The following is a 144,179-nucleotide window of genomic DNA, read 5'->3' as shown; positions in this document are numbered from 1 at the left end:
TGTGTATTTGGATGACATTTTGAGTTATTCACCAGATCTAGAGGCCCATTGGCAGAGTGTACGTGAAGTTTTGCAGTTATTGAGTGATAATTCACTCTTTGCTAAGCTGGAGAAATGTGAGTTCGCTGTGCAGAAAATTAGTTTTTTGGGCTACATTGTCTCCAGCGAGGGCTTTGAGATGGACCCTGTAAAGGTTCAGGCTGTGCAGGAATGGCCTAGGCCTATTAGTTTGAAATCTATACAGAGATTTTTGGGTTTTGCCAATTATTACAGGAAATTCATTAAGAATTTTTCTGTAATTGTTAACCCTCTAACTGATCTCACCAGGAAAGGTGCGAATACGGTCCAGTGGACTACTGAGGCCATTAAAGCGTTTAAGTATCTCAAAGAGAGGTTCAGTTCTGCCCCTATCGATATGCAGCCTGATGAGACCAAGCCTTTTTTGGTCAAGGTCGATGCTTCATCGGTGGGGGTCGGAGCAGTTTTGTCTCAGGAGAACAGGGATGGAGTACATCCTTGTGCCTTCTTTTCGAAAAAATTTCGGAAACCGAACTGAATTATGATGTTGGAAATCGGGAGTTGCTGGCTATTAAACTCGTGTTTGAACATTGCCGTCATTTTTTGGAAGGCGCTAGATTTCCTATTCAGGTTTTCACAGATCATAAGAATTTGATCTATCTGGATGCTGCCAAGCGCTTGAATGCCCGTCAAGCTAGGTGGGCACTTTTTTTTTCACGGTTTCATTTTTCTGTTACCTATATCCCTGGTACTAAGAATGTTAAAGCCGATGCTTTATCACGCATCTTCTCTCCTACAGTCGGTGCCGAGGAGGAGGAGAGCATTTTACAGAAAGGAGTTGAGGTGGCGGCATTGGACTCCGTTTTGGAGGATGGGATTCTGAAAGCTCAAGATGATGCCCCATCTAACACTCCCCATGGGAGGTTGTTCGTGCCTAGAACCTTTAGGAGAGACTTGTTTGTGGAGTGTCATGAGTCTCAGTTGGCAGGTCATCCAGGAATTTCTGAGACTAAGAGACTTATCAGTCGCAATTTTTGGTGGCCTGGATGGCAGAAAGAAGTCATCAAGTGGGTGCATCAATGTACTGTTTGTGCTAGGTCAAAGGCTTCACATACTCCTGCTGCGGGGTTGCTTTGCCCTCTGGAGGTTCCTAGTGCGCCTTGGACGCATCTCACAATGGATTTTATTACTGATCTTCCTGTGTCCTGTGACAGGTTGGGAGTCCATTTGTCATTTTCGTCTGGGTATTATCCTGAGTCTAATGGACAGACTGAAAGAAAGAACCAGGATGTAGAACAGTTTTTGCGTTGTTTTGTGGCGGACAATCAAGAGGTGTGGTCTGAGTTTCTGCCTCTCGTGGAATTTGCTCTTAACAATCATACATCCTCCTCTGCTGGGTGTTCTCCTTTTTTTGTTGTACTGGGAGACATCCGTCTTTTGGTTCGTTCTCCAAATTGGGGTCAGTGGTGCCGGAGGAAGAGAATTTTTCCGGTGATTTGGAGAGAGTTTGAACTAATTTACGTTGAAACCTTCAAGAGGCTAACAAGAAGTCCAAGAAGTATTTTGACAGGAAACGTAAGGAGGTTTTGTTTATTGTGGGTGACATGGTTTGGTTGTCCTCAAAGAACCTGCGGTTGAGGATTCCCTCTAAAAAACTGGTTCCTAAGTTTGTGGGTCCATTTAAAGTGCTTCAGGTTGTTAACCCGTCTGCGGTTAGGTTAGATGTCCCTACTTCCTGGAAGATTAATCCTGTGTTTCATGTTTCCTTGTTGAAAAAGGCTGATGTATCAGATAGGGATTCCACTGTCTTAGTTCCTCCTGTGGTGGAAGAGGGCGAATATGAAATTTCTCGTATCTTGAATTCTAGATGGCATAGAGGGAAATTACAGTATCTTGTCTCCTGGAAGGGTTTCGGTCCCGAAGACAACTCCTGGGTAAGGACGGATGATGTCTCTGCTCCTAGGCTTGTTAAAGCTTTCCACAAGAGGTTTCCAGATAGGCCTGGGGGATCCTCATAAAAGAGGGGGTACTGTTAGAACCCTCCTGTTTGTTTTTTTCCATCTTGTTTTTTGCGGTCACGTGACCATCTGCCTTTATATTCTAGCTGCACCCTTTTAGCTGTGCTGGACATCAGTGTTTTACTTTTTCTCTAGCCAGGTGCTTCGGTGCCTTTCTCTGTCAGTTCGCTTGGTCCTTCTGGGACCACTAGTACCTTTTTGTCAGTCTTTTTGTGTTCTGCAACAACTTCTCTGTTTAGGAGGTGTCCCATTTTTGTCCCAGTCCTTAGTTCTTTTAGGGACCCCTCCCCTTATGTTATAGTTCTTTGTTCAGACTAACCGAGGACTGAGGCGTGTCTGTTCGCTACATCGTAGGGATTCTGCTTAGTCTTACTGTAGGGACAGCTTTCCCCTATCTTTCCTTAGTACATGTTGCAGATCATAACATACAATATGCAGACATGCACACGCACACACGGTACGCAGACATGCACACATACACGATACGCAGAGATGCACACATGCACGGTGTGCAGACATGCACGCACACACGGTACGCAGACATGCACACACACAGTACGCAGACATGCACACACGCACGATACGCAGACATGCACACATGGACGGTGTGCAGACATGCACACACACATTACACAGATGCACACACACGATGCGCAGACATGCACACACACACAGTACGCAGACATGAACACACAAACAGTATGCAGACATGCACACTCATGGTACGCAGACATGCACACTCATGGTACGCAGACATGCACACACACGGTACGCAGACATGCACACATGCACGGTACGCAGACATTCGCACACACATGGTATGCAGGCATGCGCGCACACACATAGACACATTAGAAATATTTTTAATATGGGGTTTGGGGAAGCTGGCAACAAGTCTCGCTCAACTACCCCTGGCCTGTCTCCCATCCGTGGCTGTGCAAGACTGCTGGCACTGTTTGAATACCGTCACTTTACCTGACATGGCTGCACGCAGTGCGCTGTACGGCTGTGTCTGCTAGTAATGACGCAGCAGGTGCGACACACAAGTAAAATTAAAGGAGCAGTGCAGTGCTGACCCGGCCGCATCATTACTAGCAGACACAGTCGTACAGCGCATTACACGTGGCCATGTCTGGTAATGTGACGCCAATCAAACAGCGCCAGCAGTCCTTCACAGATGCTGGGGGAGCAGCCAAGGGTCCGACGGCGAGAGCACCCCCCTGATGGTCCAGGGCCCCGGCACCTGCCCGGGTGCTGACACTGGCCCTGCTAAAGGCGTACAGCTCATACTGGCAGACCACAGGCCCACTATGGGGCTTATGACCTGAGGGTGCCAGTGCTGAGCGGAAACAACTCCCTCCCTGCTGGGCATTTCAATTTGAATGGTATCTGCATCCTGAGGTTGCAGATACAATTGAATTGGGACAAATGAAGCAGAGAGTCAGTAGCAGGGCCGGCCTTCGGCTGAATGGTGGACTGTGCGAATGTGCCCTTTTTTACAGCGAAAAGCGACTGAGAACACAGCTTTTCTGAAGACGGAAAACCACTTTAAAGTAAACCTGACAGCTAATACAAGCTGCTTAATTTGTGAGCAGCTTGTATGAGGCATTGGCTGTATTAACTCAGCCAGGTATGTTTGACTTTCAAACGTTGCAGTGTTTCAGAGAAAAATATATTTTAAAAGCCACCGGGATTATAGACTAGTCAGACAGGTGGGTCCCCGATGACTTCTTCTAGCCCGCTGCCCTGGATTGACAGAGGATGCCACGTGGCGCTGGGAGCGCAGGAAGGTAAGAGGAATCTGTTCTTTTTTTTTCTTCTGTGGATGCGGCATGGTATGGGGGTCAGGATGGATATATGAAGGGGCAGGATATACATATTGGGGCCAGGATGGATATATGGGGGGGGCAGGATGCACATATGGGGGCTAGGACAAGTGACATATGGGGGCCAGGATGGATATATGGGGGGGGGGCCAGTATGCACATATGGGAGCAAGGCTGGACATATGGGGGCCAGGCTGGATAAGGGACATAGGAGGCCAGGATGGGGCACATACAGTACAAACCAAAAGTTTGGACACACCTTCAAAGTAGCTACCTTTTGCTTTGATGACTGCTTTGCACACTCTTGGCATTCTCTTGATGAGCTTCAAGAGGTAGTCACCGGAAATGGTCTTCCAACAATCTTGAAGGAGTTCCCAGAGATGATTAGCACTTGTTGGCCCTTTTGCCTTCACTCTGCGGTCCAGCTCACCCCAAACCATCTCGATTGGGTTCAGGTCATCTGGCGTAGCACCCCATCTCTCTCCTTCTTGGTCAAATAGCCTTTACACAGCCTGGAGGAGTGTTTGGGGTCATTGTCCTGTTGAAAAATAAATGATGATCCAACTAAACGCAAACCGGATGGAATAGCATGCCGCTGCAAGATGCCGTGGTAGCCATGCTGCTTCACTATGCCTTCAATTTTGAATAAATCCCCAACAGTGTCACCAGCAAAGCACCCCCACACCATCACACCTCCTCCTCCATGCTTCACGGTGGGAACCAGGCATGTAGAGTTCATCCGTTCACCTTTTCTGCGTCACACTAGACACAGTGGTTGGAACCAAAGATCTCAAATTTCGACTCATCAGACCAAAGCACAGATTTCCACTGGTCTAATGTCCATTCCTTGTGTTCTTTAGCCCAAACTTGTCTCTTCTGCTTGTTGCCTGTCCTTAGCAGTGGTTTCCTAGCAGCTATTTTACCATGAAGGCCTGCTGCACAAAGTCTCCTCTTAACAGTTGTTGTAGAGATGTGTCTGCTGCTAGAACTCTGTGTGGCATTGACCTGGTCTCTAATCTGAGCTGCTGTTAACCTGCGATTTCTGAGGCTGGTGACTTGGATAAACTTATCCTCAGAAGCCGAGGTGACTCTCGGTCTTCCTTTCCTGGGGCGGTCCTCATGTGAGCCAGTTTCTTTGTAGCGCTTGTAGTGCCGGCGTCCCTGCCCTCTGTTAGGCAGGGACGCTGTTCCCCTCACCTCTCTGCTCCGTGCCCGGCGTCCTCCTCCCGCTCTGCTGGCAGCGCGCGCTCCTTCCTGGCCACTGTGCTTAGGGCGCGCGCGCTCTCCCTCCCTCTTAAAGGGGCCGCGCGCGCCGTCCTAAGGAGTCCCCGGCCAATGGCCGGAGGACTTCACCATATATAAGGCACCTCCTCCAAAATGGAGGTGCCCGAGCAATGTTGTTGCACTGTTCACTACTCTGCTTCAGCCCTCAGGTCCCGTTGCCAGTTACCTGCCAGATTCCTGCCAGCTTGCTGTCTGATTCCTGCCTGATATTCTGCTACCTGCCTGCTAGCCTGAGGTCCGACGGTCTGCCTTACAACTCCTGTCAGTCTGTCTGAGGACCAGCTTGGCCGCTCACCTGGGAGCGCACATCAACTACCTGCCTGCTTGCCTGAGGTCCGACGGTCTGCCTTCCAACTCCTGTCAGTCTGTCTAAGGACCAGCTTGCCCGCTCACCTGGGAGCACACCTCTGCTACCTGCCTGCTAGCCTTCCTGGAGGCTCCGCCGTCACGTGCTGTGACCACCTGCCTGTCCAGTGACTTCTGCCCGCTCACCTGGGAGCGCTCATCTGCTGCCTGTCTGCTAGCCTACCTGGAGGCTCTGCCGTCACGTGCTGTGACCACCCGCCTGTCCAGAGACTTCTGCCCGCTCACCTGGGAGCGCTCATCTACCATCAGCCGCCACAGGTCGTACCAACCCTTTACCCAGAGACTGCCCCGGTCACTTGCCGTGACCATCTGCCCGTTCACCCAGAGACTGCCCCGGTCACTTGCCGTGACCATCTGCCCGTTCATCCAGAGACTGCCCCGGTCACTTGCCGTGACCATCTGCCCGTTCACCCAGAGACTGCCCCGGTCACTTGCCGTGACCATCTGCCCGTTCTTCCAGAGACTGTCCCGGTCACCTGCTGTGACTGCCCGCCTGGTCGCCACCCGCTCCCTTACAAGGACCGCCCCCTTGTATAGTAGCTCAGAGGTTCCGCCTCCCAGACCCGTTACAGTTTGCTCGGGCCATGGAACCCGGTGGCACCCAAGCTCCCTCGCTCTCGGACCTGTGTCATGAACTGTCCCGTCAGAGGTCCCAACAGGAGTCCATCCTGGGTCACCTGCGGAATGTCAATTCTCGCCTGGACACTCTGACTGCTCCACCAGCAACCTCCGCCAGTGCCATGACTCGCAATCCGGCAGCTCCGCTGCCCACTAATACCATGGTATCCTACCCCGGACCCCGGCTTTCTGCACCTCCTCGCTTCGGAGGCGACTCCGCCCAGGCTCGGGGCTTCATAAATCAGTGCACCCTGCACTTTGAACTCCTGTCCCACCAGTTTAACTCCGACCGGGCCAAAATTGCCTTCATCATGTCCCATCTCACCGGGGAGGCCCTGGCCTGGCTAAATCCTCTATGGGAGAGAGGAGACCCCCTGGTGTCCGACTTGCCTGCCTTTCTCACGGCTTTCCGGAAAGTCTTCGACGAACCCGGACGGAAGACCTCATCCGCATCATCACTGCTACGCCTCCGTCAGGGAAGTCTCACCGTGGCCAATATGCCATACGGTTCCGTACCCTTGCCTCGGAGCTGGCCTGGGATAACGACGCTCTGGTATCCGTCTTCTGGGAGGGTCTGTCTGGCCGTATTAAAGATGAACTTGCCGGTTGGGACATTCCTACCACTCTCGATGACCTAATAACTCTTGCCACCCGGATTGACCTACGGTTCCAGGAGCGTGCCAAAGAGGTCACCCGTGAGAGGAGGTTTCCACGTCTAGCTCCTACTTTTCAGAAACCCGTCACTCCCTCCGTCTCTCCCCAGGTACACTCTCCTGAGCCTATGCAGGTCGACCAGACCAAGATGGTCAAAACCCGTCAGGACTTACGCCGTGCCGAGGGGAGCTGCTTCTACTGTGGCAGTAAGGAGCACCGGATCCGTGCCTGCCCGGAGAGGTCGGGAAACGCCTGTGTCTAGGTTCGCTCAGAGAGGTCGACCTAGACAAGAATAAATCCTCTCCATCTCTGCTGCTGTCAGTCTCAATCGTCTGCGGGGAGAACCGTTATTTCGAACTAGCCCAACTTGACTCTGGAGCAGCCGGGAATCTTATTTCACAGTCCCTGGTAGAGAAATACCGCATCCCCACCAAACCTCTGGCTGTACCCTTGTCTGTTGCTGCCGTGGATGTGGGTCTCTTACCACGCCCCATCCAACTCATCACCGAATCCATTACTCTGCAGGTGGGAATGCTGCATTCTGAGAGTATCTCCTTTCATGTTCTGCCTGGACTCTCTCACGCCCTCTTGCTAGGTCTACCTTGGCTCCAGAGACATGCACCCGTGCTTGACTGGCAGACCGGAGAAGTCCTTCGCTGGGGACAGGACTGCCATAAGACCTGTCTGGTTCCCGTCCATCCCGTCCGTCCTTCTCCTACCCCAGCTAATCTACCTGGACTTCCGATTCCTTATTGGTCTTATGCTGATGTCTTTAATAAAAAGGAGGCAGAGACACTACCCCCTCATAGACCATACGACTGCCCTATCGACCTGTTACCCGGAACTACTCCTCCCCGTGGGCGTATTTATCCATTATCCGCTGCTGAGACCCGGTCGATGTCCGAATATATTGAGGAAAATCTGGCCAGGGGATTCATCCGGAAATCTACCTCCCCGGCGGGAGCAGGCTTCTTTTTCGTCAAAAAGAAGGACGGCTCTCTCCGTCCCTGTATAGACTATAGAGGCCTTAACCAGATCACGGTGAAGAATAAGTACCCCCTTCCGCTCATTCCGGAGTTATTTGATCGTCTGAGGGGGGCTAGAATCTTCACCAAACTGGACCTCCGTGGGGCGTACAACCTGGTTCGTATCCGTCAGGGGGATGAATGGAAGACGGCATTCAACACCCGGGACGGCCACTATGAATATCTGGTAATGCCCTTTGGTCTCTGTAACGCTCCTGCCGTCTTTCAAGAGTTGGTCAATGACATCTTCCGGGACCTTCTCTACTCCTGCGTAGTGGTGTACCTGGACGACATCTTGGTCTTCTCTCCGGATCTCCAGACTCACCAGAGGGACGTTCGTCAGGTCCTGCTCAGGCTCAGGCAGAATCACCTCTTCGCTAAATACGAGAAGTGCCTCTTTGAGCAGACTTCGCTTCCGTTTTTGGGCTACATTATTTCTCAGACCGGCCTACGAATGGATCCAGAGAAACTGTCTGCCATCGAGAAATGACCTCGACCGGAGGGGTTGAAGGCCATTCAGCGGTTCCTGGGCTTCGCCAACTACTACCGCCTCTTCATACCACACTTCTCTTCCCGGACTGCCCCAATTTCCGCGCTCACCCGTAAGGGTACTAATCCCAAAGAGTGGCCACCCGAAGCAGAGTTGGCCTTTCTTTCCTTAAAACAGGCCTTCTCTTCCGCCCCGGTGCTGCATCGCCCGGACGGCAACAAGCAGTTCTTCCTGGAAGTTGACGCCTCCTCCTCTGGAGCCGGAGCGGTACTTACTCAAAAATCATCTTCCGGGAGGATGGTAACTTGCGGCTTCTTCTCTAAACTCTTCTCCTCCTCTGAGCGCAATTATTCCATAGCAGACCGAGAGTTATTGGCCATCAAACTGGCATTGGAGGAGTGGCGTTACCTGCTCGAGGGGGCTCTTCACCCGGTAATAATTTACACTGACCACAAGAACTTGGCTTACCTCCAGCATGCCCAGAGACTTAACCCGCGCCAAGCCCGGTGGTCCTTGTTTTTTGCTCGCTTTGATTTTGTTCTTCATTTTCGCCCGGCTGACAAAAACGTCAAGGCGGACGCCTTGTCTCGATCCTTTCTGGTGTCTGATCTCGAGGAAGATCCGAAACATATCATCGATCCCGCCAGAGTAATGCAGGTGGCTCCCGTGAGTCTAAATCGTCTCCCTCCCGGAAAGACGTTCGTATCAGTACCTGATCGGGAGAAGATCCTTCACTGGGGTCACTCGTCTAAACTGGCTGGCCACGCCGGTCAGAAAAAGACCCTCCAGCTTATTACCCGGCACTACTGGTGGCCTACCCTGCACAAGGACGTAATAGACTTTGTTTCTGCCTGTGTGTCCTGCGCCCGCAACAAGGTTCCGAGACATCTGCCAGCCGGTCGCCTCCTTCCGCTTTCTGTACCTGCTGCCCCCTGGCAGCATATAGCAATGGACTTTATAACTGACCTCCCAGTCTCTGCCGGTTGTACGGTCATTTGGGTGGTCGCTGACCGCTTCTCCAAGATGGCTCATTTCGTTCCCCTGCCAGGCCTTCCGTCTGCACCCGAGCTAGCTAAAGACTTTATTTGTCACATCTTTCGTCTTCATGGCCTGCCCCTCCACATCGTGTCGGATCGTGGGGTACAGTTCACCTCACGCTTCTGGAGAGCCACTTGTAAACTGCTAGACGTCACCCTGGACTTCTCTTCCGCTTACCACCCACAGTCCAATGGTCAAGTGGAGCGGATCAATCAGAACCTGACCAGTTACCTCCGGCACTTCGTTAATGCCCATCATTCAGACTGGGTGGATCTCCTACCATGGGCCGAGTTCTCTTATAATAATCACGAGAGCGAATCCTCCTCCAAATCCCCGTTTTTTGTAGTCTTCGGTCAGCATCCTCGGATTCCTTTTCCTGTCTCCACCTCTGTGGACAACCCGGCTGCGGAATCTCTCGTTAGCAAATTTTCCTCCATTTGGGAGAGTACCCGATCCGCACTCCTTCAGTCGTCCGAACGGATGAAAAGACACGCTGACAAAAAACGCCTGGATCCTCCACAATTTCGTCCTGGAGATAAAGTCTGGCTCTCATCTAAATATGTTCGACTCAAGATACCTTCTTACAAGTTAGGGCCTTGGTTCATCGGTCCTCTGGAGGTCATCAGTCAGATCAACCCGGTGGCCTATAAATTGAAACTCCCGGCCAACTTACGGATCCCTAACTCCTTCCATGTATCTCTCCTCAAACCTGTGGTACTTAACTCTTTTTCCAAGTCTACAGGTACGCCTCCTGCTCCGGTTTCTGCTGAGGACGAGTTTGAGGTAGAGAACATTCTTGCCACCAAAAGGGTAAGAGGAAAGACCTTTTTTCTAGTAGATTGGAAGGGGTTTGGTCCTGAGGAGAGAACGTGGGAGCCCCGGGAGAACATCCATGCCCCTCTTATCCTTGCTAAATTTCTGTCTGGCCTAAAAAAGGGGGGGCCTAAAGGGGGGGGTACTGTAGTGCCGGCGTCCCTGCCCTCTGCTAGGCAGGGACGCTGTTCCCCTCACCTCTCTGCTCCGTGCCCGGCGTCCTCCTCCCGCTCTGCTGGCAGCGCGCGCTCCTTCCCGGCCACTGTGCTTAGGGCGCGCGCGCGCGCTCTCCCTCCCTCTTAAAGGGGCCGCGCGCGCTGTCCTAAGGAGTCCCCGGCCAATGGCCGGAGGACTTCACCATATATAAGGCACCTCCTCCAAAATGGAGGTGCCCGAGCAATGTTGTTGCACTGTTCACTACTCTGCTTCAGCCCTCAGGTCCCGTTGCCAGTTACCTGCCAGATTCCTGCCAGCTTGCTGTCTTATTCCTGCCTGATATTCTGCTACCTGCCTGCTAGCCTGAGGTCCGACGGTCTGCCTTACAGCTCCTGTCAGTCTGTCTGAGGACCAGCTTGGCCGCTCACCTGGGAGCGCACATCAACTACCTGCCTGCTTGCCTGAGGTCCGACGGTCTGCCTTCCAACTCCTGTCAGTCTGTCTAAGGACCAGCTTGCCCGCTCACCTGGGAGCACACCTCTGCTACCTGCCTGCTAGCCTTCCTGGAGGCTCCGCCGTCACGTGCTGTGACCACCTGCCTGTCCAGTGACTTCTGCCCGCTCACCTGGGAGCGCTCATCTGCTGCCTGTCTGCTAGCCTACCTGGAGGCTCTGCCGTCACGTGCTGTGACCACCCGCCTGTCCAGAGACTTCTGCCCGCTCACCTGGGAGCGCTCATCTACCATCAGCCGCCACAGGTCGTACCAACCCTTTACCCAGAGACTGCCCCGGTCACTTGCCGTGACCATCTGCCCGTTCACCCAGAGACTGCCCCGGTCACTTGCCGTGACCATCTGCCCGTTCATCCAGAGACTGCCCCGGTCACTTGCCGTGACCATCTGCCCGTTCACCCAGAGACTGCCCCGGTCACTTGCCGTGACCATCTGCCCGTTCTTCCAGAGACTGTCCCGGTCACCTGCTGTGACTGCCCGCCTGGTCGCCACCCGCTCCCTTACAAGGACCGCCCCCTTGTATAGTAGCTCAGAGGTTCCGCCTCCCAGACCCGTTACAGCGCTTGATGGTTTTTGCAACTACACTTGGGACACTTTAAAAGTTTGCCCAATATTTCGGACTGACTGACCTTCATTTCTTAAAGTAATGATGGCCACTCGTTTTTCTTTACTTAGCTGCTTTTTTCTTGCCATAATACAAATTCTAACAGTCTATTCAGTAGGACTATCAGCTGTGTATCCACCTGACTTCTGCACAACACAACTGATGGTCCCAACCCCATTTATAAGGCAAGAAATCCCACTTATTAAACCTTACAGGGCACACCTGTGAAGTGAAAACCATTTCCGGTGACTACCTCTTGAAGCTCATCAAGAGAATGCCAAGAGTGTGCAAAGCAGTCATCAAAGCAAAAGGTGGCTACTTTGAAGAACCTAGAATATAAGACATATTTTCAGTTGTTTCACACTTTTTTTGTTAAGTATATAATTCCACATGTGTTAATTCATAGTTTTGAAGCCTTCAGTGTGAATGTACAATTTTCAAAGTCATGAAAATACAGAAAAATCTTTAAATGAGAAGGTGTGTCCAAACTTTTGGTCTGCACTGTACATTATTAGTTTATGGAGGCAAGTGGGGAACATAATTACTTTAGAGTCCAATTCGGGACATTATTACTACTGTAATCTTATTTACTTTTTAGGAAACTGTTTTCCATGGGGGTTGGACAAAGGGGAGTTCCTGTTACTATGCAGGACTATGTCGCTTTTTTTCTTCATCTGGTGTAGTGTAGAAGTCGGGGAAAAAGTGGGGAATATGCTCTAAAAGCAATAAACTGTTGATGACTGTGTGTTATTTTCTGCAGAGATGAGTCCTGGCTGGAAGAAGTTATGGCGGTCAGTGCCAGATGAAGCAGAAAAGCGAAGATGAAGGACTTCACCTAGACACGTCACTGGTGAGTCAGTGTGTTATCTGTACACTGACACTATACACAATATCTATAATATAACCGGGGATGCGGGTCTCTGTCCGAAGCCTCGATAGACTGCACATGCGTGACGCGCAGTCTGGCTCCAGACAGAACACCACATCCAGCCATTACAGGTAAGAGGAGGTGTATGGCGTCGGAGATAGCGGTATTCGTAGGCACTGAACGCACACTGCGATCTCCGGCGCCATACTTACATACTTACCTGACTGGGAAGAGCGTTGTCGCGGCGCCTCTCTTCAGCGGAGACCGGGGGCGGAGTGAGACGTCGGATCGGCGTGTGCGCATTGCGCTATCCGGCGCCATTTTACTGAAGACACATTTACAGTGTGTCTTCAGCAAAATGGCGTCGGACAGCGCGGTGCTCTTGCGCCGCACTCCTCTCCCGGCCTCCGGCAGAACAGGACGCTGCAGCGCTGGAGTACAGAGAAGAAAGGTGAGTATAACTGTTTATTTTTTTGGGATGTGTGTATAGTGTGGGGGGGCGAGGGGTGCCTCGCATACCGGGATTAGGGGAGCCATGCATACCAGAATAGGGATGAGGGGAGCCATGCATATCAGAATAGGGATGAGGGGTGACACGCATACCAGGATTGGGGATGAGGGGTGCCATGCATACCAGGATTGGGGATGAGGGGTGCGATGCATACCAGGATTGGGGATGAGGGGTGCAATGCATACCAGAATAGGGATGAGGGGTGCCACGCATACCAGGATTGGGGATGAGGGGTGTTATGCATACCATGATTGGGGATGAGAGGTGCCACGCATACCAGGATTGTGGATGAGGGATGCCAAGCATACCAGGATTGGGGATGAGGGGTGCCATGCATACCAAAATAGGGATGAGGGGTGACACGCATACCGGGATTGGAGATGAGGGGTGACACGCATACCGGGATTGGGGATGAGGGGTGCCACGCATACCGGGATTGGGGATGAGGGGTGCCACGCATACCGGGATTGGGGATGAGGGGTGCCACGCATACCGGGATTGGGGATGAGGGGTGCCACGCATACCGGGATTGGGGATGAGGGGAGCCACGCATACTGGGATTGGGGATGAGGGGAGCCACGCATACCGGGATTGGGGATGAGGGGTGCCACGCATAGCAGAATAGGGATGAGGGGTGCCACGCATACCAGGATTGGGGATGAGAGGTGCCACGCATACCGGGATTGGGGATGAGGGGTGCCACGCATACCAGGATTGGGGATGAAAGGTGCCACGCTTACCAGAATAGGGATGAGGGGTGCCATGCATACCGGGATTGGGGATGAGGGGTGCCATGCATACCAGGATTGGGAATGAAAGGTGCCACGCATACCAGAATAGGGATGAGGGGTGCCACGCATACCAGAATAGGGATGAGGGGTGCCACGCATACCGGGATTGGGGATGAGGGGTGCCACGCATACCAGGATTGGGGATGAAAGGTGCCACGCATACCAGAATAGGGATGAGGGGTGCCACGCATACCAGAATAGGGATGAGGGGTGCCACGCATACAAGAATAGGGATGAGGGGTGCCATGCATACCGGGATTGGGGATGAGGGGTGCCACGCATACCGGGATTGGGGATGAGGGGTGCCACGCATACCGGGATTGGGGATGAGGGGTGCCACGCATACCGGGATTGGGGATGAGGGGTGACACGTATGCCAGAATAGGGATGAGGGGTGCCACGCATACCGGGATTGGAGATGAGGGGTGACACGCATACCGGGATTGGGGATGAGGGGTGCCACGCATACCGGGATTGGGGATGAGGGGAGCCACGCATACCGGGATTGGGGATGAGGGGTGCCACGCATACCGGGATTGGGGATGAGGGGTGCCACGCATACCGGGATAGGATGGTGGGGGCAGCACAAATACCAGGAGGGGGACAGCACATACCAACATGGGAGACCATATACCAATAAAAATGCTCGCCACCCGGGCGTAGAACGGGTTCAATAGCTAGTACTATATAAAGAGCTCCTGTGAATAATGTCACTGGTGATCACTGTATTACCTGTACACTTACACTATACACTGTATACTATATGCAGAGCTCTTGTGTATAATGTCATTGGTGGTAACAACAGTGTTAGTATTGTGGTTTGTATTCATGATCAGTATTATAGTATTTGGTCACTATGGGGTGGTAATTCGTGGCTGGTTACGGTGTGGCGGTATTTGTCCCTTGTATGTGGTATTATTCAGTCACTATGTGATGGTAATATCTGGTCTGGTTATGGTGTGATGGGATTTCTCCTTAATACAGTATGACAGAGTCACTGGTGTTATATGTGAGGGGATTTATGTTTCGCCACGGCTGCTAGCCTTGGCGAACTGAACCTACAACTTTCCTCCAGCATGTTATATGTTGGAGGGTTAAATCACCTAAAGGGAGTGGTTTTGTGTGAATGACATAGAGATGGGAGGGAAGTCATTCATCCTATCTCCACCTCAGGGTGTGGCTGAGCAAGGTTAAATGCTCAGTCACTATTTTTTTTTCGGTGATTGTGTGTCTGGAGAGGCAAGACTCCAGACTGGAAAGCTTCAGCTCAGGAGGAGCTGAAGCGTGTGCTATAACTTATGAGGGCGAACCCTACACTCATATGGACTGTGCTATCATTTATCTTTTGTTTTGCCATTATGCCAGAAAGGCCATGTTTATTTTGCTGAACCTGCAGTGCTTTATGCCGTTACAATAAACCTGCAGAGGAAACTGTTTTCCTGAGTCTACTTCTGAAAGCAGCCGAGTGAGTCGTCTTACCACAACAGTATGTGGTATTCTTTGGTTACTGTGTAGTGGAATATGTAGTCCAGTCATGGTGTGGCAATATTTCTCCCTTGCATGTGGTATTATTTGATCGCTATATGCTGGCAATATGTGATCTGGTCATGATGTGGCAGTATTTGTTCCTTGCATGTAATATTATTTGATCACTACATAGTGGTAATATGTAGTCTGGCATTGGTGTGGCGGTATTTGTTCCTAGTTTGTGGTATTATTAGGTCACTATGTGGTGGTAATATGTGGTCTAGTCATGGTGTGGTGGTATTTAATCCTTGTAAGTGGTATTATTCGGTCACTATGCGGTGGTATTATGTGATATGGTCATGGTGTGGCGGTATTTGTCCCTTGTATGTAGTATTATTTGGTCACTATGTGGTGGCAATATGTGGTCTGGTCATGGTGTGGCGGTATTTGTCCCATGCATATGGTATTATTTAGTCACTGTATACTGAAAATATGTGGTCTGGTGGTATTTCTCCCTTGTATGTGGTATTATTGGTTTGGCATAGTGGATTTTGTTATGTATAGCAGTCATTTGTTCTCTCTGATATTAATTAGGAAAAGAGTCTTTATTTCCATTAGAGATTAAATACTTGGAACAAGATGCACTTACAGGGGTTCTCCGGTGAAAAAAAGTAATCACCTCTCCAGAGGATAAGTGATAACATATTGATTAGTCGGGGTCTGACTTCTGGGACCCAATAGGCAGAATGTGGAACTTTTTTCCCCCATTAGACTGGAGAGGCATGGGCGACTTGACCATTGATCCATTTGTTTCCTCAGTGGCTGGGAGTGCTGCTCTTGTTTTTTTCTGGAAGCCCCAAAGAGAATGAATGAGGCTGCGGTCAGACGTCCCACCTGCTGCTGCATATTAAAATGGGGATAAGTGTCCTATCAGGAGTAAAACTTCCCCATTCTTCCTATCGGGCAGTTTCGAATGGTCAGACCTAAACAATCAAGAATTTATCACCTATCCTGTGGAGCCCATGGATCAGTGATGAAGCCCTTTAAAGCAAACTACTGTAATTATACATCCCAGTTATGGTGGCACACAGTAGATGTGCAGGAGCCGCCTGTGTTTTACAGTTAATGCTCCACTATAACGGGAATAGTGGCTAACAGGTATTTGCATATAGCTGTACGGTGGGCCCCTAGAGTAAATGTTCCCTGTGGGCCCCAGCAGTGTCGGACTGGGGTTCCAAGGGCCCATCAGTAACCTTGACTTTGGGGGCCCCACTTTTCACCTGCATGCAAATATTGCACTACTCTCGTTCACAAATTTACCTATATCTATATGCAAATTGCCTCTTCAGAGAAAAAGAGGACTTGAACTCTATAGTGCCACCTATTGGAAGCAGCAATCCTACAAGTCACAATCAACCCTTTAATGAGTCGTGCAATATGACTTAGGATAAAAGCCAAATCAGAATCTCAATTTGCAGACACGGTGTTTCGGGCTGTTGGCCCTCGTCAGTGCAAAGTATGAGAACTGATTTGGCTAGATGAGAGACTCTATATCTATATAATAATAAAGTGGGTAGTTTGGTTAATGAAAGACGATATGCTGCTTTTTATGTACTGTACATGAGTGAATCAAGTGAATTCTGTCAGGTACTGCCCATACAATGGGGTTGGGGGCCCATATCTGCACAGGGGCCCTCCGGGGGAGTCCACTGTTTCTCTATTGGTCAGTCCGAGCATGGGCCCCAGACACCCCTGTCTGACCCTGTATGTGATTATACTGCTATGTGGCTCCTATGTATGTGGTTCATACACACAAAACCCCTTGCAGTAAAATAAAGATCCCCCCGAACTCCAGTAGCAGAGGGACGCTAACATCTTGTGTCTGCACCGGTGCGATGACATCAACACGTTGGTCTGCCCATGCCTTCACCCTGTCTACCGGCAGGGGTGTCAGGATCCCAGGTTAGGTGAGTATATGCTGGTGCATTGCAATGCATTGTACCAGCGATCAGAGTGATAAAAGTTAAAGTCCCATAGAGAGACTAAGTAAGTAAAAAGAAAGTTAAAAAAAAACATATTACACCCATAAACACAAATTTTTTACTGGTAGTGCAAAGGCTCTGAAAAAGTGAAATGGCTCCTTGCCCCCCAAAAGAAATTCAGAAAATTCTGCGCTCCCAAATCCACATGCTCCCCTCCCTCCTGAGCCCCACAGTGTGCCTAAACCACATTTAGCTTCCATATGCTTGTCATTTCTGTAACGATGACCCGCCTAATTTATGGGTGCATGTCTCCAGAAGCACGAGCTGGGCACAACTTACTGGGCACTACAATGTATGGGCAGTACAATAGCAGATTTGCAATTTTTACTTAGCAACATCCATTGCTGCTTGTTTCTGGAAAAGATCCATGGAGTCAAAATCACCCCCACACCTGTAGATAAATTCCCAGAGGGGTGTAATTTCCAAAATGAGGGAGAATATTCTTGAGGGGGATATTCTGCACTTCTAGCACTTAGGGGGCTGTGTATATGGAGTCTGCAAACTATTCTAGGAAAATCTGCGCTCGAGGAGACAAATAGCATACCGTCCTTTCCGAGTCTCACTGTGTAACTAAACAGTACTGTACAGCAACATATGGGATATTGCAACGTTCAGCAAAAACTGTGTGACAAATTTTTGTTCCATTTTTACCCATTTACCCTTGTGAAAATGTAAAATCTGGGACTAAAACTAAATTTTTATGCTAAAAATTTAATTATTTTTTCTTCATTGCCCAATGGTATAAAATTCTGTGACACATCTGTGGTGTCAGTCTGATTACTGCATCCTAAGATGAATTCATTGAGAGAAGTAGTTTGTAAAATTGGGTCTCTTATGGGGGGTCTGCCACCTCAGGGCTCTTCCAGTGGGTCATGCAGCTGGGAAACCATAACAGTAAAATCTGCATTAAAATATGGTGCTCCTTCCCTTCTGAGCTTCCCGCTGTGCCTGAAAAGTATTTCCCCGATTACATGTAGGGTATTGGCATACTGTTATGCACACGCCCGGGCTAAGCGGCGTGTGCGTGTGATTGGTAGTGATTCCACTGGACCGTGCCGGAGAGTGAATGCCTGGAGGGGCGTGACTAGGTATTCACCTGATCCGACCAGGGTCGCACGACGGCATACGACGCCAGTGCACCAAGGAGGAACCGAGCAGAGGGACCAGGTGCTACTCCAGGACAGACCCCGGACACGGCTGTTGACCCACACAGGGGAATACAGGAACAGGCTGGTAGGCTGGCACACAGACTGGTGGGTATAGGCAGGCACGACTGGTATGCTGGCAGGCGGGTATGCAGGCAGGGGGGTAAAGACAAGCACAGCTAGAGTGCAGACAGGGAGGCACTAGCAGGTAGGAACACAGGCGGGATATGACCCAGTACACACCGGGACTCAGGAACAATACAGGCAGAGGGTTACAGGCAAGCACAGCTAGAGCGCAGACAAGGCTGAGCAGGGAGGACAGGGCTCTGTTCACACGGAACAGACAGGAAGGGAAAGACAGAGCCAGATACTCACACAGTACTTGCAGAGACAACAAGCAGGAGTTAGGTACGAGTTCAGACTCTGCAGAAAAAGGAAGGGAACGGACATAGAGGCAAAACAGGTAAAGGACAGGAGAGAGTTCAGACTGGAACTGAGTGTACGGAGGAGACCGACACTGCAGAGGGATACAGGAGCGGGTCTGGGAATACGGCCCCCAGAGAGGCGGAACGAACAGGCAAGGAGCGTGTTCAGACAGGACAGACCAGACACAGGAGCGGGTCTAGGAAATCGGCCACTAGAAGGCGAGAGGAACAGGCTAGGAGCGAGTTCAGACAGGTCAGACAAGATACAGGAACGGGTCTAGGTAATCGGCCCCTAGAAGGCAGGAGGAACAGGCTAGGAGCGTGTTCAGACAGGCCTGGAAATACAGCCTCCAGGATAGGCAGACAAGAGAACACAGAACGGGACCTGGCACCTTCAGAGTGCAAGCACACACTGAATGAAACACTATGCTCAGGCAGGGATAGAAGGAAGCTGCTGAGCTATATACCAAGTGACAGACAGCAATAGGCTGAGGACGCACAAGGGGTGTGACCCACAGCAGGTACAAAAGGCAGGAAGTGATCGGGCGCCGCCCTTAAGCAGCAGAAACAGACACAAACAGACAGCATGGAGGGAAGCCAGAGAGACATTCTGGACAGGAGATCAAGTGCGCCCTCTTGCACAGTGGGAGATGGACCACCATGCAAGGACGCCGCCAGGTATGTTACACATACTCAGGAGAAATTGCACAACAAACTGTGAGGTCCATTTTTTCCTATTAGCCCCTATAAAAATTAAAAACTTGGAGCTAAAACAACATTTTAGTGGTAAAAATGTCATTATTCTTTCTTCACCGCCCAATGGTATAAAATTCTGTGAGGCACGTGATGTCAACATACTCACTGCACCCCTAGATGAATTCATTTGGAGTTATAGTTTGTGAAATGAGGTCACATATGGGGGTTTCTGCTGTGTTGGCACCTCAAGGGCTCTGCCAGTGTGTCATGGCACCCTCAAACCATTCCAGAAAAATCTGAACTCCAATATGGCGCTCCTTCCCTTTTGAGCTTTCCACTGTAACTCAAAAGTAGTTTTCGACCACATATAGGTTATTGGCGTACTCAGGAGAAATTGCACAATAAATTTTACTGTTCATTTTCTCCTATTATCCCTTTTGAAATAAAAACTTGCAAAGCAACATTTTAGTGGAGAAAATGGTAATTTTTCATTTATTCAGCCTAATGTTATACAATTCAGTGATTCATCTTATAGTTAAAAATGCTCACTACATGCCTAGATCATTTCCTCTAGAGCTGTAGTTTCTAAAATGATGTCACTTTTGGGGGTTTCTGCTGTTTTGGCATGTCAGAGGCTCATCAAATGTGACATGGCATCCGCCATCTATTCCAGACACAATTGAGATACAAAATTAAGTTGGAGTTCCTTCCTGGCCGAGCCCTGCCGTGTACCCAAACAGTAGTTTTCCCCCACATATGGGGTATCAGTGTACTCAGAAGAAATTGCACAACAAATTGTATGATCCACTTTCTCCTGTTACCCTTGTGAAAATGAAAAATTTGGGACAAAACCAACATTTTTTGCAGGAAAATTTTATTTTTTCATTTTCACAGCTCAATATTATAAAATTCTGTGAAGCACCTGTAGGTTCAAGTTCCTCACCACACCTCTAGATAAGTTCCTTGAGGGGTGTAGTTTTCCAAAAGGGGGTCACTTGTGGGGTCTTTTCCACTTTTTAGGTACATCAGGGACTCTCCAAATGTGACATGGCATCTATCTGCTATCTACTGCATCCAATTTTGCACTCTAAAAGTCAAATGGTGCCCTTTCCCTTTCGTGCCCTGCCTTGCACCCAAACACTAGTTTTCCACCACATATGGGGTATCGGCATACTCAGGAGAAATTGCATAACAAATTGTATGGTTTTCTCCCGTTACCCTTGTGAAAATGAAAACTTTGGGGCTAAATCAACATTTTTGAGGAAAAAAAGTCAAATTTTGATTTTTTTCTTCCACATTGTTTTAATTCCTGTGAAGCACCTGAACGGTTAATAAAGTTTTTGAATGTGGTTTTGAGCACCTTGAGGGGTTCAGTTTTTAGAATGGTGTCACCTTTGGGTATTTTCTGTCATATAGATCCCTCAAAGTCACTTCAAATGTGATGTGGTCCATACAAAAATTGGTTTTGAAAATTTTGTAGGAAAAATGTGAACTTGCTGATCAACTTTCAACCCTTCTAACTTCCTAAAAAGAAAACAATATGTTTCAAAATTGTGCTGATGTAAAGTAGACATATGGGAAATGTTATTTATTGACTATTTTGTGTGACATTGCTATCTGGTTTAAGGTAATGAAAATTAAACTGTTGAAAACTGAGATATTTTCTAAATTTTTGCAAAAATTCCAATATTTTCACAAATAATAGTAGTACTGGACAACCCCTTTAAAATTGCTGTTGGGAGAAGGCGCCTTCAAATCTGAGGGACCTGGAGCAATATGCCAAAGAAGAGTGGTCCAAAATTCGAGCTGACAGGTGTAAGAAGCTTGTTGATGGTTATAGAAATCGATTGATTGAATTTATTTATTCCAAAGGGTGTGCAATCAAATATTAAGTTGATGGTGCCAACAATTTTATCTCACCCAATTTTTGAGGTTTTATGTGAAATTATGTCTAATTTGCCTTTTTTTCCTCAGTTTTTTTGTGTTGTTCCAATACACACAACAGAAATAAACATGTGTATAACAAAACATGTAACTACAATAAATTTCTGGGACAAATAATTCATTTTCTGGAACAATTTCAAGGAGGCCAACACTTTCAGCCACGACTGTGTACACATGTATACATATTACGCAAACACATTTCGCTCACATATACACATACAGCACAGACCAAAAGTTTGGACACACCTTCTCATTTAAAGATTTTTCTGTATTTTCATGACTATGAAAATTGTACATTCACACTGAAGGCATCAAAACTATGAATTAACACATGTGGAATTATATACTTAACAAAAAAGTGTGAAACAACTGAAAATGTCTTATATTCTAGGTTCTTCAAAGTAGCCACCTTTTGCATTGATGACTGCTTTGCACACTCTTGGCATTCTCTTGATGAGCTTCAAGAGGTAGTCACCGGAAATGGTCTTCCAACAATATTGAAGGAGTTCCCAGAGATGCTTAGCACTTGTTGGCTCTTTTGCCCTCACTCTGCAGTCCAGCTCACCCCAAACCATCTCGATTGAGTTCAGGTCTGGTGACTGTGGAGGCCAGGTCATCTGGCGTAGCACCCCATCACTCTCCTCCTTGGTCAAATAGCCCTTACACAGCCTGGAGGTGTGTTTGGGGTCATTGTCCTGTTGAAAAATAAATGATGGTCCAACTAAACGCAAGCCGGATGGAATAGCATGCCGCTACAAGATTCTGTGGTAGCCATGCTGGTTCAGTATGCCTTCAATTTTGAATAAATCCCAACAGTGTCACCAGCAAAGCACCCCCACACCATCACACCTCCCCCTCCATGCTTCACGGTGGGTACCAGGCTTGTAGAGTCCATCCGTTAACCTTTTCTGCGTCGCACAAAGACACGGTGGTTGGAACCAAAGATCTCAAATTTGGACTCATCAGACCAAAGCACAGATTTCCACTGGTCTAATGTCCATTCCTTGTGTTCTTTAGCCCAAACAAGTCTCTTCTGCTTGTTGCCTGTCCTTAGCAGTGGTTTCCTAGCAGCTATTTTACCATGAAGGCCTGCTGCACAAAGTCTCCTCTTAACAGTTGTTGTAGAGATGTGTCTGCTGCTAGAACTCTGTGTGGCATTGACCTGGTCTCTAATCTGAGCTGCTGTTAACCTGTGATTTCTGAGGCTGGTGACTCAGATAAACTTATCCTCAGAAGCAGAGGTGACTCTTGGTCTTCCTTTCCTGGGGCGGTCCTCATGTGAGCCAGTTTCTTTGTAGCGCTTGATAGTTTTTGTGACTGCACTTGGGGACACTTTCAAAGTTTGCCCAATTTTTCAGACTGACTGACCTTCATTTCTTAAAGTAATGATGGCCACTCGTTTTTCTTTACTTTGCTGCTTTTTTCTTGCCATAATACAAATTCTAACAGTCTATTCAGTAGGACTATCAGCTGTGTATCCACCAGACTTCTGCACAACACAACTGATGGTCCCAACCCCATTTATAAGGCAAGAAATCCCACTTATTAAACCTGACAGGGCACACCTGTGAAGTGAAACCCATTTCCGTTGACTACCTCTTGAAGCTCATCAAGAGAATGCCAAGAGTGTGCAAAGCAGTCATCAAAGCAAAAGGTGGCTACTTTGAAGATCCTAGAATATAAGACATATTTTCAGTTGTTTCACACTTTTTTGTTAAGTATATAATTCCACATGTGTTAATTCATAGTTTTGATGCCTTCAGTGTGAATGTACAATTTTCATAGTCATGAAAATACAGAAAAATCTTTAAATGAGGTGTGTCCAAACTTTTGGTCTGTACTGTACATTCTCACAATTCTAGTGGAAGCATACATTATTTACATGTACACACACATGTATACATATTAAACACACGTACACACTTGTATACACATTATCTGCACGGATGAGGACTGAACCTTACACATAGATGTTGCGGCGCTGCCTCTTTATTTTACCAACAACCATGGCTGGGCCACACGGTGACTGGGCTGCGCCATAGAGCTGTGCCGCTGCCACATGGCGGCATTCTTCAGGTCATTGGGGTGGCACTTCTGGCCCCGGCCTAGGTCTTCAGGCCACGCGCTGTGGTAATAGTGAAGAGGCCGCAGCCCGTAATTCAATCCTTCTATGGACGGAGATTCGTTTGTTTTGACAACCAAAAGAATTTGTTTTGTTTTCGCCCTTCCACATTCTGCAGATCTCTGCCACAACCTTCTTATTGTTCCCTAAACTTCCTCATTTTTTGGTAGTTTGAGCTTTAGTCTTTTTTCCACACACGTTAAAAGCAGCAGAAACATTGCGCCATTCTTATTTCTAGCCTTCACCCAGCGCTATGACTGCTTCCCGCCACAGATGAGGCAGAGCACAGCGGCAGGCCCGCCCTCACTGTCCTGTGTGCCGTTACCAGGCAGCAGCGCAACCAGCCGCCCTCTTCTGCCTCCGCTGGGAGTCCGACCTCTCCGGTGCAGACCCCGCACTGACACAGTGAGGGGGAGGAGCTGCCTGTAGCTGCACACAGAGCTGTACCACTGATGGGGGGAACCTCCACTACACCCCCAGCGTCTCCCTGGCTCATCCTCCCCCAGCACATGGACGGGACCCTCTCACATGGCAGTGGGTGGGTGAGGCCGGCCGTGCATGGTGTATTTTAGCTAGAGCGCAGCCCCTCCCCCTCCATCCTCTTCATCCTGACGGAGAGCGGCGGTGACAGCAGGAGACCTGATGCCCTGCGGTGACCGTGCCTGCCCGGTGCCCGGTGCCTGGTGAGTGCCGCTGCCCGAGCTTCTGCCCGGTCACCTGTGTATTCAGGGTTAGTTCCCAAAACTCCGAGTGCCCGGAGAGATAGTAATGCCCCATACTGAGGGATGAAAATGGGGGTGTGATCTCTGCTTCTATCACCCTCTACTCTGTTACCAGGTTTACCAGACTGCCACTTCCATAGTAAGCCCCCCCCCCTCTGTGCGGCGTCACTGCCATACAAAGCGCCCCCCTCTGTGCGGCGTCACTGCCATAGTAAGCGCCCCCCCTCTGTGCGATGTCACTGCCACTTCCATAGTAAGCCCCCCCCCTATGTGCGATGTCACTGCCATACAAAGCGCCCCCCTATGTGCGATGTCACTGCCATACAAAGCGCCCCCCTATGTGCGATGTCACTGCCATACAAAGCGCCCCCCTATGTGCGATGTCACTGCCATACAAAGCGCCCCCCTATGTGCGATGTCACTGCCATACAAAGCGCCCCCCTATGTGCGATGTCACTGCCATACAAAGCGCCCCCCTCTGTGCGATGTCACTGCCACTTCCATAGTAAGCGCCCCCCTCTGTGCGATGTCACTGCCATACAAAGCGCCCCCCTCTGTGCGATGTCACTGCCATACAAAGCGCCCCCCTCTGTGTGGCGTCACTGCCACTTCCATAGTAAGCGCCCCCCTATGTGCGATGTCACTGCCATACAAAGCGCCCCCCTCTGTGCGATGTCACTGCCACTTCCATAGTAAGCGCCCCCTCTGTGCGATGTCACTGCCATACAAAGCGCCCCCCTCTGTGCGATGTCACTGCCATACAAAGCGCCCCCCTCTGTGTGGCGTCACTGCCACTTCCATAGTAAGCGCCCCCCTATGTGCGATGTCACTGCCATACAAAGCGCCCCCCTCTGTGCGATGTCACTGCCACTTCCATAGTAAGCGCCCCCCTCTGTGCGATGTCACTGCCATACAAAGCGCCCCCCTCTGTGCGATGTCACTGCCATACAAAGCGCCCCCCTCTGTGTGGCGTCACTGCCACTTCCATAGTAAGCGCCCCCCTCTGTGCGATGTCACTGCCATACAAAGCGCCCCCCTATGTGCGATGTCACTGCCATACAAAGCGCCCCCCTATGTGCGATGTCACTGCCATACAAAGCGCCCCCCTCTGTGCGATGTCACTGCCACTTCCATAGTAAGCGCCCCCCCTCTGTGCGGCGTCACTGCCATAGTAAGCGCCCCCCCTCTGTGCGGCGTCACTGCCATAGTAAGCGCCCCCCCTCTGTGCGGCGTCACTGCCATAGTAAGCGCCCCCCCTCTGTGCGGCGTCACTGCCATAGTAAGCGCCCCCCCTCTGTGCGGCGTCACTGCCATAGTAAGCGCCCCCCCCTCTGTGCGGCGTCACTGCCATAGTAAGCGCCCCCCTCTGTGCGGCGTCACTGCCATAGTAAGCGCCCCCCTCTGTGCGGCGTCACTGCCATAGTAAGCGCCCCCCTCTGTGCGGCGTCACTGCCATAGTAAGCGCCCCCCTCTGTGCGGCGTCACTGCCGTAGTAAGCGCCCCCCTCTGTGCGGCGTCACTGCCGTAGTAAGCGCCCCCCTCTGTGCGGCGTCACTGCCATAGTAAGCGCCCCCCTCTGTGCGGCGTCACTGCCATAGTAAGCGCCCCCCTCTGTGCGGCGTCACTGCCATAGTAAGCGCCCCCCTCTGTGCGGCGTCACTGCCATAGTAAGCCCCCCCTCTGTGCGGCGTCACTGCCATAGTAAGCGCCCCCCCTCTGTGCGGCGTCACTGCCATAGTAAGCGCCCCCCCTCTGTGCGGCGTCACTGCCATAGTAAGCGCCCCCCCCTCTGTGCGGCGTCACTGCCATAGTAAGCGCCCCCCTCTGTGCGGCGTCACTGCCATAGTAAGCGCCCCCCTCTGTGCGGCGTCACTGCCATAGTAAGCGCCCCCCTCTGTGCGGCGTCACTGCCATAGTAAGCGCCCCCCTCTGTGCGGCGTCACTGCCATAGTAAGCGCCCCCCTCTGTGCGGCGTCACTGCCATAGTAAGCCCCCCCTCTGTGCGGCGTCACTGCCATAGTAAGCGCCCCCCCTCTGTGCGGCGTCACTGCCATAGTAAGCGCCCCCCCTCTGTGCGGCGTCACTGCCATAGTAAGCGCCCCCCCCTCTGTGCGGCGTCACTGCCATAGTAAGCGCCCCCCTCTGTGCGGCGTCACTGCCATAGTAAGCGCCCCCCTCTGTGCGGCGTCACTGCCATAGTAAGCGCCCCCCTCTGTGCGGCGTCACTGCCATAGTAAGCGCCCCCCTCTGTGCGGCGTCACTGCCGTAGTAGACCCATTGACTTGCATTGCTGATTTTGATCCGAGCCTCTGATCAAAATTGGACATGTCTCCACAATTTTCCGTGGATCTCTTGGTCTGCAATAAATCAGGGACACGTGCGCAGCTCCATAGACGATCACAATTACGATGAAAACCACAGATAGTGCCCGTATGTGAAAATCGGACGTCTGAATGAGCCCTAAGGGTCTGTGCCCACTATGCGTTTTTTTAAGTGTTTCTGCAACGCCAAAAACGCTGCAGAAATGCTTAAAAAACTCTTGGTAGTAGGTCTGCCATGTCCCCCAATGATAATCCGCATGTGCTGTGCACATGCTGCGGAAATTTCCACTGCGGATTATCATTGCGGAAAAAAACGCAGCACTACCAATTATTTTGCGGAAGCGCTGCGTTGGACCGCATGGAATCCGCATCACTGCATATGTAGATGCGGATTCCATGCGTTTCAATGTGCGGATGGTACCTGGGTCTGGAGAAGAGGAGACTCTCCTCCGAACCTGGGTACCATAGAACCTGTAAAAGAATAAAATAAAAAATAAATATTATACTTACCTTCTGATGGGCCCCGGTCTCCTTGTCTTCGCTTGCCGGCAGATCGCGGTGGACTGAAGGACCTGCACTGACGTCATAGTCATGTGACAGCAGGTCCCTCAGTGTACCGCGAGCTGTCGGCAAGCCAGGACGGAGCGAAGCAAGACTCCAGGGGCCATCAGAGGGTAAGTATAGATTTATTTTTTGACATTCTTTCGGTCACACACTATATATATATATATATATATATATATATATATATATATATATATATATATATATATATATATATATATATATATATATATATAATATCTATATCTATATCCATGGCGTTTGCGTGGATTTATATAGTGTGACCAAGTTGTCAAGCACTTTCCAAGTGATGCTAAAATCGCTTGGAAAGCGCTTGTCAATCCGCATGCGGAAATCCATGCGAAGAACGCTTCACATCCGCATGTCCCTGGCAGGAAAAACGCATGTACAATCCTCATGTACAATCCGCATGCGTTTTTTCTGCCAGGGAGATGCAGAAACGCTCAGGAAAAATCCGCAGCATTTCTACATCGTGGGCACATAGCCTTAGACTGTGTTTTGTGGTGCAGTTATTGATCGCATGTTTGTTACAAGTGAAACAGATATTTTTTTATGAAGTTTCATCTGTAAATAACGGTAAGGTGATAACACTTCCAATTACACATTCCGTTTGTCTGTTCCATTTAGAGGCGTTCAAAAAGGATGCAGCGGAACTGATGTAAAACAGATGCAGATGGTCCATCTTGATAGTTATGGGGTTTGTCTGGGTTCTATTATGTGTCAGTTTTTAGAAAGGAAGGAAAAGTTCTGCATGCTGCGCTTGTTCCCTTCTAAGAACTGACACAATACAAGACCCATATGGACCCCATAATAATAATAAGGCCCCTCTGCTCCAGGTTTTATATGTTGTACAACACATCTGTTTTTAATTCTGTTTCTCTAAATGGCAGTGTGAACATATCCAAATGCGCTTGGTTTCACCACACGGCACCTCACCTGTGTGAACCCCTCCTACTATATGGTTAGACCAGCTCTGGACATAGTTCAGCAGATACGTAACCCATGTGTTAGTCAAAGGTGGCCCTTACCTGGTATGTTGGAGTCCTGTGCCAGTGCTGGTTAATCTGTGCTGCATGTGATCTAAGAGGGTTGGGTGGTAGATTTGTGCAGTTGGTTCTGTTTGCACTAGATATTGTAGAACTAGCAATTGTTCTATTCATTTTGTGTGCAATCTATGAGCCATCCGGGTCGCCCTCCACTTGTAGTTCTCTAATTTCGTCTGTTCTCATAAAACATAACTGGGGTTTATGGGAAAAATAGATTCCATTTTATGGTTTCATTTCAATACACAATTAATGTTTACTCCTGTAAAACCAGAATATAGAACATTTAGATTGTAAGTCAGGGGACCCCAGCCTGTGACTGTCTAGAAGCTTGATGCTGGTCTGCAGATGGTGACTTTTGTGAATAGCCTTGCACAGAAGAGCAGATCTGGATGCACATATACTGGAGGGGCTGGGGCTGAGAAGGTGGGAAGATAAGTATGGTAAGCTGGAGCTAGGATGGTACTGCCAGCTAGAAAGGTGCTTGAAGATGGATGCTGTAGTGTGCTGAGAGTGCTTGATGCCGGAATACCGAATGTGGGTAAATTGGGAACCCCCGGATGTAAGTATGCTGCCTATAAAGAGGGAGGGAAGGGGATACAAGGTCTCGTGCCTTCTGTCGGACGTTTGTCATTATATTGGTGATGGATGACTCTAGGTATCCATGCTGGGGTGCAGAGGGTGAGGATGCACTGGAAGTGGCTCGTGACCAACTCTCAGAGCAAAATGTGGCTCTCTATGTAAGAAAGGTTGGTGACCCCTGCTCTAAATGAACATTGTGTCATTTTATGAATGTCCTAATGTTATGTCACCCACAACTAAGATTGCTTATAGTACATCCTCATAAAGTGTACATATTTCCACAGTGCTGTCATCAGCATTGGCGGGGATTTGGATTTATTTGGGTCCTGCCTTTTATCGAAAAATTTGCTGGCCGTTGTACGGCTGAAGCCCAATCTGCTGCAGGAGGAAAAGCTGGTCCCATCCTTACTTTCTTTCTGAAGTACTTTTTTTTCACACGTTGTATTTATCATTGTTGCAGATTTTATATATTTCCCTCCTGGGTTCTGGAGATGGATGAACATCACAATGAAAATGAGACAAGTCAAGGCAACGTCATTGAATCTGAGATCGGGCCATGCGCAAACACTGAATCCAATGCTGCAAATAAGGTACCTATGGGGCAATTATCTTACTTTTAGCCTCTGGTGGATTTATTCTTCAACCACTTTAGGACACAGTCAATTTTAGTTTTTCCTCTTTTTTTTTCTTTTTTTTTCCTCCTGTTCTTCCAGCCAGTAGCCATGTTTTTTTGTTTTCTTAGCTACACGAGGACTTATTTTTTTTGCAGGACGAGTTGTAGTTTTGAATGATTGTATTTATTTTACCATGTAATTTACTAGTAAGCATGAAAAAAAAAATCCAAGTACTGTGCAATGGTAAAAGGAAATAAAACACAATATCTCCATTTTTTTTATGGTGTTCATTATTGGTACAAATAGCTTGGTTGGAGTTCACAGGAGCACCAAGATGGTGTCAACAAGGCCTTCAGTAAGCCCCTGTCTGGTATGGCAACCCATCAGTACTCCGCTATCACTTTGCAGGAAAGATAAGGGCGATGAGCGCCTGAACAGGTGCCCTACCAGCATTGTGACCACTCAATGCCCCAGTCAGCATCGATCGGAGCTACCTATAATGCACACAGCAGTGTACATTTTCCCTTTTTCTGGTAGGGGTTTCTCAACATTTTGCACCACTAATAGCTCGTTCATATGACCTCATTTTCGGTTCAAGTGCTGTCCTTTAAAAAAACAATGGACAGCACTTGGACCAATGTTATTCAATGGCGCAGCATTCACTAGTTTTTTCCATAACTTGGATGAGACTTGGCCATTCAAGTCTAAAGGTGCAGAAAAAAAAATTGGATGCCATACAGTGCCAAAATAATAGCATCTGTTTTTTATGGATACCCTGCAATTCTGTATTATAGGGAACTGTAAATGGTCTTGTAAGTGATTGTCTACTGCTGTAAAAAAATGTATTGCACATGGATGACAAGTGAGAACACACATAATTCCCATCCAAAAATACTACCATATCCACATACCCTTTTATTTGGCATTCTAAAATCACAAGGCCATGGTGGCCTCATATGGTTGAATTTTGACATGCTACTATTAAATGCGAGTCTATGTGCAAATGTACTTGGTATTATTCACAATAGTGAGTATCGGGGTCATTGGTGTATATTGCAGCTTTGTATTTGTGATCGAAAGCTGTTGCTGTTACACTGTAACTGATTTTCTTTGTAAGCAGGATTGCTGATCCTTAACCTGCCATGTCTGTATATAATATTGTATAATATATGATCCTATTCAATTAATACAAATGAAAAAAAAAAAAAGAGTTGATTCTAGTGGGTAAGGCATGAGATCACTGAGATAAGTGGTTGGCTACTGCAAGCAGAGCTGTGGAGTCGGAGTCGTGGAGTTGGAGTCAGTATAAAATGGACCAACTCCGACTCCTAAAATATATAATAAATTGGGTACAGTAGTTCAATGTAGTTTGTGGGGAATATTTTTTCATAAGAATTTGGGAAAGTTATGAAATGTCCTATTCCTGATCTAAGGGTCTAGACTTTTAGCTGAGATGAATCTGTTCTACAGTAAATTTATCACTTAAACATGAGCCATGTATGAGGGAGTTGGAGTCATGGAAATTGAGGAGTCGTAGGTTTGGCTTATCGACTCCACAGCCCTGACTGCAAGTACACTTGTTTGGCATGGCACCACAGGAAAAGTTAAAAAGTTAGAAGGGGGCACTAAAGCTGTGGCAGAGGAAGAGGATTTACCAAAGGAGTAGAAGTTTCCACAGTCCCTGACTTTAGTAATTTTTTTTATTTTTATTTTTTTTTACATTTTGGGCAAATCCTTTAACCCCTTTACAACCCAAGGTGGTTTGCACGTTAATGACCAGGCCAATTTTTCACTGTCACTTTGAGGCAATTACTCTGGAACGCTTCAACGGATTCCCCTGATTCTGAGACTGTTTTTTCGTGACATATTGTACTTCATGATGTGGTAAAATTTCTTCGATATCACTTGCGTTTATTTGTGAAAAAAACAGAAATTTTGCGAAAAATTTAGCAATTTTCAAAATTTGAATTTTTATGCCCTTAAATCCGAGAGATATGTCACACAAAAGAGTTAATAAATAACATTTCCCACATTTTTACTTTACATCAGCACAATTTTGGAACCAAAATTTTTTTTTCATTAGGAAGTTATAAGGGTTAAAAGTTGAACAGCGATTTCTCATTTTTCCAACAAAATTTACAAAACCTTTTTTTTAGGGACCACATCACATTTGAAGTCACTTTGAGGGGTCTTTATGACAGAAAATACCCAAAAGTGACACCATTCTAAAATCTGCTCCACTCAAGGCGCTCACAACCACATTCAAGAACTTTATTATTGTGGAAGAAAAAAATGAACATTTAACTTTTTTCACAAAAATGTTACTTTAGACCCAATTTTTTTTATTTTTGCAAGGGTAACAGGAAAAAATGGACCTCCAAATTTGTTGTGCAATTTCCCCTGAGCACGCAGATACCCCATATGTGGGGAAAAAACACTGTTTGGGCACACTGCAGGGTTCGGAAGGGAAGAAGCGCCATTTGACTTTTTTAATGTAAAATTTGCTTGCATAATTAGCGGACGCCATGTTGCATTTGGGGAGCCCCTGATGTGCCTAAACAGTGGAAATCCCCCACAAGTGACACCATCTTGGAAACTAAACCCCTCAGGGAACTTATCTAGATGTGTGGTGAGCACCCTGAACCCCCAAGTGTTTTACAGAAGTTTATAACATGGAGCCGTGAAAATAAAAAAATCTAACTTTTTCCACAAAAATGATGTTTTAGCCCCAATTTTTTTATTTTCACAAGGGTAAGAGGAGAAAATGGACCCCAAAAACTTTTGTGCAATTTCTCCTGAGTACGCCAATACCCCATATGTGGGGAAAATACAGTGTTTGGGCGCCTGGCAGAGTTAAGAAGGGAAGTAGCACTGTGTGACTTTTTGAATGCAAAATTTGCTGGAATCGAGAGCGGATGCCATGTTGCGTTTGGGGAGCCCCTGATGTGCCTAAATAGTGGAAACCCCCCACAAGTGATCTCATTTTGGAAGCTACACCTCTCAAGGGGTATAGTGAACATTTTGAACCCAGAGGTACAACACAGAATTTGATAACATTAGGTCATCATATTGAATAAGTTGTCCTTAGTCTTGAGCGCAAATGCTCGCTACTTGAGTTTGCATCAGGTACTCAGGTATGCACCATGTATCAAGGGTGCTATAGTGACATTCTCGAGTCCCCTTCCACATGTTTCACGGTTATTAGACACCCAAAAAAAACATGCGGGGATCGCTCGTGCATGGCAGGCAATCCCCGCAAGTTTTTTTGGGCCGCGAAGCATATGGGGCGGAGACTCGAGCATGTCACTCGAGCACCCGCGATACTCAGTGGATACCCGAGCATCCGATGCAAACTCAAGTAGCGAGCACTTGCGCTCAACAGTAGTCGCCAAATCTTCATTTTTTTTTTTTTTTTTTTTTTTTTTTATACTTTTGAAAAAAATCCCAAACTTACCCTAACCCGAGAGTTTATTTTTTACGCCGTTCTTTGTGCAGTTTAAGTGATTAGACAACTTTATTCTTCGGGTCGGTGCGACTACAGCGATACCAGAATCATATCGGGTTTTTATGATTGACAGCTGTCACACTAAAAGATGATATTTTTTTTTTTTTTTTAAATCTAGTTGTTGCATCGCCATATTGTGAGAGCTATAATTTTTCCATATTTTGGCCGACAGTCATGTGACGGCTTGATTTTTGCGGGATGAGTTGACTTTTTTATTGGTGCCATTTTCAGGCACGTGACATTTTTTGATCGTTTTCTATTCTGATTTTTGGGAGGCAGAATAAACGAAAACCAACAATTCAGTAATTTGGTACAGTGGTACCACATTTATATCGTGTTCTATGTTTTGGCTCTTTTACACAATAAAAGCTGTTTTATAGAAAAAAATAATTTTTTTGCATCACTTTATTCTGAGAGCTATAACTTTTTGATTTTTCGGATGATGGAGCTGTATGTCAGCTTGTTTTTTGCGGGACAAGATGACGTTTTCAGCGGTACCATTTTTATTTATATTTCGTCTTTTTGATCGCATGTTATTCCATTTGTTTGGCGGTATGATGATAAAGCATTGTTTTTTACTTTTTACCGTGTTCACTAAAGGGGTTAAATAGTGGGACAGTTTTATAGGTCAGGCCGTTCCGGACGCGGCGATACCAAATATGTGTACTTTTATTGTTTGTTTTGTTTTTATTTTCATAATAATATTTATTGATGGGTACATTACATTTTTATTTTTGGTGGATTATTTATTTTATTTTATTTTTTTTTCACTTTCTGACACTTCTTTTACTTTTATTCTTTGTTCCACTATGGGACTTACACTTTTTTCTATTCTGATCGCCTATATAAAAAACCAGACAATGTGAACTGAGGTCTAAGATGGCAGACATACAAGAAACAGAGGCATGTTCACACTAGCAAAAAAGAAGCAAGACAAAAATATATCTCATACCCTACCATAATTATATATAAATGTAAAGCAAAATTGCATAATAAATATAGGGTACTTAGTGAACTATTTTTGATCAAAAAAAGTATACAAGCCGTCCCACCAGCGGCAAGGTGACCCTAAATTGGGACGGTACCTATACTGCCTATATTAAAAACCTTACTGTATATCAAAGTTGAAGTAATGCATATAAAAGGGTAGACAAATAGGACCGGGTCCCAACTCCAGACCACCTAGGCCCGTGGTAAGCTACATATATACCAATCAGCTCAACAAAGGGCATGCCACACCCTTAAATTGCACAGAATGCAAACAAGTCAAAAAACCAGACAATGTGAACTGAGGTCTAAGATGGCAGACATACAAGAAACAGAGGCATGTTCACACTAGCAAAAAAGAAGCAAGACAAAAATATATCTCATACCCTACCATAATTATATATAAATGTAAAGCAAAATTGCATAATAAATATAGGGTACTTAGTGAACTATTTTTGATCAAAAAAAGTATACAAGCCGTCCCACCAGCGGCAAGGTGACCCGGTCCTATTTGTCTACCCTTTTATATGCATTACTTCAACTTTGATATACAGTAAGGTTTTTAATATAGGCAGTATAGGTACCGTCCCAATTTAGGGTCACCTTGCCGCTGGTGGGACGGCTTGTATACTTTTTTTGATCAAAAATAGTTCACTAAGTACCCTATATTTATTATGCAATTTTGCTTTACATTTATATATAATTATGGTAGGGTATGAGATATATTTTTGTCTTGCTTCTTTTTTGATCGCCTATATAGCATAGGGATGGAGCACCATCCCTGTGCTGTACAGGCTGTCAGCGCTGCAGATGCAGAAGATACTTTGGTCATGCACGGCGCATGACCAAAGTATCTTCCTGCTGTCTGGTGACCCGGATGTTGTCATGACATCCGGTCGTCATGGCAACATCTGGGAAGCCGCGGCAGACAGCGCTGGAGGCCGGCAGGAGAGGTGAGGATCCCGATCACCTCCCCTTGCCACAACAATGCTGCGATCGACTTCGATTGCAGCATTGTGGGAGTTAATGTGCCGGGAGCGGTGCGGGACCGCTCCCAGCACATAGCACCGGGTGTCAGCTGTGACAATCAGCTGACAACCGGCGGCTATCGCACCCGCACAGCCTGTGTGCGCACGCGATCGCAAAGACGTATTAATACGTATCAGGCTGTTAAAGCCCAGGGCGCAGATGCATATTAATACGTCTTGGGCTTTAAAGAGTTAAGAAGCACTTTTAAATCATGCCGTTTGTTTAAACACCAAAGTTTTAGTGACAGGTGCCCTTCTAAAAACCCAGAGTGAATTTAAACCAATGTATATTGATGTCTGGTCACATGCCTGCCATCTTATGGATGGTAGCGTTATTTGGGCTGGACAATAAGATGGCCTAGCAAGGGGACTGCTATAAGAAGAAATCAAAATACCATATAAAGCGATCAAAATGTCATATCTATCCCAAAAAAAGTATCATTAAAAATGTCTTCACACATCTATATCAACCAAAAAATTAATACGTTACGGGTCTCGGAAAATGGCGACACAGTAAAAAAAAAAAAAAAAAATTATATATATTTCCCTCTTCTTCCAAGAACCATAATTTTTTTTAATTTACTGTGTATATACAGTCATGGCCAAAAGTTTTGAGAATGACACCAAAATTATATTTTCACATGATCTGCTGGCCTCTGGTTTTCATTAGTGTTTGCCTGATGTTTATATCGCATACAGAATTATAATTGCAATCATATTATGAGTACCAATAGGTTATATTGACAGTTAGAATGAGTTAATGCAGCAAGTCAATATTTGCAGTGTTGCCCCTTCTTCTTCAAGACCTCTGTAATTCTCCCTGGCATGCTCTCAATCAACTTTTGGACCAAATCCTGACTGATAGCAGTCCATTCTTGCATAATCAATGCTTGCATTTTGCCAGAATTTGTTGGTTTTTGTTTGTCCACCCGTCTCTTGATGATTGACCACAAGTTCTCAATGGGATTAAGATCTGGGGAGTTTCCAGGCCATGGACCCAAAATCTCTATGTTTTGTTCCATGAGCCATTTTGTTATCACCTTTGCTTTATGGCAAGGTGCTCCATCATGCTGGAAAAGGCATTGTTGGGCGCCAAACTGCTCTTGGACGGTTGGGAGAAGTTGCTCTTGGAGGACATTCTGGTACCATTCTTTATTCATGGCTGTGTTTTTAGGCAAGACTGTGAGTGAGCCGATTCCCTTGGCTGAGAAGCAACCCCACACATGAATGGTTTCAGGATGCTTTACAGTTGGCATGAGACGAGACTGGTGGTAGCGCTCACCTCTTCTCCGAATAAGCTGTTTTCCAGATGTCCCAAACAATCGAAAAGGGGATTCATCAGAGAAAATGACTTTGCCCCAGTCCTCAGCAGTCCACTCCCTGTACCTTTTGCAGAATAACAGTCGGTCCCTGATGGTTTTTCTGGAGAGAAGTGGCTTCTTTGCTGCCCTCCTTGAAACCAGCCCTTGCTCAAAGAGTCTCCGCCTCACAGTGCGTGCAGAAGCACTCACACCAGCCTGCTGCCATTCCTGAGCAAGCTCGGCACTGCTGGTAGTCCGATCCCGCAGCTGAAACAGTTTTAAGATACGGTCCTGGCGCTTGCTGATCTTTCTTGGGCGCCCTGGAGCCTTTTTGACAACAATGGAAGCTCTCTCCTTGAAGTTCTTGATGATGCGATAGATTGTTGACTGAGGTGCAATCTTTGTAGCTGCGATACTCTTCCCTGTTAGGCCATTTTTGTGCAGTGCAATGATGGCTGCACGTGTTTCTTTAGAGATAACCATGGTTAACTGAAGAGAAACAATGATACCAAGAACCAGCCTCCTTTTAAAGTGTCCAGTGATGTCATTCTTACTTAATCATGACTGATTGATCGCCAGCCCTGTCCTCATCAACACCCACACCTGTGTTAATGGATCAATCACTAAAACGATGTTAGCTGCTCCTTTTAAGGCAGGACTGCAATGATGTTGAAATGTGTTTTGGGGGTTAAAGTTCATTTTCTGGGCAAATATTGACTTTGCAAGTACAGTAATTGCTGTTAAGCTGATCACTCTCTGACATTCAGGAGTATATGCAAATTGCCATTACAAAAAATGAAGCAGTAAACTTTGGAAAAATTACTATTTGTCTCATTCTCAATACTTTTGGCCATGACTGTAGATGTATGAGGGCTTTATTTTGCAGGAAAAGTTGTACTTGTCTCGTAAAACAATATCAATACCTGGTTTAAAAACAACATTCTCCAGCAGGACTTGTCCACACTGCCAAAAGTTTAAAAACAACAGTATCACTATGCTCGACTGGCCAGCAAACTCGCCTGACCTTAACCGCATAGAGAATCTATGGGGTATTGTTAAGAGGAAGATGAGACACCAGACCCAACGATGCAGATGAGCTGAAGGCTGCTATCAAAGCAACCTGGGCTTCCATAACACCTCAGCAGTGCCAAAGGCTGATCGCCTCCATGCCACGCCGCATTGATGCAGTAATTGATGCAAAAGGAGCCTCGACCAAGTATTGAGTGCATCTACTGAACATACATTTCATTAGGCCAACATTTCAGATTTTAAAAACATTTTTCAAGCTGTTATAAAGTATTCTAATTTACTGAGATAATTACTTTTGTGTTTTTATTGGCTGAAAGCCATAATCATCAACATTAACAGAAATAAACACTTGAAGTAGATCACTCTGTTTGTAATGACTCTATATAATATGAGTTTCACTTTCTGTATTGAAGAACTGAAATTAACTTTTTGAGGATATTCAAATTTAGTGAGATGTGTGTGTATATACAGTGGTGGCCAAAAGTATTGGTACCCCTGCAATTCTGTCAGATAATACTCAGTTTCTTCCTGAAAATGATTGCAATCACAAATTCTTTGGTATTATTATCTTCATTTAATTTGCTTGCAAGGAAAAAACACAAAAGAGAATGAAGCAAAAATCAAATCATTGATCATTTCACACAAAACTCCAAAAAAGGGCCGGACAAAAGTATTGGCACCCTCAGCCTAATACTTGGTTGCACAACCTTTAGCCAAAATAACTGCGAACAATTGCTTCCGGTAACCATCAATGAGTTTCTTACAATGCTCTGCTGGAATTGTAGACCATTCTTCTTTGGCAAACTGCTCCAGGTCCCTGATATTTGAAGGGTGCCTTCTCCAAACTGCCATTTTGAGATCTCTCCACAGGTGTTCTATGGGATTCAGGTCCGACTCATTGCTGGCCACCTTAGAAGTCTCCAGTGCTTTCTCTCAAACCATTTTATAGTGCTTTTGGAAGTGTGTTTTGGGTCATTGTCCTGCTGGAAGACCCATGACCTCTGAGGGAGACCCAGCTTTCTCACACTGGGCCCTACATTATGCTGCAAAATTTGTTGGTAGTCTTCAGACTTCATAATGCCATGCACACGGTCAAGCAGTCCAGTGCCAGAGGCAGCAAAGCAACCCCAAAACATCAGGGAACCTCCACCATGTTTGACTGTAGGGACTGTGTTCTTTTCTTTGAATGCCTCTTTTTTTTTTCCTGTACACTCTATGTTGATGCTTTTTCCCTAAAAGCTCTACTTTTGTCTCATCTGACCAGAGAACATTCTTCCAAAACGTTTTAGGCTTTCTCAGGTAAGTTTTGGCAAACTCCAGCCTGGCTTTTTTATGTCTCGGGGTAAGAAGTGGGGTCTTCCTGGGTATCCTACCATACAGTCACTTTTCATTCAGACGTCGACGGATAGTACGGGTTGACACTGTTGTACCCTCGGACTGCAGGGCAGCTTGAACTTGTTTGGATGTTAGTCGAGGTTCTTTATCCACCATCCGCACAATCTTGCGTTGAAATCTCTTGTCAATTTTTCTTTTCCGTCCACATCTAGGGAGGTTAGCCACAGTGCCATGGGCTTTAAACTTCTTGATGACACTGCGCACGGAAGACACAGGAACATTCAGGTCTTTGGAGATGGACTTGTAGCCTTGAGATTGCTCATGCTTCCTCACAATTTGTTTTCTCAAGTCCTCAGACAGTTCTTTGGTCTTCTTTCTTTTCTCTATGCTCAATGTGGTACACACAAGGACACAGGACAGAGGTTGAGTCAACTTTAATCCATGTTAACTGGCTGCAAGTGTGATTTAGTTATTGCCAACACCTGTTAGGTACCACAGGTAAGTTACAGGTGCTGTTAATTACACGAATTAGAGAAGCATCACATGATTTTTCAAAGGGTGCCAATACTTTTGTCCACCCCCTTTTTTAGGTTTGGTGTGGAATTATATCCAATTTGGCTTTAGGACAATTCTTTTTGTGTTTTTTTTCATTGAAGACAAATTAAATGAAGAGAATAATACCAAAGAATTTGTGATTGCAATCATTTTCAGGAAGAAACTGAGTATTATCTGATAGAATTGCAGGGGTGCCAATACTTTTGGCCAGCACTGTATGTATAATATATATCTATATATAATATAATATAATATATAGAGAGAGAGAAGCTATTTTTACCATACAATGTGAACAATTTCCAAGAGACAATGTGCGAATTACATTTTTTTTTTTTTCTCAATTAGAATTCTCTTCATGTTTTCCAGTACACTGTGGTAAAACAAATGGTGTCATTAAAAAGTACAACTTGTCCCGCAAAACAAAGCCCTCATACATATATATAGACAGTAAATTTAAAAAATGATGGCTCTTGGAAGAAGAGGGAGGAAAAAAACGTAAAACTAGAAATTGGCCATGTCGAGAAGGGGCTAAGTGACCTTATAAACTTTTGTAAAGCATATTATTTGCACAGCTGCACACCTTAATGTGTTTGCACATAGGTATAATTTGCTTTTTGGTTCTTCCCTTTCCTCTCCTTCTCCCCCAGAAACCTACCTATAATTCTAAAAAAATAAAAAGGTATAAATTATTATTATTTTTACTTTAACCCCTTAGTGACCAGGCCAATTTTTACAATTCTGACCACTGTCACTTTATGAGGTAATAACTCTAGAACGCTTCAACGGATTCCCCTGATTCTGAGATTGTTTCGTGACATATTGTACATCATGATAATGGTAAAATTTCTTCAACATGACTTGCATTTATTTGTGAAAAAAAAAAAACGGAAATATGGTGAAAATGTAGCAATTTTCAAACTTCAAGTTCTTATGCCCTTAAATCAGCTTTGACAAAGAACACAGCTCTGTGTTTGAAACACGTTGCGTTTTTTCCATGTGAGATTCCCCGATGTAATTTGGAAATTTTTAAACTGCGTGGATTTGCTTCAATAAATATTTGCACTTTTGGAAGCTGGTTTCTTCAACTTTTTTTCATGCACAGAGTATCCGCGGGTGCTCGAGTGACATGCTAGTGTCTCCTCCCCGCATGTTTCGCAGTTGTTAGCCCAAAAAAACATGCGGGGATTGCCCATATATGGCATGCAATCCCCGCATCTTTTTTTTGGGATGTCTAACAGCCGTGAAACATGTGGGGCGGGGACTCTAGCATCTGACTTGTTGCATACCCAAACACTTGATGCAAACTTGAGTAGCGAGCACTTGCGCTCAATACCAGTCGTCATGTCTTTTTATTTTTTCAACATTTAAAAAAAAAAAAAAAAACAATCCTAACCTCGACCCCAATCCTAACCCTAACCCTAACTGCAAAGAATGAAAAAAAATATTTTTATTTTATAATTTTTATATAACTAAGGGGGTGACAGGAAGATTTGATTAACTAGTTATTGGCTTTTGATCACTGTGATTTCACGGTCGTTAAACATTAGAATATAAGCACAAACAGCCTGATGAGGCACCAATACACGCTCCCACATGAACCAAACAGCTATGTGTGCGCACAGGAATGCAAAGTACAAAGGACAGCAGAAAGAGAGAGAATGGGAAGGAAAATTGGGGGGGGGGGGGGGGGCGGACATGATTTATTGAAACCAGCACTTCAGAAGAGACCACATCTCTACAACATTCCATTTTTAAGATTTTTTTTCTGACAGCCAGATTGCCAGGTCATTCCCCTAATACCTAACATGTCCATTCATGGATTTCCAGTCACGTGGAACAATTAACTCAACAGCTGTTAGAAAGTGCCGAAAGATATAATTTTTCCCTCTGGAGTAATGGAAAGCTGATCTGTTTGGGGGGAGGGTGCAACTCTGCCTCCAGTGAGACCACTGCACAGTGCGAAACTCTACAAACCAATGGGCATACCCACTTCATGTGCAACATACACCCAGCCACACCGCCAGCACAAGTTTGAGTCCGACAAAGAAAGGAAGATCCCATGCAGCACAGTGGGACAATGGCACCATCTAGATAGGAGAAAAACTGTAAGATTCTGAGCACTGCTAGTAATAGGTAATTTGTGAGAGATATATGAATGCTTTTTGCAAATCCTCCTCTGATATTTAACTACCCAGTCCCTTCTCCCAAGCCCCAGCAAAGGGCAAAGGGCAGAGGGCCATCACCGGTGTCCCCATGTGTAGCTTTATATACAGGGTGGGCCATTTTATGGATACACGTAAATTAAATGGGAATGGTTGGTGATATCAACTTCCTGTTTGTGGCACATTAGTAAATGGGAGGGGGAAAACTTTTCCAGATGGGTGGTGACCATGGAGGCCATTTTGAAGTTGGCCATTTTGGATCCAACTTTATTTTTGAAGAGGGTCATGTGACACACCAAACTTATTGAGAATTTCAAAAGAAAAACAATGGTGTGCTTGGTTTTAACATAACTTTATTATTTCATGAGTTATTTACAAGTTTATGACCACTTATAAAATGTGTTCAAAGTGCTGCCCATTGTGTTGGATTGTCAATGCAACCCTCTTCTCCCACTCTTGACACACTGATAGCAACAGCGCAAAAGAAATGCTAGCACAGGCTTCCAGTATCCGTTGTTTCAGATGCTGCACATCTCGTATCTTGATGGTTTGGTGTGGTATATGGGGTACAAAGATAGTGGGGCCATTCTTCATCAGTGGAGACCTCAATGCCACTGGATATCTGAAATTGCTACATGATGTGTTGCCCTCTTTATGCACTGAAGATGGCACGTTCCCTGAGTTTTTCCAACAAGATGGTACACCACCACATTATGGGTGTCAGGTCTAAGCATTCCTACATGAACAGTTTCCTGGAAAGTGGATTGGTCGTCGTGGGCCAGTTGAATGGCCACCAAGGTCTCCCGATCTGACCCCCTTAGACTTTTATCTTTGGGGTCATCTGAAGGCAATTGTCTATGCTGTGAAGATACGAGATGTACAGCATCTGAAACAATGGATACTGGAAGCCTGTGCTAGCATTTCTTCTGCGATGTTGCTATCAGCGTGTCAAGAGTGGGAGAAGAGGATTGCATTGTGTTGGATTGTCAATGGGCAGCACTTTGAACACATTTTATAAGTGGTCATAAACTTGTAAAAAACTCATGAAAGAGTAAAGTTACGTTAAAACCAAGCACACCATTGTTTTTCTTATGAAATTCTCAATAGGTTTGATGTGTGACATGACCCTCTTCCCTTTGAAAAATAATAAAGTTGAATTCAAAATGGCCTCCATGGTCACCACCCATCTGGAAAAGTTTTCCCCCTCCCATATACTAATGTGCCACAAACAGGAAGTTGATATCACCAACCATTCCCATTTAATTTAGGTGTATCCATATAAATGGCCCACCCTGTATACAAGATAGTAGTCTAGCACAAGGACCCAATTGAGTGACTAAGGTTTCAAACAGACTGAGTTCATACTATACACTAGTTGGAGATTTGTGAGAATGCACAAATGATTTGAGCTGGAAATGCGCCAGCCAGGACAGACTCCCACCTGGACAAGAACCACCAAGCCCTACAAAGGAAGCAAAAGAGCCTGATCTCATGGGCATGCATCTCAAGCCAACCCAAGCGGATTTGTCCCAGATTAGAAATGAGTCCGCACCCAACCTACGTGAAACTGATGATGAGATAAAGACTTCCTCCCATGTTGCAAAAAGTGCAGAGTATTGGCAATTGCCTAGCCTGAGCCTGTACATGTATCCCGTCGATCCAAAGTAAAGATGTGCGTGTTCAGTTGAATCCAGACCTGAACCATTCCACTGCTCTCATAAGAATCGCAGACTGATAATAATTTTTTAAGATTGGGCATACTAGTACCCCCTTTATTCTTGGGACAGCACAATATTTTAAAATGTAACCTAGGCCTCAATGTTCCCCTTACAAACTTGCTAATAGCCTTGTTGAGATGGGAAGAAAAGGTCTGAGGAACGCAGACAGTAATGGTCTGGATATATAAAGAAGTTTTGGCAACATGTGCATTTTGATCACTGTCCATGTCGATTGATTGTGAGGTGTATGTCAAGTTACAAGCGGCAGCCACTACAACTTGACGGCCAAGCACCGCAGGTAAGGACTTCTGGCCTGCTGCCTCCGGCACCAATAACAGCTGATCGGCGGAGGTGCAGCGTGCGGGACCCCGGCCGATCACACATTGATGCCCTATCCTAAGGATGGGGCATCAATGTCAAAGTAGTGGACAACCCCTTTAAAGCTTTGTCTAATACCTCCTGCTCAGGCGTCTGTAAGGAAGGAAGGGCAGTGTCCATAATATATTTTTGTTTCAAGAATACTAGATAGCATGTCGTGGTATTGTCCATGAATATTTATATAGCAAGCTATAATAGCAACAAAATGCTTCAGCTATGTCCGTGGGGTTTTGAATTTCTGGCTTGGGTGCCTCTTTAAATTTGGATAAGTAGATCCTTTGCATGAGTGGATCTAACGATGCCAATGAGCGAGCACATTTATCTGCAAATTCGTACGAGTACCTTCGCATGTGATCTTGGTATTTTGTATAAGTTTGATCTATTAAAGATCTTGGCTCCTTTCTAGCGCTAAGCAGGTCTGTGTATACTTGGAGGGAAGCAGATCGTTTGTTGTTTGTCAAGGAGATCAATCCACTCAAGCAAATGGGAGACTTTAGCTGCTCTCTTTTAGCCTGGATCCATGTTTTATTACTATCCTGCTGAGGACGCATTTGAGTACTTCCCACTGAATTGTTAAGGCAGTTTCATCATTGTCATGAATATTTTTGACGGAGTCTATAGCCTCACGAAGGTCTGAGACACAGAGTAAGTCTTTTGTAGATTTATTATTTAAGTTCCAATATCTGAAGCCTTGTTGGGAGTCGGGTATAGTCGGATTACAATATACATGAGCATGATCTGTCATGTAAGCAAGTGATAGCTAATTAAGAAAAAGTCTATACAGCTATACGTATTTTGTAAAGGAGTAATCCTTTACTTCTGGATGTAGCATGCTCCATATGACGCGCCCCCCTGGGCCGCGTGGGGAACCCGGAACCGGGCCCTTTTGTGGGATGCTGGGGGTTGTAGTCACCGTGGCGGCGACCCGGTTCCGTGGCTCAGGGTGGTCAAACCAGTGGCAGTCTATTTGTAAGGTTTTTATAGTTAATGTCCGACTACGCCACCCGTGGATTGCGGTCAATAAGAACCGCCGCTGTTGAGCAGACCTCTGAGGCTTTTGTGGTGTGTGCAGCTAAAGATGGGATAACTCCCCACGGGAAGAGTATGGCCTCAGGGCAGGGAATGTGGATGATGGGGGTGGTGGTGCACGGGCGTCCCAGCACTAGTAGTGCTGGTGCGGTGATGAAGCACAGAGACGTGGGGTTGCAGTTCAAGTTCTTTACTCACAGTTCTTTATATTCCAAGTCACTCCGCCGACAATGACTGCCCAAGCCGTGCTGCGTCCACCAGGTGCGGGGGCTCGATCAACCCCCAGGCAATTCCAGAGTGTGGCACAGGTCTCCCTTCTATTCCTTTCCCTGGCCGTGCCCCACCAGTGACACTATGTCTGTCCAGCTCCTGCGGGCCTTCTCTTGGGAGCGCTTCGTGCTCACCTCCCTGACCCTATGCGGTGTGCCTTTCTAGTAGGTGTAGCGAGGGGTCGCACCAAGAGATGGCCACGACCTCCGGTTCTTGGCTGAGGATTAGTCGCCTCTACCAACTTGGGATCCGGTACCCTGTTCTGCCAACCCATCACCCATAATCTCCTGGGTCCTTAGGGTTCCTTCTGCCCTCGTGTCTCTGGGCCCTTCTACACTTTGGGTACTTCTCTTTCTTTGCTGTTCCTTTCTGTTGCTGTTCCTTCCTTCTGGCTCCGGCCTTCACAGTAGGCCTGCCTCGTGGAGCTGGGCCCAGACTGAGCCACAGCTCCCTGTCAGCCCTCTCTGGCTGAGCTCCTTCTCTCACTCCTCTGACTTCTTCTCTGAACTGACCCAGAACTAAGATGGTGCCCACCTTATATACCTCCCTCTAGTGTGTGAGCCCAGGTGACTTGCAACCAATGGGCTCCTACCTATGCCCAGAAACCCTCCCCTTCTGCTCCTACATCACTGGGTTTTCCTCCCCCCTCCCCACTCCAGCCAGGGACATGTTCTGTCGTGCCTGCATTACTGTACTAATGGGAGCACCGTTGAGCTGTCCCCCGGAAATGGGGTGTGTGTGATGCATGCAGCCTACCGAGCCCTGGTCCACACTCCATTCTTACCCGGGAGTGGGATATCGCACCTCTGGCAGGGGCGCAATACCCCTGTAGCGGCCGAACCCTCGGGGCGCTACACATACATCAACCAGTAAGAGAGACCGGAGCACGTTTAGCAAAGCTTTTGTTTTGATTTAGATTGGTGACTCCTGCCCAGGGACGCGTCTAAAGAAGGATCCAAGACCAAATTAAAGTTACCTCCAACTATGATGAGGCCCTTTGCAAAAATTTTTAGTTTATGTATTGATGGCATGTCTTAATTTGGTCACAATTAGGGAGATAGAAGCTTGCCAAATTCAAAATTTTGGAGTAGATGGAGATCTTAACAAACACATACCTCCCGTCCGTGTCAGACAGTGTTTCTATAATAGTATGCGGCAGTGATTTATTGTATATGTCTAGCCTCAACCCGTTAGACTTCGAAACCACATTTGTACTTTGGCGCCAAGATGAATAATATCTTTTAGTAAACGGAGGTATATGATCGCCTCTAAAGTGGGTTTCCTGAAGAAAGAAAAACTGGAAGCTTAGACGTTAGATAGTAACATGTATCTCTCAGCGTCTAATCCAAGAGGTACAGATTATGAATAAATCAAACACTGGGAAACTGCGAAATAAGCCGATCCCAATGCGAGTCCATAATTGGGGGTTGTCTTTACAGACGTAAGTCAAACGTTCAGACCTGGGGTTCCTATTATGGGGGAACCATGGAATATATCACGAGAAATGCATACAATACAGCCTAATATAATAATAAAAAAATATAAACTCAACTTCAATGCCGTTCTAAGATATTATATGAACTGAGACATTCTAAATAGTAGAAGTGTGGCATGTAAAACTCCATTTAGCTATATCTAAATTATATAATTAAAGAAAACAGTAAACATCTGCAAACTGTCTCTCTCATGAGGGAAGACCAAATTCATCTCAGGAGCTCACGTGATTGGCCGGTTCCTTTCCCATCTAGGTGCATCACCCTCAAGTTCCTGATCCATTGAGCACCTTCTGCGACGTGCTGGAACTCTGTGGCCTTGATAGAGCAGGTGACCAGTCACATACAGTACCGACCAAAAGTTTGGACACACCTTCTCATTTAAAGATTTTTCTGTATTTTCAGGACTATGAAAATTGTACATTCATACTGAAGGCATCAAAACTATGAATTAACACATGTGGAATTATATACTTAACAAAAAAGTGTGAAACAACTGAAAATATGTCTTATATTCTAGGTTCTTCAAAGTAGCCACCTTTTGCTTTGAGGACTGCTTTGCACACTCTTGGCATTCTCTTGATGAGCTTCAAGAGGTAGTCACCGGAAATGGTTTTCACTTCACAGGTGTGCCCTGTCAGGTTTAATAAGTGGGATTTCTTGCCTTATAAATGGGGTTGGGACCATCAGTTGTGTTGTGCAGAAGTCTGGTGGATACACAGCTGATAGTCCTACTGAATAGACTGTTAGCTGCTTTTTTCTTGCCATAATATAAATTCTAAGTAAAGAAAAACGAGTGGCCATCATTAATTTAAGAAATGAAGGTCAGTCAGTGCGACAAATTGGGAAAACTTTGAAAGTGTCCCCAAGTGCATTTGCAAAAATCATCTAGCGCTACAAAGAAACTGGCTCACGTGAGGACTGCCCCAGGAAAGGAAGACCAAGAGTCACCTCTGCTTCTGAGTATAAGTTTATCCGAGTCACCAGCCTCAGAAATCGCAGGTTAACAGCAGCTCAGATTAGAGACCAGGTCAATGCCACACAGAGTTCTAGCAGCAGACACATGTCTTCAACAACTGTTAAGAGGAGACTTTGTGCAGAAGGCCTTCATGGTAACATAGCTGCTAGGAAACCACTGCTAAGGTCAGGCAACAAGTAGAAGAGACTTGTTTGGGCTAAAGAACACAAGGAATGGACATTAGACCAGTGGAAATCTGTGCTTTGGTCTGACGAGTCCAAATTTGAGATCTTTGGTTCCAACCACTGTGTCTTTGTGCGACGTAGAAAAGGTGAACGATGGACTCTACATGCCTGGGTTCCCACCGTGAAGCATGGAGGAGGAGGTGTGATGGTGTGGGGGTGCTTTGCTGGTGACACTGTTGGGGATTTATTCAAAATTGAAGGCATACTGAACCAGCATGGCTACCACAGCATCTTGTGGCGGCATGCTATTCCATCCGGTTTGCGTTTAGTTGGACCATCATTTATTTTTCAACAGGACAAGGACCCCAAACACACCTCCAGGCTGTGTAAGGGCTATTTGACCAAGGAGGAGAGTGATGGGGTGCTACGCCAGATGACCTGGCCTCCACACCAGACCTGAAACCAATCGAGATGGTTTGGGGTGAGCTGGACCGCAGAGTGAAGGCAAAAGGGTCAACAAGTGCTAAGCATCTCTGGGAACTCCTTCAAGATTGTTGGAAGACCATTTCCAGTGACTACCTCTTGAAGCTCATCAAGAGAATGCCAAGAGTGTGCAAAGCAGTCATCAAAGCAAAAGGTGGCTACTTTGAAGAACCTAGAATATAAGACATATTTTCAGTTGTTTCACACTTTTTTGAGAAGTATATAATTCCACATGTGTGAATGTACAATTTTCATAGTCATGAAAATACTGAAAAATCTTTAAATGAGAAGGTGTGTCCAAACTTTTGGTCTGTACTGTATATGGATTCTGGTAATGTCAAGGGCATCACAGAATAGTCTCATGTTGCTTGGATCTTTCAAAGTAATACAATATTCAATTTTTTTTTTAGGCCTGCAGCTGGAATGGGCACCCCCAGGAGTACATCAGGCATCAAGTAGTGGTTTCAATACGCTTCTTTTAGCAAGTGTAATTCGGGATAGATCTGTGAGCAGTTGTATGTGTTTTCCATTGAAACCAACAGAACCCAACTCCCTTGCTTTCCTCATAATGGCCTCTTTTTTACATTGAAAAAAATGTATGCGACAGATAATGTCCCTTGGACGCTCAGGACATGGGCCAAGAGGGCCTAGTGGATATTATTGAATAATGTCCGAAGTGTTGGCATAATCGCTTGTGCATTGATGCTTTCAGGTATACCCCTTATCTGGATATTGTTGTGACGATTGCGATTTGCTTGGTCATCAAACATATTAAACAGACTATTTGCTGGCTGTCAAGATCCAGTGTTTCTTTAGGAGCATTATGATGGCCCAACTTGTATGACATCATCTTCTAGTCTCTGGACCTGGTCAGTAAGCTGTGACAGGCTAGAAGTGAGGGAATGTATTTCAGTTTTGTATGTGGTGTCCAGCCTCTGTATATATTGCTCCATGTTTTGTTTAGTAGGGATAGATGCAATATGATATTTCAAATCAATGATGGCGTTCCCCATATCAGAATCCACTGTGGCTTGGGATGGGGGTAAACTCCCTTGTGAAGCAAGCTGCTGAGTATGTGGGCTTCGGTGAGAGTCCATGGAGACTTGTGGAGCTGTTATCTTGTGAGGCTGACATTGAGAGAGAGGTGAAGTTGGTGCAGTACTTGCAGACTTGAGCTGTCTGGCATCATGACAGGCTAAGACTGCTTCTTGTTCCACGCTGAGGTGAGGCAGTAATGGCGCTGGCTGCTGTTCGGGAAGAGGAGCCCTCTGATAAGAAATGCTGCGTAACAGATGTGCTGACAGAGGTGGAGGACCTCAGATTAACCTCTGATCTCTTGTCTTTCCCATAATGGAGGGCATGTGGGAGGCTGTAAATTGCTTATAGTTACCCTAGGAACACTCTCTGAAGAGAGCTCTCCGTGTGTGCGTCTTCTCGTGCCATGTCAGGGCCATGCCCCATTATGTTTTTTTATGTAAGTATTTATAATTAGCTCTTACCTTAGTAAAATGAGTTTAAACATTTGGCACAGTTCCCTTTCCCTCATCATGTATCTGTCTCTCAGTCATGGCTATCACTAATATAGTAGTCAGAATTGCTTTTTAGATAGATTAAATGGTCATGTTCATGTTGGTGATTGTGGAGCATAAAAACTCCTAGTTCAGAGCTGTCTCCTTCATTATATAATGTGGTTTCTGTTCCTCTCTAGGGTGAGAAGCTGGATACAACAAAGACAACTGATAGGACACTTCCTACTGAAGAAAGTGCACTGATAAACCGTGAAAGCCATCCCATCCATCAGGATTCTACAGCCAAAGCATGTCTGAGAATAAAGAAGTTTTGTGCTTGTCCTCCTCAAGGGCTTCTTCCCTTTATAATCACCAATGGTACACAGATATAAGTAACATGAAATATATCAATTGTAGCTTTTCTACTATCGTGATTGATGAAGACTGTACTTTATATTTTCTGTTTGCAGTTACCATGATAGTACTAGTCTGGGCCGTCGTATGGTCCATAACTGGTCCTGAATGTTTACCTGGTGGAAATCTGTTTGGAATACTAGCTCTGCTTCTTGCTGCTTTTATTGGTGGCAAACTTGTGGGTCTTGTTAGGATAAGAAATCTACCTCCATTGCCTCCACTGCTTGGTATGTACAAGTTGGCCACTTCTCCTTCTAAAATATAAACAGTATATTTATTTGCCAATTTATGTTATATGGATATACATGTGTAAATAAACAACCATTTATTTACAAGTCATGTCAGAAGGTTTTATTGATGGTGGTCTGAGTGCTGGGACCCCCACTGACTACTGAAATTAAAGCAAAAGCTATCAGCCAAGTGTTGCTCTACTCCGTACTGAAGACGGGTGTAACGGGTCTGGGAGGCGGAACCTCTGAGCTACTATACAAGGGGGCGGTCCTTGTAAGGGAGCGGGTGGCGACCAGGGAGGACGGGCAGGTAGTCACAGCAGGTGACCGGGACAGTCTCTGAAAGAACGGGCAGGAGGTCACGGCAAGTGACCGGGGCAGTCTCTGAAAGAACGGGCAGGAGGTCACGGCAAGTGACCGGGGCAGTCTCTGGATGAACGGGCAGGAGGTCACGGCAAGTGACCGGGGCAGTCTCTGGATAAAGGTTAGGTACGACCTGTGATGGCAGAGCCTCCAGGTAGGCTAGCAGGCAGATGGTTGATGTGTGCTCCCAGGTGAGCAAGCGAGAGTCTCTGGAATGGCAGGTGGTCACAGCTCGTGACGGCGGAGCCTCCAGGTAGGCTAGCGGGCAGGTACCAGGTGTGCGCTCCCAGGTGAGCGGGCAGGAGTCTCTGGAATGGCAGGTGGTCACAGCACGTGACGACGGAGCCTCCGGGTAGGCTAGCAGGCAGGTAACAGGGGTGCGCTCCCAGGTGAGCAGGCAGGCTGGTCCTTAGACAGACTGACAGGAGTTGGTAGGCAGACCGTCGGACCTCAGGTAAGCAGGCAGGTAGAAGATGTGCGCTCCCAGGTGAGCGGGCAAGCTGGTCCTTAGACAGACTGACAGGAGTTTGGAAGGCAGACCGTCGGACCTCCGGCTGGCAGGCAGGTAGCAGGAAAATCAAGCAGGAGTTAGACAGCAGGCTGGCAGGAATCTGGCAGGAAACTGGCAACGGGACCTGAGGGCTGAAGCAGAGTAGTGAACTGTGCTACAACATTGCTCGGGCACCTCCATTTTGGAGGAGGTGCCTTTTATATGGGAGGTCCTCCGGCAATTGGCCGGGGACTCCTTAGGACGGCGCGCGCGGTCCCTTTAAGAGAGGGGGAGCGCGTGCGCGCGCCCTAAGCACACTGCCGGGGAAGGAGCGTGCGCCGGAAGCAGCGGGGAGAGCAGCGCTGGAGGACGCCGCGCCAGGAGCGGGGAGGTGAGAGGGACGGCGTCTCTGCCTGGAATGGGGCAGAGACGCCGATGCTACAACGGGCTCATAGACTTTCTATTCACCTTCTCTTTTGTCGCGGAGGTGTGCAACGTTCGGCTGGGTGCATCTGACCCTCTATTTTAGCAAATGGTGGGGAACTTGGAATTCGGACCCCCCACCAAGGAAAACTTCTGCCAGTCTCATTGTCAAAAGTTTTATGAAAGTGCAGTTACACTTTAACTAAGCACATATTCCTAAAACTTGAGAATCTATTTAAGGCCTCATTCACACTTTTGTGAAAGAAAAAAAAAAAAGATGGTACTGGTGTCATCCCTGTTTGGTTCATGTGTCCGTTTTTACCATCAGTGTGTCATCTGTTTTTTACAGATTGATAAATACATTACAAAACTTCTCATATCCTTTGCATTGTTAACTATGGACAGCACACGGATGTCATCCCTCTACTGTGTATTTATTTCACAGAGGAATAGACTTGTATTGGCATTTTTCCTGGACATGTCTGAATTTTGCGCAGACATATAATCCGTGAAAAAATACAGACATGTCAACAGGCCTACAGCCTATAATGGGTACGTGTTATGTTCGTGAAAAGCATAGAACATACACTCAACAATATGTACATTTGAATGAAGCCTAAAACATATATGTTCAAATTCATGCACAATTTTACAGTTCACATATACAATAAATCTACATAAAGAGTTGAGTAAAACATTTATATTGTTCTTTAAAAAAAATTTTTTACCTCCAGCAAAAGGGCGCAGTAGCATCTATCGCTTGTAACTTCCTCCTCCAGAGCCAGCTGTTCACCCGGAAGATTCCAAGCTTTTACCATAACATACCATGAGGGAACAGCCAGAAACTATAATCTTAGGCCTGATTCTATGATGTTGAGAATCTGTTTGATGAAGTCCGAGCCCAGGCAGGGAAAAAAGAGAGACCATCTTCCCCCTAGATGGCGTATGTCATCACTGCACGGGTTTTTTATTCTCAAGAGGAAGGTCCCTCAAACATGAAGCCTCTGCTTTTCTCCCTCTTATCCCCCGCTATATGCAGGTGCATCTCACTAAATTAAAATATCATCAAAAAGGTAATTTATTTCAGCTCTTCAATACAAAAAGTGAAACTCGTATATTATAAAGTCATTACAAACAGAGTGATCTATTTCAAGTGTTTATTTCTGTTAATGTTGATGATTATGGCTTACAGCCATTGAAAACACAAGTCATTATCTCAGCAAATTAAAATAATTAACAAAAAACACCTGCAAAGGCTTCCTAAGCATTTAGAAAGGTCCCTTAGTCTGTTTCAACAGGCTTCACAATCATGGGGAAGACTGCTGACTTGACAGATGTCCAGAAGGCAGTCATTGACACACTCTTGAAGGTCCAATTTTCATTTGCAAATCAAGGTCCCAGAGTCTGGAGGAAGACTGGAGAGGCCACAATCCAAGCTGCTTGAGGTCTAGTGTGAAGTTTCCACAATCAATGATGGTTTGAGGAGCCATGTCATCTGCTTGTGTAGGTCCACTGTGTTTTATCAAGAACAAAGTCCGTGCAGCCGTCTACCAGGAAATTTTAGAGCACTTCATGCTTCCCTCTGCCGACAAGCTTTTTGGAGATGGAAATTTCATTCTTCAGAAGGACTTGGCACCTGTCCACACTGCCAAAAGTACCAATACCTGGTTTAAAAACAACAGTATCACTGTGCTTGATTGGCCAGCAAACTCGCCTGACCTTAACCCCATAGAGAATCTATGTGGTATTGTCAAGAGGAAGATGAGACACCAGACCCAACAATGCAGACGAGCTGAAGGCTGCTTTCAAAGCAACCTGGGCTTCTATAACACCTCATTAATAGAACAGCAGATTTGACTGCTAACTGCACTGTATCTGCAGAAGCAATGAGCAGGAACGCTACCGCCCTCTGCTTCATAGGGATAGCGGCTAGAATACTTTCCCTTGCGGTCTTATCATGCAGCTGGCCTTCCATGCGGTCCAGCCATACCATCAGGGATCTGGCTGTACATGTTGCTGCAGTGGTAAACTTATAGGAACCCTCAGAAGATTCCCCACCTCTCTTTAAGAGACCATCCGCCTTCCTGTCGAGGTGGTCTTTTAGAGCCCCCATATCGTCAAAGACAGATTTTGTAGATGCTTTTGAAATGGCCACATCAATTTTTGGAGCTTAATCCCATATAGCCGAGGTGTCTTCCTCAAATAGATATATGCGTTTTGAAGCTGACGGCAAGAACATTTTCCTTTCAGGCTTTTTCCACTCCTCTCTTTTGATAAGAAACAACCCCTTTATCGTTAACCGGAAAGGTTCGATGTTTACCCTGCTCTAGCCCACCAAACATTATGTCCTGAATGAATTTGGGGGCCTTTGGGTTCCATATACATAGTCAGGGCTGGCTCCAGGTTTTTCTGGGCCCCGGGCGAAAGAGTCTCAGTGGGCCCCTTTAACACATACCACGATTCATGATGCAGAGATACGGCGGAGAAATATCTCTGTATATAGTACAATGCAAAGATTTCACTTCTTACATTACATGAGTGATATCTATTGTAAATTCCACAATAGCTCAGAAACCGGCGAATCGCTCCACACAGTATACTGGCCCCCATATAAGGCCCCATACGGAATACTGGCCCCCATATAAGGCCCCATACGGAATACTGGCCCCCATATAATGCTCCATACAGGATACTGGTCCCCTTATAATGCTCCATACAGGATACTGGCCCCCATATAACGCTCCATACAGGATACCTGTCCCCTTATAACGCTCCATACAGGATACCTGTCCCCCATATAATGCTGCATACAGGCTGTCCCCCCCCCCTTATAATGCCCCATACAGGCCCCCCCCTTTTAATGCTCCATGCAGGCTGTGTCCCCCCCCCCCCCCCCCACACACACACACATAATGCAGGATGTCACCCCCCCTCTTTATAATGCCCCATGCAGGATGCCCCCCCCCTCTTTATAATGCCCCATGTAGGATGCCCCCCCCCCTCTTTATAATGCCCCATGTAGGCTGTCCCCCCCCCCCCCCCCTTATAATGCTCCATGCAGGCTGTTACCCCCCACATAATGCCCCATACAGGCCCCCCCCTTTTAATGCTCCATGCAGGCTGTTACCCCCCACATAATGCCCCATACAGGCTGCCCCCCCCCCCCCTTATAATGCTCCATGCAGGCTGTCCCCCCCCCCCCCCACACACATAATGCACTATGCAGGATGCCCCCCGCCCCTTTATAATGCCCCATGCAGGCTGTTCCCCACCTTATAATGCCCCATGCAGGATGTCCCCCCCCCCCCCCCCTCTTTATAATGCCCCATGCCTCCATACATTAAAAAAAAAAAAAAAAAAAAAAAAAAATCAAATACCTCACTTCTCCTGACCTGCTACCCGCTGCTCGCTGCTCGGGTCGGGACTCCAGCGTTGTCGGCTTCTTCCCGCTCAGCGCTCCCTGTGACGGCTCAGGGGAGGGCGCGGTGTAAAGACGTCACCGCGCCCTCTGACCTGAGACGTCACAGGGAGCGCAGAGCAGGAAGACAGCGGATCTGCGGAGGCACGGGGAGAGGTAAGTATCCAGCTGCCGGGGCCCTGAGCAAGCGGCGGAGAAGGGCGGGCGCTGACACCGCTCTCCTCCGCCCATAGCCCAGCGGGGTGCGCGACCGCCAGTGGGCCCCTCTGCCTGCTCAGGGCCCCGGCATTTGCCCGGGTGCTGACGCCGGCCCTGTACATAGTCCACCTAACAGCTCTAATCAGCTTATCTGTTTCTTCAATCGGAAAACACTGATGACCTCCTTCACCCGATATATAAAAAAATAATATAATATGTGTGTGTATATATATATATATATATATATATATATATATATATATATATATATATATATATATATATATATATATATATATATATATATATATATATTATATCTCAGTGGTTACACCCACCATTACATTATTACTTACATGCATACTTACACTCTCCGGTAGACATGACTAGCTCTTCCGAATACTGGTTCTGGTCCTCTTTATTTTCTCTCCCTTATCCTCTTTAGGGTGGAATATGGACTTAAAGGGGTATTCCCATCTCCAAGATCCTATCCCAATATGTAGTAGGTGTAATAATAATAATATTAGCAAATGCCTACAATTAGAAATGTAGTATAGTATTTTTGATTTGCTATATCTCTTTCCTCATGTGCAGCCATTACAGGACCTTAGGTATCCACGGTTACGACCACTAGTAACTAGCTAACTAACTTTCACTTTATCAGTGGACAAAGCTAGGGGATTCCTCGCAGATGGTCTTCTCTATGCAAGACAGAAATGAGCTCTTCTCCCATGAACCTGGTAACCTCCCTTAGAATTGTATTTACCGTAAATTGGTATCAATAAAACGGTCAGCTCGCCACCGAAAAAAGCGACTTGGAAAAGATGACATTACATAATTACATTATTATTATTTTTTTACAAACTAATGAATTTTTTAACCACTTAAATAAAAAAAACACAAAAAAAACCTATGCACGTTTGGTACTGTAGTAATTGAACTTACCTGTAGATTCTTATTTCCAGGTTATTTTGTAGCACATTGAACACCTTAAAAACAAAACCACACAAAAAAACTGTGGCAGAATTGTATTTTTTTCCCACCATTTTATCCCATTTGGAATACCACCCCCCCCCCCTGTCTTTTTTTTTTCAGCACATTGTATAGTAAAACGGATGGTGTCATTCAAAACTGCAACTAATCCTGCAAAAAAAACAAGCCCTCATACAAAAGAAGGGGAGGATAAGAAGCGAAAGCACAAAAGTGAAGAATCGCCCGGGTGTTAAGTGCTTAAAGTGTTGTGATACGGTTGTGTTTTCCTTCATAGGTATGTTACTTGCTGGCTTCCTTATACGAAATACTCCATTAATCACAGACCAAGTGCAAATCAGTTATAAGTGGTCTGCTGCTTTGAGAAATATTGCTTTAGCAATCATATTGACACGTGCCGGGCTTGGACTGGACCCAAAGGTAAGCATTACAGCACCATCCTGGGTACAAAATACTACACATCTCTTTAGACATATACAGCATATCTCCATATTGCAGCAATCTTCATATAGTGTCATTAGATATAATCCACTTGTATTTTGCTCCACTGCAGTGGTGTAAATGTGAACATAGATGCAGAAAACAGGAGACTGTGTGTGTGTGTGTGTGTGTGTGTGTGTGTGTGTGTGTGTGTTACATATACATATATATATATATTATACTATACACACACTTTTTTTTAATAGAGAAACACTATCAAAATCAATATGACATATAGTATGTTAAAATACAGACCTAAAAATTCTGACTAACATACCCATGGAACTTAGACGTGAAATGCACTTCTGCAGAATTAGGCCATAGCTAGAGTAGAATCATTTTTTTTTTACAACCAAATATCATCACCTTTTATATTATTCTGTGTTTTTTAGGCCCTAAGAAAACTGAAATCCGTGTGTTTACGACTTTCATTTGGTCCCTGCGCCATTGAGTCTTGTTCAGCTGCTCTTTTCTCTTACCTTTTGATAGGACTGCCACTGACATGGGGATTTATGTTGGGGTAATGTTTCTTTTGTTTAATGTACATTTATTCACTGGTTTATGTTTTATGTGTAAGGATGACTTCTATGATTTACCCCCAATAATATTAGCCTTGCAAAGTTAGTACTTATTATGCCTTCAACATTGATAGCAATGGAGCTCGCTGGCTGCATATTTTTGCATAGTTGCACCAGGCACAAAGGGGCCAATACATCAAAGAGATGACGGCAGTTTTCTGGTGTAAAACATTTTGAAAACTCAATTTTTTACAACTTTTGACATTTTTACACCAGTCCTAGTCCGCTCCAATGGGTGGAACTGGTGCAGGACGGTGGTGTGGCAAAGCCGCCCCTAATACATTATCTGCTACCAGGCTAGTGCGGTCTCAGCTCCTCTCTCTGCACAAGGACTTCTGCACAGGCCACAGAACATGCTTAGAATACTCTCCCTTAGATGGCAATTAACAGCTCTAAATCTACCGACTTCTTTTGTCCATGTGTTTGCACTAAAGCAAATTTAACAGCAGATCAGGCTAAATGGCTGTGCCCATAATCATGAACAGAAAAGGGAAGAAAAATGCAGTAAAAGCTGATTATAAAATATATATGTGATACTTTCCCTTTTTGGTGAGTAAAATAGTCCCAATTTTTTTTCTTATCATTACCCCAATAAATAAATAAAAAAAATAAGCATTTTTGAAGCCATACCTGTAAGCTTTAAGTTTCTGTTCCATATGGTAATGTAATTGCAGCCCAGATAATGTATTACACGAATCCTTATGTTGGCTTTGACTAGTTTTGTTTTAGGTGCGGTTTCCCCTGCTGTTGTTGTACCTTCTATGCTACTTCTACAGAAAGAAGGATATGGGGTAGATAAGGGGATCCCAACATTGCTTATGGCGGCTGGAAGTTTTGATGACGTCCTTGCTATAACTGGTTTTAATACATGTTTCGGGATGGCCTTTTCATCAGGTAAAAATAAACATGCACTTCTGTATTGTTCTATAGTTATAAAAATGCAAGAATACCCAAATGTTAGAAGAACCACGTGGATTTAACACAATTTAGTTACTCAAATCTGAAAGATATACCGTATATAGTATTTTCTCACTATAATGCCACACTGTACAATAACAATCTGCTCCATATAGGAGAAAGTCTATGGTTTGGGGTCAGTCAAATGCCCATACTAGGGTATGTGGAAACAAGAGTGAAAAATATTTGACACTTATACCAGGTGAGTGGGAATGGACAAAAATCATCTCGGGAAAAAGCGGCCCCGCTGACGCTCCATCCTCCGTCATTGCTTTCAACTGTATTGGCATCTAGGATGCCGATATAGCTGAAAGTGCAATGCCAGGCGGGGGACCAAATATACTCGGGGGACCCGCCCTGCGTCGCAGGCCAAACATACTCGCCCTGCGGGCCAGATTTTGACACATGTGCTCGAGATCAAGGTGGGCAATTCATATTTTCCTGAGGGTCCACATAAGAGACTGACTGTTGTGGAGGGCCGAACCAATAAACTGAAATTAATTCTGCTTAATATTAATTACATTTAATAAAATAACTATCACGAAATATTGAAAAGCATCCTTGCACCCTATATACCGTGTGTATATATATATATATATAATATATATATATATATATATATATATATATATATATATATATATATATATATATATATATATATATATATATATATATATATATATATATATATATATATATATATATATACGGGGCTGTGAGTCCACACACAGCCCCCTATACAATATAAGCCCCCACACACAGGCCACACTACATACAGTATAAGATCACACACATCCCCCTATATACTTCATGAGCCCCACACAGCCCACCTATATACAGTAATTAATCACACAGCCCACCATATGCATTAGCCCCCCTATATAGTATGCTCCCACACACAGGCCCTACTACATACAGTACAGTATGAGCCCACACACATCCCTCTATATACTGCATGAGCCCAACACAGCCCTCTATGTACAGTATGAACTCCCCTTTATACAGTAATTAATCACACACAGCCCACCAAGTACTATATAGAAGGGGGGGGGGGGGACTAATGTATGATCTCACACACAGCACCCCCAATATACAGTATGAGCCCACACATCACGTCTGCTGTCTCAGTCGCATATGCTGAATGGTGGTAGAAGGAGCTGGAGGCTCTATCCATTATAGTCACCTCTACCTGCCTCCTGAGGAAACAGGAGCAATTGGGATGCCAGGCATGGGAGGGTGGCTGAATGGTGCGGCCCGTGAGACAGTGTTTTCAGGCCTCTGCAGGGTCTAAAAGGCCTCCTGTCAGTGAAATACATGAGTATTGTGTTATGCACACGCCCGGGCTAAGCGGCGTGTGCGTGTGATTGGTAGTGATTCCACTGGACCGTGCCGGAGAGTGAATGCCTGGAGGGGCGTGACTAGGTATTCACCCGATCCGACCAGGGTCGCACGACGGCATACGACGCCAGTGCACCAAGGAGGAACCGAGCAGAGGGACCAGGTGCTACTCCAGGACAGACCCCGGACACGGCTGTTGACCCACTCAGGGGAATACAGGAACAGGCTGGTAGGCTGGCACACAGACTGGTGGGTATAGGCAGGCACGACTGGTATGCAGGCAGGCGGGTATGCAGGCAGGGGGGTAAAGGCAAGCACAGCTAGTGTGCAGACAGGGAGGCACTAGCAGGTAGGAACACAGGCGGGATAGGACCCAGTACACACCGGGACTCAGGAACAATACAGGCAGAGGGTTACAGGCAAGCACAGCTAGAGTGCAGACAAGGCTGAGCAGGGAGGACAGGGCTCTGTTCACACGGAACAGACAGGAAGGGAAAGACAGAGCCAGATACTCACACAGTACTTGCAGAGACAACAAGCAGGAGTTAGGTACGAGTTCAGACTCTGCAGAAAAAGGAAGGGAACGGACATAGAGGCAAAACAGGTAAAGGACAGGAGAGAGTTCAGACTGGAACTGAGTGTACGGAGGAGACCGACACTGCAGAGGGATACAGGAGCGGGTCTGGGAATACGGCCCCCAGAGAGGCGGAACGAACAGGCAAGGAGCGTGTTCAGACAGGACAGACCAGACACAGGAGCGGGTCTAGGAAATCGGCCACTAGAAGGCGAGAGGAACAGGCTAGGAGCGAGTTCAGACAGGACAGACAAGAGAGCACAGAAAGGACTCAGTTCAGACACGGGAGCTGATACCGCAAAGCAGGAGACATACAGGACTCAGTTCAGACACGGGAGCTGATACCGCAAAGCAGGAGACATACAGGACACAGTTCAGACACGGGAGCTGATACCGCAAAGCAGGAGACATACAGGACTCAGTTCAGACACGGGAACTGATACAAAAAGCAGGAGACAAGAGACGAGACCTGGCACCTTCAGAGTGCAAGCACACACTGAAGGAAACACTATGCTCAGGCAGGGATAGAAGGGAGCTGCTGAGCTATATACCAAGTGACAGACAGCAATAGGCTGAGGACGCACAAGGGGTGTGACCCACAGCAGGTACAAAAGGCAGGAAGTGATCGGGCGCCGCCCTTAAGCAGCAGAAACAGACACAAACAGACAGCATGGAGGGAAGCCAGAGAGACATTCTGGACAGGAGATCAAGTGCGCCCTCTTGCACAGTGGGAGATGGACCACCATGCAAGGACGCCGCCAGGTATGTTACATATTGCAGCAGCAGTGAGACTATAAAATGTTCAAGTCACATATCTGGTCTAAGTTAACCCCTTCATGATGGGAGCATTTTCTGTTTTTGCTCCCCTTGTTCCCAGAGCCATAACTTTTTTTATTTTTCAGTCAATATGGCTGTGTGAGGGCTTATTTTTTGCAGGACGAGTTGTACTTTAGAATGACATCCCTGGTTTTACCATATCGTGTACTGGAAAACGGGAAAAAATTGCAAGAGCGGTGAAACTGCAAAAAAAATGCAATTCTACAGCTGTTTTTTGGCTTTTTTTACCACGTTCACTGAATGCTAAAACTGACCTGCCATTATTATTATCCAGGTCATTACGAGTTCGTAGACACCAAACATGTATAGGCTCTTTTTTATTTAAGTGGTGAAAAAAAATCCAAAGTTTGCTAAAAAACAAACAAACAAAACAAAAAAAAAAATGCCATTTTCCGAGACCCGTAGCGTCTCTATTTCTTGGGATCTGGGGCTGGGTGAGGGCTTATTTTTTGCGCGCTGAGCTGACATTTTTATTGATACCATTTTGGGGTAGATCCGATGTTTTGATCACCCGTTATTGCATTTTATTGCAATGTTGCGGTGACCCAAAAAAGGTAATTCTGGCATTTTGATTTTTTTATCTCATTACGCTGTTCACCAATTAGATTAATTATTTTTATATATTGATAGATCGGGCGATTCTGAATGCGGCGATACCAAATATGTGTATGTGTTTTTTTTTTTTCTTTATTGTTTTATTTTGAATGGGGCGAAAGGGGGGTGATTTACACTTTTTTAATTCTTTTTTTACTTTTAAAAACTTTTTTTTTTTTTTCTTGCTTCAATAGTCTCCATGGGAGACTAGAAGCAGCTATTATCTGATTTGCCTCTGTTACACACAGGCGATGAGCAGAGCTCTTGCTTGTATGTAGCAGATTTGTTCACATGCTATGAGCGCTGACCACTGGGCGGCGCTCATAGCAATCTGTACATGACAACCACAGGGATCTTCTTCAGACCCCAGGTTGTCATGCCAACCCATCGGTGGCCTGCGATCATGTGACTGGGTCACCGATGGGCAGGGTAAGTGACAAGCTTCCGGCGTGGCGCTGCTAAATGCCGCTGTCAGAGATGGACGGCGTCATGTAACTAGTCAACAGCCGCTAGTGGATCGCGATTCCACTCACGGCTGTTGCGGGCACATTTCAGCTGTATAAATCCGCGCTGAACAGGGGGTGACGCCGTGGTGCGTACTATTACGTACCACGTCGGAAAGGGGTTAAAAAGTAAAGCAAACAATTTTGTCCAACCCAGTTTTGGGGTTTTGTGCGCAGTTATGTCCAATTTGCCTTTTTTTTTCAGTTTTTTTTTTTTGTGTGTGTTCCAATACACACAAAGAAAATAAACATGTGTATAACTAAACGTACAATTGCAATAATTTTCTGGGAGAAATACTGTATATGCTTACGATTCTGTTCCTCTGTCAGTTGAGACACAGGTCTCGGGAGCAGTGTTTCTTCAGACTGTAGCCAGTTCTGGCATGACTAGGATGGACTGCCATTTGACTTGAGTTATGGGGGCCGTTTTATTATGATGTTTTTGGAAAACCCCTTAATGCTCAATAGCCACACATTTTGTGGCTTTTTCAGTCCCATTCTGTTATTTTAATGAATATTTTCTAAGCAAAGTTTTGCTTGATATCTGCTTCAGTATTTATATACATGATGAGAAACTGTATGCCAGCATTCATTCTGCCTTGTTTTTTAGGCTCCACATTTAACAGCATCATCCGAGGGGTGTTGGAAGTTGTTGTTGGCATTGCAGCAGGAATTCTCTTGGGATTTTTTCTTCACTACTTTCCAAGCAAAGATCAAGTAAATACCTTTTTTAAAAGCATTATTTATATACTTACTCTTCACCAATTTACTGTGTGGTATACTTGCCTGTATATACATTGGGTGTAAAGAGACGCAAATAGTACAATAGACTTCACAGTTGCCAAAGCAGTGAACAGTTCCAATTAATTAAAATATGACCTGTTTACAAGAATACTTTGGTGCTGTACAATCATAGTTAAATTGACACATGAGATACACCATATTGTTTCTTATTTAAAGGGAGCTTGTCATTAGATCTGGAATGCACAACCCTTTGTAGTCTGAGGGACGCACATCCTCTTTTTCTGCTGTAAGTGACCGCAATAAAACTTACTTTGTGTCGTACTAACATGACATTGGAACTCAAACAGTGGCCATGTATAATCGTTTCTAAATTGCTCATTATTCCCTAGCTCCAGTCAGAATCTATTTAGTGGCAACAATCACATATCAGACACACCACTCACATCTGACATAGGCAGCACACACATACCCCTCACATATCAGATACGTGCGTCATATATTGGGTTCATATATAATTGGCCCTTTGTCACTGTGTAATACTTGGCTGCCTTCTCTTGTAGGTCAGGTACATACATCTTCTCTTGTGAAGTAGCAGGTCCGCAGGGTCATTGAGCGCCCCATTCTAAGGGTAAGTGCACACGATCAGTATTTGCTGTGGATGGGATTTATACAAATCCCATGCCCACTACGTGTCTCCGTGCACCCGCAGAAACTGACATGCGATGCGTCTTTCCAGACCACAACATGTCAACTTCTCCTGCGGGTCCGCATGCGTGCTTTCCCCATAGACCTAACCTCTATGAGGAAAGTCCGCATGTCGAAAATAAAAAAAAAAAAAAAAAAAAAAGCCTCCGTTCATTAGCGTATTGAGCAGAAGCCGCCGGCAGCTTCTCTGCAGAAGCCGCGGGGGGTGAAACATCGTGTGCACATACCACATACCCTAAGGCAAGAACGAATAAAAAAAAACGAATTATGCCCAAGATTGGGAACAGGACAATGTAGGAGCAGGAGGAGCATCCCCTCCTCTTCTACAGCAGCAGCAGAGCGTTCCTTCCTTGGAAAAGCTCTTGTCACAGTGCAGGGATGTGACTGTGATAGGAGCCTCTTAGTAACCAATCAGCGCTTTGTGTTACTACAAGGGAGAGCGCTCATTGGTTAGTGTAGACTCATGTCAGAGTCTCTGCCACTGACAGGAGCTTGTAATTACCAATGAGCGTCTCTTTGGCAGTGAAGGAAAGCACTTACTGGTTACTGAGCAGCATAGTAACTGCCTGCCCCCAGGGATCTTCTCAGAGTGCAATGACACAGCTGATCGCACAAGTTTGTCATCAGCCGTTTCTGGTCATCACTGTGCGGGCTGCATGTGGTCCACGGGTTGCGCATCACTGCACTGGAGTCCTGCTGTCCAAACTATAAGCAGTATTAGAGCCTGGCTGCGCCATTTCAGCCAAGTATGTTTTATGTAGTTTTGAAAAGCCTGTCAGGACCTTGAAGATTGGAAAAAATAGTTAACTTTTACAAATCTTTCCAAACAAAAGCAGAATGTTTTGTAGGTTTTCACTCTTTCAGGTAGGCATTAGGTAGCGTTCACACAGGCAATACGGTTTGGTCCAAACATGCAGTTTTATTGCTTTCATAAAACTACAAGAGACTCTAAATCAGCCTCTTCTGGGCACAAAGGTATCCTAGCAAATAAACTGTTTATTTAGCAGGGCACATATGTCAGTGGGGGCTCAACTGAACAGATTACAATACTTTCTCCCAGAGGGAACTGCATACACAGAAGAGGCCTGGTTCCAGCAGTCTCTGTATCCCCTTCAGCCTGAGCTTCAGCAGCTTCCAGTGCCAAACAGAAGTGTTCAACTCTGGGCACAGTTCACACTGAACAGGCTGCAGCTTTCAAACTGTTCTCTGCAGCACCCACAACCAGACTGCTTAGTTTTCCTAGCTGACCCATGCAGTCTCCATTCTGAGAGAGACCATGGCACATCTCTCTGTTTCAGCTCACATTTTGACTAGTCACTCACCAGCAGCACACTTGACTCTGCTCCAACCAGCAGACTGACACTGACATTTAATCAAGATCTGCAGTGCTAGTAGTTAACTCAGTCCTACCTGGCTTTGCTACAGTTTTTAGAATGCAACAATCCACCACCTGTGGGCACTGTCTTTTTCCATTGGAATCTTAAGTATGTGTAGCGGCTCATGAGTCTGCACATTATAATATTATAGACTTGTCAACTTTACGGAAATATGTAATTGTATGACAAGTCCTAAAAGTTTCACTCTAAGGAAGTGAACAATCTAAGTACATTACAAAATGCTTGGGTTTTGTGTACATAGTGCCTGAACCTTTTATTGGTGATGTACTTTGAAATTTCTGACATAAATAGCAGAAGGAAGGCCCAGATCAATGCACTATATAGGCTTAAAGTGGCATATGTTTCCATAGTGGTACACTTCTTTGTACCACGTTATTCTTTCCTACACTACTTGGACAACCCCTTTTTAAATGACGTAGAGCCCGTTGTAAAATAAAAACCTACACTCCTCTCCGACACCAGCACAGTGGCAGCCCGAGACCGGCATTCTTGGAGATCAGGAAGCCCTGATATGTGTAGCACAGGCGATCAGAAGATCGCAGCGCCAAGTCTCCTTAGGGTAGTATTGAAGTAAGGAAAAACTAAAAAAATTAACACAAGTTCAAGTCACCCCCCCTTTTGGCCCATTCAAAATCAAACTAACAATTAAAACAAATAAATACACATATTTGGTATCGCTGCGTTCAGAAATGTCCGATCTATCAAAATATGAATTAATCCGATCTGTAAACTGCTTAACGAGAAAAAAAAAATCGAAACTCCAGAATTACATTTTTTTGGCCATTGCAACATTGCAATAGCGGGCGATCAAAACACTATATCTACCCCAAAATTATATCAATACAAAACGACAGCTTGGCACGGAAAAAATAAGCCCTTACCCACTTTAAGTAAAAAAGAACCTATACATGTTTGATATCTGCGTACTCTTAATTACCTGGAGAATCAGAATAGTAGGTCCGTTTTAGCATGTAGTGAACATTGTAAATAAAATACCCAAAAAACATTTGTGGCATTGCTCTTTTTTTTGCAATTCTACCACACTTGTATTTTTTTCCCCATTTTCCAGTACACTATATGGTAAAACCAATGTCATTCAAAACTAAAAGAATTTGCAAGAAGTGACCCCTCAGCCAATCCACGGTCACTTAGAAATAATCCATCAAATGTTAAAGCTACAGACCAACGAAAAGGTCAAGCTTCTGATAATGAGGAGGGTGGAGATCAAGAAGATTTAACCTTAAGACAAGTCTCTGATCAATTAATGCAAGTTACAGTTATATGAAAAAGTTTGGGCACCCCTATTAATCTTAAGCTTAATGTTTTATAAAAATTGGTGTTTTTGCAACAGCTATTTCAGTTTGATATATGTAATAACTATTGGACACAGTAATGTTTCTGCCTTGAAATGAGGTTTATTGTACTAACAGAAAATGTGCAATCTGCATTCAAACAAAATTTGACAGGTGCATAAGTATAGGCACCCTTATCATTTTCTTGTTTTAAATACTCCTACCTACTTTTTACTGACTTACTAAAGCACTTTTTTTGGTTTTGTAACCTCAGTGAGCTTTGAACTTCATAGCCAGGTGTATGCAATCATGAGAAAAGCTACTTAAAGTGGCCACTTGCAAGTTGTTCTCCTGTTTGAATCTCCTCTGAAGAGTGGCATCATGGGCTCCTCAAAACAACTGTCAAATGATCTGAAAACAAAGATTATTCAACATAGTTGTTCAGGGAAAGGATACAAAAAGCTGTCTCAGAGATTTAACCTGTCAGTTTCCACTGTGAGGAACATAGTAAGGAAATGGAAGAACACAGGGACAGTTCTTGTTAAGGCCAGAAGTGGCAGGCCAAGAAAAACATCAGAAAGGCAGAGAAGAAGAATGGTGAGATCAGTCAAGGACAATCCTCAGACCACCTCCAGAGAGCTGCAGCATCAACTTGCTGCAGATGGTGTCACTGTGCATCGGTCAACTATACAAGGCACTTTGCACAAGGAGAAGCTGTATGGGAGAGTGATGCGAAAGAAGCCGTTTCTGCAAGCACGCCACAAACAGAGTTGGCTGAGGTATGCAAAAGCACATTTGGAGAAGCCAATATCTTTTTGGAAGAAGGTCCTGTGGACTGATGAAACCAAGATTGAGTTGTTTGGTCATACAAAAAGGCGTTATGCATGGCGGCAAAAAAACACAGCATTCCAAGAAAAACACTTGCTACTCACAATAAAATTTGGTGGAGGTTCCATCATGCTTTGGGGCTGTGTGGCCAATGCCGGCACCGGGAATCTTGTTAAAGTTGAGGGACGCATGGATTCCACTCAGTATCAGCAGATTCTTGACTATAATGTTCAAGAATCAGTGATAAAGTTGAAGTTACGCAGGGGATGGATCTTTCAGCAAGACAAAGATCCAAAACACCGCTCCAAATCTACTCAGGCATTCATGCAGAAGAACAATTACAATGTTCTGGAATGGCCATCCCAGTCCCCAGACCTGAATATCATTGAACATCTGTGGGATCATTTGAAGAGGGCTGTCCATGCTCGGCGACCATCAAACTTAACTGAACTGGAATTGTTTGGTAAAGAGGAATGGTCAAAAATACCTTCATCCAGGATCCAGGAACTCATTAAAAGCTACAGGAAGCGACTAGAGGCTGTTATTTTTGCAAAAGGAGGATCTACTAAATATTAATGTCACTTTTCTGGTGGGGTGCCCATACTTATGCACCTGTCAAATTTTGTTTGAATGCAGATTGCACATTTTCTGTTAGTACAATAAACCTCATTTCAAGGCAGAAACATTACTGTGTCCAACAGTTATTACATATATCAAACTGAAATAGCTGTTGCTAAAACACCAATTTTTATAAAACATTAAGCTTAAGATTAATAGGGGTGCCCACACTTTTTCATATAACTGTATATCTTCAACTAGGACCTCTGATTGGGAAAATAGAAGAAGTGCACTCTGAAGTGGGACTTCTCCGGCAGGATATGCAAGCCATGAGGGGATGCATTACGGAGGATGAAACCAGAGTGTCTCCCTTGGAAGATAAACTATCACCCATGGCAACCAAATTGACAAAAGTAGCTGGGTCCACAAATGCTTGGAGACAGAAGGCGGACGATTTAGAAAATAGGATGCGCCAAAATAATATCCGAATCATTGTTCTTCCAGAGCGCTTGGAAGGTCAGCGGCCTGAACAATTTTTGGAAATGTGGCTTAAATATAATTTAGGAGACAAGCAAGCTCTCCTCGACATTTGCTATAGAAAGACCTCACAGAGTCCCTTCAAGATCTCTTCCTCCGGGAGCTCCGCCACGTACCTTTTTGGCTCGCCTTCTAAATTGCAAAGACCGAGACATAGTTCTTCGTCTGGCCAGACAGAAAGGTCCAGTTAAGTTTAATAATACTATAATATCGATCTTTCCAGACTTTTCAATAGACTTGCAGAAACAACGGGCCCAGTTCATAGAGGTCAAGAAGAAGCTCAGAGAAAAGAATATTCTATACTCAATGATCTACCCTGCTCGACTCCGTCTACGAGGGATCCTCAACGTTTTTCATGACACCAACTAAAGCTATGGAATGGCTACAGCTTAATTCAGGAACACGTGGAAAAAATCTTTGACTCCTTCACCGCCGTCTTTGGGATCTTTCTTTTCTCTCCCTACTTTAAATATATGAAGAAGGAAATGGAACTTTTTCTAACAAATGTTAAAATGGAAATTTTTTCCATCAGCGTTCGTTACAACATCAATACTGGACGCTGAACTCAGTGAGGTTATCCTCTTTATGGTGTAGGACGGGAGCACGGGATCATGCTCCCTTATTAAGGTTTATCATATGTTTTGTTTTTTTTAACTTTGTTGGTTTATGTATGTATGTACAGTTGGGTCCATATATATTTGGACAGAGACAACATTTTTCTAATTTTGGTTCTAGACATTACCACAATGAATTTTAAACACACCAATTCAGTTGCAGTTGAAGTTTAGACTTTCAGCTTTAAAAGGGTATCCACATTAAAATTCGGATGAAGGGTTTAGGAGTTTCAGCTCCTTAACATGTGCCACCCTGTTTTTAAAGGGGCCAAAAGTAATTGGACAGATTAAATAATTGTAAATAAAATGTTCATTTCTAGTACTTGGTTGAAAACACTTTGTTGGCAATGACTGCCTGAAGTCTTGAACTCATGGACATCACCAGACGCTGTGTTTCCTCCTTTTTGATTCTTTACCAGGCCTTCACTGCGGTGGTTTTCAGTTGCTGTTTGTTTGTGGGCCTTTTTGTCTGAAGTTTAGACTTTAACAAGTGAAATGCATGCTCAATTGGGTTGAGATCAGCTGACTGACTTGGCCATTCAAGAATATTCCACTTCTTTGCTTTAATAAACTCCTGGGTTGCTTTGGCTTTGTTTTGGGTCATTGTCCATCTGTAGTATGAAACGACGACCAATCAGTTTGGCTGGATCTGAGCACACAGTATGGCTCTGAATACATCAGAATTCATTCGGCTGCTTCTGTCCTGTGTCACATCATCAATAAACACTAGTGACCCAGTGCCACTGACAGCCATGCATGCCCAAGCCATCACACTGCCTCCGCCGTGTTTTACAGATGATGTGCTATGCTTTGGATCATGAGCTGTACCACGCCTTCGCCATACTTTTCTCTTTCTATCATTCTGGTAGAGGTTGATCTTGGTTTCATCTGTCCAAAGAATGTTCTTCCAGAACTGTGCTGGCTTTTTTAGATGTTTTTTAGCAAAGTCCAGTCTAGCCTTTTTATTCTTGATGCTTATGAGTGGCTTGCACCGTGCAGTGAACTCTCTGTATTTACTTTCATTCAGTCTTCTCTTTATGGTAGATTTGGATATTGATACGCCTACCTCCTGGAGAGTGTTGTTCACTTGGTTGGCTGTTGTGAAGGGGTTTCTCTTCACCATGGAGATGATTCTGCGATCATCCACCACTGTTGTTTTCCGTGGGCACCCAGGTCTTTTTGCATTGATGAGTTCACCAGTGCTTTCTTTCTTTCTCAGGATGTACCAAACTGTAGATTTTGCCACTCCTAATATTGTAGCAATTTCTGGAATGGGTTTTTGCAGCTTAAGGATGGCTTGTTTCACCTGCATGGAGAGCTCCTTTGACCGCATGTTTACTTCACAGCAAAACCTTCCAAATGCAAGCACCACACCTCAAATCAGCTCCAGGCCTTTAATCTGCTTAATTGAGAATGACATAACGAAGGGATTGCCCACACCTGTCCATGAAATAGCCTTGGAGTCAATTGTCCAATTACTTTTGGTCACTTTAAAAACAGTGTGGCACATGTTAAGGAGCTGAAACTCCTAAACCCTTCATCCAATTTTAATGTGGATACCCTCAAATGAAAGCTGAAAGTCTGAACTTCAACTGCATCTGAATTGTTTTGTTTAAAGTTAATTGTGGTAATGTCTAGAACCAAAATTAGAAAAATGTTGTCTCTGTCCAAATATATATGGACCTAACTGTGTGTGTATATACAGTACAGACCAAAAGTTTGGACACACCTTCTCATTTAAAGATTTTTCTGTATTTTCATGACTATGAAAATTGTACATTCACACTGAAGGTGTCAAAACTATGAATTAACACATGTGGAATTAGATACTTAACAAAAAAGTGTGAACCAACTGAAAATATGTCTTATATTCTTGGTTCTTCAAAGTAGCCACCTATTTGCTTTGATGACTGCTTTGCATACTCTTGGCATTCTCTTGATGAGCTTCAAGAGGTAGTCACCGGAAATGGTCTTCCAACAATCTTGAAGGAGTTCCCAGAGATGCTTAGCACTTGTTGGCCCTTTTGCCTTCACTCTGCGGTCCAGCTCACCCCAAACCATCTCGATTGGGTTTAGGTCTGGTGTGGAGGCCAGGTCATCTGGCGTAGCACCCCATCACTCTCCTTCTTGGTCAAATAGCCCTTACACAGCCTGGAGGTGTGTTTGGGGTCATTGTCCTGTTGAAAAATAAATGATGGTCCAACTAAACGCAAACCGGATGGAATAGCATGCCGCTGCAAGATGCTGTGGTAGCCATGCTGGTTCAGTATGCCTTCAATTTTGAATAAATCCCCAACAGTGTCACCAGCAAAGCACCCCCACACCATCACACCTCCTCCTCAATGCGTCATGGTGGGAACCAGGCATATAGAGTCCATCCGTTCACCTTTTCTGCGTCGCACAAAGACACAGATTTCCACTGGTCTAATGTCCATTCCTTGTGTTCTTTAGCCCAAACAAGTCTCTTCTGCTTGTTGCCTGTCCTTAGCAGTGGTTTCCTAGCAGCTATTTTACCATGAAGGCCTGCTGCACAAAGTCTCCTCTTAACAGTTGTTGCAGAGATGTGTCTGCTGCTAGAACTCTGTGTGGCATTGACCTGGTCTCTAATCTGAGCTGCTGTTAACCTGCGATTTCTGAGGCTGGTGACTCGGATAAACTTATCCTCAGAAACAGAGGTGACTCTTGGTCTTCCTTTCCTGGGGCGGTCCTCATGTGAGCCAGTTTCTTTTGCGCTCGATGGTTTTTGCAACTGCACTTGGGGACACTTTCAAAGTTTGGCCAATTTTTCGGACTGACTGACCTTCATTTCTTAAAGTAATGATGGCCACTCATTTTTCTTTACTTAGCTGCTTTTTTTCTTGCCATAATACAAATTCTAACACTCTATTCAGTAGAACTATCCGCTGTGTATCCACCAGACTACTGCACAACACAACTGATGGTCCCAACCCCATTTATAAGGCAAGAAATCCCACTTATTAAACCTGACAGAGCACACTTGTGAAGTGAAAACCATTTCTGGTGACTACCTCTTGAAGCTCATCAAGAGAATGCCAAGAGTGTGCAAAGCCGTCATCAAAGCAAAAGGTGGCTACTTTGAAGAACCTAGAATATAAGACATATTTTCAGTTGTTTCACACTTTTTTGTTAAGTATATAATTCCACATGTGTTAATTTATAGTTTTGATGCCTTCAGTGTGAATGTACAATTTTCAAGGTTATGAAAATACAGAAAAATCTTTAAATGAGAAGGTGTGTCCAAACTTTTGGTCTGTACTGTATATGTGTGTGTATGTGTGTGTATGTATGTATGTATGTGTATATATATATATATATATATTGCTTAAAAAAATAAAGGGAACACTTAAACAGAATATAACTCCAAATAGATCAAACTTCTGTTGAATCAAACTGTCCACTTAGGAAGCAACACTGATTGACAATCAATTTCACATGCTGTTGTGCAAATGGAATAGACAATAGATGGAAATTATCAATTATCAAGACACCCTCAATAAAGGAGTGTGGGGCCCACAGACCAATGTCCCAGTACCAATGCTTTCTGGCTGATGTTTTGGTCACTTTTGAATGTTGTGCTTTCACACTCGTGGTAGCATGAGACGAACTCTACAACCCACAGAGGTTGCTCAGGTAGTGCAGCTCATCCAGGATGGCACATCAATGCGAGCTGTGGCAAGAAGGTTTGCTGTGTCTGTCAGCGTAGTGTCCAGAGGCTGGAGGTGCTGCAACCCAGCAGCAGGACCGCTATTTCCGCCTTTGTGCAAGGAGGAACAGGAGGAGCACTGCCAGAGCCCTGCAAAAAAACCAGGGGAGGAGTCCTGAGGAGATAATTTGCATATTCCCACTGCATTTTGGGGTAAGTGAAGAGTCTTCGAGCTCAAAGAACACTGGATTTTGGCTGTTGGAGCTGAAAAGAGGACATCGGTAAACCGCGCGCCGATAGGCGCGCGCATTTTGAAGCTTTTTTCACTGTTTTCAGAACATTAACAATAAGAACATGGAAGAGTCCAGGAGCCATTTGGTGAGCTGCATATCCTGCTACATGTTCACAGACTTGCCAGTGGAAAAGCCAAACTTCACATGCCAGAAATGCAAGCTTGTGTCCCTGTTGGAGGAAAAGTTGCGAAATCTAGAAGAGAGGTTAACTACCTTGAAAATCATTAAGGAAGGTGAAGAGTTCTTAGACAGAGCAGAATTATCTCTTCATAATTCAGAAAGAGAAGAAATTCGAACTGCACCTGACGAAACAGAGGAATGGAAGCATGTGACCCACAGAAGCAGGAGGATCGAGAGGCAGTCAGCACCCATACTGCTCTGGAACCAGTACCAGGCTCTCACGCAGGAGAACCATGAAGAAATACAGCAAAATAAGACTTTGCCAGCAATGAATAACCTTGTAAGCCCTTAGAATCCTCCTGGATGGAGAAAGAAGAATGTTGTGAAGAAAAAACGGAGAGTGGTGGTCATGGGGGATTCCCTGTTAAGAGGAACAGAGGCCGCTATCTGCAGACCAGACATAACATCAAGAGAAATGTGCTGTCTTCCAGGAGCAAAAATTAAAGATGTGTCTGACAGGATATCAACTCTTCAGACCTACAGATCACTACCCATTCCTGCTAATACATGTGGGGACAAATGACACCGCAAGAAAGGACCTGGAAACCATCTGCAGTGAATTTGAAGACTTAGGCAAGAAAGTGAAAGAATTGGGAGCGCAGGTGGTCTTCTCATCCATCCTCCCAGTGGATGGCCATGGAACAATGAGGTGGAATAAGATTCTACAGGTGAACAACTGGCTACGTCGATGGTGCCGTCAACAAGGATTTGGATTTCTGGATCACGGAATGAATTACCTATACGATGGACTACTTGCTAGAGATGGGGTGCACCTTACGAAGACTGGAAAACATGTATTTGGAAGTCGCCTTGCTACACTCATCAGAAGAGCTTTAAACTAGAACAATGTGGGAAGGGAAGCAAAAGGCCAGAAAAAGCCATACAGCTGACAAATACTATTGAGATCTCTGCTACTGGAAGTGGAAAGGAAGAACAAAGACAAAAAAATCTAAATAATAAAAATATGGGAGGAAGAGAAACCAATCACAAACTAAAATGTTTTTATACAAATGCACAAAGCATGGGCAACAAACAAGGAGAATTGGAACTACTAATGCAGGAAAAGGAATATGATGTCATTGGAATCACTGAAACTTGGTGGGACGATACACATGATTGGAATAAAAGGATACAACTTATTTGCAAGAAACAGACTTGATAAACGAGGAGGAGGTGTCGCATTGTATGTTAGAAAAGCGTATATCTGCACAGAGATTGAAGCTTCAGAGACTGGGAGTTCTGTGGAAACTGTTTGGGTAAGAATACAAGGAGAGAACAACGGAAAGGACACCATTGTAGGCATTTACTACAGGCCACCTGGGCAAGCTGAAGATATGGATGAACTCTTTATGTATCAAATGACCAAGTTCTCCAAAAAATATGACGTAGTGGTCATGGGAGATTTCAACTATCCAGACATTTGTTGGGAATCTCTCTCAAGTAAAACTAACAGGTATAGATACCAGCAGGTGTAGTTCTATAGAAACTTAAAACTTAACGTTTAATACCATTAGATAAAATATATGCCAAATGCAAGGACCTAAAAACACACAGTTTGACTGCCTGTGATATATAATAGCCAAGAGAACTTCCATATATTGTTACTTCCAGAGATATAGATATATGTCATATAAGCATATTGCATCTCTAACACAAACCAAGGAAGGAATGGCAAATAGGAAAAAAGATAATGAAGCCCACAGTACACTATATCAACTTATTGTACCCCAATATGTGGGAACATGAAGGTATTCACCCTGAGATATGGGAACATGAAAACACTCGCCCCATCAATGGTGACCATTTAACTCTGCTATATAGAAATGGAACATCCTCACCAATTTTGATGACTGTCCATGCTCTCGAATCTCAGAGGGGGCTCCATATGGTGGTGGTGAACCGAAATTCATAAGGTCACCAACCAAATACCGCTCCCCAGATGCCGCTCCCGACGCGTTTCTTAGCCTTAGCTATTCATCAGGGGAAAGAAAAAAGAGGACATGCGGTATGCACGCTGCCCAAAGTCGCGCAGCTCATTCACCAGACAGCGCTACTTCATGCTCTATTAGATCCTCTTTTGAATCCTAATCGCGCTCTGTTCATAATCGTGTCACTTCCGGTTCCGGTCACCTGACATCCGGTATGTGGAACGCAGATGCCGGCCGTGACACGCAGACGTCACTTCCGGTATGCGCGTCATAGACAAGGGAAAATCGCACATAACGGAGCGACAGCTAGGGGACACGCAGGATCACCAACCGGCATCCTGCTTTGGATGTCACCATAAAAGGAGTCTCATCCATGAATATCCCAAGCCATGGAAAGTGTCCAGAACATATAATAACTGGCACTTATCCTGGCAACATACCATATGTACCGCGGTATATATAAAACACGCGTTCATTTTACCCCAGTGGTTAGAAAGCTGGAAATGCTTCATAGGTCCAGAATCGCACAGTGAAGCTACGGCCCAGCCCCAGGAGCGCACTTTAAACCCAAAATAGTGATGAAAGAAAAATGACAAAAACAGGAACAAAAGGATATATATACAAAAAAATAGGAAGGAGAGGGGTATGAAGGGATATGAGGGAACATAAGGGAAGGATGGAGAGGGACCGCACCTCATAGAGTTGGAGAGTTAGAGGAATGTATGTAGGGAACCAGGGGACCTATAAACATCCCTATTCAGCACCTGAAGTAATATCCCTACCTGACAGTGGAGGTTGGCACCCTATAAACCTGCGCAAATGGCGCCCCCACTAACAGGTCAAGCAAATTCTTATCCTCTCTTTCTGACAACTTTATCTTCCAAAAGGTAGGGGAGAAAACAAGGGGATCTGCTACTTTGGATCTAATCCTTATAAACAGGGAGGAAATGGTTGAGGAGGTAAAGGTGGCTGGGACCCTAGGAGGCAGCGATCATGCTATTATAGAATTTTGGATAACTAGAGGAGGAAGACATGTGAAGACTCAAACTTCAAGGTTAGATTTTAGAAAGGCAGATTTTAAGAGACTCAGAAAGAGAATAGGAGGGATCCAATGGCTGGATGTCCTTAAGGACAAAAATGTCCAGGAAGGATGGGAAATTTTTAAAAATGAGATTCTCAAAGCACAATCGTTAATAATCCCAAAAAGTAGGAAGAATGGGAAGCATTTAAGGAAACCAGGATGGATGAACACAGAACTTAAACACATGCTAAAAAGAAAGAAATGTTTATTAAATGGAAAGAGGGAGGCATATCTAAAGAAGATTATAATGCAGTCTGCAGATCCTGCAGGGCATGTATCAGGTTAGCTAAAGCTGACAATGAATTAAGGCTTGCAAGAGATGTCAAAAGCAATAAAAAAGGATTTTGGGGGTATGTCAAAAGTAAAAGAAAAGTCAAAGATGCTATAGGATTTTTACAGGATGAAAATGGAGAAATGGTAAGAGAGGATGTTGAGAAGGCCGAACTTTTTAATTCCTATTTTGCATCTGTTTTCTCTCAGAAAGAAAATGATCTTCACTGTCCTTTTAAAGGAATAGAGGAATCAAAGTTATCTGTAAACAGATTGTGAGGGAATATTTAGCTAACATAAATGAGTTCAAGTCTCCAGGTCCAGATGAATTACACCCCAGAGTACTGAAGGAGATCGTAGAAGAAATTTTAGAACCACTCTCCATAATCTTTGAAAATTCTTGGAGAACAGGAGAAGTCCCAGAAGACTGGAGAAGAGCAAATGTTGTTCCTATCTTCAAAAAGGGGAAGAAGGTGGACCCAGGGAACTATAGGCCGGTGAGTCTGACTTCTATACCAGGAAAGATCTTTGAACAAATTATTAAACCACATGTATGTAAGTACATGGATAAGAATGAAGTGATTAACCAGAGTCAGCATGGGTTTGTAACTAACAAGTCATGTCAGACTAACTTAATTTCCTTCTATGACAGAATCACTGACTGGGTGGATCAGGGAAATGCTGTAGATATAGTATATCTTGACTTCAGCAAAGCATTTGACAAAGTATCTCACACCATCCTTATTGAAAAAATGACCAAGTATGCAATGGACCAGGCAACTGTTAGGTGGATTCATAACTGGCTTAGTGATCGGACTCAAAGGGTGGTTGTAAATGGCTTCACATCCAGCTGGATGAATGTCTCAAGTGGGGTACCACAGGGCTCCGTCCTGGGACCTGTATTGTTCAACATCTTTATCAATGATTTAGATGAAGGAATTGAGGGTAAACTGATTAAATTTGCTGATGACACAAAGCTAGGAGGGATAGCTAATACTAGAGAAGAGAGAGAGAGGATTCAAAAAGACCTAAATAAACTGGAGCAGTGGGCAGCAACCAACAGAATGGTTTTTAACAGGGAAAAATGCAAAGTACTACATCTGGGCAATAAAAATGAAAAAAGCATATACAGAATGGGAGGAATAGAGCTAAGCAACAGTACATGTGAAAAAGACTTAGGTATACTAATAGATCATAGACTGAACATGAGTCAACAGTGTGATGCAGCAGCAAAAAAGGCAAATACAATTCTGGGATGTATTAACAGAAGCATACAGTCTAGATCACGTGAAGTCATTATCGGTCTTTACTCCTCTTTGGTCAGACCTCATCTGGAATACTGTGTACAGTTTTGGGCACCACATTTTAAAAAAGACATAGACAAACTGGAGCAAGTTCAGAGAAGAGCGACCAGAATGGTGACTGGTCTGCAAACCATGTCCTATGAGGAACGGTTGCAGGATTTGGGAATGTTTAGTTTGCAAAAAAGAAGACTGAGAGGAGACTTAATAGCTGTCTACAAATATGTCAAGGGCTGTCAGATTGTAGAAGGATCATCTTTATTCTCATTTGCACAAGGAAAGACTAGAAGCAATGGGATGAAACTAAATGGGAGGAGACACAGATTAGATATTAGAAAAAACTTTTTGACAGTTAGGGTGATTAATGAGTGGAACAGGCTGCCACGAGAGGTGGTGAGTTCCCCTTCAATGGACGTCTTCAAACAGAGGCTGGACAGACATCTGTCTGAGATGATCTAGTGAATCCTGCTTTGAGCAGGGGGTTGGACCAGATGACCCAGGAGGTCCCTTCCAACTCTACCATTCTATGATTCTATGATTCTATGAAAATGACATCCAGAAACAGACTCCATGAGGGTGGTATGAAGGCCCGACGTCCACAGATGGGGTTTGTGCTCACAACCCAACACCGTGCAGGACGCTTGGCATTTACCACAGAACACCAGAATTGGCAAAGTCGCCACTGGCGCCCTGTGCTCTTCACCGATGAAAGCAGGTTCACACTGAGAGCATGTAACAGACGTGACAGAGTCTGGAGACGCCGTGGAGAGCGATGACCGGTTTGGCAGTGGGTCAGTAATGGTGTGGGGTGGCATTTCTTTGGAGGGCCGCACAGTCCTCCATGTGCTCGCCAGAGGTAGCCTGACTGCCATTAGGTACCGAGATGAGATCCTCAGACCCCTTATGAGACCATATGCTTGTGCGGTTGGCCCTGGGTTCCTCCTAATGCAGGACAATGCCAGATCTCATGTGGCTGGAGTGTGTTAGCAGTTCCTGCAAAATGAAGGCATTGAAGCTATGGACTGGCCTGCCCGTTCCCCAGACCTGAATCCGATTGAGCACATCTGGGACATCATGTCTCGCTCCATCCACCAACGTCACGTTGCACCACAGACTGTCCAGGAGTTGGCGGATGCTTTAGTCCAGGTCTGGGAGGAGATCCCATAGGAGACCGTCCTCAACTTCATCAGGAGCAAGCCCAGGCATTGTAGGGAGGTCATACAGGCACGTGGAGGCCACACACAATACTGAGCCTCATTTTGACTTGTTTTAAGGACATGATATCAAAGTTGGATCAGCCTGTAGTGTGTTTTTTCCACTTTAATTTTGGGGGTGACTCCAAAGCCAGGCCTCCATTGGTTAATAAATTTGATTTCCATTGATGATTTTTGTGTTATTGTGTTGTCAGCACGTTTAACTTTGTACAGAACAAAGTTTTCAATGAGAATATTTCATTCATTCAGATCTAGGATGTGTTCCCTTTATTTTTTTGAACAGTGTGTGTATATGTGTGTCTATATATAATATATATATACACACGTATGTATGTATGATAGAAATTGTGTTGATGTTTGGTGAAACGCAGTACCCGGGTCATTGCAGCAGATTTCAATGCAAGACACCCTAAGAGACCACCCATCTCACATTCTACCGTTAGAAAACTGCTTGCCAAATTTCGTGAAACAGGTTGTGTTGGATTTGCCAAAATGTGAACTTAAGAAAACTGTCACTAATGAAGAAACATCAGTGGCTGTCCTAGCTTCATTCAGCAAGAGCCCACAGCGTAGTACTCGCCGCATGTCACTGGAGAGTGTCATCAGTCGAACATGCCATCGGCGGATATTAGCTACTCACAAATGGCACCCTTACAAAATCCAGCTGCTGCAGCATCTCATCCAGGATGACCCAAATCGGCACACTGAATTTGCAGAATGGCCAAAACAAAAATTGGAACAGGACCCTCCGTTTACACAGAACATTATGTTCAGTGATGAGGCAAACTTTTTTGTCAATGGTGAAGTTAACAAACAAAACCGCCGCTGCTGGTCTGACACTAACCCACTCCAAGACTGTTGGAATACAAAAATTGATGGTATGGGGTACAAAGATAGTGGGGCCATTCTTCATCAATGCCACTGGATATCTGAAATTGCTACATGATGATGTGTTGCCCTCTTTATGCACTGAAGATGGCACGTTCCCTGAGTTTTTCCTACAAGATGGTGCACCACCACATTATGGGTGTCAGGTCTGAGCATTCCTACAAGAACAGTTTCCTGGAAAGTGGATTGGTCATCGTGGGCCAGTTGAATGGCCACCAAGGTCACCCGATCTGACCCCCTTAGACTTTTATCTTTGGAGTCATCTGAAGGCAATTGTCTATACTGTGAAGATACGAGATGTGCAGCATCTGAAACAATGAATACCGGAAGCCTGTGCTAGCATTTCTTCTGCAGTGTTGCTATCAGTGTGTCAAGAGTGGGAGAAGAGGGCTGCATTGACAATCCAACACAATGGGCAGCACTTTGAACACATTTTATAAGTGGTCATAAACTTGTAAATAACTCATGAAATAATAAAGTTATGTTAAAACCAAGCACACCACTGTTTTTCTTATGAAATTCTCAATAAGTTTGGTGTCACATGACCCTCTTTCCATTGAAAAAAATAAAGTTGGATCCAAAATGGCAGACTTCAAAATGGCCGCCATGGTCCCCCTCCCATCTGGAAAAGTTTTACCCTCCCATATACTAATGTGCCACAAACAGGAAGTTGATATCACCAACCATTCCCATTTAGGTGTATCCATATAAATGGCCCACCATGTATATATCCAAAACACTAGACCAGCTGTCTGTTAAATCTAGCTCATGGAACACTATGCATCAGATTGACTCGAGGGATTAATGGTATATGACCAACACTTACATTTTTCTATGGAAAACATGGGATATGAAGTTGTATGACCTGAAATGTAAGGGGTCTCGGGACTGCTCGTAAGAGAATCAAGGTCTTCTCTCAGATAAAACGCTACCATCCCCACATTGTGGCTCTGCTGGAAACACATTTGACAAGAGATTTGGTTAAGTATGTTCAGAAACCTTGGGTACAATGGTCTATTCACGCATTTCACAATAGTTATTCCAGAGGTGTATCTCTATTAATACACAAGTCTATCAGATGGGAGCTAAAAGTGGCTTGTAAAGTCCCAGAAGGGCGATTTTGTTTTTTGTACATGCACTAATAATCTCTATAATTTATGTTATAATATGTATATATAACCCCCCCCCCCCCTCCAGCTAATATGACAATTCTCAAAAAGGCGGTGAGCTTTGCTCTGAACTATCCAGATGCACATGTTCTCTGTATGGGAGATTTCAATTTAGTAATGGATAATGATCTGGATAGATTTAGAGATGAGGATGGAGTCTCTTTCGCGGTCTCCTCCTTCTCAGTTATCAATGTTTATGGAGGGCAATGGCTGGTTGGATCTATGGAGGCTACGCCATCCTGATGTGAAAGAATATACCTGCCATTCATCTACTAGGTGCACTCTCTCTCGTCTGGATTATATATTTGGATCCAGTAACTTGGCAGTTTGGGTGGGAGAGGTAAACCATGGGAATAGAGGTATATCAGACCACAGGCCAGTAATAATTAACATTAGGTCCGGTCGGACTTGTAATAACTCTTTTTGGAAACTAAATCCATTATGGCTGAAATTGATAGGCCCTAACAACAGAACGATAGACCAAATGGACTGTTTTATTTCGACCCACCCTAAACCCCGAAACACCAATCTATTCTGGGATACACTAAAAGCATACATGGGAGGCTGTCTGTCCTCTACAATATCATATATCAAACCTAACATCAAAAGAGGATGAGGAAATGGAAGAAAAATTGAGAGAATCGGAAGCTTACATTTATAATCAGACAAATGAAAATGGAATTGAATGGTTAAGCTCCCATATATTATACACAAAATATATAGATACAAAATCCAAACGTAAATTATTTTTTCCCGTCAATTATACTTTGAACTAGGGAACCAATCCAGTAAATTACTAGCATTTATGGTCCGTCAGCACAATACATCGAATACTTTACTTCAAATTCAAAAACCAAATGGCCCTTTAGCCACTGCAACTGATGATATACTTGAATGTTTCTATGAGTATTACAAAACATTATATAGATCTGGTGGTGAAACTGATACTTAACAATGTCTTAAATCTTTATCGGATATGAAATTTCCTACATTAAGTCCCTCTCAACAATCCTTTCTAGATGCCGATTTTACTCTGGAAGAGATAGACAGACAGGGCCATTACAGATATGGCATTGGGTAAGGCACCGGGACTGGATGGTTTTCCCATAGAAATGTATAGAAGATATCAAGATGTGCTGGTTCCTCTTCTTCTAGAAGTATTCCAACAAACCTATGAGGGAAGTTGTCTCCCAAACTCCTATGAAGCAAATATAATCGTACTTAAAAAAAGAAGGAAAAGATCCGTTAGAATGTGGGTCCTATCGTCCCATATCACTAGTGAATGTACCGTATTTTTCGGACTAGAGGACGCACTTTTTTCCTCCAAAATTTGCCCGCTACTAAAGAAAATGAATATTCCCTGCTCCCCACGCCAATGGGCGTGGAGAGCAATGAATATTCATTTCTCTTAATAGCTGGCACACTGGAGCCACAGCACGGCTCCTGCTGCCGCTCTGCGGTCTGTGTGCCCGCTATTAAAGCTCATGAATGTTCCCTACAACCCACTCCTATGGGTTGTAGTGAATATCCATGGTCTTTAATAGCAGGCACACTGACCGCAGAGCGGCAGCAGGAGCCGCGCCGCGGTACAGTGCGCTGGCTATTGAACATACTGAATGGTCACTGCTCCCCACGCACAGAGTCCCGGCGTGGGGAGCAGTGACTATTCCAGCACAGCGTCTGACACTGTGTAAGGGCACATGGCAGGGATGCCATGCGCGCCCTGCCATGTGCAGCTCACATAGTGAGAGTGTCGGCAGCAGAGTGGGACAGCGCTGGAGGAGAAAGGAGGTGAGTATGATTGTTTATTTTTTTTTTTGTGAGCAGCATGATGGGGGCTCAAGGGGTGCCATGCATACCAGGATGGGGGATCAAGGGGTGCCAAGCATACCAGGATGGGGTATCAAGGGGTGCCATGGATACCAGGATGGTGGATCAAGGGGTGCCATGCATACCAGGATGGTGGATCAAGGGGTGCCATGCATACCAGGATGGGGGATCAAGGGGTGCCATGCATACCAGGATGGGGGATCAAGGGGTGCCATGCATACCAGGATGGGGGATCAAGGGGTGCCATGCATACCAGGAAGGTGAATCAAGGGGTGGCATGCATTCCAGGATGGGGGATCAAGGGGTGGCATGCATTCCAGGATGGGGGATCAAGGGGTACCATGCATACCAGGATGGGGGCCACCTATACCAGGATGGAGGATATTAACAGAATTGGGGGACATTACCCCAATACCAGTGTCAGCAGCAGACCCCCTCCCCCATAACAGGGCATCATGACCACATTTTTTTGCTTAATTTTTTTTCCCCTATTTTCTTCCTCTAAAACCTAGGTGCGTCTTATGGTCCGGTATGTCTTATAGTCCGAAAAATGCTGTAGATTATAACATTTTTACTAAGATTCTAGCCACTAGGCTAAACTCAATCTTGGAAAAAATACATTCAGACCAAACTGGCTTTATGCCTGGAAAGAGTAAGTCCATAAATATTAGAAGAGTTCAAATAGTTGTACCTGATAATAAATGGGCTATAGCCTCATTAGACGCGGCTAAAGCTTTTTTAACTCGCTGGAATGGTCCTTCTTATTTGCTTGACTTCAGAGATACGAGTTTGGTCCTAGATTTCAAAAGTGGATATGCATAATATATAGAAACCCTAAAGCCCGAATAATAATCAATAATTCTACATCTGAGGTGTTCTCCCTGGTGAGGGGAACGCGTCAAGATTGTCCTCTATCACTGGGCATCTTTGCCCTTGCTATTGAAGCACTGGCGATACGGATACGTTCCACCCCAACCATTAAAGGCATTACTATAGCAGACCATTTAGATACTATTGACTTATATGCCAATGACATGGTGATTTTCATGGATAAAGTAGAAGAAACATTACCCGAAGTGATTGCGACTATAGATATCTTCAGTAAATACCCAGGACTATATATAAACTGGGAAAAGTCTGCACTGATGCCTCTTTCTCATGGGCCAACAGATCATCTGGAAATATTATCCCCACTATCCATTGTATCTAGCTTTGAATACTTGGGAATAAATATATCCAAAAGACAGTAAATATGACCTACAATTAAATATTTTTCCATTACTAGAATACTTTAAACTTAAATTTGCCCTATGGAGTAAATTACCACTATCTGTATCTGGTCGTATAAACCTAATCCAGATGATTCTACTTCCAAAGCTTAGTTATTTTCTTCAACACAGTGCAGTGTCAATTCCAAAATCCTTTATTTCAGTCCTTAATTCACTGGTCTCTTCCTTTATATGGGGAAGTGCTTGACCTAAGCTTAAACTATCCACTCTACATACAGTACAGACCAAAAGTTTGGACACACCTTCTCATTTAAAGATTTTTCTGTATTTTCATGACTATGAAAATTGCACATTCACACTGAAGGCATCAAAACTATGAATTACCACATGTGGAATTATATACTTAACAAAAAAGTGTGAAACAACTGAAAATATGTCTTATATTCTAGGTTCTTCAAAGTAGCCACCTTTTGCTTTGATGACTGGTTTGCACACTCTTGGCATTCTCTTGATGAGCTTTATGTTCACAGACAGAAAAATGAAGCATATCAACAAAAGAACACTGTCCCTACTGTGAAACATGGAGGAGGCTCTGTTATGTTCTGGGGCTGCTTTGCTGCATCTGGCAGTGGGTGTCTTGAATCTGTGCCGGGTACAATGAAATCTCAAGAATCTCAAACGATTCTAGAGAGAAATGTGCTGTCCAGTGTCCAAAAGCTTGGTATCAGTCTCAGGTCATGGGTCTTGCAACAGGATAATGACCCAAAACACACAACTAAAAACACCCAAGAATGGCTAAGAGGAAAGCATTGGACTATTCTGAAGTGGCCTTCTATGAGCCCTGACCTAAATCCTATTGAGCATCTTTGAAAAGAGATGAAACATGCCAACTGGAAAAGGCAACCTTCAAACACGAGACAACTGGAGCAGTTTGCTCATTAGGAGTGGGCCAAAATACCTGTCAAGAGGTGCAGAAGTCTCATTGACAGTTACCGGAATCATTTGATTGTAGTGATTGCCTCAAAGGGTTGTTCAACAAAATATTAAGTTAAGGGTACCATCATTTCTGTCCAGGCCGATTTCAGGAGTTTAATTTTTTTTTTTAAATTCTGTGGAAGCAGGGTTGAAAAGCAATGTCTGACTATAAATTGTTCATTTTCATAGATTTTTTAATTTATTATTACTTTTGTCAGATTCAAGTTATTTCTGTGACCATTGTTGGTTTTTCTTTCATTAAACGAGGGGTACTAACAATTTTGACCACGTGTGTATACGAACAAAGTGTCCTAATGTCCTTTTAACAATTTCAAAACAAATATGGAATTCCTAGGTCCCAATTTTTTCAATAGCTTCAACTTAGAAAAGCAACTCAATCTCACTTACAAAATATGGGCACCATCAAGGTAATATCATCTTTCCCTTTAATAGGGATACTCAAATCACAAGGCCCACATGGCCTCATTTCCAGTTTATATACATATGTTATGAATCTACTGAAAACTTCTTATTCCTACAACCCCTGGCAAAAATTATGGAATCACCGGGCTCGGAGGATGTTCATTCAGTTGTTTAATGTTGTTGAAAAAAAAGCAGATCACAGACATGGCACAAAACTAAAGTAATTTCAAATGGCAACTTTATGGCTTTAAGAAACACTAAAAGAAATCAAGATAAAAAAATGTGATACTCAGTAAGGGTAATTTTTTCAGACCAAGCAGAGGGAAAAAATTATGGAATCACTCAATTCTGAGGAAAAAAATATGGAATCATGAAAAACAAACACACAAAAGAACACTCTAATACATCACTAGTATTTTGTTGCACCACCTCTGGCTTTAATAACAGCTTGCAGTCTCTGAGGCATGGACTTAATGAGTGACAAACAGTACTCTTCATCAATCTGGCTCCAACTTTCTGTTGCCAGATCAGCTTTGCAGGTTGGAGCCTTGTCATGGACAATTTTCTTCAACTTCCACCAAAGATTTTCAATTGGATTGAGATCCGGACTATTTGCAGGCCATGATATTGACCTTATGTGTCTTCTTTCAAGGAATGTTTTCAGTTTTTGCTCTATGGCAGGATGCATTATCATCTTGAAAAATGATGTCATCATCCCCAAACATCCTTTCAATTGATGGGATAAGAAAGCTGTCCAAAATATCTATGTAAACTTGGGCATTTATTGAAGATGTAATGACAGCCATCTCCCCAGTGCCTTTACCTGACATGCAGCCCCACATCATCAATGACTGTGCAAATTTGCATGTTCTCTTCATGCAGTCATCTTTATAAATCTCATTGGAACGGCGCCAAACAAAAGTTCCAGCATCATCACCTTGCCCAATGCAGATTCGCGATTCATCCCTGAATATGACTTTCATCCTGTCATCCAAAGTCCACGATTGCTTTTCCTTAGCCCATTGTAACCTTGTTTTTTTTTCTGTTTAGGTGTTAATGATGGCTTATGTTTAGCTTTTCTGTATGTAAATCCCATTTCCTTTAGGCGGTTTCTTACAGTTCGATCAGACATTGACTCCAGTTTCCTCCCATTCGTTCATTTGTTTTGTTGTGCATTTCCTGTTTTGGAGACATATTGCCTTAAGTTTCCGGTCTTGACGCTTTAATGTCTTCCTTGGTCTACCAGTATATTGGCCTTTAACAACCTTCCCATGTTGTTTGTATTTGGTCCAGATTTTAAACACAGCTGACTGAATAACCAACATCTTTTACAACATTGCCTGATGATTTACCTTCTTTTAATAGTTTGATAATCCTCTCCTTTGTTTCAATTGACATCTCTCGTGTTGGAGCCATGATTCATGTCAGTCCACTTGGCAACAGCTCTCCAAGGTGTGATCACTCCTTTTTAGATGCAGACTAACAAGCAGATCTAATTTGATGCAGGTGTTAGTTTTGGAAATGAAAATTTACAGGGTGATTCCATAATTTTTTCCTCAGAATTGAGTGATTCCATAATTTTTTTCCCTCTGCTTGGTCTGAAAAAAATTACCCTTACTGAATACCATATTTTTAATCTTTATTTCTTTTAGTGTTTTTTAAATCCATAAAGTTGCCATTTGAAATGACTTTAGTTTTGTGCCATGTCTGTGATCTGTTTTTTTTCAACAACATTAAACAACTGAATGAACATCCTCCATGCCCGGTGATTCCATAATTTTTGCCAGGGGTTGTAGTATTGAGGATGAGGACTGGGAAGAGATTTTGGAGTCTTCAACCAAAGTTTCTCTGTCTGCCAATAACAAAATGATCCAATTGTACATCATTCATATTTAACCCCATTGAGGTTATTTAGGATGGGGAGATCCCAGACCTCGGAATGTTTGAGATGTCATGCACCTGACGCGGACTTTATACACATGGTGTGGAAATGCCCAACTATTCTTTCTTTTTGGAATGAGGCTACTTCACTACTATCTTCCCTAATATCTATTCCAATTCACCATGACCCGTTAATTTGCTTATTTGGTGTTCTGGAGGAAGAGTGGTTGGGACATCATACTAAAATTTTCCTAAGGGAAACCCTCTTCCTAACCAGAAAATAACTAGCTCTACAATGGATGGGTAATTTCCACCCATGTTAGATCCTGGATTTAACCGGTCAATTCAGTCATACCATATGAGCGAACGGTTTATCAGAATAGAGGATGTTTGGAGAAATTTAATAAGATCTGGGATCTCTGGAATTCGTCCCATCTTACTGTCCCGACACACAGATAATGATTCGAGATATAATGACGAATAAAACAAAAGGTATAGTGACTCATTTAATTTTCGTAATACCATAAACACAGCAACTTTAACTTTCTAAATTTCTGTAATAGGATAATTTTTGGCAACAAAGTTAGTTCTTTTTTTTTTTTTTTTTTTTTTTTTTGCAGTTTTACAGGACACTTATTTTGTTAGACATGTCATTCTGGGTAATAATTAATCACACATACACAAACTTGAAACAATAAGTTTATTGACTTTATAAACCTTGTGTACAATATATGGTTGTGTAATTGGAAAATACATAAATTTCATTTTTATGAATATTCTGCTTTATTAATGTAAAAATCTATAATATCAGTTGAACATGCACTATTCTCAATGTAAAATGTCTATTTGTTAATAAACTAGTAAGGTATTATATGTGTAAAAGGCGCTTATCAGGCTAACTACTACCAATGGCAGCGATAATTGTGGACAGGGAACCACTAATGTCCGTAGTAGATACACTACAATAAAATAACTGTTCTATAGTAAAAATCGCGCTATCGGTAGTGAAAAAGAGATCAGGAGAAGAGTACTATTATTTTATAAAAATAAGATTTATTTGTTTGGATGCTAGCAATAAAAACTTAATAAAATACAGGATTTAATACAGGATTTAAAAGACGAGTGTAGACAACAATATTTCGATTGGGGTAAAAGAACTAATGGTATACAAGGTGTAATAAATAGTAAAATCCAGCGGTTAATCTGGTGTGGTAAAATGCCTGTGGTGGCTTGGTACCTGGAAAGAAGAGGAGTTTGGTTAGGGCTATTGTTCTCTAGTATTGGATATGCTTAGCTGGCTGTGGAGCTGTTACTCACCAGGTATCAGAGTGGGTAAAGTGCAGGTGTGCACTAGGGCTGTGGTCCGTCAGGATTCTTAGAGTGGGGCGTGGTCCTGAACGCTTTGTTATGCTCCTGGAGATTTAATGATATGGGGTTAGTGCTGTTAGCTCTGGGTAGGTAGATAGTGGGGTTAGCGACTTACCCACGGAGGAGCTGTTCTGCTTTTGGAGATTGCTTGTTAGCACTCCCTCAGTGGGGGGTGCAGCAGGAGGCTCTGGATTGTATCTCACTTTGTTGCAGAGATGTGACAGGGGGGCTTTTTGATTGCCAGTAGGCGTAGTAACGCTTGAGGATACTTAATGTCCTGTATATAGATATGGAGGAAGGGTTAGGAACTGAGGAATACAGGAATAGTCCACAGTGTGGTAAACCTAGATGTTTACCTGTGCGTGATTATCAGTAATCCAGGGGTGCAACAGGAGGCTCTGGATTGTATCTGTCTCTGAGCAGAGATGTAGTAGGAGGCTACTGGTTGCCGGGTGATAGGGGGCGTTGTGGCACTCAAGGATAATTGATGTCCTGTATATAGATGGGGAGGGAGAGTTAGGAGCTGAGGTATACAAACAATAAGCCACAATATAAGTAAGCCCGGTTGATTACCTTGTTTAGGGTCCAGGTGTGAAATGGTCAGTCACCTTCTTTATCTGTGGCTGAAGGCCTAAATCAAGGGAAGGTGTTCAGGAGGTTCTGCAAGAGGGTTCAGCCTAGTGGTAGGTGCAGCAGGAGGCTCTGGCTGAGTAATTTACTGGCTAAGTAGCAGTGGGTCTTGTCCCTGGACGCTGAGGTGCAGCAGGGGACCGGCTGCAAATGTGGCAGGAGGTCTGGTCTGGATAAGTATATTCAAGTAGGTGGAAGGCTTTGGTGGCAGGCTGTGTAGTAGATATCCGGGCAAGGTCTATGGTTGTGGAGTCCGGTTTTCAGGCACGGTCCCTACTCGTATGGAGTCAGGCAGGCCGCGTTCCTGGAATCCTGTCGGTAATAAAGAGGTGAGTATGTGTGGTTTTGGTCCTTGTGGTGGCGTGTGTCATAAGCGGTGGGGGCCGTGGCCCAGAGTACTTACGGTCCGTAGTCCTGCGGAGATGTCAAGGAGTTGTGGGGCCCGGGGCGAGAGCGGGGTCCCGGCCGGTGACCGCCGCTACTCGCGGGCTTCCGGGTAAGTGGAGCAGGAGAGGAGGGGCGGAGAAGGTGAGGGAGCGCGTTCTATTGGAAGCGCGCGAGAGGCAGAGAGACGAGCTGACACGTGGTGTGCAGCGTGTATTGAGGACGGATGCCTGTGGGCGCCTTCTCTGCTGGGTCAGTCAATTCCAACGCGTTTCGACAGCTGACGGCTTACCACACCAGATTAACCGCTGGATTTTACTATTTATTACACCTTGTATACCATTAGTTCTTTTACCCCAATCGAAATATTGTTGTCTACACTCGTCTTTTAAATCCTGTATTAAATCCTGTATTTTATTAAGTTTTTATTGCTAGCATCCAAACAAATAAATCTTATTTTTATAAAATAATAGTACTCTTCTCCTGATCTCTGTTAATAAACTAATTAAAAAAAAAAATAATGTCATTGAAAAATTACAACTCGTCCCCCAAAAAAGCCCTCACACGGCTATATTGACGGAATAATAAAGTTATGGCTCTGGAAAGAAAGGGAGCAAAAAATGAAAATGCAACAATGGAAAATTGCCCGTGGGTGAAGGGGTTAAATGTAGCTCACTGATGTAGTATGGACTGAGGGTAACACATACAAAGTTACATTCTAGTAACTGTATTAAGAAATCACATTTATTCTAAAGGAAATAGATTGTATATTAAAAAAAAAGTCTTGCAAATGTGTTAGGAATTCACCTTTTTGTTCCCTTTTTTTTTAACAGGAGAAACTGAAGTGGAAAAGGTCTTATCTTATTATGGCACTGTCCCTGTTTGCAGTGTTCGGCAGTCTCTTCTTTGGCTTTCCTGGTTCTGGAGGACTATGTACATTGGTGATGGCTTTTCTGGCTGGCATTGGGTGGTCTGGAGAAAAGGTAAGCTCACAGTACCGTTCTACAATGAACTGAATACAAATCAGCGCCTTGTAGTTTGACTAGGAAACAGCAGTGACCACAAAATATACAGTTGTACAGTATAACCTATTTATTAGGGAGGAAACTTTTCTTGCTATTTTTCCTATTTTCTTGGTTGCCATTTGAGTATTGGAAATGGTTACTGTTGAATAATAATCAGCACTCGTCACATAATTCAAATGGCAGCATATCCTAGTCATGTGTCAGGACTGGTTGCAGTCTGAAGAAATTCTGCTACAGAGACCTGTCTCTCAACTGTTAGGCTATGTGCCCACGTTGCGGAAATGAAGCGGAAAATTTGCGCTTCATTTCCGCATGTCCTTTCCCGGAAAAAACGCATGCGGAATTTCGCAAGCGTTTATAGCGCGTTTTTGCCATGCGGAATTGCCATTTTTTAATGCATTGAAAAGGCAATTCCACTTGCGGAAACGCAAAATTAATTGACATGCTGCGGATTTTTGTGCGCATCAAAAATGCTGCTGAAAAATCCGCAGCATGGGCATAGAACTTACGGATTCTCATTGGGAACCATGGGGTGCGGAATAACAAGCTTTTACGCTGCGGAAATTCCGCATCAAATATGCTTGTCAAACGCTACGTGGGCACATACCCTTAGAGGAGGATTCAAAACACACACCTCAGTGAGCTGCCAGAGCACAGCTGTGATATGAAATTAAATAAATCTCACTGACTGAGCACTCAAGCCACAGTCCACCATGCACACTTAAGTCAACGAGAGATTTATTTCTTTTCATGTCACAGCCCTGCTCTGATTGCTCACTGTGGTGTTTTTGTGAGTTCAATACTGCTCCTCTGACAGTTGAGACACAGGTCTCAGGAGGGGTGTTTCTTCCGACTTGTCCTGATGCGTGACTAGAATGGGCTGCAATTTTAATTACGGGACTGTGCCATTTTATCACATTTTTGGAGAAGCCCCCTCTAAGAGTACGCAGACCTCTAAAATTCAAAACTACAACTAGAAAATCTCATGTCGAATAGGAATTTATAATAAACTCTAACCAAAATTTGGCTTTTTGCCTCCCTGTTAGTATTCCAATATTTGTAATTTTTGGGAATGTGTAAGCACTATTTTAGGCAATGTCATTGCGATTGTTAATATGAGGCTTGTGTATGGCCGGTTGACCATGTAAATTCAGGGATTGAAACTTCTGATGTTGCTTCTAGAGACTGCAAAGGACGCGACATGTTTTTTTTACCTACCTTGGCAGTTCACAGCGCAACTGCTGTTACCCCCTGGATGTTTCTGCTTGTAGTGTACTCATACACTTCTACAGAGAGGAATCATATGACACTGTTACTATTTGGACAGATGACATCATGTGACAGCGGTTTCACAAAACCCATTCTTCCTCCACTGTTAGTTTATGTAAATTTCATGATTGTATTATTGATTTGTATGCACCTGCTGGCGATAGGTGTGGCTGCAATGCCCAAAGCTTCTACTTAGCAGGTTCGCCTACATTCTGTTAGGTTACGTGCCTTTTTCCTGTGCTCTAGGCTGCCATGTGACCATTCAAACATGTACAATTTTCTTTTACAGACAGTGGTTGAAGACATTATTGCAGTCGGGTGGGATATTTTCCAGCTATTGCTCTTTAGCTTGATTGGAGCAGAAATATCTGTTTCCTCATTAAGGCCAGAGACAGTAGGTAAATATAATGTGTAACTGGCTGATATTTTTTTACAGTTCATATTTACTGGAAGAATGCTGAATTCTTAGTCCAGTATAGGATATTATTAGAGTGAAACTCAACCTAGTTTTATATTAAAGTATTTATATAATTTCTGCAAACCTTTTTTCATTCTAACATGCATCCAAAAAAATGAAGTTCATCTGAGCTCATCCATGTTCTTCTTTGTGAGTTAGTACAATATACATAATCCGGATCTGCTCTTTTACTGTAACAAAACAAGAAGTCAGAGACCGTAGTCGGCTATTGTAGAAGCTAGGTAGATCTTTTCTCATTACCGATTCTTCCAGCCTACAAGGATGTAGACCCTTATCTACTCTATGTGCTGCTGCCCTGCTATGTATAGCACAGACGATCGGATGATCGCAGCTTCCTAAGGGGACTATTGAAGCCAGTAAAAAAAAAATGTTTTAAATATTAAAAAAAACACAAGTTCAAATCACCCCCCTTTTGCCCCATTCCAAATAAGAATTGCTGCGTTCAGAAATGTCCGATCAAAATATAAAAGTAAATTAATCTGATCGATAAATGGCATAACGAGAAAAAAAAACACGAAACGCCAGAATTAAGTTTTTTTTGGGCCACCACAACATTGCAATACCAGGCAGTCAAAACATTGTATCTACCCCCCAAAAAAAAAATTTTCTAACAAGTTTTTTTTTTTTTTTTCACCACTTAAATATAAAAGAACCTTTTACATGTTTTGTATCTGCGTATTATTACTGACCTGGAGAATCATATTGCCAGGTCAATTTTAGCATTTAGTGAACATGATAAATATAAAAATAAAAATGTGGAGTTACACTTTTTTTGCAATTTCACCGCACCTGGATTTTTTTTCCACGTTTTCTAGCACGCTATATGGTAACCGCAATCAATCAATGGTGTCATTCAAAAGTACAACTCGGCACACAAAAAAGAAGCCCTCATATAGACAGAAAAATAAAAAAAAGTTATGACTCTTGGAAGAAGGGGAGCAAGAAAACAAAAACGAAAAATCAGGTTATATAAAACATGAAAACTGTGCCTATTTTGTATCTCCGTGACTATATGGACTTGGATAATGATATTGGCAGTTAATTTTTACCGTATAATGTAAATAAAATTGTGGAACTGCGTTTTTTCACACCATGATAAAAATAAATGGTGAAATTTAAAAGTAAAACTGGTCACACAAAAAGCAAGTTCTCATATGGATATGTTGACGGAATACTATAAACGGTATGGCTCTTGGAAGACTGTAAAAGTGGAACCTGTCACATACCCTAAACTGCCCCTGTCAAGTCAATTCTGACAGTGTATATTGTCAAGTGGAAAGGTGACACTCCATTGTCAGTACATTGCAAGTAGAGATATCCGAGAAACAGAACATTGACGAGTTCTAGAAAAAGCTTAAAATGTGTTTTGTTTCCTGAGGACACAAGTATTTACTAAAATAACCGAAAAAGAACCGGTCCAATTATAGTGCTTTTCCCAAAATGAACAGAACCCAAAGAAAATTGTACAAGATGGGAGAAAATTTAATAAAAGTAAAATGTGTTTTTACTGATTATTTTTTACAAAGTAAGCTAAAAAAATAGGGAAAGGGGAGAGTAGAAGCGACACCAAGGTGCCACCTCCATGCAGGTAGTATACTAATCTAGGCAAAGGTAATAAATGGCTGCATAGTGGGGGGAAGCGTGGTCCCAAAAAACAGTAAAATGTATGACTGCATGGCGTAACACACCAATTATCTAAATAAAGCGCTTGTGCTAAAATATAATACACCAAAAGAGCTGACAATATATCAACGTTATTGCAAATGTATATAGTATATATGGTACTGTCAGTATCAAAACGCCCCCTCCCTCCCCCGAGGAAGCGAAATGCGCGTTGGGCCTCATCCACACTCCACTAAAGTTGTATATCAGGCGTTCTATATATTGCATATTATTTATCGTGTGTGTGTATATATCTAAAATTGCTCCTATTTCCCTATTATGCACATGAAGAAAGTAATGAATGAAAATCCAAAACAATAGTAATTGCAATATTCCCTTCACATTTTCACGTGCCAAAACTACAACTTGTCTTGTTAAAAAACAATTCCCTAATGTTACTGCTCTTGGCACATTAGGGGCAATAAAACTAAAGTGAAAATACTAAAAATGGGCATGGAAGGAAAGGGGTTATGATGGTTCTGAGACAAACCAAGAAATTCATCATAAGTTCCAGGAAACAGTAACGGATGCCTGCTGGTCTTATTCAGGAAGTGTGTACCCTTTTGACTTTACACAAAATATTTTCTGTAATTACATTTAAGGATTGTGTATTGCCACACTTGGAATCGCATTGATCATACGAATATTCTTCACTTTCCTGATGGTGTCCTGCGCAGGTTTTAATATGAAAGAAAAAGTATTTATTTCTTTGGCGTGGATGCCTAAAGCTACAGTTCAGGTAAATATCTGTAACTTTACTGAGTACAATATTGCAGTACAAGTTGTTTTTTTTTCTCGAAATACACTATGGAATTTGCAACTATGTGAATACACATTGAAGGGATTTTGTCACAAAAAAACCCAAAACATTTTAATCAATAGATCTTGGAATAAAAAACATCCACAATTTGTTTAAAAAAAATGTTCCAGTGCTGACAATCTTATAAATGTGACCCTGCATTTTGATTCTGTCAGGTAAAACATTTAAAAACAAGCAGCAAATGCTTTACTTCACAGAAAGAATCAGCTGTGATCCCCCGCTGTAATGTCTGTATACTCTTTTGCTTCCTCCCCTGCCCAGGAGCTGTGGTATGATCAGACCATGTTCCTGTATGGTCAGACACTGCCATTACACTGTACATACTAGGGGCACATTTATAAGATTATCCAAGATCTATTGATTAAAATGTACTTTGGTGGACAACCCCTTTAAGGCATATGAAAATGTAGGGTTAAAGGGGTGGTCCAAAACTAACATTTTATTTTAATCCTAAATGCGTCTAATGTCTTTTCTAATATACTTTAATTAATAATTCTCTTATTCCTTTACTATTCTATGTGCTTTATTTAACTTACTTTCTGTTTGATGCTTCGTTTGAGAACCCCCAGTGCATGCTAGGATACGCAAACAAGGAGTCATCAGGGGGTTCACTGCTGCAGCTTCTGCCTCACCCTGAAACAATGCATCGTCGGTGATGTCTGCTTTAGAGACTAGGCTAGTCCCTTCTCTACTGAGCATGCGTCTGTTGTCAATGCCCTCTAGGATCTTATCACTGCACACTATTCTTTTTAGCTCACAGTGACAATGCACTCCCTCTCCAGCTCTTATGAAAAGTGATAATCCGGTAATAGAGCACACTGTCAGTGCACATTATAAGGAGAATACCTTTTGATTTTTTTTTTAAAAAAAAGACAATCGTAAATATAATTTAAAAAAAGTCTAGGAAAAGGGCTGTTAATACCACGAGAAGAGATATGCAAATGATATGCTAATACAGCTATCAATAAAAAGTCGCCGACATTTCCTAACATACCTAGCCGTGCTACGTTGGGTCACTTCCTTGCTGTGGAACATCTTGCCATCTTCAGTGATGTGGAATAAGTGTGCACGCTGCTCCTGGGGACATACTGCTACTTTATTAAAAAAAAAAAATTCCTGCCCCTGATCAGCTTCACTAGCCATCATTGTCACACTGGTCTGTGCCGTGATCTGAGTGAACACGTTCCAATTAGAGCAAAGATCGGTGTGATAGTGATATAGTGAAGCTGCAAAAAGGACAGGGAAAACTGTAAAAATCTACTTACAAATGGTTTAGGGCAGTGGTGAGCGAGTTTCTAATAAGGTGGAACGATCTCCTCTGGAGCTGCACGTATGGTAGCAGAAATTCCGCAATAACCTGCAAGATCTAACCGAGCAGTTTCACTATACATTGGCCTTTGCTATGATTGCAGCATGTTCACTCTAATCAGAGCACGACCAGTGTGACAATGATAGAGGAGCGGCCGGGAAAAATTGTCTAATAAAATAGCAGTATGTCACCAGAAGAAGCACATTTCCGGTATCTCTGCATGCACATTAGAAAGATGTGAGAAGCCATGCCCTACACAAGATGAAAAATGGGTCCATAAAACCAAGGTTTTTAGATATTTACTTTCAAAGTGGTTACTATCTCTCTAAAATAAGTAAACAAATAATTACATTTTTTAATAAAACTAGAATTTGGTGATAGGCAATTAAAGTATTTGATCAGTACTTTTCATGTTTTGTTTTTAAGCCAAGATGAGGAGTGATTCTCTGAAAAAGGGAAAGAAATTGTTGGTCACAATACTGATGTGCTAGAGTGTGCAGCAGGCCCCAAAACTTTTTTTTTTTTTTTTTTTTTAAATCTTCTGCAGGATGCAGCCACACCCGGTAGTATTGATGGGGGGGAAATTGGGGTCTCTCCCTGTGGGGTGCACTTACGGAGGGCTGGGCCGTCCGCCTGATCTAAAAAGTGTTATGGGTCCGGATGGTGGAACCTCTGTGCTTCGGTGCAAGGAGGGACCAGAGGGGCGTAACTAAGTGCCTACACGGCCTGACCAAGGTCACACGGCGGCTTAGTAGACTCCGTGAACCAGGTGCCAGTCCAGGTGGACGAGGTGCCACTCTGGGACAGACATTGTGTGAGAGCTGGTGACTCCCACGGGTCAGATGGTAGGAACTGACCGGTACAGCGAATGAGCACGGCAGGAAGGCTGATGGGTGGACCAGGTAGATAAGCAGGCTGGTTCAGCAGATAGCCAGACGGGTGCTCTGGGTAGGTGAGCAGGCGGGCACGGCAGGTAACTGGCAGGCGCGCACGACAGGTAACAGGCAGGTGCTCCAGGTAGGCAGACTGGCGGGCACGGCAGGTTAGACAGGTGCTCCAGATAAGCATGCTGGCGGGCACAACTGTAGACAGACTGGAGAACAGAACTGTTAGACAGGCTGGCAGGCAGGACTGACATGCAGCGGGACCTGAGGGCTGGAGCAAGTGTTTAGCACACGGAACAACAACCTTGCACAGGCACCTCCGTATTGGAGGAGGTGCCTAATATAGGGGAAGTCCTCCAGCCATTGGCCGGGGACTCTATAGGATGGCGCGCGCAGCCCCTTTAAGAGGGAGGGAGCGCGCGCCCTAAGCACAGAGCCCGGGAAGCTGCGCGCAGAGCGTGCCACAGCAACAGGGGAGCGGGAGGACGCCGGACGTGGACAGTGGCGGTGAGGGGAACGGCGTCTCTGCCCGGCTGGAGGCAGAGACGCCGATGCTACAAAAAGAATCGGGAATGGATTTAAAAAAAAAAAATTCTCATTTATATTTTTGGGCATTTTTCAGTTTTCTGGATTCACTCCAAATGTTGGCTTACAGAACAGATGAAACGTGAATGAGGCCTAGGGCTGTATAGAAGTATGACGTTTTAGCCAACCAGCGCATTCTGGGACCAAAAAAAAATAATTATGCACTACCAATGAAAGTTTGGAAGTGGCGTTTAGGTTCCATGTCACTCTTGTCGTCTCCGATGAGCTTTCGCAAGCCAAGCCCGTATCTTTACCAGCAGATAAATGGCTGATTTAATCAGCCATCATTTTCCTCTATAGACAAATGTCCCAAAAGCCTAAATCAATCATTTTGGTTGGAGATAGCACCATCTCCCCATAAGTAGACATAGACAACACCATGCAGTGGATCTACATAATTTATAACCTATACTTGGATATAAAATCCAAAAGAACACTTGCAACCATATAAAACAACATATTTTATTGAAAAAGTCTTTAAAAGAACACCAAGAAATACAGCAATTGTACAGAAGTGAATAAGGGAGGTTCAAGAAAATGTAGATACATGTGGTCCAGAATATGATCCAATATTGATGGAAATATAATTGATATAAATAAAATTTGGGATCACAACCAAGAGGGCCATACAATATATGATACCCTAGTATCGAAGCCCCATGAAGAAGAGGGGGGCTGGAGATATCAACAAGAAAGAAAACCTGTACAGTTTCAGCTCATTTTATGTTAATCTATAAAAACTCTAATGCAGCTCACCTAAATAGGCAAAGTAATGGAGAACCATATGTTCTCAGATCTTCAGGTATGCATGCAAGTGCACAAATAGTACGATCATCGTGAGCTGTCAGGCTTACCCATCTGGAGTCCTGCTGTGCCTGGACCACCGACACCATAAACACCCCAATCATTTTCCTCTAAAAGCTGCGGGTTGAGCGGAGCTCTGCCCGCGGCTGTTAACCTGTCAAATGCCACTGCCAATCTGTGACGGTGCATTTACAGCACACCGGCATGTCATTCTATGCACCCATTGGCGCGCCTGTCACGTGATTGTGGGGCACAGATGGGTTGCTGTGACAGCCAGGGGTCTGCTGAAGATACCCGTGCTTGTAATTGTACTCCTGCGAAAGCCAATATTTCGCTGGCATTCATAGGAGACCATGATTTTTACCATACATAGTGCTGTAGCACTGCTGGAAATAGCACAAGCGATACCTGAAAAGAACTAACAAATACAGTAAAAAGTTAAATATGAAAAAGATTTCAAATCAAACTTAAAAATTAAGAAATAAAGAAAAAAAAAACACATTTGGTAACGATACTTTTGTAAACAACCGATCGAAATAAAAAATTAATTGATCGGTCAACAATATAGTGAGAGAAAAAAAAAATCAAGAACTCCAGAATTGTAGTTTTTCATCCACCGCAACAACACAAAAAAAAGATGTAATAACTGGCGATCAAAACATTGTATCCACCCCAAAATGATAATGAAAACATCCGCTCAAGGTGCAAAAAGCAAGTCCTTATACAGCTCCATATCCTTAAAACTTTAAACATTACAGCTTTAGGAAAACAGTAGCATAAGCAACATTTTCTATTCCAAATTTCTGAAAAAATTTTCACCACTTAAATAAAACAAAAAGTATGCATGTTTGGCGTCCCCATAGTACTACCCACCTGGAGAATGATATTGCCAGGTCAGGTTTATGGTAAGATAAATGCTGTAAAAAAAAATAAATAAATTGCTGAATTGTGCTTTTTTTTTTTGCTATTTCACCATACTTGAAATTTTTTCCCCCCGCTTTCCAGTACACCACATGATACACTCGTCCTGCAAAAAACAAGCCCTCATAAAAAATAAAATGATGGCTCTGGGAATAAGGAGAGAAAAAAAATGAAATCACAAAAACATTGGACTAAATACTGTTGTTGCCTTCTAGTTTAACAAAATTTTGAAAAACATTGTATTGTGTCTTTTCAGGCTGCCATTGGCTCCGTTGCCCTGGATATGGCGAGGCACACTAAAAACAAACAGTTTGAAGAATATGGCATGGATGTGCTTACCATAGCTTTCCTAGCTATTTTAATCACTGCACCAATAGGCGCTTTAATCATTGGCATGACAGCGCCAAAAATGCTCCAGAAATCAAACCCATGCACAGGTTCAGAAGAGTCCGAGGAGACCGACAACAGGACGGAAATCTCTGGACCAGTATGACGTACAACCCACTCTTTGCTAATCTATGGGACAGTTTACTTTTTTTTTTTCTAACATTTATGGTACAGTTCCAGCAGTAATAATTTATAATTTATTAAATGGAATTGATTAAAGACATTCGCACTACCCCAGTATGGCTTCCATTACATGGCGGCTAGAGCAGAGAAGGACGAACGTGCTTGCTCGGCCATGGTAGTGTGAATCTTTTTTTCTTATCTCTAGTATTTAAGGAACACAATCAAGGAATAAATATTTAGAAAAATATAAAAAAGAAGGGTTATTTATAAGCTTGAGGTGTTGCATACATGTAAATTGAGGGTTATTTATACCCGCGCTCTCTCTCTCTCGCTATATCTGCTGCTAACAAAGACTGATGATATATTGTGTTATTATATTCATGGCTCACAAGAATCATTATGGAAATTTTTTTTACTTGCTGCAGATTAAAAATACAAAATGTAATTTTCATATAATCACATTGATTTTGGTTACTTTGTTATAACTGTCACAACTTTGAATTAAAGTTTCACACAGAAACGCAGTGGGTTTTTTTCAGAAATGTCATATTAAATCACTTTCTTCAGGAAACACTAGTTTAGGTTTGCCATTGGTCAAACAAAAGTTTTTGTGTAATCCAATTTAAACATAAATGACATATTACACAATTTGCTACCAGTTACTGATGGACCTCATTAGAATTCTTTACTGTTCCACTATTATGGCCACATCTGTTTAAGACACTGCGAGATTATGCGCCATAGTAGGCCACCATGACTGGCTGTCCAGAATGGACGGTGACCAATATACTGTCTTCATGCTCATGTCAGCAGTGTAAAATCCCTATTAACACGAGAAAGAAAACAATTTCATCAGAAAACAATGGTGTACTTCATATTAACATAACTTCCAGTCTGATAAGTCTCACACCTGCCTTTTTATTTGAAAAAGCATATGAATCCAAGATGGTGGCATTCAAGGGGGCCACCAAGTTCTGTCATTACCTAACCGGTTACCCTTCACACCTGCAGCTTGTGTCCAAGACTATCAATGCCTACCAAACTGTTTTCATTTTATATGGGCGTTTGCTTGCTTATGGGACACCCTATATACTTCATTAATTACTGGAACAGCTTGGTGACCTTTATCCAAAAATCAGACTTTCAATACAATAATCAGACTTTCAATACAATTTTTAATAAAGATCTCAGTTTCCTATTTTTATATTAGACCCTGAATACAGTCATAACAGATGACCATGACTTCAGGATAATTACCTAATATGCTGTATTGTCATGAATATTGGAACAGTCTACTAGTGCAGCCCTTCAATATGTGCATGTAAATGCTGCGTCCTCGGACATTTCTCTGTAAAAGGTAGATGTCGAATGTACACAGTGGTTAATCGTTGGAGGAAAGGAATATTCCTGTTAAATCTATAGAGACTCAATATCAACTTGTCCTTGTACCTCCAGAAGAAAAGGGGGTGATAAAGTATTAGCCTATTCACCTTCTTGAAAGGGGTCATATTTAAAGGGAAGCAGTCACCTCCAAAAAACTAATTGATCTGCAGATGTAGTGTTTAAATCATGTCTGCCCAGCTTACTGGAAGTTATTCTGCTTGCACCTGCTCGCTTCCAAGTCATCGGGACGGTACAGGGTGCAATTAGTCGCCTCTCACTATACTTTGAGCCACGGTTATCACTCCCTGGCACATTGACAGCCAGTTCTGCAGCGTGTGTGTGCATGTGCAAAGCAGACTGTCAAAGTGATGGAGTGATTACAGTGAGTTCACCGCTCACCCCTTGCCACGACATAAGTAATATTACAGCGTGGCGACTGCATAGTAACAGGAGCGGTGTCTGCAGCAGGATTCAAATAAAATACATAGCCAGTACGCTGCTACAGCAACCGGAAATTAACTCCAATCCCCTAGTAATGCCTTGTATATCTGCTAGTCGGATTTTAATCCAATTTATGAAAATGCTCTTACAGTAGAGTTCAAAATAATAGCAGTGCATTGGGAACATTGCACACAGTTTTCTAATTCAAAACATGGAAAAATGTATATAATTTTTAACCACTTTACAGAAAACAAAATGAACATTGGGCTGTTCAAAAAAATTGTCTGCATTTGTCTTTACAAATTCACAATATGTACTTTTTTTTGAGGATTTAGAATTCCTGTGAATCACTAACCTAATATATAGTTGTGTACTCAGTTTTTTAGAACTGCTTCACATCTATGTTGCATAGAGTCAACCAACTTCTGGCATCTGTCAACTGTTATTCCAGCCCAGGATGCTTGGACTACATCCCACATTTTGTTGGCTTTGCCTCAGAAACTGCATTTTTGATGTCTCTTCACAAGTGTTCTATCGGATTAAGGTCCAGGGATTGGGCTGGCCACTCTATAACCTCAATTTTGTTGGACTGGAACTAAGATTTTGCTCGTTTACTGGTGTGTTTAGGGTCATTGTCTTGTTGACACACCCATTTCAAGGACGTATCCTCTTTAGCGTAAGGTAACATGACCTCTTCAAGTATTTTAATATATGCAAACTGGTCAATGATCCCTGATATGCAGTAAATAGGTCCAGCACCATAGTAGGAGAAACATGCCCATATCATCACGCTTGCACCACCATGCTTCACTGCATTCAGAGTGTACTATGGCTTGAATGCAGAGTTTGGGGGTCGTCTGACCAACTGTCTGAGGCCCTTGGACCCAAAAAGAACAATTTTACTTTAATCAGTCTACAAAATGTTTCTCAATTTCTCTTTAGGCCAGTTGATGTGTTCTTTTGCAAATTGTATCCACTTCAGTACATGTGTTTTGTTTTTTAACAGTGGGACTATGCAGGCACCTCTTGCTAAGAGATTAGCTTCACACAGGTGTCTTCTTAACAGTCATAGTACTCACAGGTAACTTGAGACTGTCTTTGATCATCCTGGAGCTGATCATTGCCTGAGCCTTTGTCATTCTGGCTATTCTTCGATCTATTCGAATGCTAGTCTTCCGTTTTCGTCCACATCTCTCTGGTTTTGCTTTCCATTTTAAAGCATTGGAGATCATTTTAGCTGAACAGCCCATCATTGTCTGCACTTTAAAAGTTTTACCCTCTCCAATCAACTTTTAATCAAAATATGCTGTTCTTCTGAACAATGTCTTGAATGACCCATATTTCTCAGGCTTTCAAGGAGAAATGCATGTACAACATGTGCTGGCTTCACCCTTAAATAAGGGCCACCTGATTCTGTGAAGAAACAGGTGTGAATGATTAACCTCACTAATTGAACTCCACACCACTATTATTTTGAACACTCCCCCTTTCAATTAAATATTCAAATACACAGACTCAAAAACATGCAGATCATGAATGCCAAGTTTGTTGGTTTTCTTAGAATCTACTGCACCACCTGGTAAATTGTTTGACATGTGGTAATATAATTTATACCAAAAACAGTGATTAATCTGATTAGTCATATTGGACTGCTATTTTGAACACTATTGTAGGTTCTGTATCCTCCGTACCTTTTTATACCCATGTAAAATGGGCAGTTTTCATCCATTTTGTAAAACTGAAGTAAGTAGTCTGTCTGACCTTTCATTTTTTCATTGACTTAATAGATCAGTGTAAAACAGATGAAACACTGAAGATTTCTTCCATATTTCATATAGGCCTCCATAGTGACTTTAATGGCAGTCTGATGCACAAAATGGATGAGAATAGGTCAAGCTCTGAGTCTCACAGACAAGAGCCATGGATCTATTACACTTTATTGGTCAGTTTGCGATCCGAGAAAATAACAGACAGCACATGGATGTGGAAGTGAAGCCTTACACGGATCTGTGAACCTGATTGCTGTTGCAGGACACTCGTACCACCACTTTGTACATTGGGCAGTTCCTACCATGTCAAAGTAGTCAGCAGCACTTATCTGTGACAGATATTGTTCAGGTTTTTAAAATAAAAGCTCCTTTAAGGTGGAAGATGATAAAATTATAGGGGTTTTTAGGTTTTCCTAATTGTAAATTGTTCTGTCATTGTTTTCTTGTGTCTCATAGTAAGCAACTAGTCTATGCAAGTCTGTCACATCTTAAAAGGGAACCTTTCATTACCCGAAACCTGCAGATATAATATACGGAAGATAGACTTAGTTACTTAAAAGGTAACTGGATTTTTCGGGACCCATGACAGCATCACAAGAGAGAGGATCCGCCCTTCAAGGACAGGAAACCTACATGCTAAAAAAGGGTAGTACCTTTCCCACACATCAGCTGAGGATTACAAAACATGACAGGACCTCCAAAAGATAACAATACAAAATTACCAACACCACATATCACTCCCTTAAAACTTGAACTTATAACGCTAGTTAAGTCGTCCCCCCCCATACATGACGGGAGGGAATATAAGGGTGCTGTCATGGGTTCTGAAAAATCCCATTACTGGTAAGCAACTAAGCCTTTATCAATCACCCATTACAGCACCAAGAGAGAATTAAGACCTCAGGGAGGAACCACAGTTTGGAGCACCCTTCTCCCAAAGGGGAGTTCGGAAGAGAACACCATATCCTGTCTATAATACATAGTAACGTAGGTAGAATAAAGACCTAGGTCCATCCGATTCAACCTTTCTCCCCCAATCCTACACTAACTGACTGGGACTAGGCCTCACAAATGTATTATTACCATTTTTATTATTGCAGCACTATTACAATTAAAAATGAACCCGTTTAGAATTTTTCATTAGTTTTATATTTTGTATTACTCTTGTGATTCTATGGTATTACTAAAATCCCTATGCCTAAATCTGTTGATCCAGAAGAAGGCAAAAACCCCAGGACACATTAAACCAATTTGCATCACGGGGAAAAATTCCTTCTTGACCCCAAGAAAAGGTGATCAGTCCTAGAACCCTGGATCAAACCTAATTATGTTACTAGTTATGCAATTACTATTACCGTATTAAATGTACTACTATAGGTGACACATTTTGTCTAATTTAACTGTAACCCACAATGTTACCTGTAGCGAGGAAATCATCCAGCCCTTTTTTGAAAGCTGTTATAGTGTCGGCCATTACCACCTCTTGTGGTAGGGGATTCCACAGTCCGACTGCTCTGACTGTAAAGATACCTTTCCTGTTTAGGTGCTGGAATCGCCTTTCTTCCACCTGTAATGAATGCCCCCTGGTCCTTAGTATAGTCTTTGGAAGGAATAAGTTATGTGCTAGTCTTTTGTACTGACCACACATTTATACATGTAAATGAGATCCCCTCTGAGGCGTCGCTTTTCTAAGCTAAACAAGCCCAACTTTTTCAACCTCATCATATGAGAGGTCTTCCATCCCTTGTAATATTCTGGTTGCCGCCTTTGAACTGACTAACTTCTGAATATTCTTTTTAAAATGTGGAGCCCAAAAATGGATCCCATATTCCAGATGTGGCCTCACCAGGGATTTATAAAGGGGTAACAATACGTTGGGGGTCGCTGGATTTTCTCTTTTTATACATCCTAAAATCTTCTTTGAGTACTGCTGCTCAGCTTACTTGTAACCAGAATACCCAAGTCCTTCTCCTGTTTTGTAGTCCCAAGTATACTCCCATTTAATGTGTATTAAGCAATAGGATTACTTTGTCCTAGGTCCATTACTCTACATTAAACCTCATCTGCCAATTGTTTGCCCATTCAGTCATCTTATCCAGATCGTTCTGCAATAAATATCGTAATGTCAAGATCAGATTTTAATATCCTACATAGTTTGGTGTTGTCAGCAAAAACAGACACTTTACTCTCAATCCCATCCCCAAGGTCATTAAGAGGTTAAAAAGAATTGATCCTAGCACAGATCTCTGTGGCACCCCACTGACTAGGTCCCATTTAGAGAACGTACCATTTATGATGACTGTTTCCTATCATTTAGCCAATTCCTTACCCATCTACATATAGTTCCCCCAAGTCCTTGCTTCTGTAGCTTCAATATAAGACTGCGTGCACACGATGCGTTTTTCATGCGTTTCTGCTACGGAATTTCCGCAGTGGAAACGCATCAAAAACGCATGTTAATCCGCACCCCATGGTCCCCAATGGTATTCCGCAATGTCAATGCACATGCTGCGGATTTTTCCGCAGCGCTCATAAATCCGCAGCATGTTCATTAATTTTGCGGAAGCGCCGCCATTGACTTGCATTGAGACGCATAGAATCCGTGTCTGTACATTTGTACACGCGGATTATATGCAGTTCAATGTGCGGATGGTACCCAGTTCTGGAAGAGAGAAGACTCTCATCCAGACCTGGGTACCATTGTACCTGTAAAAAAATAATAAAATAATAAATAAAGTTTAGATTCACCTGTCCGACGGCCCCTGCAGCGCTTCTCCTTCCAGGACCTGAGATGACGTTGCGGTCATGTGACCGCAGGCTGTCTCGCGAGATGCTGGCAATCCGGAAGAAGCCAGGACGAGCGCGACAGCACACGCGGCGGCATCGGGGGTAAGTATAGCTTTATTTTTTTATTTTTACGGTCACACTATATAAATCCATGCCGTTTGCATGGATTTATATAGTGTGACCTAGTTGTCAAGCACTTTCCAAGTGATGCTATCCCCTGGAAAGTGCTTGTCAGTCCGCATGCGGAAACACATGCGTTAACGCATGTGGATACGCATGTGAATCCGCATGTATTCTGCAGGAAAAACGCATGCACAATCTGCATGCGTTTTTTCTGCCAGGAAGATGCATAAATGCTGCAGAAATTGTCTGCTTCATTTCTGCATCGTGGGCACATAGCCTAAGGCTGCTATGTGGTACAGTATCAAATGCCTTTGCAAAGTCCAGATAAATCACATCAGCAGCTTTACCAACATCCAAATTGGCACTTACCTCCTCATAGAACCCCAACATATTGGTTAGACACGACCCATTTTTCATGAATCGTGCCGATTATCATTTATTATATTATTCTCTGTGATATAACTCTGCAGGTCATCTCTTATGACCTCAAAAACTTTGCATACTACCGATGTCAGACTTACTGGATGGTAGTTACCTGGATCCACCATCTTACCTTTCTTAAATATCGGTACCACATTAGCTATCCTCCAATCCTGTGGCACTACCCCTGTTACAAGAGAGTCTAAGAATACAAGATACAGCGGTTTGTCAATTACAGAGCTCAATTCCCTCAGTATCCGTGGATGAATACCATCTGGGCCAAGGGATTAGTCAATATTTAATTTTCTCAGACACAGGCGTACGTCTTTTTGTGTTAAACTAGTTATATCAGGTGGTGAACTTTGTTCCAGGGGTCTTTCAACAGGGCAAAAATCAGAGTGTTTGTTGTTGAACATGGATGAAAAGTGTCTAATATCTCAGCCTTTTCTTTGACCTCTATAATTATCTTGTTATTATCGACTTTTAAGGGGCCGATACGATCTGATTTTCTCTTTTTGGCATTGATGTATGTATAAAAATTTTTGGGATTTATTTTAATGTCCCTGGTGATTTGTTGTTCTGTAGATAATTTTGTTAGCTTGATTTCTTATTTAGGTCTTTATACTCCTGAAAATACTATTTATGTATTCTCGGCCTTCAAGATTTTGAATGCCCTTTGTTTTTGTCTGATTAAACCTTGTCCTGTCTTATTTATCCATAATGGTTTCTTTTTATTCCTGGACATTTTATTACCAGAGGGTATAAATTTTCTACAGGATTCTAGTAGTATTTCCTTAAACGTGCCCCATTTACGTTCATTATCCCAGTATCATGACATGTTTATAGAAAGTGGAAGGAGAATACCAGGTTGCACCATCGAGACAGTTGATCTCTCCGCCCAGGAGGTTAAAGGAATGGCCTCCCTGATCCACGTAGCTCCACATGTGCGTCATCCCGGAGCACCCCATGTTAAGTCATTCAGGCACACCTCAGGATGCATGTCACTCCGGCACGCCTCCAGGCACACGTCACCCGCTGCCAATAGAGCACGCCTCTTGGTGTACATCATTCACCACGCCGGCTCGTTTCAGCGCATATCAAGCTGCGCCAGAGCAGGCAATCACCGACCGGAAATGCCGTTCACATGCACATGTCAAAGTCCTCATGGACCCACTGTGGCGCTTCCAGGGACGGGAAGGGATTGCTGCCAGAGCCGACCGGCCAGGCCTGGGAAAGGATAAGATCTTGTTTCTTCAGGTACACCAGTCAAGGACAGGAAACCAATTGATGCAAGGGAGAGGTACTGCCCTTCTTAGCCTGTAGATTTCCTGCAATTAAAGAGCGGATCCCCTCTCTAGTTGTACTGTCATTGGTGATCATGGGAGCTTCCAGTCACAGGTGTTTACACGGCTTCAGTCACTGCTCAGTGTACTAGCGGCAGCAGTAACCAGGCCCTGGAATTCATCGACAGCCGGCTCAGAGCTGATTGACAACTCACTCTGCATTTTATGTGCTAGGGTATGCTTACAGCAGCTCACTGTGTACTGTGGGGACTGAAGCTGTGCCGGCATACCTCTATTAGTGAAAGCTGCAGGCTACCGGTAGGAATAAAGTTAATTTCCTACCCTTAGCCGGGCTTTCAGTATGGCTGCTGCACAGCTTTGGAGCGCTATTAACATGCAGACCAACAGTTGTAGAGAAGCAGGAGGTAAAGTCCTCGCTGGCAGGTATGTGTCCCCAAGGTGGCTACCTTTGGTGATTTAAATCTAGGAGAAAAAAAATTACACCAGTAACAGATTACTGGGATTTTTAGTGGACCAGATTTTGGATTGAAACAGAGTCTGGGTGGGAAAGGACGCTACCATTCACTCCAGCCCAGGGTTTGCTTGTCTAATAACTGGAAGGTGGACCAGCTCAGCAGTGGTGAACAGTCTCCGCCAGAGCCTGAGAGTTTTAAAACTGAATGGGTGAGACCATTTTGAGAGATTTTGCCTACCCATTGAAAGGACTGTTTTGCTATTCACTTGTGCCAGGAAAAGGCTGTTTCTTTGCATTTGAGAGCTGTAGAAGTTTCTGAAATATAATAAATCTTACACTGTTTCACACAAGCCTGTGTGTACTCTTAATGGCTGCCAGAGAGCTTGAATCCCTACACACCATATATGCATGTTAATAACAAATGGGGACATCATAGGTTCCATTTAAAGAATCTCTACAGAAAGTGTTAATGTAAAAAAAAAAAGAAAGCTGTAAAACTAGAAGATATTCAGACTTGGTGGTTGCTTTATTTTAACCTCTTAGGTCTAGAATATAAAAAAAGATGACAATTTTATTTACATAATAGAAACAGCAAACTTCTACATATTAATCCATAATTATAGAACACATTTTGAAAAATTTAAACCCATTTATTGATGTGGCACTTTCACAACAGCCAGTCGAATGAACTAGGTAATGATGACTTCTGCAACAATACAGCTAGTCTACTAAATTCCTAGAAAAATAGGTTAAATAGAAGGGAGTATACATTGCACCAGTGGTAATGGATATTGTCTGTAGATCACAATAAGGAAGTCAGTTTTTTTTCTTCATTGCACACAAATTAAATCTAGGAATTTATATGCCATTTTTTGACACACTGACCACACGTAACCATGGTCCGTATTATATACGTTCTGGTTACTTGCCTGAATGGTTTGTCTTAGATCCCTGTACCATTACTTACTACTGTAAAACTGCAAGTACCAAAAGCCTCTCTGTTTTTTAAACAGCTAGCCCCAAGAAAAACATAAAAAGGGAATGTGCATCAGTAAAGGACCTTTTCAAACTTGCCACTGGGGCTTTTTTTAGACTTCCTGTAGTATTTGTGGATTTCCTGATACATTAGCGCCAATGATCCTTTGTATTGAAGCATCAAATAATCTCTGATTAAAGATCCTTGTATGCAGTTTTCACACTGGCCATACAGAATTTTGTAGACTAGTTTCTTGCGGTTTCCAAAAACCAACACATGAACATAATATTCAGTTCCCAACCCTATCTTTTGTATTGAATCTTGTAATAAGAGTGTGCAAAGGTAATTGTGAATGGAGCTGGGATATCACCTATTGTGATTGGTGGATCCTGTGTTATCAACTTTGTACAAAGGTGTTACCTGTCAATGAAATTCTGGCTCTGATAAAGATACTGCTGTAAACTCTTCCTGAAAAACTGGAAGAGTGCAAAAAAGCTCCAGTGGCCATAGTGAAATATGGAAATTTGACTGATAGTTTGAAAGAAATACATATAGCACAAAAACTGCATATAAACAATGTCATTTTCTCCCTTTAAAGCAGAAAGTGTTGAACACTTACAGAGAACAAGCGAGAACAGCGGGCACCAGCGACTGTGCTCATAGATACCTTACATTCCTTACATTTGTGCTTAGTTTGGAATAAGATAATTTGAGCTTTTAGCTCACTATTTCGAATAATATAAGTATTTAAAAGCACCACTCCATGTTTTTTTTGCAGTGCTGGAGCGTTGCTACTAATCTAAGTTCCCTGCACTTAGTCTCATACTTACCAGCCACCATTTTTCTTCCGTATCGGCACCGCTCTGGTCAGTCTTCAGCAATTAGTGACTTGCCGGATCGCTCCAGTGGTTGCTGGGTGATCTAGATGTCAAAACTCAAAAACGAGGCTCTCAGCCTTGCATTGAGAGCTTGTTTTGTGACCATTACCTCAAATTTCCAGTTAGTTAAAAGATGTGGTCACCAGATGGCGGTGTGGGACTGGAGCGGTGCTGGGAACAGCCTCAGATGGCGGCTGGGAAGCATAATAATAGGGTCAGGGACCTTACATTAGTGGCACCACTCCAGCACTAAAATAAAAAACAAAAACGCTAGAGTGGTGCTTTAAAGAGATTCTGTCAGCACAGAATGACTGTTCAAGCTAAGCCCCATTGCTCGGCACATCATGGCAGGGCCAATCATTTAAATACTCCTTACCATCACCTTGTTTTCCACTCAAACCCCCCCCCCCCCCCTTTCTTTGATTGACGGCTTTGGCCGAGCCAAAGAAGGGTGGAGATAGATTAAAAACCTGCAGGTGGGAAGGTGCATATAAATTGTTGGCCCCGCCTTGAAGCACCAAGCGCCGGTACTTGGATTGAACAGTCAGTCTGTGCTCACAGTCCCTTTACAGAAGAGAATCTTGTCACTGACTACTTTACATACACGGCTCGGATTCATTCTGGAGTTGTAAGAATTTTACAAGTGCAAAGAATAGGACAGACATCCAATAATTGGGGTTGATGCCTTTTAGGCTAGGCACTATCAGTTTTGGGTAAGGCAAACAGTTTTCTATGTACAGTCCATCATTAATGTGCTAGGGATCCAGTCCAAGATTTCAAGGTGGACAGAAAGAACTCAGTCTTGATATTATTTAAAAAAAAACTAGATTGATATACTGGACCAGGTCACTAATTCTTAAACAATGGCAGACTGACATTTATTACACTTCTTTCTTTTTGAGTATGAGTGGACCGATGTTGTCTCCCGTTAACTCATTGTGCTTGTTATGGGAACCATCACAGACTGGAAACTGTGGAGAAAATTAAAAAATATTCAGAAACAACAGTGCATTACATCAATCAAAAAAGGAGGAGTAATAGACAATGCAGAAGATATCACAATCTAATCAGCAACTTAGATGGAAGAGGTGCATCCACTAACCCGAAAGACAGACTTAGAGAGAAGCGGTCAGTATAATTTTGTAATGTAAAGACATGGCTGTACTGGCGGCATGTAGAGCTGATTAAACTGATATCTTTGGTGAAGAAATCCACTTTGTTGTTTTCTGCTAATTAGATTTTGGCACACAGGGGCTGGACTGTACATAGAGTCTTCTCCTCCTTGTCCCCATTAAAATAAAAATCAGTAAAGTGCTGACACATGAGGAACACAAGTTCTAATAATCTATGTACACAGATGCACTATACATCTATAAAATTGCAGCATAGCAAGTGAACAATGTTTTTCCTTTAAATAGAAGTTAAATACTGGGGTAAAGCATGTGGCAATGACCCTAGATTAACTACATACTATTTATGATCATAACATATATAAACTACCCGCTGGTGGACTGACGTCACTTCCAACCATCATTTTCATTGGGTGGCCATCACATTTTAATCTGCGACACTCCCCTGCTCTGACACGCCCCCGAAGATAATAGGCGAAACAAACTTCGTGGCAGAGGGACACAGCTCTTTATCTACACTACTCATTAGCGGTATAACTGGCAGGTAAATACCTTTCCCTGACCTTAATAGCTTTACTTGTTTAGACTGCAGAACAAGGTCACTTTATATAATATATACTTATTTCTGATCCTGATAGTATGATATACTTAGCCTGTAACACAATGTCACTATATACCTACTGTCAATGACCTTAAGCAATATGCAACTAAATTTAAAGGAACTTTAACAGGAGATGTACTTTATCATTACAGCAACCCCAGCATCTTTACTAGGTGGAAGGGTGTAGCGGATATACCAGGTGCTTCGTGTAATTATTCTCACTATCATATGATCTATTCTAAGATTTTTTTCTAGAGATCAAAACATTGTTCACTAGTCATAAAAGAAAGTTCTTCTGCACTTTATATACAACCCTGGCAAAAATTATGGAATCACCGGGCTCGGAGGATGTTCATTCAGTTGTTTAATGATGTTGAAAAAAAAAGCAGATCACAGACATGTCACAAAACTAAAGTCATTTCAAATGGCAACTTTATGGTTTTAAGAAACACTAAAAGAAATCAAGATTAAAAATATGGTACTCCGTAAGGATAGTTTTTTTCAGACCAAGCAGAGGGAAAAAAACATTAACCAACTGAATGAACATCCTCGGAGCCCGGTGATTCCATACTTTTTGCCAGGGGTTGTATGTTATTATCATAAACAGTATGTAGTTTGCCTGCGGCCATTACCGCATGCTTTACCCCAGTATTTGATTTCTATTTAGAGAAAAAAAAACTTGCTATAGTGTCGGCTAAAACCTGTATTTAAAGTGCACCTATCAGCAGGATTGTGCCACGTAAATTACGTACAGTGTCAGGTGGGCAATATTACACCAATTAAAATGATACCTTGGCTGATGAAATCCGTCCTGTGGTTCTTGTGTAATCTTTACTTTCAGTTTGGAGATAATGATATGCTCGTGCTTCATGGTGGCCTGTGAGGGGCGCTGTATCTGGTGCTCTGCTTACATATTCATCTGTATGCTCTTATGACAGGTTACTGATTCTTCACTGACCTGCCTCCTATTTTCCATAATGCATATACTATTGAGGGGGTTAGGAAAAAAATAAAAATTTCATCCAGCAAAATGCCGCCAGCGCCTGCACAGCAGTAGCTATTGGAGCAAAGAAAAAATTCTTTGCTCCAACAAAATGGAGCCCGCACATGCGCAGTAGCATTGAACACCTGCCAATTGATGCTACTGCGCACAGGCTGTGGCGATTTTGTTGGAGCAAAAATGGCCAAGGTGCATGCCCAGTAGCATCTATTGGCAAGCGCTAGCAGCTACTGCGCATGCGCCATTTTGCTGGGTGTAATTTCTTTTCCTAAGCCCACAATAGTATATGCATTATGGAAAATAGGAGGCAGGTCAGTGACCCGTCATAAGAGCATACAGATGAATATGTAAGCAGAGCACCAGATACAGCGCCCCTCACAGGCCACCCCGAAGCACGAGCAAACTGAAGCAGGAGCATCTCCAAACTGAAAGTAAAGATTACACAAGAACCACAGCATGGATTTCATCAGCCAAGGTATCATTTTAAATCAGTGTAATGTCACCCACTTGATAGTGTATGTAGTTTACTGAGCACAATCCTGCTGACAGGTGCGCTTTAAGCTTGTACCCGCAATTATATATATGCATACTGCATCTGTGTACATGGATTATTAGAACTTGTCTCCCTCATTTGTCAGCATCTTTCTGATCTTTTAATGTTTTTTGTAAAAAAAAAAAATATTGTCTAATGAAAGATTTACTTTTACGTTATTTTGGGTTTCACTTTAATGCGTAAAATCTGTGAACCTGGTATATGGTTATGTTGCATTTGGTTGGAAGTGTCCAACCCGTAGTGGGTTAATATATAGATTGAAGGATTTCTTTGTCATAAAACAGTAATCTTAGAGCAGCATGACGTGGGGGGCAAACACCCCAATTCCAGCGGTGTGTCACTTGCTCGACTGCTGTCATTTTGATACAATCGCTGTTTTCTGTGCTGCAAATCTAGTAGTGTTCAGAATGCTGAGCCCTATAGAACCCTGCCTATTCCACTGATTAGCAGATTTCAGGCAATGTACAGTGTACACAGGAAGCTGCCAATCAGTGGTGGGGTTATAAAGAGCCGATGGCTAGGAGGCACAAGACAACTAGTTCTGTAGAGGTAAATCAGTTTTTTATACACAGGAGTTTACTGAAACAGCAATACAAAGCCTAGTAAGTGACATCACTGGAAACAAGCCCTACATCATGCTGCTCTCAGATTACATATCAAATCCTGCCGACAGATTACCTTTAAGTTTTAACAGTCAAACACATAACAAAAGGTCCGCAGGGCTGGCTGTCTCCCATTGTGATGCCAGCCTGCTGATGGTGTTAACTAGTGATGAGCGAGCATGCTCGGGTGTTTCCCCGAGTATCTTCAGCATGCTCGGGTGTTATGTTTTAGTCACTGCTGTGTGCATGATTTGTGACGGTTTGACAGCTTTAATACAGGCATTCCCATAAGAAACAGGTATTCCTCACATGTATTAAAGCTGTCAAACACTCAAATCATGCACACAGCAGTGACTATAACATAACACCCGAGCACGCTGAAGATACTCGGAAAACACCCGAGCATGCTCGTAAATCTCGAGTAATGAGCATGCTCGCTCATCACTAGTGTTAACCCCTTCACGCCACAGCCAATTTCCATCTTTTGCATTTTTGTTTTTTCCTCCCCTTCTTCTCAGTGCCTTAACTCTTATTTTTTTCCACATAGACATAGAAGGGCTTGTTTTTTTAGGGACACCATTCATTTTACCACAGTGTACTGGAAAAGTGAGAAAAAATTCCAAGTGGGGAGAAATTGTGAAAAAATAAAAATAAATAAATAAATACAATACCGACATTGTTTTTTTGGGGAATTGTTTTTACAGTGTACATTGTGGCAAAAATGATTTTTCAATATGATTCTGCTGAATAAGATTACAGTGATACCAAACATGTCCAGTTTTGTTTTTTTTATTTTAGTGGTAAAAAATAATTCTTACATTTTCAAAAAAAAATTTGGAGGTTGTGTCGCCATTTCCAAAGACCCATAACATTTTAATTTTTTTGGCTGTTGGCTTATATTTGCGGGATGAGACGTTATTAACACCATATTGGGATAGATGTGACTTTTTGTTCCCTTCTTACAGCATTTTTTGTGGAATTGCGACAACCAAAAACATGTCATTTTGGCGTTCTTGAACTTTTTTCATTTACCAATCGGGTTAATTGTTTTAATATTTTGATAGATCGGACTTTCTGAATGCGGCAATATCACATGCGTATTTTTTTCTCCAATTTTTTTTTTTTTATTCTTTTCATTTTTTATTTTCACTGTTCTTGTTAGCCATTTTAGGGGACTTGAAGATGCAATCACCCAATCGCTTGTGGTATGTACAGCAATACCACAGAATTGCTGAATAGAATAGAAATTATGATGTCCTTTGAAGCCCGGCCACAAGCAGGGTTTCACAGGAGCTCTGTAATGACAAGCACGAGGGTCATTGACCCCCGACTATCATGACAACCTATCAGCGGCCCGCAATCAAGTCGCAGGAGCGCTGATGGGCGGAAAAAAATGACGCGAACGCATGCCAGGATGTGTTAAATGCTGCTGTCAGACTGACAGTGGTATTTAGCAGGTTAACAATTGCAGGCAGAGCAGCAGGTCCTGGCTTTAACACACCTGCTTTCGACTTGCACCATACATGTACGGCAGATGTCGTGAAGGGGTTAACTGCCAGGGTTTGAGTATTTTCTGAAGCTGAGAATTGTAGCAGGAGTGTGACTTTATAATATTCCTATGCTCCAGCCAGGTAAAGTAAAATAAATATATATATAAAAATGTATACTGTGGTGCGAGGTTTGACAGCCACTTTAAGCACATTTTCATCATTGGTCATTAAGTGGTTAAACAGCTGTGTGTTTATGACAATGCAATTTTGTGCTGGCTTGGTAGAACGCTGCTGTTCTTTCAGGAAGTCTCAAAATAGAACTTTCTGCACAGCAATGCTGGTCCAATTCACCATTAGTCCTAAACCAAATACACAGTCACAAACAATTGAGTGCATGAGATTTGGGCAGGGTAGTGTGGGGATTTACAAAGTAAGAGAAAAATAGAAAAATGGCTGTTGTCTATAGCAACCCATCAAAAACACCACTTATGCTACGTTCACACGTTGCGTTTTTGATGCGTTTTTTCCCTGCAGGCAAAACCTGCTCTCTCGGCAGTGAAGAAGCAACGTCAAAAAAGTAGGTTTTGCTGCGTTTTTGTCAGGGAACATTTGTCCCTTTTGCATGCCGATTCGGTTTAGTGCATAAAAAAAATAAAAATAAAATAAAAATTATATAATCTAATTCACCTTAATCAGGTTTTGGCACCAAAACCCCATACCTGTGATTTTTGCACTTATTGCTTTCAATGGGTGAAAAACGCTGCAGAAAAGCTGAAATAAGTGACATGTTGCAAGAATGCAGCTCTTTGACAAAATAGTCAGGAAAAAAACCAAGGTGTGTGCATGAGATTTCTGAAATCTCGGACTTTGCTGGTAGTGTGAAACGCAGATGAAAATTTGCATTAAAAACAGCTGCAAAAACGCAACATGAAAACTTAGCCTTATTTTGTATTCTGCTCTTGAAAGATGGAAGCAGCGTTGGATGTAATAGGGAACCAATAGTTTATTTTAGGGCTCATTCACACAAGAATATTAAATGGACAGTACTCAGACCAGTGCAATTTTTATTTATTTATTTATTTTTTTAACACTGACTGAATCTGCGTGTAAAAAAAGACCAAAGCCAAAACAATATGATGCTGTACGGAGCCACAACATAACATCCCATTTTCACAGCTACACTACAATTTTGTAACAGAGAAAATGGACTTCTAAACGATTAATAGCTGCTGAACAAAAAAAAAAAAAAAAAAAAAAAAAACACTGATTGTATATTGATTGCAGGTGAAAAGATAAATAAAAATTTGTCCCACGTTTGTGAATTAAATTCTGAAGATAGATATCTAAATCTATCTATATATACACACACACTGGCGTGAATCTACCATCAGACAGTTTGCATAAATCTGCCTCTTTTTCCCCGCATGACTCAGTTCTCTTTATTTGTAAATCTACTACACATTGGCGTTTAATTTTTATTCCTCTTTGGCAACAAGCAAAAATAGAATTTAAACCCACTAGTCTTGTTTTTTACTTTTTTTTAATGCATACACATTTTTGTAAAAGTTGTTGGACTTTATAAAATATTTTCGAAAGATTTTTTTTTCTTTAAGCTCATTATTTTTTTTTTTTTTTTTTTTACAGATTTTAAAAAGGGTTGTCCACTACTCAGACAACCCCTTCTCAATCCTTATTTTACAAGGCGGAAACCTACTATTCTCACCTCCAATGCCATTCCGGCTGGAGAGACAATGCTGACACCACTGGAATGGTGCTGGCACTGGAGGTGAATATAGGCGTTATTTTACAAGGCGGCAACACAGGGATTGGGAAGGGGTTGTCTGAATAGTGGACAACCCCTTTAATGGGGATTTAATATTAGAACGTAATAGCCTATATCCTAGTACATTTGCTTACACCCTTACACAGGCAGCTAATGGGAATGAATAGAGCCTACCGTTTTAGAGCGCCAGCATCGACAGTAGGCAGCTTTGGCAATATGCAGGTCCTCAATGTTAATTTCATTCACCACTTTTGGGTTCTCCTTTTGGATTTTGAGATTGATCAAACTATCCTTCTGTTGCTTTTTCTTTGGAAGGAATGGTCGAATTGCAAGGTAGCCCAAGAGAGCGAGTACGCCCAGAAAAGGCAGTAACCGCAGCCATTCTGAAACTGAAGAAAAGACACAGAACATGAACACAATGGTGGGCTAGAAGTAATTAAAAGGTGATTTCACAGCCATTCTGAATCAATTTTTCTAAACCCTGCAAATATTAAAGAGAAGTAAAAGGCCACTATACTCAACAGTATCTGTATTCAAAAACTGTTATAAGGCTATGTGCCCACGATGCAGAAATGCTCCGGATTTTTTCCTGAGCATTTCTGCATCTCCCTGGCAGAAAAAACGCATGCGGATTGTACATGCGTTTTTCCTGCCATGGACAAGCGGAAGTGAAGCGTTCTTCACATGCGGGTTGTCAAGCGCTTTCCAAGCGATTTTAGCATCACTTGGAAAGTGCTTGACAACTTGGTCACACTATATAAATCCATGCAAACGCCATGGATTTATATAGTGTGACCGCAAAAGAATGGTTAAATAAATATAAATTTATACTTACCTTCTGATGGCCCCCGGTGTCTTTATTCGCTCCGTCTTGGCTTGCCGGCAGCTCGCGGTACACTGAAGGATCTGCTGACGTCAGCGTCGCGTGACCTGTCACATGACTATGACGTCAGCGCAGGTCCTTCAGTCCACCGTGATCTGCCGGCAAGCCAAGGAGACCGGGGACCATCAGAAGGTGGATGGATGGACAGACCAAAAGTTTGGACACACCTTCTCATTTAAAGAAATTTCTGTATTTTCATGACTATGAAAATTGTACATTCACACTGAAGGCATCAAAACTATGAATTAACACATGTGGAATTATATACTTAACAAAAAAGTGTGAAACAACTGAAAATATGTGTCTTATATTCTAGGTTCTTCAAAGTAGCCACCTTTTGCTTTGATGACTGCTTTGCACACTCTTGGCATTCTCTTGATGAGCTTCAAGAGGTAGTCACCGGAAATGGTCTTCCAACAATCTTGAAGGAGTTCCCAGAGATGCTTCGCACTTGTTGGCCCTTTTGCCTTCACTCTGCGGTCCAGCTCACCCAAAACCATCTCGATTGGGTTCAGGTCTGGTGACTGTGGAGGCCAGGTCATCTGGCGTAGCACCCCATCACTCTCCTTCTTGGTCAAATAGCCCTTACACAGCCTGGAGGTGTGTTTGGGGTCATTGTCCGGTTGAAAAATAAATGATGGTCCAACTAAACGCAAACCGGATGGAATAGCATGCTGCCGTAAGATGCTGTGGTAGCCATGCTGGTTCCGTATGCCTTCAATTTTGAATAAGTCCCCAACAGTCACCAGCAAAGCACCCCCACACCATCACACCTCCTCCATGCTTCACGGTGAGAACCAGGCATGTAGAGTCCATCCGTTCACCTTTTCTGCGTCGCACAAAGACACGGTGGTTGGAACCACAGATCTCAAATTTGGACTCGTCAGACCAAAGCACAGATTTCCACTGGTCTAATGTCCATTCCTTGTGTTCTTTAGCCCAAACAAGTCTCTTCTGCTTGTTGCCTGACCTTAGCAGTGGTTTCCTAGCAGCTATTTTACCATGAAGGCCTGCTGCACAAAGTCTCCTCTTAACAGTTGTTGAAGAGATGTTGTGAGCCAGTTTCTTTGTAGCGCTTGATGGTTTTTTGCAACTGCACTTGGGGACCCTTTCAAAGTTTTCCCAATTTTTCGCACTGACTGACCTTCATTTCTTAAAGTAATGATGGCCACTCGTTTTTTCTTTACTTAGAATTTGTATTATGGCAAGAAAAAAGCAGCTAACAGTCTATTCAGTAGGACCATCAACTGTGTATCCACCAGACTTCTGCACAACACAACTGATGGTCCCAATCCCATTTATAAGGCAAGAAATCCCACTTATTAAACCTGACAGGTCACACCTGTGAAGTGAAACCATTTCCGGTGACTACCTCTTGAAGCTCATCAAGAGAATGCCAAGAGTGTGCAAAGCAGTCATCAAAGCAAAAGGTGGCTACTTTGAAGAACCTAGAATATAAGACATATATTTTCAGTTGTTTCACACTTTTTTGTTAAATATATAATTCCACATGTGTAAATTCATAGTTTTGATGCCTTCAGTGTAAATGTACAATTTTCATAGTCATGAAAACACAGAAAAATCTTTAAATGATAAGGTGTGTCCAAACTTTTGGTCTGTACTGTATGTATGTTTGTATATTATATTTTTACAAGTTCTATGGTACCCAGGTCTGGAGGAGAGTCTCCTCTTCTCCAAACCTGGGTACCATCCGCACACTGAAACACTTGGATTAAGCATGTACAGATGCGGAATCCAAGCGTTCCAATGCAAGTCAATGGCGGCGAAAACGCAGCGCTTCCGCAAAATAATTGGTAGTGCTGTGTTTTTTTCCACAATGATAACCCGCAGTGGAAATTTCCGCAGCATGAACACAGCACATGCGGATTATCATTGGGGAACATAGCAGGCCTTCTACCATGCGTTTAAGCGTTTCTGCAGCGTTTTTGGCGCTGCGGAAACGCTTAAAAAGCGCATTGTGGGCACACAGCCTAAGCCAAAAAAAGGGATACAGGTGCAGTTGATTTTCAAAGATCCAGGCACAATTCTTGTTATTTTGACATGGCTGCTAAATAATGCATCCTGATGTAACACATACACAGGTATCATTGACAGAAAGATGGGCATGCTGCCCCATCACAATCTGCATGCTTTATAGTTTTACAGAGTGTTTATTGCAAAGTTTGATAAAGGTTACTGTTGCTTGAGCTAAGGCGGATCACCATAAGTCAAAAAGTGTAATATCCTATGTAAAGTCAAAGACCTTCCTTGCTGTTTGACAGCCGTGCCACCAGGTGGAGCGCAGCTCTTTATTTATGGAGGATATTTCTCTTTGGCTCATCACAATCCATGCACAATGTTAAAGGCATGGTCAAAATGAGATTTTTTACAAAGAAGGAAGATGTAAGGCTGCGTTCACATCATGTTTTAAACCTACTTTGGGTTATATGTGTGGAAAAGCTCCTAGCAAACATGTCAAATGTACATATAATGCTCCAATCATCTAATGGAGGCCAAAATAGGGTCTGTTTGACCTCGCTCAGGCCAGTATGCATTGGTTTATCTCCACCCCATTTCCCCAATATATAGGAAAGTGCATACATTTCAGAACTCTCAATGAAGTAAACCGTAAGTGCCATCCATGCTTGACAGCACCTTTATACATCTGTCCTTGTGTCTGTGATGGGAATGTATAGTTATTCTTAAACCTTTTGGAAAATTAAAGTCAAGGGTGACTACCGATATAAGCTGCCTAAAGACGACAGAAAACTGCCAATTTAAGTATATAAAACAGATTTACTAAGTGTTATGGGGACGGTTGCAACAACTTTATTAAAATGGAAAGCAACCGACCCTGGGGTCCGCGAATTAGCCTAGAAGACTGCGGCCGAACACCCACCGGGTAAGAATGTAGAGCAACTAACTAAAGTATAAGTCCTTCTAGTGTTACTACACACCGGGACGGGAAAGGATTCGCACTATCTCCGTTAACTGCACGGGAGAGGTGCGACAATTAAACGTAGCTGTAGCTCTGTTGACTGCACAGAGACTACTAAGCAGGCGCTAGGAAGTGTGTGTGACTCACGCCGGAGTGTACATGCTCCCAGCCGGTGTGTGACCGGCCTGCGGAGTAACTCTCCTAATGGCTAACAGGCGGTGCCAGGGATACGGAACCTGCAGTCTGCTCGGGGTGTATAGCAACCCCATTGCCGGAGCCAGACTGCCAAACGGGAACTACCTGCCTAAGCACATCTAAGCCTGCCTAAGCGACCTGTGCTAATCAGCCGAGCGAACTCTGGCATCGGCAGGTCACGTAGAGCCCAGCTAGGGAGCACGTAGAGCCCAGCTAGGGAGCACGTAGAGCCCAGCTAGGGAGCACGTAGAGCCCAGCTAGGGAGCACGTAGAGCCCAAACAGACAAGCGTCCACACAAGTACACAACCTAAAAGGAATGGTCAGAGGGTACCGCCATGCTTGTGGTTGGGCTATTTAAATACTAAGCCCTGCCCACAGTCGCATTATTGGTAGCACTACTGATGATGTCTCCCGCGGCCAATCAGGCGGTGCCGGGTCACCGGATCAGCTGACACTAAACCACCAATCACGGCCCACCATGTCACGGGCATGCTCAGTGCAGTGCACTCTGGACTAAGGCTGAAGCAGCCCTGTTCCCCTCCGCAACCTATGCTTAACACTACTAGGAACAAAGATCCAAGAGACAGCTTGTACATCTCGTGCACTAGCTAGGCGTTGGGACCGACGGTGATGCTGAGCAGAATCTGCCCCGGCTGGACCAGAATGGGAGACTACAGAATCCCCTGATGATTCTGACCCAATTTCAGATCCAGCCAACACCCGACGCCTAACACTAAACTTAGGCCATCTCTCTAGATTCTTATGTAATAACAGACAAAATCCCTTGTTTAGATGGAAGCTCATCATACAAAGATTCATTGAAGGGGGGAAAAAAAAAAAAAAGACAAAATGTATTCATTACATGGAAACATAAGACAACTTACATACTGTAAGCAGTAAAAGTTGGTAGGAGCGAAGGCATATATTCACATACAATGCATACTTGATGGTAGAATCAGTTAAAGCACCACTCTGGCTTTTTTTGTTTTATTTCAGCGCTAGAGTGGTCCTATCACTCTAAGGTCCCTGGCTGTAGTCTTATACCTGCACACCATCGGCTTCAACTTTTACCGATGCTGCTCTGGAACCGTGGTGCCATCTTGTGACCAACTGGAAGTCACAGGTAACAGTCACAAGCTCCCGATGTAAGTCTATGAGAGCTAGAACGAGGCCCTTACTTACATTGAAAAGTGCCCTCCGGCTCGCTCCATGAAACACTAAAACAATCCGGCAGGTCACAACCTGCTAAAGGCCGACAGGAATGATGGCGATAGAAGGTGAAGACGGTGACTGGTAAGTACAACCTGGCAAAAATTATGCAATCACCGGGCTCGGAGGATGTTCATTCAGTTGTTTAATGTTGTTGAAAGAAAGCAGATCACAGACATGGCACAAAACTAAAGTCATTTCAAATGGCAACTTTATGGCTTTAAGAAACACTGAAAGAAATCAAGATTAAAAATGTGGTACTCAGTAAGGGTCTTTTTTTTTTCAGATCAAGCAGAGGGGAAAAAAAATAAAATAAAATTATGGAATCACTCAATTCTGAGGAAAAAAATTACGGAATCATGAAAAACAAACTCCAATACATCACTAGTATTTTGGTGCACCACCTCTGGCATTAATAACAGCTTGCAGTCTCTGAGGCATGGACTTAATGAGTGACAAACAGTACTCTTCATCAATCTGGCTCCAACTTTCTCTGATTGCTGTTGCCAGATCAGCTTTGCAGGTTGGAGCCTTGTCATGGACCATTTTCTTCAACTTCCACCAAAGATTTTCAATTGGATTGAGATCCGGACTATTTGCAGGCCATGATATTGACCTTATGTGTCTTCTTTCAAGGAATGTTTTCACAGTTTTTGCTCTATGGCAGGATGCATTATCATCTTGAAAAATGATGTCATCATCCCCAAACATCCTTTCAATTGATGCGATAAGAAAACTGTCCAAAATATCAATGTAAACTTGGGCCTTTATTGAAGATGTAATGACAGCCATCTCCCCAGTGCCTTTACCTGACATGCAGCCCCACATCATCAATGACTGTGGAAATTGGCATGTTCTCTTCATGCAGTCATCTTTATAAATCTCATTGGAATGGCACCAAACAAGTTCCAGCATCATCACATTGCACAATGCAGATTCGCGATTCATCACTGAATATGACTTTCATCCAGTCATCCACAGTCCACGATTGCTTTTCCTTAGCCCATTGTAACCTTGTTTTTTTCCGTTTAGGTGTCAATGATGGCTTTTGTTTAGCTTTTCTGTATGTAAATCCCATTTCCTTTAGGCGGTTTCTTACAGTTCGATGACAGACATTGACTCCAGTTTCCTCCCATTCGTTCCTCATTTGTTTTGTTGTGCATTTCCTGTTTTGGAGACATATTGCTTTAAGTTTCCGGTCTTGACGCTTTGATGTCTTCCTTGGTCTACCAGTATGTTTGCCTTTAACAACCTTCCCATGTTGTTTATATTTGGTCCAGATTTTAGACACAGCTGACTGTGAATAAACAACATCTTTTGCAACATTGCCTGATGATTTACCTTCTTGTAATAGTTTGATAATCCTCTCCTTTGTTTCAATTGACATCTCTCGTGTTGGAGCCATGATTCATGTCAGTCCACTTTGTGCAACAGCTCTCCAAGGTGCAGACTAACAAGCAGATCTAATTTGATGCCGGTGTTAGATTTGGAAATGAAAATTTACAGGGTGATTCCATAATTTTTTCCCCTCTGCTTGGTCTGAAAAAATGACCCTTACTGAGTACCACATTTTTAATCTTGATTTCTTTTAGTGTTTCTTAAAACCCTAAAGATGCCATTTGAAATTACTTTAGTTTTGTGCCATGTTTGTGATCCGCTTTTTTTCTACAACATTAAACAACTGAATGAACATCCTCCGAGCCCGGTGATTCCATAATTTTTGCCAGGGGTTGTATAAAAGACTAGGGTGAAGAAACTTGGATTAGAAGCACCACTCCAGGCTGCAATAACATAAGCCCCGCTGGAATGGTGCTATAAAGGAGGTTTTCTGCGGTTTTAGATACACAGCTGTAGATCCGTAACCCAATTCAGATAAAATTCTGGCATAAATTGCTCTGAAAAGTCACAGCATTTTTATGCAACTTGTAGCTGTGCAAAAATTGTGTGACTTGGCGTTTTCTCACCTGTTTATCCCAGCTCGGCAGAATGGGCAAAACTGGGGCGTGATGCCGCAGCTCATTAATTCACAATGAGCTGTGGCGTAACTTACGGCAACATTTCCGGCATGGCGCACGCCACTTGTCAGATGTGCCGGGTTCATTAAGGTGAACCTGTCAGCTGATACATGGAAGAATCAGGCCCTGGCTGTATGATCTCAGCCAGGTAGGTGTGACTCTGAAACACGGCAGCATTTCAGAGAAAGCCACACTTTAAAAAAAAAAAAAAAATTCCCCAGCAACTATTAGAGTGGTCCACTCAAAAATATGGAGGAAAATGCGCTAATAATACAATCAAAATAACCTTCCCATTCATTCCTACGTGAACGGCTTGTCGTTCATACGTTCAGGCTTTTGAGCGTCTGTCAACCACGTCAGGCTTCTAATGACGCCAACAGTTTGACAGGAGCGACCTGGCCATTTTTTAGTTTCCACTTTGAAGATGCGGGGACGTCTTTTTAAGATTGTCAGTATTGTCAGCGTTTTTACTTAAGAAAATTGTAGCATTTTCATTAATGGATTTATCAAAAAAAAAAAAAAATGCACAGTAAAACATAAGTAAAAAAAAAATGTGCTCAGGAGACCAATAGACACTTTAGGATTACAAAACCCCAGAGAGAAGGATTCCTGATGTGAGGATTTCCTCGGCTACGGGGGGGGGGGGGGGGGGGGCACATGTGAGGATTTCCTCGGCTACGGGGGGGGGGGCGCATGTGAGGATTTCCTCGGCTACGGGGGGGGGGGGGCGCATGTGAGGATTTCCTCGGCTACGGGGGGGGGGGGCGCATGTGAGGATTTCCTCAGCTACGGGGGGGGGGCACATGTGAGGATTTCCTCGGCTACGGGGGGGGGGGCATGTGAGGATTTCCTCGGCTACAGGGGGGGGGGGGCACATGTGAGGATTTCCTCGGCTACGGGGTGGGGGGGGCGCATGTGAGGATTTCCTCGGCTACGGGGTGGGGGGGGCACGTGAGGATTTCCTCGGCTACGGGGGGGGGGGCACGTGAGGATTTCCTCAGCTACGGGGGGGGGCACATGTGAGGATTTCCTCAGCTACAGGGGGGGGCGCATGTGAGGATTTCCTCGGCCACGGGGAGGAGGGGGGGGCGCATGTGAGGATTTCCTCGGCCACGGGGAGGAGGGGGGGGCGCATGTGAGGATTTCCTCGGCCACGGGGAGGAGGGGGGGCGCATGTGAGGATTTCCTGGATATGGGGGGGGGGGGCACATGATGTGAGGATTTCCTGGATATGGGGGTGGGGGGGGGCACATGATGTAAGGATGGTCACGATCCAGAGTTCTCTACAAGTTGGGAGAAGACGCTTTCCTGCACGCTCAGCTCTGCTGGTAATGCACTTCTGATGTAGCAGAGCTGAGCGGGTTATCCCTCAGATAAGCAGGACACACAGCCAGCTCCAGCTCACCTCCGTCCACCCACCAGTGATTTTCCACGACCCAGCAGCAGAAGGAGAAGTGCAGCAGAGGCCCAGCAGGAACATCAGCGGAGAACATGAGCGGCATTACCACTCACAGACCGCTGTACACTTCCTGCCTCAGCCCCGCCATATTACCTGTCAGCCTGATGAAGCCGGCGATACTGTCAGGCACAGGCAGCTTCTTCAGATAGGCCGGCAGCTGCACCTTGATGACCCGGGCTAAGACCTCCAGCACCATGTCGGCAGCACACACTGAAGACACAAGACAGGCCTCTTCCTGGCAGCAGCTCCCGAGCCTCCGCGCTCCTCCTTCTCCTGCGTCACACAGCGCCCCCTGGTGGCTCAGGGCGGTGATAGGAGAGGCACAATGGCGGCCTGTCCTGCTCCCCCTGAAGAGAGATAGGGAAATCCAGCTAATTAAAGTGTGCTTATCCCATCCCCCCTTTAGGCTGTGGCATTGGGCAGCATGTTCACCTCAATTTTACAATGGGACTTTAAAACTAGCGTAATGGTAGAGAAGATATCTGGCACCACCTCTGCTTTAAATATATTTTCCCTTTGATATGGTGAAACTCCTGGATATACGGTGGTGCATGTCCCAGTGAATAGTCCAAACTTGCAAAAGTCAAAATAAAGGTAGCACTCACCGATAGTTCCAAAGATGTCTTTTATTTGTACTCACAGTACATATTAACTTGCGGCATCGGACGGAGGTTCCTGAGGGTGTGCGGGGGAGTGAGAGAGAGGACGACGGCCTTTTCGCTCCCTTCCGGACCCGTTGAAGCTCCGGAAGGGAGCGAAACTGCCGTCGTCTTTTCCTATTCATATCTATGGGAAATTCACTTTGCGGTTCCTATACATTTTTGGTGCGTTTTCTTTTTTTTTTATTTTTGAGGTGATAATTTTTTTTAATTTCTTTTACCCCTTAACAACGACCAACCATACATATTTGGTAGCCATAATTCCCCCCAAAATAAAAACAACCAAATAGACGTACTCGAAAATGTTGTAAATGAAAACTTGAGCTCAACATGTAAAAAAACCAAGCCCTCACACACAGAAAAATAATGAGGTAACGGGCCTCAGAAAATGGCGACACGAACCAACTTGTTTTGCAAAGTTCTGAATTTTTTTAACCAATAAAATCTAAAAAACATGTACAAGTTGATAATCGTGCTGACCTGGAGGAACACGTTATCAGGTAACTTTTACCTCACAGTGAAGGTTGTAAAAACGAAACCCCAAAACAAGTGCATTTTTTTCACCATTTCACTGCACTTGGATTTTTTTTCTCCCATTCATCAGCACACTGTATGGTAAAATGGACGGTGTCATTCAAAAGTACAACTCGTCCCACAAAAAAACAAGTTATGACTCTTGGAGAGGAAGGGGAGGATAAAAACGGAAGCACAGAAAACGAAAAAAAATCACTTGGTCCTTAAGGGGTTAAAACATCATAATTAAATTCACTACAAAAAAAAAAAAAAGCTTCCAAAAAATTTTCAAAGATGATTAAAAAGAGTTTCCTAAAGCAGTTTCTGCTTGAAAAACGCTTCAGATTGTCTGACTCGATAAACTGTGTGTGAACATTGCCTTAGGGTACACACAAGGCATAATTGCTGCAGGATTGCGAAAATGTTGCCATTGAGATGCGCATTGCTGTCCCTGCATAAAATGACATGCTGCAAATTTCAACTATTCTCCACACCGTGTGCATGGATGTTCTTAAAATCTCATACCCAGTGCTGTTTACTGTACTACGCCTCACGAACACATACCCCAAGGCCATGTGCACACGTTGAGTATTTGATGAGTTTTTACCTCAGTATTTTGATGCAGGAAAAATATATATCTGTGTACCGTGTTAGCCAGGAGATAGTTTTCTATCTCAGTCACAGGACAATAAAACTTTCACACTCCTTATCTATGAACTGTTCCAATATTTACGGCCACAACTGTTTGTCCCTCTCCCATACTGATAGTTCTGCTTCACGTCACTTGTCTTATCTAACATAGTAACATAGTTTTTAAGGTTGAAGGAAGACTAAGTCCATCTAGCTCAACCCATAGCCTAACATGTTGATCCAGAGGAAGGCAAAAAAAAACCATGTGGCAAACACTAAGCTCCACTTTGGGGAAAAAAATTCCTTCCCGACTCCATACGACAATCAGACTAGTTCCCTGGATCCACGCCCTATCAAGGAATCTAGTATTTATAACCTGTAATATTATACTTTTCAAGAAAGGCATCCAGGCCCTTCTTAAATTTTAACAGTGAATCACTCATTACAACATCATGCGGCAGAGAGTTCCATAGTCTCACTGCTCTTACAGTAAAGAATCCCCGTCTGTGATTATGTTTAAACCTTCTTTCCTCCAGACGTAGAAGATGCCCCCTTGTCCCAGTCTCAGGCCTCAGAGTAAAAAGATCAGTAGAAAGGTCTTTGTACTGTCCCCTCATATACTTGTACATAGTAATAAGATCACCCCTAAGCCTTCTTTTTTCCACAGTAAATAACCCCAAGTGTAATAACCTGTCTTGATATTGCAGACCCCCCAGTCCTCTAATAACCTTGGTCGCTCTTCTCTGCACCCGCTCTAGTTCAGCTATGTCTTTCTTATACACCGGAGACCAGAACTGTACACAGTATTCTAAGTGTGGTCTCACTAATGACTTGTATAGAGGTAAAATTATGTTCTCCTCATGAGCATCTATGCCTCTTTTAATGCATCCCATTATTTTATTTGCCTTTGCAGCAGCAGCCTGACACTGGCCACTAAACGTGAGCTTGTCGTCCACCAATACACCCAGGTCTTTTTCAGTTACAGTTTTGCCCAGTGTTTTACAATTAAGCATATAATTATACATTTTATTTCCTCTGCCCAAGTGCATTACCTTACATTTATCCCCATTAAAGCTCATTTGCCATTTATCAGCCCAAGCTTCTAGTTTACATAGATCCTCCTGTAATATAAAATTGTCCTCCTCTGTATTGATTACCCTGCAGAGTTTAGTGTCATCTGCAAATATTGAAATATTACTCTGTATGCCCCCTACAAGGTCATTAATAAATATGTTAAAAGGAAGGGGGCCCAATACTGACCCCTGTGGTACCCCACTGTTAACTGAGACCCAGTCTGAGTGTTTTCCATTAATAACCACCCTTTGTTTCCTATCACTGAGCCAATTCTTAACCCACATACATATATTTTCCCCTATCCCCATTGTTCTCATTTTATGTATCAACCTTTTGTGTGGAACCGTATCAAAAGCTGTTGAAAAGTCCATATACACAACATTCACTGCATTTCCTTGGTCCAGTCCAGAACTTGCCTCCTCATAAAAACTGATCAAATTAGTTTGACAGGAACGGTCCCTCGTAAACCCATGTTGATATTGGGTCATGAGGTTATTCTTCTTCAGATACTCTAGTATAGCATCTCTTAGGAAACCCTCCAGGATTTTACCCACAGTAGAGGTTAAGCTTACTGGCCTATAAATTTCAAAGTTCAGTTTTTGTCCCCTTTTTGAATATTGGCACCACATTTGCTATACGCCAGTCCTGTGGTACAGACCCTGTTATTATGGAATCTGTAAAGATTAAAAATAATGGTCTATCTATGACGTTACTTAATTCCTGCAGTACTCGCGGGTGTATCCCATCCGGGCCCGGGGATTTGTCAACTTTAGTGATTTTTAGACGCCGCCGTACTTCCTGCTGGGTTAAGCAAGTGACATTTACTGGAGAATTTTTGTTATCACTAATCATGTTTTCTGTCATGCGATTTTCTTGTGTAAATACGGTTGAAAAAAAATCATTTAGCATATTGGCTTTTTCCTCATCCTCATCCACCATTTCACCCAGACTATTTTTAAGGGGGCCAACACTATCATTTTTTAGTTTTTTACTATTTATGTAGTTAAAGAATATTTTGGGGTTATTTTTACTTTCTCTGGCAATGATTCTCTCTGCCTCAATCTTTGCTGCCTTGTTTTGGTTTTTACATAATTTATTTAATTTTCTATATTTATTTAATGCCTCATCACTACCTACTTGCTTTAGTTCTCTAAATGCTTTCTTTTTGTCACTTATTGCGCCCCTTACAGCTCTATTTAGCCATAGTGGTTTCCTCCTATTTCTAGCATGTTTATTCCCATAGGGTATATATTGTACACAGGTCCTATTCAGGATGTTAATAAATGTCTCCCATTTGCTTTGTGTAGTTTTATGTCTCAGGATATCGTCCCAGTTTATTGCACTAAGATCATCTCTTAACCGTTGGAAATTTGTCTTCCTGAAGTTTAGTGTCCTTGTAACCCCTCTACTACACATCTTATTAAAGGTTACATGAAAACGTATTATTTTGTGTTCAATATTACCCAAGTGACCCCCAACTCGTATATTTGATATGCGGTCTGGCCTATTGGTTAATATTAGGTCTAGCAGTGCCCCCCTTCTTGTTGGGTCCTGAACCAGTTGTGAAAGGTAATTGTCTCTCATAGTAGTCAAAAACCTATTTCCTTTGCTTGAACTACATGTTTCTGTCCCCCAATGTATTTCAGGGTAGTTGAAGTCTCCCACAATAATAACTTCTCCTTGAGTCGCTGCTTCATCTATTTGCTTTACGAGGATATTCTCCGCTACTTCCATTATTTTTGGAGACTTATAACAAACTCCTATCAGTATTTTATTATTTTTTCCCCCTCCCCTTATCTCCACCCACAGGGACTCTACATTTTCATTAGATTCACATATATCCTCCCGCAAGATGGGTTTTAAGGGTGATTTTACATATAAACACCCCCCCCCCCTCGCTTGTTTGTACGGTCATTTCTGAACAGATTATAGCCCTGTAAATTAACTGCCCATTATTTCTCTGTATAAATATGTGACTTTTCAGATTTTGTGTTATTCTGTGCCTGATGAAGAGACCTGAGTAGTCTCGAAAGCTTGCAATTTGTTACCATCTTCTCAGTTAGGCCAGGTCCCCACTATCAGTATTTGGTCAGTATTCGGTCAGTATTTTTTCTCAGGAGTGGGAGCCAAAACCAGGAGTGGGTGATAAATACAGAATTGGTGACTTGTTTCTATTATACCTTTTCTCTGATTGTTCCTCACCTGGTTTTGGCTCCCACTGCTGAGAAAAAATGCTGACCGAATACTGATAGTGGGGCCGTGGCCTTAGCCATTAAAAGGTATCAACCACTGAGGACTCTCAAATCTTAATATTTTTCTACCTCAGTATCTGTAAGCTAAAAGCAGGAGTGGAACAATCAGAGGAAAAGTATTATAGAAACACATCACCACTTCTGTTTTTTTTCTCCCACTCCTGGTTTTGGCCTAAAAATACTGAGGTAAAATACTGACCAAATACTGAAGGTGTGAACGTGGACTAATAGAGGTTATCCCACCAATGACATTTAAGTGGATAGATGATAAATGTATAATGTTTGGGGGTTTGACCACTGAGACCCCCACTGATCACAATAACAGTTGTTCCCTGTGAATCAAGCAGTGGGGCACATCCCTAACCACTTTTCTTTTCACTGTCACTGGAAGTGGTAATAATAACACTTACGCACTACAACTTCCATAAAGCTAAGTTCAACCAGCCAATAAAAAATCGTCCAATTTTCATCCAGAAAAGATGGATGATTTTTCCTCTGTATTGTATCCGTATGCCATTTGTACGTCCGTTTCTTACATCTTTATGGCGTGCATTTTTTTTTACGTCAGCAGTTAGGAAAATTTCCAAGACCAAAAATAGTTTCCTGTGTTAATAATTGCATTGTGAAAATTGGAGGAAGTACGAATAATCCTTATGGGATCCCATATTTTTGCGCATCTATAAATTCGAATAGGAGAGTTTAATCCTAAATATATGTGGCGCCTGTGCGGGTCCAGTCGCCACAGAGGTACTGCATCTCAGCCAGAGGTGTGGTACCCCACTCTCGGGTAAGGAGGGAGCACTACCCGGGACCCACACACCCACATCCAACACCACATCACTCCAGTAGGGAAGGGCGAGATTGCTCCTGAGGGAGAGCACAGTCCCTGTCCCTGTCTGGAGGAGGGAACTAGGTAGAGGAGGTGGGTGGAGGAAGTAGTTTAGGGGAGCACACAAGGAAGGACTGAAGGTAGAGGGGACCACGTAGAGTAACAGTTAGTGACTAGTGTTGAGCCACCCCCGTAGTGTTCGAGTTCGGTTCGGTTCGTCGAACACCCGTGTGTTCGCCGAACTGTTTGTCGAACTGTTCGTCGAACACCTTCGAACACTGTTAAAACCAATGGCAGGCAAACAAAAACACATAGAAACACATAGAAAACACCTTCAAAGGTGTCCAAAAGCTGACAAACTGCTCAGAAGACACAACTAACACATGGAAAAGTGACAAGTACATATAGTCATGCGAAAAGAAAAGAGGTGGAGGAGTAAAAGGAGGGGGAGACACAGATATAGGCATGTCATGCCCTTCTAAAATCCAAAAAGTGAGAAGCCGAGACGGCCAGTCCGCTCCTGCCCGTGCCACCTCCGTGTCGCCGGGTTTGTGCCAGAGCCGCGGTGAACCCTGACGGCCAGCCCCCCTCTCCCAATACTGGTGCCTGTCCGCTGGTGGGTCGAGAGAGCCCCCCTGTGGTGGAGGCAGCTCTAAGCTTTTTAATTTAAATTGTCCCTCTAATTTGAATGAATACACTTTAAATCCATTTACAAGGATCTATTGGAGGGCAAGTCTCATGCCAGCAGCCGCGTAATTCCAGCTCCAGTAGCGTCCACTAAAGCTGCTGCAGTTAAAAAGCTTTTATAAGGATCGAGCTCGGCTGTCCACCGCAAGGCATCCTAGTGCCAGTCCCAGCCCCTATGCCTTGGGGTGCCTCCTGATGCTCTTCACTAAGTATCCCGTGGTCCCGAAGCATTTCCTTTGAAAAAATTAAGTGTCCAAACTACAGGTGGTGTAGCTTGCTTAACAGCCGGGATAATCCGCTGACTAGCAGACACTGCTACTAGGCACAAAGTATTTCCTGGGCTAGATGCAGTTAAAAATTTGTAAGTAGATACTCTCGTTGGATGCTGAGAAAGCATTCCATAGAGTCTCCTGGCACGCCATATATGATTCTCTTAAAAAGCTTGGGGTAGGGGTCTAGGGGACCCTTTTATAGCCAAAATCACGGCCCTGTATCACAATACGTCACCTAGGCTGAAGATAAATGGAACTGTAGCACCGAGGGCTCGGTTGCTACAGACGTATTGCACCTCACCCAGAGGTGTGATATCTCACTCTCAGATAAGGATGGAGTGTGGATCAGGACCCGACACCTGCATGCATTACACCACATTGCCGTGGGGCAGGGCGACCAATATGCCCCTGAGATGGGCACGACAGTCCCTGTCCCTGGCTGGAGTGGGGGGAGGGAACACTGAGGAAGGGGAACCCTGCAGTGCAGGAGCAGGGAGGAAGCAGTTCCTGGGTGCATTGAGAAGGGAGTATAAAAGGTGGGCACCATCTTAGTTCAGTGCAGAGAAGTCTGAGCAGAAGTGGCAGGGAGCAGGGGCTCTGCATGAGCTCTGCTCCGGAGGCGGGCCTAGTAACAGAGGCCCAGGCCTGCAAGAGGGAGAAGGAAGGAAGAGGAGCGGAGAAGGCTCCAGGAACGAGGAATGAAGGGATCCCAGGGGTGCGGACGGGCGAGTCGCCACCGCACGCCCGAATCCACCTGCGTGGAGGGGTCAGGCCAAAGGGGGAGACCGGTCCCCGAACTAGTGGAGGCAGGAAACGACCCTCAGCTAGAAACCGGAGGCTCTGACATTTTATGTGGCGCAGCCCCTTGCTCCACCCGCTAGGAAGGCACCACATAGGGTCAGGGAAACTGGCGCCAAGTTTACCAAGAGGAGGCCCGAGGCAGCCGGACAGAAGTGTTGGTAAGAAAGGCCAGACAAAGGACACACAAAGGGGGTCCTGTGAAGCGCTCCAAAGTTATCTGGGAGTTGTCTGAGCCCCTCACCTGGTGAGCACAGTACGACGTGGGCAGCCGTTACCTGCAGACGTGGTCTGGATAATAAGAACTGTGAGTAAAGGCCCTGAACTGCATCACTGACTCCGTGTCGTTACTGCTGCTGCCCTGCACCATCACCCCCATCCTCCGCATACACTGCCCTGAGGCTATACTCCTCCCGTGGGGAGTTATGCTACGCTCTGCTGCACCCACAACACCAGCCTTAGCGGTCTGCCCTGTAGCGGCGGTTCACTCTGACCGCAATCCACGGGTGGCGTAGTCGGACATTTAAACATCAAAACCACATAAATAGTTCCGCCACTGGTTTGACCGCCCTGAGCCACGGAACCGGATCGCCGCCACGAAGACTACAACCACCAGCATCCACCAAAAAGTGTCCGGCTCCGGGTGTCCCAAGGCCCAGGGTTTGCGTCAGAACATTTTCATCACCTTTCACAATCACCAATGGGACAAGGCAGGGATGTCCTCTGTCCCCTCTCTTATACATCCTAGTGACGGAGCACCTGCTCTCATCAATTCGCCATAACCCCAATATTAGGTGGATTGAGGTGGGAGGCACCGAGTACAAGTGCTCTCTATTTGCTGATGATGTCCTAGTATATATCACTCAATCACATATATCCATCCATGCTGTTATGGCTGAAATAGATCACTTTGTTACATGGTAAAATTTTAAAATCAATGCAGCGAAGTCTGAGGCCCTCGATGTCTCCCTCCCTAAATCCATATAGGATTCCATCCAGTCCAACTTTCCCTTTGCCTGGCCCTCACAGGGTATCAAATACTTAGGAATTCCTATTCATAGAGACCTCTCCCATCTATGTTATCTTAATTTTGGGCCCTTTATTGAACAATTCCATACAGACCACGGTTGGCAAGTTAGAACTGTAAGATTCACTACGTGAACCACTGGTGTTTTGTGGAAAAGCACATGTACACCGCGTTCCAAATTATTATGCAAAAAGTGTTTAGGAGTGATAAGGGAAGAATTTGTTTGTTTGTCAGTTAAACTCATTGATGGTGATGTGTGTCAGGGCTCTTTATATCACTGTAAGCAATTGCAGACACCTGTGCTAATTAGTTTGGCAGGTGTGTCCAATGAAAGGCAAGACTACTTAAGAAGGCTCTCTCACATTATTAAGCAGCCTACATTTTCTGCCAAAATGGGAAAGAAAAAGGATGTGTCGGCTGCTGAGAAGCAACAAATTGTGGAGTGTTTAGGTCAAGGCATGACTACAATCAACATTGTGCGATGATCAGGATGAAGTGTCTTGGCAATCAAGAAGTATGTAGCTGATTCACAGTACACACGTGTGCGTGCTGATAAGGGCAAATTGAGGACTCTTTCCTACAGGCAATTACGTCAGGTTGAAACAGCAGCGGCAAAAAAGCCTTGTCATAGCAGCAGACAAGTTTTTGAAGCTGCTTGTGCCTCCAACGTCCCCCGAACAACAAGATGCAGGGTCCTTCAGAGGTTTGCAGCTGTGCATATGCCATCCTGTCGACCTCCTCTATCCACTTCACACAAGCAGAAACGGCTCCAGTGGGCCAAACATTACATGAAGACTGATTTCAAAACTGTTTTGTTCACGGATGAGTGCCGTGCAGCGCTCGATGGTCCAGATGAATGGAGTGGAGGATGGCTGGTTGATGGACACCCCACGCAAACACGGCTACAGCGCCAACAAGGAGGAGGTGGAGTAATGTTTTGGGCTGGAATCATGGGGAGAGAGATTGTCGGCCCCTTTAGGATCCCTGAAGGCGCTAAAGATGAACTCCATAATGTATGTGGATTTTCTCAAACAGCACTTCCTGCCATGGTTCAAGAAGAAGAACCGTGTATTTCACAGCAAGATCATTTTTCTGCATGATAATGCACCATCTCATGCTGCACATAAAACATCTGCATCTCTGGCTGATATGGGCATAAAAGGGGACAAACTTATGGTGTGACCCCCATGCTCCCCTGACCTGTACCCCATTCAGAACCTTTGGAGCATCATTAAAAGGAGTGTCTATGATGGCGGGAGGCAGTTCACATCTAAGCAACAGCTCTGGGAGGGTATTCTGTCCTCATGCAAAACAATTGAAGCAGAAACCATCCAAAACCTGACAAATTCAATGGACGAGAGAGTTCAGAAGCTCCTTTCGAACAAGGGGTCCTATGTGAAAATGTAACATCACCTAGAATAAAGTTTTGAGTTGAAAACTGTTTGATTTCAGTTTCTAACAACCTGCTAATGCTTATAATTTCAAAAATGACCATTTTTTTGGTCTTTATTAAAATGAAAAGGTTGATCGAAAAGTTTGGGGGATCTAAGAGTGTGGCAACCCAGTAGTCATGATTACTTCGAATTCTGACAATATGAGGGTCATGCTGCAGGTAGTGCAGCAAGAAGGCACTTATGTGTCTTGCGCATCTCGGAGCCCCAAAATTATTTTCCGGGCTAGATGCAGCTAAAAATTATTTTTAATTTTAAATCTGGTGAAGCTTATTATAGATGGCCTAATAGGATCAGTGCTGCACACTGCTACAAAGCCCAAATTATTTTCCAGTCAAGATACAGATAAACATGATTAGTAATTTGAAAGCTTAAAACGGTTGGTAGGGTGATTTTAACCAATCATCAAGCTTTTACTCTCCCCAGGATGACACAGGGGTAGAAAAGTCGTTTCGGATCCATGATTTGTTCATCTTTATGAACGTGAGTCTGTCTACATTATCAGTGGAGAGCCGCGTGCGCTTATCTGTCAGCACACCACCAGCAGCGCTGAACACACGTTCAGACAGAACGCTGGCTGCGGGGCATGACAAGATCTCCAAGGCGTAAGTGGCTAGCTCCGGCCATTTATCCAGATTGGAAGCCCAAAAAGAGCAAGGGTCCAGTGACACAGTCGTGGCTTCAATGTTTACTTGGAGATACTCCTGTACCATCGTCTCTAGGCGTTGACTATGTGTCAGACTTCTTGTCTCCTGTGGCCTTGCAAAGGATGGGCTAAAAAAGTGGTGAAATGATTCCGCAAAATTGATGTTACCAGCAGATACTGTGCTTCTGTTACGGTTTGAGTGCTGAACACTTGACGGTCCCACGGTGGGCAAGTTGGAACTGTGAGATTCACTACGTGCACCACTGGTATTTTGTGGAAAAGCACATGTAAGATTCTGCAACAGTCTCTGCTGATACTCCTGCATGCGTGCATCCCTTTCTATGGCAGGAATAATTTCTGCAAATTTACTTTTGTACCGGGGATCTAACACTGTGGCAACCCAGTAGTCAGGATTATTTCTAATTCTCACAATTCGAGGGTCATGTTGCAGGTAGTGCAGCAAGAAGGCACTCATGTGTGTTGCGCATCCAGGAGCACCAAGTCCCTGTTGTGTTGGTGGCGAGGTAACAATCATGCTTCCTTCCTCTGTCCTCTCCCCCCAACCTCGCACAACAGAAATGTGATCAAGGTCTCCCTCATCTGATGAGTCTTCCATCAGTTCGTCCTCCACTTCTTCCTGGGCTCCTGCACCTTCCTCACTAGTTTGGCTGCTACCATGCGCCCTGGTAAAACCATCTCCCCCACCCTCACATGCCTGCCGCCTTGGTGCTGCCGACCGTCTGGACCTTGCAGATGTTAGCCCTTCCGCATACAACTCCTCCTCCTCTACTTCCTCCACCTCCTCTTGTGCCACCACCTGACTCCGAATTCTGTTTAACATGTGCTCCAGCATGTAAATCACCGGAATAGTCATGCTGATAATGGCATCGTCAGCACTAAACATCTTCGTCGCCATTTCAAAACTGTGCAGAAGGGTGCATAGGTCCCTGATCTGAGACCACTCCTCCAGCGTGATTTGCCCCACCTCTGAATCTCGTTGGCCCAGGCTATACGTCAGAACGTATTGCACCAGGGCTTTTCGGTGCTGCCACAGTCGCTGCAACATGTGCAGAGTTGAATTCCACCGGGTAGGCACATCGCATTTTAGCCGGTGAAGTGGCAGGCCCAACGACTTCTGTAGAGATGTAAGTCGCTGAGCTGCGGGATGCGAACGGCGGAAGTGAGCACACAGCGACCGTGCCCTCTGCAGAAGGCCATCTAGTCTGGGATAGTGGGCTAAAAATTGCTGGACAACCAGGTTCAACACGTGAGCCATACAAGGCACGTGTGTGACATTGCCCCGGCGAAGGGCCGCACCCAGGTTTGCAGCATTGTCGCACACGGCCTTCCCTGGTTTCAGGTCCAGTGGAGACAACCATTCATGAAATTGGTTCTCCAGAGCTGACCACAACTCCTCAGCTGTGTGACTCACATTTCCCAGACATTTCAATGTAAAAACCGCCTGATGACGTTGAGCCCTACTGCCAGCATAGTAAGGAGGTGTGCAGGATCCCTTCTGCGCAGTTAGAAAGCTTGTGGCATAACCAGACAGGCTTTGGGTGCAGGTGGAAGACCGAGAGGAGGTTGAGGAGGCAGAAGCAGTGGAGGAACTTTGACATAAAGAGGATTGACGCACAACTCGTGGGGACGGCAAGACTTGGACAGCAGCCCCTTGTCCTGCTGTCACCATAGTTACCCAGTGCCCAGTCAGCGACATGTAACGCCCCTGTCCATGCCTACTCGTCCAAGTGTCTGTGGTGAAATGCACCCTGTCACACACAGAGTTTCTCAAAGAAGCGGTGATGTTGTGTGCGACATGCTGGTGGAGCGCAGGCACACCTTTCTTTGAGAAGTAGTGCCGACTGGGCATCTGGTACTGGGGCACTGCGACGGACATAAGGTCTCGAAAATCCTCTGTGTCCACCAGGCGGAAAGGCAGCATTTCTGTAGCCAAGAGCTTGCAGATGGTGAAATTCAACCTCTTAGCTTTCTCATGGCTAGGAGGAAATGGTCTTTTACTTGTCCACATCTGAGGGACCGAGGGCTGGCTATTGTGCTTAGACGGGGTTGATAAGGGTGTCCCCGGCAAACTGCCGGTCTGTGAGGAAGATGCAGGCGGACATGTTAGGTTGCCTTGATCCAAAGGTGGTGCTATCGATGTCGGACAGCGCTCAACACCAGCTGGTGTTACCACCTCCAAAGAAAATGATGACCTGCCAATCACGCTGGCTGTTGCGGGTAAAGAGGTGGCAGGTCTGCGCCCCAAAACAGGTGTGACTGCTGTCCCCCCAGTCACAGAGGATGAAGAGGCCGCGGATGCACAAGATATGGCAGACGGTGATTGGCCCGGCCGGCTAGGCCGCATTGTAGCACACTGAGCTTCCCACTGCAACTTATGCTTCATGTCCATGTGCCGGTTCATGCATGAAGTACTCAAACTATGTATTTTTTGGCCTCTACTTAGCTTTTGCTGACAAATGTTACAGATAACACGAGTTGGGTCATCTTTATCGATCTGAAAAAATGCCCAGGCTATGCAAGGCTTAGCACCCATGCGACCTGAAGAGCCACCACGACTTGTGGTGAGAGGCAGAGTTGTGTTTGAGGATGCAGTTGTTGACGTGCTTCCAGTACTACGTCTCTGTCCAGGAAGGCGCAACCTGACCTCGTCGTCACTAGCATCTTCCTCCACCTCCTCTGCTGACCTCATCTCTTGGCTGACTGTGGGTTGACAGTAAGTGGGATCTCCGACCTCATCATCATCACCCTGTGCGTTATCACACCCGTCGTCCTCAGAGCCAACCTGTTCCTGCCCTGACAAAAAACTAAAGTTGTCGCTCCAATCAGGTATTTGAGTCTTATCATCGTCTTCCTCATTGTCTCCACCAACAGGAGTTACAGTTTGGGAATGAGGGTCTACATTATGGTCAGAACCTTCTGCGTCTGGTCCTGGATCCGACTCATAAAGATTCTGGGCATCAGTGCAGATCATTTCCTCGTCTGGATTCACAGAAGCGCTGGAGTCGACCTCTGATTCCCAGGCTATAGTATGAGTAAACAGCTCTGCAGACTCAACCATCTGTTCTACCTCATACTCAGACGGGCAGCTGGAGATTTGGGAGCTGTGAGGAAGCAAGTGCTATTTGGGTGACACCTTTGAGGACTGGAGTATTTGTGATGTTGAAGTTGATGTGGAGGAGAGCCCACTTAAAGGAGCACTTGATATCCGTTGAAGCACCTGCTGTTTTTGTGCCTCATCTGGAATTTGTAGCGATTGGCGTGGCCGTAAGAAAGGGATCTTATCACATTGTCCGCTAAAAGAAGTAGACATTTTAGTTTGGCTGGAAGATGGTCTTTCTTCTGCACCTACCCCACGGACACAACCTTTTTTCCCCTTCCCAACACGCCTATTCCCCTTTCCACCAGCAGCAGGCCTTTTTCCACTCATTTTGGTGGTTAACTAATTCACAACTCTGGAGTTGTTTGCACAAAAAAACAATGGATGGTAACCGAGCAGAGCTGAGTGGCCAAACTGTGGTATTAGGCCAAAACTATTGGCTGGGCTAGATGCAGAAAAAAATTATTTTTAATTTGCAACCTGATGGAGGTCAGTATAGATGGACTAATAGAACAAGTCCCACACGCTGCTAGAAGCCCAAATATTTTTTCAGAGATAAATGAAGAAAAAAATTATTTTTAATTTGCAACCTGATGGAGGTCAGTATAGATGGACTAATAGACCAAGTCCCACACACTGCTAGAAGCCCAAATATTTTTTCAGAGCTAGATGCAGAAAAAAATTATTTTTAATTTGCAACCTGATGGAGGTCAGTATAGATGGACTAATAGACCAAGTCCCACACACTGCTAGAAGCCCAAATATTTTTTCAGAGCTAGATGCAGAAAAAAATTATTTTTAATTTGCAACCTGATGGAGGTCAGTATAGATGGACTAATAGACCAAGTCCCACACACCGCTAGAAGCCCAAATATTTTTTCAGAGCTAGATGCAGAAAAAAATTATTTTTAATTTGCAACCTGATGGAGGTCAGTATAGATGGACTAATAGACCAAGTCCCACACACTGCTAGAAGCCCAAATATTTTTTCAGAGCTAGATGCAGAAAAAAATTATTTTTAATTTGCAACCTGATGGAGGTCAGTATAGATGGACTAATAGAACAAGTCCCACACGCTGCTAAAAGCCCAAATATTTTTTCAGAGATAAATGAAGAAAAAAATTATTTTTAATTTGCAACCTGATGGAGGTCAGTATAGATGGACTAATAGACCAAGTCCCACACACTGCTAGAAGCCCAAATATTTTTTCAGAGCTAGATGCAGAAAAAAATTATTTTTAATTTGCAACCTGATGGAGGTCAGTATAGATGGACTAATAGACCAAGTCCCACACACTGCTAGAAGCCCAAATATTTTTTCAGAGCTAGATGCAGAAAAAAATTATTTTTAATTTGCAACCTGATGGAGGTCAGTATAGATGGACTAATAGACCAAGTCCCACACACCGCTAGAAGCCCAAATATTTTTTCAGAGCTAGATGCAGAAATTTTTTTTATTCCATTTGCAACCTGATGGAGGTCAGTATAGATGGACTAATATACCAAGTCCCACACACTGCTAGAAGCCCAAATATTTTTTCAGAGCTAGATGCAGAAAATTTTTTTATTCAATTTGCAACCTGATGGAGGTCAGTATAGATGGACTAATAGACCAAGTCCCACACACTGCTAGAAGCCCAAATATTTTTTCAGAGCTAAATGAAGAAAAAAATTATTTTTAATTTGCAACCTGATGGAGGTCAGTATAGATGGACTAATAGACCAAGTCCCACACACTGCTAGAAGCCCAAATATTTTTTCAGAGCTAGATGCAGAAAAAAATTATTTTTAATTTGCAACCTGATGGAGGTCAGTATAGATGGACTAATAGACCAAGTCCCACACACTGCTAGAAGCCCAAATATTTTTTCAGAGCTAGATGCAGAAAAAAATTATTTTTAATTTGCAACCTGATGGAGGTCAGTATAGATGGACTAATAGACCAAGTCCCACACACCGCTAGAAGCCCAAATATTTTTTCAGAGCTAGATGCAGAAATTTTTTTTATTCCATTTGCAACCTGATGGAGGTCAGTATAGATGGACTAATATACCAAGTCCCACACACTGCTAGAAGCCCAAATATTTTTTCAGAGCTAGATGCAGAAAATTTTTTTATTCAATTTGCAACCTGATGGAGGTCAGTATAGATGGACTAATAGACCAAGTCCCACACACTGCTAGAAGCCCAAATATTTTTTCAGAGCTAGATGCAGAAAAAAATTATTTTTAATTTGCAACCTGATGGAGGTCAGTATAGATGGACTAATAGACCAAGTCCCACACACTGCTAGAAGCCCAAATATTTTTTCAGAGCTACATGCAGAAAAAAATTATTTTTAATTTGCAACCTGATGGAGGTCAGTATAGATGGACTAATAGAACAAGTCCCACACGCTGCTAGAAGCTCAAATATTTTTTCAGAGATAAATGAAGAAAAAAATTATTTTTAATTTGCAACCTGATGGAGGTCAGTATAGATGGACTAATAGACCAAGTCCCACACACTGCTAGAAGCCCAAATATTTTTTCAGAGCTAGATGCAGAAAAAAATTATTTTTAATTTGCAACCTGATGGAGGTCAGTATAGATGGACTAATAGACCAAGTCCCACACACTGCTAGAAGCCCAAATATTTTTTCAGAGCTAGATGCAGAAAAAAATTATTTTTAATTTGCAACCTGATGGAGGTCAGTATAGATGGACTAATAGACCAAGTCCCACACACTGCTAGAAGCCCAAATATTTTTTCAGAGCTAGATGCAGAAAAAAATTATTTTTAATTTGCAACCTGATGGAGGTCAGTATAGATGGACTAATAGACCAAGTCCCACACACTGCTAGAAGCCCAAATATTTTTTCAGAGCTAGATGCAGAAAAAAATTATTTTTAATTTGCAACCTGATGGAGGTCAGTATAGATGGACTAATAGACCAAGTCCCACACACCGCTAGAAGCCCAAATATTTTTTCAGAGCTAGATGCAGAAAAAAATTATATTCAGTTTGCAACCTGATGGAGGTCAGTATAGATGGACTAATAGAATGATGCTATGCCCAAAAGATTTTACTTCACTAGGTGCAGTAAAAAAATTGGTATTCTATACACAGGTGGTATATCTTGCAACACAGATAGGCTACTCCACTGACTAACACACTCTGCAATAGGCCAAAAAGGATTAGCTTTGCTAGATTCAGCCAAATGCTGTGAAAAAAACTTGCACAGCACTGGCACAGACCTGCCTGGCAAAAACTGATAGGAACTGATGTAACCTAGTCCTGAAAAGGACTCCAATTACAATTAGTCTTTACTCCCACAATCTATCTATTTAAGAGCACAGACCTGCCTGATAAAAGTCGTAGGAAATGCTGTAACCTAGTCCTTGAAAGGACTGCAATCACAACTATTCCCTACTCCCAAGCTATCTGTATATTTGTGCGAAAATTGGCTTGAAATTAACAAGGTATAGCGCACACAGCAACAGCGGTGCCGTCTAACACGCAGCTACAGCAGTGAGAAAATGGTGGCGACGGGGAAAATGGCTTGGTCTTATAGGGCAAGGACATGTGACATACACTGCCAATCACACATGCCCTTGCTTGTGTGAAAAAAAGCACTTCGCTCCGTGTGTGCGCTGCTGATAGGCTGACAGATTGCACCTCCCCACTGCAAATGCGGGAAAGAGAAATAAAAATGGAGATCTTCATTGTTCCTGCAGAGATCCATCCCCTGCCCCTCCCCCCGCCCCGCTGTACACTCAAACTGCGTATTAACATTAATTTTCATCATTACTGAGAAAAAATCCAGTTATGATTTTGGTGCACGAACAGTTATCGAACATAACCTCGAACAGCCGAATTTTTCTCAAATTGTTCGTGTTCGCCGACCGGCTCGAACACCGCCCAAAACAGCTCGAATTTGAGATTGGCGAACAGTTCGAGTAGAACAACGCTCATCTCTATTAGTGACGTGGATCACATGACAGACAGTATAAAAAGACAGGTAGAAACATCTAGGGGGCCCAGTGAGTGAGGACCGTTGAGGAGTAGGGTCCAGACAGAGTGAAGGCCCAGTCAGAGGGGCCCAGTAGGAGAGAGAACGAGAGGAGCAAGGGAGTCAGAGAAGGGCTCCAGAGACAGAGAAGGGATCCTAAGGGCACGGGAAGTGCGGAGTCCACCCGTGCGCCCGAATTCAAGCCGACCATAGTCGGGAGAAGGGATCAGGTCGCAGTAGGGGACCGGCCCCAGACTAGTGGAGGACTGCAAGACTCAGCTAGCAAACCGGAGGCTGCGGTATCTCTAAGTGCCATAGCCAAAACCACACACATTCGCTGAAAAAGTGACCATATAGGACCAAGGGGACAGAGAGGACATCGCCCGACAAGGCCCGCGGCCACTGGCTCGGGACCCTGTGTGTGAGGCGCAGGGCAGGAGGATGAGAGCCAGCGCAGAGAGAGACAACCCGGGAAAGGTACACAAGAAGGGGGTCCTGATCAAATGCACCCAAGTTATCTGAGAGTTGGCTGGATCACTTCCCCGGAGGACACAGGACTCGGTGGGATGTTATAA

General features: G+C 43.9%; 2 protein-coding genes and 1 long non-coding RNA gene across 4 annotated transcripts; 1 reads left to right on the top strand and 2 right to left on the bottom strand.

Annotated features, from left to right (window-relative positions):
* Positions 1 to 23,729: 23,729 nt before the first annotated feature.
* SLC9B2 (solute carrier family 9 member B2) lies at positions 23,730 to 99,783 on the top strand. 2 transcript variants are annotated; one of them, XM_073639200.1, is made up of 12 exons: positions 23,730 to 24,115; positions 29,146 to 29,275; positions 49,424 to 49,601; positions 49,694 to 49,864; positions 56,027 to 56,169; positions 56,622 to 56,749; positions 57,526 to 57,701; positions 62,224 to 62,330; positions 89,830 to 89,979; positions 91,580 to 91,688; positions 94,108 to 94,169; positions 99,010 to 99,783. In XM_073639200.1, the coding sequence occupies exons 2-12, from the start codon at positions 29,177 to 29,179 to the stop codon at positions 99,244 to 99,246; spliced, it is 1,560 nt and encodes a 519-aa protein (XP_073495301.1). In that variant the 5' UTR covers positions 23,730 to 24,115; positions 29,146 to 29,176; the 3' UTR covers positions 99,247 to 99,783. The 2 variants fall into 2 exon arrangements, with proteins under 2 accessions (XP_073495301.1, XP_073495293.1); XM_073639192.1 differs by having other exon boundaries at positions 23,731 to 24,115; positions 94,033 to 94,169.
* Positions 87,648 to 89,141, bottom strand: LOC141171748 (uncharacterized). The gene is made up of 5 exons (XR_012252371.1): positions 89,016 to 89,141; positions 88,556 to 88,924; positions 88,098 to 88,474; positions 87,932 to 88,027; positions 87,648 to 87,851 (listed from the first exon to the last, which is right to left on the bottom strand). It is a non-coding gene; the product is annotated as an uncharacterized lncRNA (long non-coding RNA).
* Positions 99,784 to 108,449: 8,666 nt separating the features above from the next.
* Positions 108,450 to 125,967, bottom strand: CISD2 (CDGSH iron sulfur domain 2). Its single transcript, XM_073639213.1, has 3 exons — positions 125,751 to 125,967; positions 117,132 to 117,346; positions 108,450 to 110,769 (listed from the first exon to the last, which is right to left on the bottom strand). Exons 1-3 carry the CDS (start codon positions 125,851 to 125,853, stop codon positions 110,680 to 110,682), a joined length of 408 nt encoding a protein of 135 aa, XP_073495314.1. The 5' UTR covers positions 125,854 to 125,967; the 3' UTR covers positions 108,450 to 110,679.
* Positions 125,968 to 144,179: the final 18,212 nt, after the last annotated feature.

The sequence above is a fragment of the Phyllobates terribilis genome, unplaced genomic scaffold, assembly GCF_046119375.1.
Source record: "Phyllobates terribilis strain yellow unplaced genomic scaffold, ASM4611937v1 Scaffold_1__5_contigs__length_1240528914, whole genome shotgun sequence".
NCBI lineage: Eukaryota > Metazoa > Chordata > Amphibia > Anura > Dendrobatidae > Phyllobates > Phyllobates terribilis.
This window is presented reverse-complemented; position numbering and strand designations above follow the sequence as displayed.

Coding starts and splice junctions, on each gene's coding strand:
- SLC9B2 (XM_073639192.1), top strand. CDS start 29,177: ATGGATGAACATCACAATGAAAATGAGACAAGTCAAGGCAACGTCATT. Junction 49,602..49,693: donor TCCCTTTATAATCACCAATG/GTACACAGATAT, acceptor TTCTGTTTGCAG/TTACCATGATAGTACTAGTC. Junction 49,865..56,026: donor TCCATTGCCTCCACTGCTTG/GTATGTACAAGT, acceptor TTTCCTTCATAG/GTATGTTACTTGCTGGCTTC.
- CISD2 (XM_073639213.1), bottom strand. CDS start 125,853: ATGGTGCTGGAGGTCTTAGCCCGGGTCATCAAGGTGCAGCTGCCGGCC. Junction 117,347..125,750: donor CGGCTTCATCAGGCTGACAG/GTAATATGGCGG, acceptor TCTTTTCTTCAG/TTTCAGAATGGCTGCGGTTA. Junction 110,770..117,131: donor GATGCTGGCGCTCTAAAACG/GTAGGCTCTATT, acceptor TTTTCTCCACAG/TTTCCAGTCTGTGATGGTTC.